We start from the raw sequence: 120,251 nt of genomic DNA, 5'->3' as shown, positions 1-120,251 counted from the left end.
GATCCGCCCGCCTCGGCCTCGCAAAGTACTGGGATTACAGGCATGAGCCACCATGCCTGGCCAGCTGTCTGAACTTTTAATAAAAGTGAAGGGAACTATCTTCTTCAAGTGTTATTGTTCTGACTTCTCTGTTGCTCATAGCCTAACTGGATTCTTGTCAATACAGTGCACTTTTGAGCATTATCCATGATTACTTCCATTTGTACTAACTTTCCATATTGTACTAACTGGAGTTGTTAGTACAGTACACTCCAGTTGTTAGTACAGTATTAGAAATGTAATAATTTAGTAAATACATAGTTGATCTTTATGTAGTACTTAAGTGAATATTATAGTTGCCACTGAGTTGCACTGTCCCAGATGCTGTTGCTACATAAAACTCCACCCCCAGAATTACTGGTACTGGTGAGAAGTCATTTTATTTTGCTCACAAATTCTGTAGGCCAGGAATTTGGATGGAGCACAGTGATGGCTGGGGAAGGAGCCAGGAAGTGGCATGGAGCTTTTCAGCCACTGACCTGGAGGTTGACATTGGCTGTCAGCTGTGGCATCATCTAGGCTGTTGGTTGGAACACCTACACTGTGTAGTTTCTCCTTGAGGGCACATTTGACTTCTTCACAACCTGGCACTGGGTTCTAACAATGAGCCTTCCAAGAGAGCAAGAGAAGTGCATGGCATTTTAATGACTAATCTTGGAATTCACATTATGTCTCTTCTGTCATACTTCATTGGATGAAGCAATAACCAAGGTCCATCCAGCTTCAATAGAAGGGTACATAGAGCCCAGTACTTGATGAAAGGAGTGTTAAGATTACATTATAATAAGAGTATGTGGGATGGGAGATACTCTTTGGAAAATAAAATCTGTGACACTTTAATCATTTCATCAAGACTGAAGAAATTAGGAGAGACTGAGGCTACGTGGTTTTCCTCTCTATTGTCCCTGGTCAGCCTTGGATACAGGTGAATTGACTGAATGGTGCTAGAAAAATGAAAGTAGAATCACTTTTTTTTTTTTTTTTGACATGGAGTTTTGCTTTCGTTGCCCAGACTGGAGTGCAGTGGCACGATCGTGGCTCACTGCAACCTCCACCTCTCGGGTTCAAGCGATTCTCCTGCCTCAGCATCCCAAGTAGCTGGGACTACAGGTGTCCGCCACCACAGCTAATTTTGTATTTTTAGTAGAGACGGAGTTTCTCTATGTTGGTCAGGCTAGTCTCGAACTCCCGACCTCAGGTGATCCGCCTGTCTCAGCCTCCCAGAGTGCTGGGATTACAGGTGTGAGCCACTGCGCCTAGCCTTAGTAAAATCACATTCTAATTCCAAATCCCCCAGAGTATTCTTTGACCCAGACCTCTAAGTAGATAGGTGAAGATGTGTGTGCGCATGCAGAGGTGATGGCACATTAATTCCAACATATAGGTACTATGGGCCTTTTTAAATCTGTGTAACTCTTAGGGCTTATTAAAGTTCTTTTATGTATTATCTCATATGATTCTCCCCAAGAGGGAAAAATGACCATTATGTGCCATGTAACCTTATGTTACAGGTAGGTAACTAATACTGAGAGAAGTAAAATAATTTATTGAAGGGTGCATATAGTAGAGATAGTAATGCTCACTAAACGTTCCATTTGTTCTACATTTCCCAGCTTCCTTAATTCGTTTGAGGCCATGAAATGTGAGTGAACAATGGCCAATGAAATGTGAATGAAAGTGAATAGAGATGCTAGTTGCCTGAATAGCATAGGACAGTTTTAGACAGCAAAGAGTTGTCCTGTATCTCATGACTTCTTTGTACCTCGCTGAATAATTATGTACATGGAAATCCTGTTTATAATGAGAAAAGAAAAGCAACCCTTACAGCTGTCAGTTGGAAGCTGACCTGGCTCTAATGGCTAGGCTATTCTGTTGAATATAAACAATTTTATAGAACACCAACATCTGACAAGGCCACTCTGAATGTGGTGGAGGAAGACAAAAATTAAGACACTCCATAGTCATGTTAAACTTAGAAGCAAGATTCTGTGTAAATTCATAGAGCGACCAAACATTCCTGTCTCTTGGCTTACATGTGTGATAGTTGGTTCATTACCCATTGGATCACTCTGTTCCTTCTTCGTCCTAGATTAAAAATTTTAATATTTACACTCATTTAGAATTGCCCTTGCTTTCTGAAAGCACTCAATCCAGAGTAAAACTAGGATTCATGGAGCGCTTCTTGAAATCACCCAACACAACCCCAAATCCTATAAAAAGCCCTTCCCAGCACTCCCATACTGAGGCACCCCATGGTTCCCCATGGTGTGTGATCTCTTGTGCAAAAGCATGCTGATAAACCCAACTCGATTCAATCAGATCTGTTCCTCACGATCTCTGACTGGTGGACATCGACAATAATTTTTTGAGCTTATATTATAATTCCATTTCATATTTTTGTTGTTGCAGATCTGCAATACTTGATTTGCCCAAAAATGCAATTACCACTTAAGTGAGGGAAGGTTGTAGTCTTTGTTCAGTACGTAACCAAGAGTTTTCTATCATTTTAAAAACTCACTAGTGGCAACATTGCTTGTGGCATTTGAGTTCCAGGTCAAAAGTACTGCAGTAGTCTGCATTTGTAGTGGGCACATTAATGGTAATTATATGTACATATGCAAGCACCTAATTATTGTGTCATCAGGAGTTTTGGCCATTTCCAGATTGAATTATATACTATCATAAGTTGCTTCCTTTTCTCTGTTACATTACAGTTAGATATTAAAGATACCTTTAATCATGAAAGATGATTAAAAATATGCCTGAGGTTAAGTTATATTGTTTGTGTTTTAGAATAATAAAACATGTTTTAAAATATTTCTGATAAAAAGTGGCTGTGAGCCTGAAGAGGTGAAAACCATTAGTCTACAGTCATTGATGAACAGTCTGTCCCTTAGGCCCTCTTAGTTGGAGCTGGAGAGTGGATAGACATGAACTTGAACTCTGGTGTTCTAATATTCTGTGTTGTTTACTGAAGGTAGATGCCTTGTGCTTTGGAAATCAGCATGGACATTCTATGAAATAAGAGAAGCAATTTTCTCATTTAGATGGTCTATCATGGGTGGTAATGTCTAGTGTTCTAAGTGAATGTAGTAGATGCTGCTTACTTAATTTAAGAGAAATCCTAAGAAAGGAGGAGCATGATGGCTCATACCTGTAATCCCAGTACTTTAGGAGGCTGAGGCAGGAGGATTGCTTCAGCCCAGGAATTTGAGACCAGCCTGGGCAACATGGCAAAAAGCCATCTTTACAAAAAACACAACAAACAACTGGATGTGGTGGCGTGTGCTTGTGGTCCCAGTTACTCAGGAGGCTGAGGTGGGAGGATCACTTGAGTCTGGCAGGTTGAGGCCTGATTGTGTCACTGCACTCCTACTTGGGTGACAGAGTGAGACACCCTCAAAAAAAAAAAAAAAAAAAAAAAGTAGAAATTAAAACACACCCAGATAAAAACTAAGAGAATTCACTGTTAGCAGACCTACCTTACAAGAAATGCTAAAAGAAGTCCTTCAGGCTGAAATGAAAGAACACTAGACAATAACTCCAATCCACATGAGGAAATAAAAAGCATCATTAAAGGTAACTACATAGGTAAATATGAAATACAGTATAAATGTATTTTTATTTGTAATTCTTTTCCTGTCTGACCTAAAAGACAACTACATAGAGCAATTCTTATGAAATAATGTTGATAGGGTTATAACTTATAAAGATGCAATTTGTACGATGATAATAGCACAAAGGTGGAGGGAGGGAATAGAGCTATACTAAAATTTTCGAGTATTACTGAAATTAGCTTGGCATTAATCTGAACTTAGATTATGTTAAGATATTAATCATAGTCCCTAGGATGAAGAAAAAAACTCAAAAAATACAGTAAGAGGAACAAGAAGGAAATTAAAATGATATACTAGAAAATACCTATTTGATACAAAAGGAAGTAGTGGAGAAATGAAATCAAAAGACATAAGATGCATGAAAGGAAAAGAGCAGATATCCCACAAATAACTCCCACCTTATCAGTAATTATATTAGAAGAAAACCAGTTAAATATTTCAATCAAAAGATAGGCGGCTGGGCACAGTGGCTCATGCCTGTAATCCTAGAACTTTGGGTGGCCCAGGTGGGCCGAGGTGGGCGGATCACTTGAGGTCCCGAGTTCAAGACCAGCCTGGCCAACATGGTGAAACCCCATCTCTACTAAAATTACAATTTATCTGGATATGGTGGCGGGTGCCTGTAATCCCAACTACTCTGGAGGCTGAGGGATGAGAATCGCTTGAACCCGGGAGGTGGAGGTTGCAGTGAGCTGAGATCACGCCACAGCACTCCAGCGTGGGTGACAGTGAGACTCCATCTCAAAAAAACAAAACAAAACCAAAAAAACCAAAAACAAAACAGATTGGCAAAAAACATGATCCAACTATATACTGTCTACAAGAGGCACACTTTAGATTCAAAGACACAAACAGGTAGAAAGTAAAAGTATAGAAACAGATATACCATGCAAACAGTAATGAAAAGAAGCTGGAGTGACTATGCTAATGTCAAACAAAGTAGATTTTAAGGCAAAAATTGTTTCAAGGGACAAAGAAGGGCATCACATATTGATAAAAGGACCAATCCATCAGAAAGACATAACACTTAAAAACAAATATGCACTTAAAAAATCCCACACATGAAATAAAAGCTGACAAAACTAAATGGTTTAATAATTATTAACAATTAATTTACTTTTTTTTTTTTGAGATGGCGTCTCACTCTACCACCCAAGCTGGAGCGTAGTGGCGCTATCTCGGCTCACTGTGACCACCTGCTCCCATGTTCAAGCAATTCTCCTGGCTTAGCCTCCCGAGTAGCTGGGATTACAGGCCTGCGCCATCACACCAGGCTAATTTTTGTATTTTTAGTAGAGATGGGATTTCACCATGTTGGCCAGGCTGATCTCAAACTCCTGCCCCCAAGTGATCTGTCTGCCTTAGCTTCCCAAAGTGCTGGGATTACAGGCATGAGCTTCTGAGCCTGGCATAACAATATACTCTTAATAATTATTAATAACTAAATGAGATAATCCATGTGAAAGAGTCAGCATAGTCCCAGGTACATGGTAAGCACTCGATAATGATAATTCTTATTTAGAAAGAAAAACTGAGTTTCTTTGGTAGTTAAAGGTAAAGAAGTCAGAAAATCTAACAATAGTGGCTGGAGACATCAACACTTCATTTATTATAATGCATAGAAGTAGGCAGATGATCAACTAGGAAAAAGAGGATTCAACAGCACTATAAACAAACTAAATCTACTGGGCACGGTGGCTCATGTCTGTAATCCCAGCACTTTGGGAGGCTGGGGTAGGCAGGTCACTTGAAGTCAGGAGTTCGAGACCAGCCTGGCCAACATGGTAAAACCCCGTCTCTGCTAAAAATACAAAAATTAGCCGGGTGTGGTGGCGCATGCCTGTAATCTCAGCTACTAGGGAGGCTGAGGCAGGAGAATCACTTGAACTTGGGAGGCGGAAGATTCGGTGAGCCATGATCATGCCACGGCACTCCAGCCTGGGTAACAAAGCGAGACTCTGTCTCAAAAAACAAGCAAACAAACAAACAAAAACCAGACAGACATCTGTAGAGACTCTGTCCAACAATAGCAGGATACACATTCTACTCAAATGCACATGGAACATTCTCCAAGATAGACTGTATGTTAGGCCATAAAACAGGCTTTGATAAATTTAAAATAATTGAAGTCATACAAAGTATAATCTTTGGTCAAAATGGAATTAAATTAGAAATGAACAACACAAGGGAATTTGGGAAATTCACAAAGATGTGAAAATTAAACAACATACTGCTAAATAACCAGTGGGTCAAAGAAGAAATCACAAGGGAAATTAGAAAATATTTTGAGATTAATGAAAATGGAAACACAACATACCAACACTTACGGGATGCAGCTGTAAGTGTTTATAGAGAAATCCGTAACTGTAAACTTTTTTTTTTAAGAAGAGATATCAAATCAACAGTCTCACCTTTAATCTTAAGAAACTAGAAGATGACCATAGTAAATCAAAGTAAGCAGAAGGAAGGAAATAATAGATTAGAAAGGAAATAAAAAACATAAAGACTGGAAAACCAATAGAGAAAATCAACAAAACTAGAAGTTGGTTATTTGAAAGGATTAACAAAATTGACAAACCTGGAATCAGATTGAAAGAGAAGATACCACTACTGTTTACTGAAAAAGCAACCCTTACTGAATGCTTTTGTAAAGTGATTGGTTATCCCGGTAGAATATACACCACTTTACACCTATTTTTTGTGTGAACATTCCGTTATGTAAGCATTCAAACATTGTTGTTTCTCCAAGAAGTGCTTTCCACGAATTGTTTCATCCTCATGACATTCTTAGAAGGCAGAAGCTGTTGTATTTAGTAAACTAATCATTAAGAACTTGTATTTGATTCAGGCAGATCTGAGTTGTGGATCCAGTTCAATATCCTTTTTTAGACTTTGAGAAAGTCACTTACCCCATTTTTACAGATGAGGCTGCAGGCTCAGAGTCATAAGCACAAATAAATACCCTCGAGGTGGGAGGAGCTTGTGAGGATTAAATGAGATAACTCATGTAAAATGTTCAGTATAGTCCCAAGCCCACAGTAAGCACTCGATAATGGTAACTTGCTCAGGTGGAAAACCAAATTACTAACCTAAAGGTGGAGCAGTCAGGAGACCTAACCCCTAGTTAAGTGGTTCCTCTTCAATTTAGATTCTCATCTAGTATATGGCATGGATAATCCGAAAGTAGCAAAGCAGTCAATTACAGGAAAGAATGCTGATTTTATTTTATTTTTTATTTTGTTTAGAACAAGTTAGAGATGATGGAAGAAAAACTTTAAACAAAATAAATTTAACGGCGCAAAGAATGATTCATGGGAGTTGGGCTTTGCTCTGAAACATGCGCAATGAGTATTTACAGGCAGAAAAAGGCTGAAGAATGCAGAAATAAAGAACACAAAGTGGATTGGTTGTTTCAAAATTACTTTCCTGGTAAAGGTTAAAGTAGAGGGGACTTCCTTATCAGGCAGGCTAAAACTGTTTGGAGATGTGGCTATTATCTCTCTTTCTCTCCTGATTTCTTGGAAGGTTAGGTAAACAACGTAGCTTTGTCTTGGTGGCCTGGAACTTTACCGTGAGGAACTCCATTTTGGTTTGGTCTACTGCGGCCCTAGTGTAGGACTTAGTTCAAACCAATGACCTCCTATAAATTTTATTTAACAGAGACCATAAGTTTATGAGCCGGTAACTTACTATAGCATTCATTTCTAATTTATAGTTAAAACACATCCTGTTTTTATTTTTTTCACATAATTGTTGAAATCCAAACTGCTGCGGATGAGTCTTAATGTTTTTTAAACATTTCTTCTAGGATGTTGCCTTTCTCCACAAGCCCTGGTTCCCTCTTGCTTGTAACTTGCACTTGGTCCTCTAGATGGCAATATAGGAACATATGATGTAAATGAAATAAACGCGTACTGGAGCACCCAATTTACTCGGTTTAGTAAGAAATGATGGTTTTCCTACAAGTGGTGGGTTAGGACTAAATCCATGCATCTTATGGTGAAATTAGTCAAAATCAGTGCCAGGGAATGAATAGATGCTGAATAAATAAGTACAATAAAATACCCACAATGTACCAGACATCAAGACAGTTACTGTAGACACAGAGAGACGTAAGAACTATGTGTGATACGTGTCTACCTTCCTGATCTCGGCAAACCCTGCCATTTAACAAGTGAGGCAACTGAGCATTGGGGTTTAGTAGCTTTCCCGGGGTCGTGTAACTAGAGAGAGGTGAAGACAGGACTTGTCAATGGTGAGGCTTCGATGATGAGCTTGAATTTAAGATATGTCAGATTTGAAGCCAATGGATCATATCAAAGTAGCAAAGTGCAGTGGAAACCTGGAACTCAACCTTAGGATTAGGCTAAAGGTATACATTTAAGAGGCATCTCTGTGGTGCAGAGTGGAAGCTATAACAATGTAGGAGTGGTCTACGGCAACTGTGTCTGTTAAAGAACTGATAGCTGAAGTGTAATTCCCAAAGACGAAGGTGATACGGCAGAGGGGAAAGGGCATACACAGTACACAGACAAACCTGAGTTTAAATCCTGGCTTCATACTTAGTTGCTGTGCTGTTCATGGGCATTTAACTTCTTAAATATCACAAGGTACTTAATCTCTTTGACTCTTTGCCATAACCCTACGAGGGAGATACTATCTCCATTTTACAGATGAGGAAACTGAGCGTTAGAGAATGTAGGAGTTGACCCGAGGTCATGGTGCATCTAGTACATGATGGATCCAAGGTTCCGATCTGGACAGTCTGCCTTAGGCTCACAGTGCTAAGTACCACACGCAGTTTCCCCAGTCATACCCCTCAGGACACCGCCTTTGTATGTGGGTCTCCTTGTGCCAGAGATGAATGCGGGCACGTGCAGGCGCGTGCGCACACACACACACACACAGACAGACAGACAGAAGGATTTATTTCAAGGAGCTGGATTACGCGGTTGTGGGAACTGACAAGTCCAGATTCAGTAGGGCAGGTCAGCAGGCTGGAACTCTCAAGCAGGAGCTGATGTTGCAGTCTTGAGGTCAACTTCCTACTTCCTCAGGGATATCTTAGTTTTGTTCATAAGGCCTTTAACTGACTGGATGAGACATTCCCACACAGTAAAAGGGCAATCGATTTTACTTAATGTTAACAGATTGTAGATGTTAGCCACATCCATAAAATAGCTTCAAAACAAACAACACCTACATCATTGTTTGATTAAATAACTCAGTACTAGCCAAGTTGATGCAAAAAATGTACCATCACACGCCTCCAGTTGTCTGTAAACGCTTCGACAGCAGGAAGCCTGTCTTTCTCATTCGCCTTCACACTGTCAGTGCATGGCCCAGTGCCAGGCACCTAATGGCACTCAATAAACATTTATCGGGCATGTACCCACCTTTTAACAGTATAGGTGAAAGTCACTGTATACATGCTGTTTTCAGCTACTGACCTGGGCTAGGTACAGATTTTCAGTGTGTTCAACTCACACATTACTTTCTCTGGGACTGCCTGGATAGAGCAGTGGGAGGACTGATCTCAAAGCAGGAGACAGATACACCTCCTTCCTGGAGATCTGGCTTGGCCAACTGGGTAGTTTTCCTTTTCAGAAGACGAAGCAATGGTCATTGCCAGCAGCGGTGAGGAGGGCTGCCGCTGCCAAGAGCGGAGTGGTGGTCCTGGTAGGACACTGCTCATACACTGTGTCTGTTCTTAGGTTTCAGCTGGCATCTGTTTCCAGCTCTTGGTGCTATTTGCAACTTTGTATCTTAGGATGAAGGCATAAAGGTTTTCAAGCAGCAAAACCTTCCAGGGTTAGATAAGAGTGTTTCACTGTGGATCTGTGAGCATCTATAGCCGCTGTGTGCATCCTTCTGGGACCCCAGCAGCTGCTTCTGAGAAAACAGAGGGATGGAGAAGAGGACGCCACCCAGATGGTGGAAACATCTATCAAAAGTTAGGATGTCCTCTGGAAAGCCTCTTTGGGTGTCTGATTTCATATCTCCTTCCTCATCAAAGAGAATGGCATCACCACCTCCTATTTGATAAGAATTTAAACACATCTAGAACATGTGCTTTTCTTTTCTCCTCTCTCTGGGATCACATCATACTGCCTCCCAGAATCCTGTCCTTAACCCCCTTCCTTAGAATTTACAGCATAGGCTGGCAACAACCAAGCATTCATCTTTATTCTAAAGTACCTAGGACAGAGCTGGATATGTGACAGATGCTCAAAGGCTGTTTAATCAAACAGGAAAAACCCATATTGGGAGTAGGGAGTAGTGGGAGGCAAAATGGTACTCTCAGTGAATTATAATATTTTAAAATTTGTCTAATAGAGAATATAAAACAAACTAGAAAAGCATAAAGGAAGGTCATGCTAATTTTCATGAGGTATTTTCTAATTCCAGGAACAAAATGGTGAAAGGGCATTCTAAGTCAAAGGAATTTATTGTGTAAAGATGTGAGAGTAACACACACACACACGCACACACCCCACTCTGTGCTACAACCGCAAGAAACACTTTGTTGTTCTTCAAATGCACCAAGCTCTCTTCAGCAGCGTTTTGTACTGGGTATAGGACACCTTTGAAAAATTCTGGATATTTATCCTTTGTCTTCTTGGCATGTTAAAAATATCTTCTGGCAGCCGGGCGTGGTGGCTCACGCCTGTAATCCCAGCACTTTGGGAGGCCGAGGCGGGTGAATCATGAGGTCAGGAGATTGAGACCATCCTGGCTACCAGGGTGAAACCCCATCTCTACTAAAAATACAAAAAACAAAATTAGCTGGGTGTGGTGGCGGGCGCTTGTAGTCCCAGCTACTTGGCAGGCTGAGGCAGGAGAATGGCGGGAACCTGGGAGGTGGAGCTTGCAGTGAGCCGAGATGGCGCCGCTGACTGCATTCCAGCCTGGGAGACAGAGGGAGACTCCGTCTCAAAAAAAAAAAAAAAAAAAAAAATCTTCCCGCCAGGTGCGGTGGCTAATGCTTGTAATCTCAGCACTTCAGGAGGCCAAGGCGGGTGTAGCCTGGCCAACATGGTGAAACCCTGTCTCTACAAAAATACAAAAATTAGCTGGGTGTGGTGGCGGGCACCTGTAATCCCAGCTTCTTGGGAGGCTGAGGTGGGTGAATCTCTTGAACCCGGGAGGCGGAGGTTGCAGTGAGCTGAGATTGTGCCACTGCACTCCAGCCTGGCGACAGAATGAGACTCTGTCTCAAAAAAAAAAAAAAAAAAAAAAGTCCAGGCAGCGTGGCTCACGCCTGCAATCCTAGCACTTTGGGAGGCCGGGGCGGGCTTCGAGACCAGCCTGGGCAACACAGTGAAACTCCGTCTGTTAAAATACAAAAAATTAGCCGGGCGGCAGGCGCCTATAGTTCTAGCTACTCGGGAGGCTGAGGCAGGAGAATCACTTGAACCCGGGAGGGGGAAGTTGCAGTTGAGCTGAGATCGCTCCACTGCACTCCAGCCTGGGCGACAGAGCGGGACTATGTCTCCAAAAACAAACAAACAAACAAACAAAAAACAAACAACAACAAAAAAATTTCTGCTCTGTAACTTCACTTTTAACATTGTTTAGGGAGTTTTGTGTTTGTTCGGTTTGTTCTTTTTAGAGGGAATCTCGCTCTGGTGGTGTACAGGCGTGCACCACTATGCCCGGCTAATTTTTGTATTTTTATAGAGAGGGGGTTTCACCAAGTTGGTCAGGCTGGTGTGGAACTCCTGACCTCAGGTGATCCGCCCGCCTTGGCCTCCCAAAGTGCTGGGATTACAGGCGTGAGCCACCATGCTTGGCCAGGAGTCTTTGGACTTACATGTTTTAAAAACTTGTATGTTTTTTAAAAATGTAGCCAAACTTACCAACTTTTATGACTTACTTGTCTTTTCAATATTCATTTAAAACACTCTTTCCTTATCAATGTAAAATGATACTCTACATTTTCTTTTAAAGTTATAAAATGCTGCTTTTCATATTTAGCTTTTAAAATTATTTAGAATTTATCTTGGCATATAGAGTGAAGTAGGGATCTCATTTTATCTTTCCCCATGTAGACAGCCAATTGTATCAGCACCCTGTATTGAATAATCCAGATTTTTCTCACTGATTTGTGATGCCATTCTGTCAAATACCAAGTTCCTAGTGTGAATCGGTCTGATTTTTCCTTGTTTATTTATAGGGATACTTTGTGTTTCCTGAATGCTAATTCTTTGCTGCTGATATATATTGTGAATGTCTTATCTCATTTTGATTTTCTCATGAATAGCAGCTCTTAATTAAAATTACCAATCTTTTATAGCTTCTGTTTTTTGTTTATATTTGTGAATCTCTTTCTTACCCTAAGAACATAAAGATATTCTCCTATATTCTCTTAAATGTTTCATAAGTTATGTCTTTAAGCCTCCTCAAATTGATTTTTTTGGTATGGTGTGAGTTAGCATCTGTAGTAATTTGTATTATTTGCTCACAATTCTTTCTTTCCTTCCTGCCTATGCCATGATTCATTTTGGGCAGAATATACTCCACTTCCCCACTGTCTTTGAGCTTAACCACGTGACTTGTTTTGGTGATTAGAATGTGAGCAGGTATAATGTATGTCCCACACAATAGGAAACCTTAAATGTGCGGTTTGATTTACTCTCGTGTATTCCTTACCTGCAACATGAGAAGTGCGTGCCCCAGGTAGCCACATTCCTTCAGCTTGGGTCAGAGAATGAGAGACATGTGGAGTAGACCTGATCTGACCTGCAGTATGCCACAACTGACTTATAGACCTCTGTGTGACAAATATATGTTTGTTGTTATATGCTACTGAGATTTGGGAAGTTGTTACACAGCACAATTGCAGCAACATGGCTGACTAACACATAATCACATTCCTTTTTATTTCCCATATGGCTAACCAATTATTGAAATATCTGTCCTGTTCACACTGATCTCCAATACCAACTCTATCGTAAACTAAGTTTCTCTACATATGTGGTTCTCTTTTATGCCTCTCTTTTCAGTTATATTTCTCTATTTGAATATCCCTACACCAATACCCAGGAACTTAATTAGTATAGATTATAATAATTTTATAATCAACTTGTTAAGTACCAAAAAAGCTCTGCTGGAATTTTGATCATAACTCCATTGAAACTATATATCAAGTAGGGGGAATTCTCATCTTTGCAATACTGAATCTTCTGATCCATGAACATTGTATGTCTCTTAAGTCCTTGATTTCTTCAAGTAAAGTTTTTATAATTTTCTCTATAGAGGTCTTTTCCATTTGTGGCTAGCTTTCTTTTTGGGTACTTCACATTTTTTGTTGCTTTCATTAGCAGTATTTTATGCAATCACATTTTTTAAAGGTTCATTTTAAATGTATATACTTTAGGATTTTTGTGTAGATATTTTGGGATTTTTATCTAGACAGACATGAAACTGCAAATGATGACAGATTCTTTTCCTTCATTTCCAATCTTTGTATTTTTTTTTATGCCTTACTGCTTTCCCTAGGTACTCCAGTATAATTTTGTAAAGACATGGTGGTATCAAGCACCCCTGCTTGCCCCCAGTATTAAGGGTAACGTTTATAATGTCACATTTAATGGTAAAATATTGAAAGCTTTGTTTGAATATGTGTGGATGTCCAGTTTCAGCCATAATGTGATAACAAGAACCAGACTTATCCTCCCACTGTAAGTAACTAGAAAGTGGACAAAATACATAAAATAACATTTCAGGAAGTATATGATTGTGATCCCTGGGAAAATGGACATAAGTGAAATGAACTCTATAATTGCCTTGGCTTTCTACCTGGAGGCAATTTCTGACAAGAGGAAAAGGGAGGAGGAATCTAAACAGAGCCTGGAATCCTCTCTGAGTTGAGAAGATCAAAGATGACCCAAAAAAGGGAGCCCAGGGGAGGTTAGGTGATCTGAAACCATGTCATCTGGAAAATAGTTAGAAGTCTTGGGCTGTTTAACTGGCAGTAGAGAAGACTGAGGGGCAATATGAAAACCATCTATAGAGATTAGAAAAACTGTCATGTTGAGCAGGAGTTGTTTGTGTTCTGTATGGCCCTGAAAGACAGAGTTTAGGACAGCTGGATGGAAATGAGAGGAAGAAGATTTTGGTGAAGTCCAAGGAAACACTTTCCAGCAATCACGGTTGATCAGGCTGGAGTGGGCAGCCTTCCTCAGCTGGTAGGTGAAGGCACTGAGCAAGCATGCTGGGTTGTTGCTGAAGGAGCTTCCACAGTGGCAAGTGACCAAGCTAAATGGCATCCAGGGTCCCTTTTACTCTTAAAGTTTTTCATAGTTTGGTTTGCATAGCTTGGCCTCCATAAAAGGCAGCTGTCACCAACTGACAGTACTTTTTTTTGTTTGTTTGAGACAGAGTCTTGCTCTGTCACGCAGGCTGGGGTGCAGTGGCATGACCTCAGCTCACTGCAAGTTCTGCCTCCCGGATTCACGCCATTCTCTTGCCGCAGCCTCCCGAGTAGCTGGGACTACAGGTGCCTGCCACTATGCCCAGTTAATTTTTTGTATTTTTTAGTAGAGACGGGGTTTCACCATGTTAGCCAGGATGGTCTTGATGTTCTGATCCACCCACCTCGGTCTTCCAAAGTGCTGGGATTATAGGTGTGAGCCACCACGCCCAGCCACCAACTGACAGTACTTTTAAGGCATGTTAAGAAAAATGAGTCCTTGAAGACCCCAACATTTATAAAACTGAGTAGGCAGGGTTTTAAAAGAGAATTTTCCCCATGCTCAACACATAATTTGTGTGTGTGTGTGTGTGTGTGTGTGTGTGTGTGTGTGTGTGCATATATATATATTTGAGATGGGATCTTACTCTGTCACCCAGGCTGGAATACAGTGTCATGATCATGGGTCACTGCAGCCTCGAACTCCTGGGCTCAAGTGATCCTCCTGCCTCACCCTTCCAAAGTGCTGGGATTACAGGCAGCAGCCACCGTGCTTGGCTTGTATTTATATTTTTGTTTGGTTTCTTACCTTTGTGTGTCTTTTCTTGAAGGCAGGGATCATGTCACATACATGTTTTCATGTTCTAGTATGGTAGTATGCGGATACCAGGTGCTTCTTCTTTACCTAAGTGAATTAAAGGTGTATTAGTCTGTTTTCACACTGCTGTAAAGAACCACCTGAGACTGGATAATTTATAAAGAGATGAGGTTTAATGGACAGTTCTGCATGGCTAGGGAGACCTCAGGAAACTTACAGTCATGTGAAGGGAAAGGAAGGCACGTTTTACATGGTGGCAGGAGAGTGAAAGAGAGTGGGGAACTGCTAGACACCTTTAAACCATCAGATCTTGTGAGAACTCACTCACTATCACAAGAACAGTATGGGGGAAACCACTCCCATGATCCAATCACCCTCACCAGGTCCCTTCCTCAACACATAGGGATTACAATTTAAGATGAGAGTTGAATGAGGTCACAGAGCCAAACCATATCACAAAGTGATTTGGCCTGAGGAGGGGTTGGAAAACCTTCATCTAGTGTTCTCCTCTCCCTCTTGTATCCCAGGCAGACATCACTAGTCAATCGTGGAACTCTTCTCTACTGAGCCCAGTCTTAGCCATGGAATTCTTTGGAAAACACAGATTCTAGACAGTCATTTTTAATTAATTAGAGTTAGCACGGACTCTGTCTGTTTGTCATCCCAGAGCTAAAGGAATGGGAATGCTTAGGATTCTCTAAGGCACAGTGACAACCTGTCCTAGTCACAGTCTACTTTGTTGACCAGCTGCTGAGAGCCCAACTGTCATCTGCTTTCCAGATGTAGGAGTTACATGGGTATTGCTGGCATGCTGATGGTTCAGCTGAGTGCCAAGGGGGACATTTTGGGCTCCTGAATGCTAGGGATGCCTTCTGGATGATGCACATGAAAAGCTTTTTAGCTTGGATATGCTGTTGACACAGTATGCAGCATTGCAGCCATATAGAGTAGGATTTGGGACATGATCACATCTCTGAACCCCCTTATATTTGGGTAGATCTTGATGCTGTATTGGCTTCACCTCCTGACTCTTAGTGCCCATGGGGTTCTCTGTGACAGGCTGGGAACATTCTTTTTTTTTTTTTTTTGAGACAGAGTATTGCTCTGTCACCTAGGCTGGAGTGCAGTGGTGCGATCTTGGCTCACTGCAACCTCTGCCTCCTGGGTGCAAGGATTCTCCTGCTTCAGCCTCGTGAGTAGCTGGGACTACAGGCACGTGCCACCACACCCAGCTAATTTTAAAAAATACTTTTAGTAGAGACAGGGTTTCACAGTGTTAGCCAGGATTGTCTCAATCTCCTGACCTCGTGATCCACCCGCCTTGGCCTCCCAAAGTACTGGGATTACAGGTGTGAACCACCGTGTCCAGCTGAGGCTGGTAACATTCTTGAGTGAGAATTCTCTTATGGTGCAGTGGGAAGAGAATGGGCATGGGACTCAGCCCTTCTGAGCTCACCTTCTGTCTCTGCTGCCTGCCAGCTGTGTAGTCATCTGGATGTTACTTACCTTCATCGGATGTGGCTTCCTCCTCTTTAGGGTGGGATGGCAACATCCACCTCAAACCATTGTTTGGAGGTTTAATGAGACAACCTAGGTAATGTGTCAAGCACATTATGGATATAAACAATTCCCAGCACTCATATAGGTTGACTGTGCACTGAGTGCTACTCTAAGCCCTCTCTATATATTAACTCATTTAATGCTCACAACAACTTGATGAGGTGGATGATAAAAGTAATTATCACCCTTATTGGATAAGATGAGGAAACTGAGGCATGGATTAGCTAATTCTACTCAGGGAAGGTCACACACCTAATACTTGGTAAAGACAAGATGCAGATCATGGAACTCTGTGCTCTTAACTACTGTGAACCTGTTAGAGATCAGTACCCATTTCTCTGCATAACTATTGATGCATATTTATTGACCCCTGCACCCTGAAAGAAACTGTATTAGATGCTGGGGAGGATACACATATTAGTTAGGTACATTTAGGACTGAATGAAAAGAGCTATGAGATTGAGTGGGACACAGTCCCAGGCCACAGAAAGTTTACTACCAGTTGGGGAGTGACAGGGAGGTGGAAAGGGTAGATAGCAAAGTAGTCCATGGAAAGGTGTGACCTATGGAAATGACTGGTGTGCATTATCCTGCCAGGAATCTCTGTGGGTAAATTATTAAACAGACACTCTCATTTATAAAGCAGCCTCTTTGAGGTTTGCTCAGCAAGGGAACTGACTGATGGGGGGCTTGTTCAGCACTTGAATAGATACAATTGAGTTTCTGAGCTAGCAAACCTTGGGTGAGTTGCCATGCCTGTGTTTTCCCAGACAGCACATACTGTGGGATGCCCCACTGAAGTAGGGGCAAGCAAGCAGGATCTTCTAGTCTCCTGTAGCCAAGGCCTCTCTCCTGAAGTTTATGCGCAGGTCTGTGATACACCTGCTGGATGTTCATACTTGGGATGTGTGGCCATCCGCTCAAATAGAGTCTTTCTGGAATCAAACCCACCATAATATTGCTAACTCTTAAGGGATGAATTGTCCACCCCCACCCCCACCCCCAAATTCATATGTTGAAGTCCTAACCCCACATTACTTTTCAAGGTGACTATTTTGAGACAGGATCTTTAAAGAGGTGATTAAGATAAAATGAGGTCATATGGGTAGGCCTTAATTCAGTCTGCCTGGTGTTCCATAAGTAGAGGATATTAGTACACAGATACACACAGAGGAAGGACCATGTGAAGACAAAGAGAGAAGATGCCATCCACAAGCCAAGGAGAGAGAGGCCTTAGAGGAAACCAGCCCTGCTGACACCTTGATCTTGGGCTTCCAGTCTCCAGAACTGTGAGTAACACATTTCTGTTGTTTAATCCACCCAGTCTAGGGAACACTGTTATGACAGCCTGGGCTGACTAATGTACTAACCATCTCTTCCTTCTCCCCATCACATCCGTTACCAAGTCCCCTAGATTTCCTTCACAACCAACACCTGTATTTCTTCTCCATTCTTGCTGTTGTCTCCTGTCTGGGCACTGTGGCAGGTGGCCTTTGGCCTTGCTGTGTGTATTAGTCTGTTCTCTCATTGCTCTAAAGAAATACCTGAGACTGGGTAATTTACAAAGAAAAGAGGTTTACTTGACTTACAGTTCTGTAGGCTGTACAGGAAGCATGGGAACATCTGCTTCTGGGGAGGCCTCAGGGAGCTTTTACTCATGGCAGAAGGCAAAAGGGGAGCAGGCATCTTACTTGGCAGGAGAAGGACTAAGAGAGGGGGTGGACGTGCCACATACTTTTAAAACAACCAGATCTTGTGATAACTCTATCAGGAGAACAGCACTAGGGGATGGTGCTAAACCATTCATGAGAAGCCACCCTCATGATCCAGTCACCTGATACCAGGCCCCACTTCCATCTTTAGGGATTACATTTCAACATGAGACAGGCAGGGACACAGATCTAAACTCTATCACTGTGCCTGTCACTCACTCATCTTGCTCAGGTCTGCAATCCACCCAGAAGACATTTGGAGACCCTGGGGCAAGGGAAGGGCGTGGTAAAAGCTGGGGTTTAGGATCATTAGGGTCTCCATTCCTTGAGTGTGGCGTTGAGAGACTTGTCCTCTATCACCTGGCCTTCCTAGGTTCTGATTCTCCACTAATAAAAACAATTTATAACGATACCCATATTCGGACTCTCCTCTGAATCCAAAGTACTTTTTCGGCATGAAAATCGTATCTCGTGTAGTTCAGTTTTCATTGCTCACGTCTCAGGCTCCCAACTGGGCGTGTATATTTCCCGAGTGGAGGGAGGATTCCCCTCTGAGGGGTTAATTCCCCAACAGTGTCTGGCCCGGTGCCTGGTTCACATGGATGCTTGTCTCAGGTCAGGTCCTCAGGACCAGATAGGATTCCTACACAAATGATTTATTTCTGGTTCCAGGACAGTAAAGTTGAGTTGGAGGAGCATCAGGTAGGAGGGGGTATAATTTTAGGTTAAGTTCCAGGGAGTTCCAGGCTAAGTTCCGGATTGCACAGGGGGACTCTGGAGTGTACGTTATACCTTTGCACGTTTTTCCTTTGTCCCTGGGACTCAGGGAGCAGGGCTTTCTTGATCTCACATCTGTCAGTCATCGACTCAGGGCCATGCCCACTGTGGGTATGGGCACTTCTAGCCACTTCTGGCTTATGTATTCTGGCAGCTGTGTTTCTAATACAATCCCAAAGACAATCCTTGAAAAAGGAGTTGCACTTCTGGGTTGTTGGAAACCTAAAGCACACTGAAGCTGGGGAAAGATGCCCCTAACCTGTAAAAGGGATCCGCGGGGACCTGGGTGGCACGTTCCTGGTGTCCGCCGCAGCCAAGTGTAAGTCCCTGTTGTCTCATCCACCAGAGAAGGGGCTCAGGTTGGATCCCATTGCTCAGTTTTGCACTTGTGTTGTCCTCTGTGGCTTTTTGTTTCATGTGTATTTCCTGTAAGTAGCCCTTGTAACAGGAGAGGTCTCAAGTGCTGAGTAGTGAACCCTTTTTGACATGGCAAGATTTTGTATTATTTTATGTGTTTAATCTTTGACCCCAATCGTTTACATTGTAGAACTCTCTCCGTTTTGCCAGTTTTGCCATAAATTGCTTACATTATACTCCGCCACACTGATGTCAGCTTGCCTATTTCCCTGACCTTTGGAATATTGTGCTCCTTATTTCCATTTATTCCTTTCTTTCATGCTGTTTGTTTTCTATCACATACAGTTTAGCCGTTTTGTCATTCTTAAAAGTCATAACTAAATGCCAGAGCATGCACGCACTTCTTTAACCATGTAAAGAAATCAGACAGCTATATAGGTCTTACAAACATTTTAACATGCTGTACTAAGTTGAAAAGAGGTAACGTGTTTAATGTTACAACAGAAATCCTAATATTTATTTTTAAAGATTGAGTGTCTATTTATAAACATTTCCTATTCTTTTGAAGTGTGCCTACTTAATTGTTGTTTGACTTGTTTAAGCCACCCAGGCTATGGTATTTCATTATGTCCCAGCTGAGGCAGGACAGTTGAAAAGGTTGCTCCAATCTGAAAAAAGATTCTTAGCTTTAAAAAGGGTGTTTGCTGCCGGATTGATGGGCCATATTCACCTTGAGAGTCCAGCATCCTCTCCTAAGCAAGTAGCCCGGAGTAAATGGCTGCACCCCACAAACGGTGATAAGAACGTTCTCTTGGAATGTGTGGAGGATGCATCTCAATGCTGTGGTTTTCTGGTTAGTGACAGGCCCTGGGTCTCTGAGCCTCCCTCACTGTCCACCCCTGCATTCAGAGCACGCTTGAGAAAATCATGGAAAGTACTTTCTATATCCAGCTTATTCTGCTCTATGCTGAGATTCAGACAGTAGCTTTCCTTCACTGCCTTTTTAATGTTTCTGTATTACTTTAGTGTGAATTAGGGAAAGGTTGCGTGGAGCCAGTGGGGTGGTGATAGTTAGGGACTCAGATATCCATTTTACTGGATGTTTCAGACTGTTTACAGATCTGCTGCTCATGTCTTGCTGGGGAAAGCTAGGCAATGCTAAGAGCTAAGCATTTGGCAGATACTAACCTCCTGGTTGAAAAGAACCCTTTGTCCTGCTATTTGATGCTATGAAAGAGAATCCTGAAACTGTCAGAAAGAAAAGAGAAAGAATTTTACCTCTTCGCTTTGAAAATGTAAATTGCTTGAGAGATTTAAAGTTATAAATCTTCGTCCCTTGCTATAGACGCTAGGACTGGACAGCCCTTGAACCACGACGTTCAATTCCCCATCACAGGCTGGAGCTTCCTCTATACTTACCAATTCCAGTTGTGAAAATCGAAGTAAAGAAAATGGATAACTGTTTTAAAGAAGAAATACTCAATTGTTTTCACATAGAAAGTTTTTTAAAGCCTAGTTTAAAATTCAGTCCACTTTCAGGGTATTTTTAGTCTCTTGAGAATGTTCCAGATCGCTGACTCAGTAAGCCCAGGCTCTTAAAAATGCATGTTTTTAAACTCCACAATGTGACATTGTCTAAGCTCCTTGCCATTTGAGTCTGACCGTATATTCTGAAGTCTGCCTTGGCTTCGTAAGGACTGTTCCTGGCCTTCTGGAGCCCCCAAACTCCCCCACTCAAATCTGATGATAGGGCAAGTTCCTTGCATAGTACAAAGAGAAGGGCCCCAGGAGTGGCATGCAAAAGAACAGAAAGTTACTGTGTTTATGGCCGTCGGAACCAAAAGTGCTTCTGAGAGAATGAAATCTAGCTTTCTAGAAGAAGAAATTAAAGCCCAGGGAGGAGAGGGGATTTGCCTAACGTCCTACATAGCCCATCTGTGCCATGTCCTCAGCCTTCCTAAGCAGGGGGGGACTCCATGGGGGTGGGTGTGTCATCTCCCTTTTGATTTGACATAGTCCTTAATCAGGGATCTTTCTTTGGCCCAATTAAGTTTGGTCATGGTAGTAGGTTTGACTTGCTTGAAATAAAATGGTTGCTTTAGGAGTTGGTAACTTAATATTTCCTGATCTGAACTATATATCTGTAATAAAGATATATCAATGATCTTCTATGGGCTATTTAAAATTTACATAGATACATACACACATATGTATAATATGTATATATATGATGTTCGTGCAGCCAGCAATATGCAAAGCAGAGAGCATGGCTTCTAGTAGTTTGGGGATTGTAGCAACAGAGATTACTTTCCACTTGGGGACTGGATGCCGCCAAATGGGACAACAGACTCCCCTTTCTTATGAACCTTTGAACGTTGAAGGGATTGTTTGGGTGTTGTCATAGCTACCGGTACTGGTGACTTCCCCTGTAGCTTGTACCCTTTGTTTCTTCTTCTTCTTCTTTTTTTTTTTTTTTTTTTTTTTTGAGACGGAGTCTCGCTCTGTCGCCCAGGCTGGAGCGCAGTGGAGTGATCTCAGCTCACTGCAAGCTCCGCCTCCCGGGTTCACGCCATTCTCCTGCCTCAGCCTCCCGAATAACTGGGACTACAGGCGCCCGCCACCACGCCTGGATAATTTTTTTTGTATTTTTAGTAGAGACGGGGTTTCCCCGTGTTAGCCAGGATGGTCTCGGTCTCCTGACCTCGTGATCCGCCCACCTCGGCCTCCCAAAGTGCCGGGGTAACAGGCCTGAGCCACCGCGCCCGGCCCCCTTTGTTTCTTCTTATGGAAGGTCCTTTTGGGATCCCAGGGTGACATAGAGAGAGTTAGAGCCTGGTCTTGCCAGAAGGACTTTAGATCTCATGATTTCTTGCTCATGAGATAAAGCCTGGATTAAAGAAGGAAACTCTGGCAAAGATTTTAAAAACGAAACCTGTCATCGTGGCTTACAGTTTGTCCCAGTCTCTTCCTAACCCCACCCACTTCAACATCAGAGCAACCCACATCCCAAAAAAGACAGAAGAGGAGGCTTCTGTGGTTTGTCTTTCTTGGCCCTTCCAATAACCATGTAAATAAGTGGTTCTCAAGGGTGGTCCCAGGACAAGCAGCCTTCACCATTCCCTGGGAGTTATTAAAAGTTATTAAAAGTGCAAATCATGCTGTCCCACCTGAATCTACTGACTCAGCAACTGGGGAAATGACACCCAGCAGCCTGTGTTTCAGCAAGTTGTCCAGGTGATTTTTAAGAAGAGCTGTTCTAAGTAACCACTAATTAAACCCTAATTTCCAATTCCTTGAGTCTTCCTGGCACTTCTGTAATTAATTTGTCTGCTAGTAAACATTAAAAATGTCAGATTACTTAATTTTACATATTAGATACTGAAAATAATATGAAACTATCATGAGATCATATCATATTAGATGTTGAAAGTATCCAGTATTTTCCCAGAGTCACAAAACAAAATTGAAAGGAAAAAAGAATATAACAGTGGTATTCTTGAGCCATTAAGTGGGGACAAGGGAAGCCCATTCCATAAACTTGGGGACATTTTGATTGAAGGAAGCATATGGACTGGAACAATTCTTGGATTAGAACAAAAAGAACTGGGAAAATAGAACCAATTAAAAAATTATCGGTCTTTCAGTTTCTTAACCATGCAGAGACCTAAACTTGTAGGACTACCAGAAACTCTATTAGTACTTTAAATTTCTTTATTTTTTTTTTTTCCAGATGGAGTCTCTCTCTGTCACCCAGGCTGGAGTGCAATGGCGCGATCTCAGCTCACTGCAAGCTCTGCCTCCCGGGTTCAGCCATTCTCCTGCCTCAGCCTCCCGAGTAGCTGGGACTACAGGCGCCCACCACCGCGCCTGGCTAATTTTTTGTATTTTTAGTAGAGACGGGGTTTCACCGTGTTAGCCAGGATGGTCTCGATCTCCTGACCTCGTGATCCACCTGCCTCAGCCTCCCAAAGTGCTGGGATTACAGGCGTGAGCCACCGTGCCCGACCTAAATTTCTCAATGATTCTAATTCTTTAAGACCTAAAACCAGTTGTTTGGATTCCTGGAAATGGCAGAAACTTTTAGGATGCTGCTCTATTAATGAAATACAATTTTAACATTTTCTGAAGGCTTCCAGTGGGGCAAAATTGATGCCTTTGAAATCAGGGACTCTGTCTTTATTATGGTGACACATGGGAGTGAAATAGAGCCCTTGTTCTTGATGGCACTGAGCACTTTCACTTCTGTAATGTCATTGTTTGCTCATAATAACCTCTCACATTTGTCTGGCTCTGTGGTTTTTAAAGCTCTTTGAATTTGGTCTTGTATTTTATTTTCATAAAACCTCTCTACTGTGGGTACCTGTGATTAACATTTATGATCCTGTTTCCTTAGCTATGAAATGCAGGAAGGGGCTTGTCCAAGATCCCATGACCTGTGGATGGCTGCCTCTTCCATTATCTTTCTTTTTTTTTTTGAGATAGAGTCTTGCCCTGTCACCCAGGCTGGAGTGCAATGGCGTGATCTTAGCTCACTGCAACCTCTGCCTCCCAGCTTCAAATGATTCTCCTGCCTTTGCCTTCCAAGTAGCTGGGATTACAGGCGCCTGCCACCACGTCCAGTTAATTTTTGTATTCTTCTTCTTATTTTTTTTCTTTGAGACAGAGTCTTGTTCTTTCACCCAGGCTGGAGTGCAATGGCATGATCTCAGCTCACTGCAAGCTCTGCCTCCTGGGTTCATGCCATTCTCCTGCCTCAACCTCCCTAGTAGCTGGGACTACAGGCACCTGCCACCATGCCCAGCTAATTTTTTGTATTTTTTAGTAGAGATGGGGTTTCACCATGTTAGCCAGGATGGTCTCCATCTCCTGACCTTGTGATTCGCCCGCTTCGGCCTCCTAAAGTGCTGGGATTACAGGTGTGAGTCACCGCGCCTGGCCTAATTTTTGTATTTTTAGTAGAGATGGAGTTTCACCATGTTGGCCAGGCTGGTCTCGAACTCTTGACCTCGTGATCTGCCCGCCTTGGCCTCCCAAAGTGCTGGGATTACAGGCATAAGCCACTGCACCCGGCCCCATTATCTTTTTAAAAATAAAAAGGGCCAGTGATACTGCTTTTTTGTTTTTTTAAGAAAATACGTGGATATGTATAAAAGCATTGACATGTTGCTAGAACTTGGTAAATGGTAGTTATTTTTATCCTATTGTCTCATTTAATATGGGAAATCTTAGAGGAATTAGTGGCTTTTTGGTGACATACAGGCCATTGCAGAGTTGAAACTATGACTAAGGTGACTGGGCTCTTAGCCAGTTGTTCTCACCAGTGGTGTATAAGCATTCCCTTTTCTCCATAGACTGGCCAACATCCGGTATTTTTTGACTTAATAGTAGCCATTCTGACTGGTGTGAGACGGTATCTCATTGGTTTTGACTTGCATCTCTTTGATAATTAGTGATATTGAGCATTTTCTCATGTTTATTGGCTGCTTGTACGTCTTGTCTTGATAAGTGTCTGTTTGTGTCCTTTGCCCGCTTTTTATGTGGTTGTTTGCTTTTTTCTTGTTGATTTGTTTGTTAGCTCAAGTCTTAGTCCCTCAGGTCTCACCATCATCTTCCTCCAGCCCAGCTCTCCTCTCTACTTCCTCCTCTGGAACTCCTCACTAGAACCCCGAAAAAAGCAACCAGAAACATTTCCTGAATGCTTGCTGCAAATCAAACGCAATTCTAGACATGGGCGATGCAGAGACACAGGCCAGCTGGCCACCACATGTCATTCATTCTAAGTAGCACTTTTGCTGTTTTTAAAAATATGTCAAGGTCTCCGAAATCAGGGTATGTCTTACCACTCATAGCCCATTGGCAGGTTCTTTTCTTTCTTAGAGGTACATAAAACAGTGGTGCATTTTACAACCATGGGATCTTAGGTTTGTTGAAATATAATAGTTTCTCCCTTCCGGGAACTTACAGACTGCCTTCAGGGTGAGGCAAGAGCACAGTAAGAGCTAAGTGAGAGCATGCCATGTGAGCCAGGAGCCAGGGAAGGAGCACTTCCTTCTAACCTGGAGCATCAGCGGGTTCTCCCTGATAGGGGAGGATCTGAACTAGAGCTTGAAGGAGGAGTGGATTTTTCTGTTTTTTTTTTTTTTTTTTCCCCCTTGCTCTGTCGCTCAGGCTGGAGCGCAGTGGCACAATCATGGCTCACTGCAGCCTCCATCTCTTGGGCTTAAGCAATCCTGTCACCTTGGCCTCCCAAAGTGCTGGGACTACAGGTATGAACTGTGCCCAGCCAGATGAGTGGAATTTTAATAGGCAGAGGAAGGGTGGAAGGGCATTTTACTCTCAGGAATCTGTATAAGCAAAGACCAAGAAACTCGCAAAGGTGCAGGTGGTAGGAATCACCACTTGGAAAGAAGGTGCGGTCAGCGCTGATATTCAGCACTCCTGGCTGTCAACTTTCTAAAGTATTTCCTGGCTAGTTGTAACCAGCAGCTGCTCCAGGCCTCCCAAGTGCATCCTGTCACCTGGGCTATCCCCCTGCCATCTCCCCTCGGTCCAGCAACTAAGGGATTTACGTGGGCTGAGCCCGGAGCCTCCAGGTCCCTCTGATTGGTTGCTTGGTGCCAGGCACTTCCCTCTGTTAGAGGTTGTGCTTATTACTCTGGTTGGAGAACAACCCTGGGAGCTGATATAGCAAGGAAACCTCCCTGAAGCCAGATCAGAGAATGACAGACGGGTGCTGTGGGCCAGGACACTGGCCGCCAAATCTTTAAAATTGCGCCCTTCCACATTTGCTCATGCATCCTCAGTAACTGCGTATTTATTTATTAATGTAAACAGCTATTACTGTGTCATTATGTAAATCTAAAACATACCCCAAAATAGAAGTTAAAAAATGAGATGAATAACAGTTGAAGTCAGAACATTTTCTGTCCCCAGTGCAGGGACTCATCGGGGTCTCTCCGCCTGGCAAGTGCCCCCAGTTTACCAGGGGGTAAACACTGGAGAGGCTGGGGCTGCAGTGAAATTACCCTTCATGTTAGAGGCACAAGGAACACAGGGAAGGAAATAGCGATAAGAGACAAGACCAAGAAGTAGATCCAGAAATACCCAGCAGTGCTTTTAAACATTACAACTATACCTTGGCCAGTGCTTGTTTGTAATCTCTATTAGTGGGTCATTTTCCTGGCCCCAGAGCAGCACCGTACAATGTAAATGCATGACTCAGTAAGGTGGTGGAGCTTTGGGTATGGTGAGAAGCACCAGCGAAGCCACAGGGTGGGGAGCGAGGGCATGTGAGTCCCAACAGAAGAACGACTAGAAGTTGGGACTCCCCAGTTCCCTGAGAAACAGAAGGGGCGCTCCTGGCCAGGTGGGGGCAGGGTGTGTGAGTACCTGCAGGACCTGAGCGGGATGCTGCCTACCTTGGTCCATTTTGGCCGGGCAATTACATGGGGTCTGGGTGGAGAGGCTTAGCCTTTGATGTCTCTCTATTCCTTCCAGAGGGCTTTGAGGACACGACAAAGACCACAGCAGCCCAGCTCTGTTTTTCCTTCCTTTCTCGTCTGCAATGAGGGGCAAATGGGGTGGCTCTTACAGGGAAGTGGGCAAGAGAATCAGAGTACACCAGGGTCAGGTGGAGGTCATTGGAGCCACTCCTCACCAACTGAGGGATGCCTTCAACCCAGCAGAAGAGTACCTCCTAGGGATGCAGTCAGTCCATGGGACACGTGTGCAGCTTGGCCTCTGGGTTGATCTGACTGAATGGTCAGACCACAAGTGTTTACAAAGGTCCTGAGCCTGCCTATGTCAAGAGATGGTTCTCTTTGCCTGGCTAGTAACTAGCACTTAATAAACATTACAATAAGGCAGTCACTGTGCTAACACTTTCACCTACTCATTCATTTACTCCTTACATGAACTCGAAAGAAGTGGTACTACTTTTATCCCCACTGTACAGATAAAAAGAGGGAGGCATAAGAAGATAAAGGCTTTCTTTTTTTTTGTTATTTGATTTTTATTTCCTAATAATAAACTTAACTCTGCAATCCAGCTAGGCATGGAAGGGAACAAGGAAACATGGAACCCAAAGGGAACTGCAGTGAGAACATAAAGATAACAGGATAGTGCAAGCAAATGGGGTGAAGGGTGCTCCCCTGAGCTACAGAAGTAATGGTCTGGTGGTTAAGATAAAACACAAGTGAAACTTATTAGAGTTGTCCACAGTCAGCTGGACAACTGGTCTCTGACAACTCTTCTTGCTGGTCTTGCCATTCCTGGACCCAAAGCACCCCATAGCCTCCACAATATTCATGCCTTCTCTCACCTTGCCAGAGACCACCCACTTCCCATTCAACCACTCTGTCTTGGCAGTGCAGATGAAAAACTGGGAACCGTTTGTATCGGGTTCCGCATTTGCCACAGACAGGATGTCAGGACCTGTATGCTTTAGGATGAAGTCCTCGTCATCAAATTTCTCCCCGTAGATAGACTTGGCACCAGTGCCATTATGGCGTGTGAAGTCACCACCCTGACACATAAACTCTGTAATAATTCTGTGAAAGCAGGAACCCTTAAAACCAAATCCTTTCACTCCAGTGCTCAGAGCATGAAAGTTTTCTGCCGTCTTTGGAATCTCGTCTGCAAACAGCTCAAAGGAGGTGCAGCCCAAGGGCTCGCCGTCGACGACGATGCTGAAGAACATGGTGGGGTTGACCACGGCTGACAGTATGGGGCTCCCGGCGGCGGCGGCATCTGCAGAAGCCAAGACTTTCTTGAGTTATACAAGAAGGAAGCAACAGTGCTGGGATTTGAACCCAGGAATGTCTCGATCCAGAAGCTGTGCTCTAAACCACTAGGCGTCACTGCCTGAGACTGGTGGGAGAACTGACATGCGCTCCACAGCCTTGTAGGTCCACCAGCAAACTCCCAGCCCACCCACAGGCTCATCAACAGCACCTTGGATCAAAGATTTCCGTGAATCTCAGAAAGATATATAGTCCAGATTTTTGCTAAAAACTGACATGCAGGGTTTTGTTGTTGTTGTTTTCGCCTCCTCTGTTTTGCTGGATAGGTTTGCTTTAAATATTAAAGGAATAAAACATCTAGGACTATAGCTCCATGGGCTGCCTTCAGTACCACTACCTCTTCAGTGCTGAGAACACACAAGCATTGAATGTGTAATCAGAATATAACTGGGGGTCCGTGTGGCCTGGGATATGCGTGATGCTGACTCAAATAAACAGCGATTTTATTGGACCCTCTCCTTCTTCCAGAAGATCAATGGAAAGTACCTTCCAATTTTTGGTCCCTCAAGAAGGTCAGAGGGAGGGGAGGAAAATACCTTCTTGATGCACCAGAAATCACCTTATAAACCTCATCCTCCGTGGGGCACAGTGGCTCACACCTGTAATCTCAGCAGTTTGGGAGGCTGAGGAGAGAGGATCATTTGAGGCTAGGAGTTTTGAGACCAAGCTGGGCAAAATAGTGAGACCTTGTCTCTACAAAAAAATTTTAAAAATGAGCTGGGCATGGTGGTGTGTGCCTGTAGTACCAACTTGAGCCCAAGAGGTTGTGGCTTTAGTGAGCTGTGATCACCCCACTGCACTTCAGCCTGGGCCATAGCATGAGACCCTGTCTCTTAAAAAAAAATTGTCTTTATTGAAATGATTCTCAGTATTGTCTACGCTACTGCAGCTGATTTCCAAAGCCGCCTCATCTTCCATGCTCTCAGCTCTTAATAAACCCATCCCGAAGTGCAGCTCTTCTCTTCCAGCAGCTCCTTGTTTTTATGTTCATATCCAAGTGAATCTTAGCTTTGTCCAGAAGCAAAACCCCATGACCAGGACTCCAATTCTGCCTCTCTTTTCTGGCCACTGCCTCTGTGTCACCAAACCCCAGGGACAAATTGGCAAAGACAAAGGTGGCTCTAAGAGGAAGAGGGAGGAAGAAAGGGAGTGAAAACTCACACATCACAAAGTCTTGTTCCTGTTGAAAATGCAGGAATATAAAGCCCAGTACCAGAGCTTCCCATGATTCAGGCCTAGACCCCTGGTTCCTGGGCTGTCTAGTGGGTGAGGGCCCAGGGCCTGGAGGTGTTTCGGGGTCCTCAGGCCTGATTTAGTGGACAGGACCATGTTCAGGGGAAAATGTGGAGACAGGGCTGCACGCTTGCTCTCAGGAGACTGGGCTCTTTCTTCTGAGCATCCCTGAGAAACCATCCTTAGGTTTTGGTACTACTCACCGGGTTGTGCCTAGCTTCCTGGCTTTGGAACTTCATTCACTTCCTCCACCCTTCCCAACCCTTCCCTTCCCTCTTCCAACAGGCTGATACCCACTCCTCCTAGAACTCTACCATAACTCACCATCCTACAAGAGCTTCCTTCTGTTTGGGATAGAACTTCGGTGGCCTGCATGCTAGCCATGAAAAGCATTATGATGGCCTTTTCCTAACCATAACAACTATTTATTTCCACTTGCTTCATTTACTTTACATTTCCCTCTCCTCTATATTAGATTTCACCAAACCATATACTTATAAATTAACTTGCACAGAATATTCTGCTAGCTTATTTTGGTGAACATGAAACTGAATGCCAAAATCTCCATCCTTCAAAGAATTTCACATTCTAATGTCACCAATTTTTCAACATTCTAATGCCAGTAAATTTTTCTGAAAGCTGAAATAGAACATAATGAGGCAGCAAAACGAGACCAGAAGGGTTCTGCACCATGCTCCAACAATCTTCAGTCCCCCTTCACTGTTCATGTCTAGGACTGAGGAGTTCTAAAGCATCTCACCTTTTGCCCCAAGGACTTTTTTTTGAAACATAGTCTTGCTCTGTCGCCCAGGCTGGAGTGCAGTGGTGTGGTCACAGCTCACTGCAGCTTCAACCTCCTGGGCTGAAGCGATCCTCCCATCTTGGCCTCTCAAGTAGCTGGGACCACAGGCGTGCCACTACACCTGGCTAATTTATTTTTATTTTAGTTTTTGTAGAGAAGGGGTCTCGCCACATTGCCCAGGCTGGTCTGAAACTCTTGAGCTCAAGAGATCCTCCCGCTTCCGCCTTCCAAAGCTCTGGGATAACAGGCGTGAGCCGCTGCTCCGGCCATCCCTGGAGGATGTTTCATCAGGCAGACATTAATTGTTTCACGAGGATCACGGATCCGGCCCTTTACAGGAAACCTGCGCCCCGCCTTAGTCCTCCACCTCTTCGTGCGGCTCCATGCAGCTGCCAACAGATGGCGCCCGCCCGCCTATTTCTCTCCCTGCGGCTTTGGGGCCCGGAGGGGAGGTGGGGGGAGTCCCAATTGCAGAGGAACTGGTGTGTGCGGGCCAAAATTTCGTCTGGCATCTGGAATGCATTAAAAACAACCCACAAATCTGAAGCTCCTCTTGGCGGGGGGAGAGAGAGAGAGGAGAGAGAGGAGAGAGGGAAGAGAGAGGAGAGACAGGGAGAGAGAGAGTAGAGAGGGAAGAGAGGGGAGAGAGGAGGGAGAGAGAGGAGAGAGGGGAGAGAGTAGAGAGAGGAGAGAGAGAGAGAGAAAGGGGAGAGAGAGAGAGGAGAGAGCGAAGAGACAGGAGGGACAGGGAGAGAGAGAGGAGAGAGAGAGAGAGAGAGGAGCGAGAGAGACCAAGAAACTTGAAAAACTAAGGGGAAAAGGGCGGAGGAGAGGCAGCAGCGCGGTCCCTGCAAGCGTTCGCTTTCCTGCATTGGCCGAGCAGCCCCCAGCACGCCTGGTCTGCGGGGCAGGGCCGTGCGGCCCCAAGGAAGGATGCGGTGAGCCAGAGGGTTCCAGACAAAGGAGGGGATCCCCAAGGCTCCGGGCCAGCCAGTCCCTCTTTTACTGGCACCACGGTCCCTCCTAGGCGGGGACGAAGAGGGAAGGGGTGGAGGCCTCTACCCTCCCCTCTGCGTGTGGCTGTGTCCCTTTACAGAATGACAGGCTCCTACTTCCGAGGGCGGGGACTAATGGGTAAGGCTTAACAGATCCAGTTCCAGAAATTATCTGTGTTTTTTTTCAATCACCCTCTTGTGCCCCTCTCCCCCATTTAATTTCATCTTTTATCTTTTTCTGGGCCTTCGTAGTGACAAGTAGTTTTATAGGTTGACCAGTTTTACTACTTAGTGTCTAACAGGCCGAGTGATGACACCGTTGAAGGAGGTCAGGGCGGGAAGGACATGGAGAGAGATTGGGGGGGCGGGTGATGAGGCCTGTGAGCTCCCTCCTGGGCAGTGCCTCAGTGGTGACCCCTCTCAGGCCTGGGGACTGAGATCTGGTTCTCCCTCCTCCTCTTGGAGCCAGGGGGCGCCTTCGTGACTAAGGAGGGAGAGGATCTGGCCTTGTGCAGCTCTGCCCACTGACAGGTCACACCTGTTCTCCAACTGGGTGGCAGCTCCCTGAATATGGCCAGTTTCTACTTTTTCACCTAACTCACATGATTTCCACTTCAATCCCACTACCGCTGGCTGCCCCACTGTGGACAGCTTCATTAAACTCCGTTGCTCCTAAAGGCAGTCTTTTGATAGAAATGAGTGACAGAAAAGGCTCAGAGCAACCAGGCCAGTCTCAGCCCACTTATTGCAGTTAGCCTCTCTGTTATGCCTCACTTTCCCCAAGGACTCTCTGAGAAGTGGCTATTAGTACTATAGCTCCTGAGTGAATACTGAGGCCAGTCCCACAAATGTGAGGTTCTCTTCTTTCCTCCCTGAGTGGTTGGGTGAAATAGAACTCTTGTTAACAGCTCACCAAGTCAATGAAAGATTGAGAAGGTAGGCATTGTGAATATGGGATTAAATAATGTCCAAGGGAGAATGAACTTCAAGAGAAACAGAGAGGGAAAGGATCTAGTGGTCATAGTGAATCCCAAGTTGAAATGAGTCAACGGGAAGGGACAGTGATGAATAGGAAGGGACAGTGGGAAAACCCTGACAGAAATGCTTTAGTTACATCCTGTACCTTCCCACTCTTATTAGAGGACGCTTGATTTTTGTTCTAAGAAATAGAAGGGAAATACATATTCTAGGTCCAACAAGTTATAAATTCCTTAAGGCAGAAGTCTTTTGCATCTCTCACAAGGTTTAAAAATTAATAATTGTGCCCCGATGCGGTGACTCATGCCTGTAATCCCAGCACTTTCGGAGGCTGAAGTGGGTGGATCATGAGGTCAGGAGTCCGAGACCAGCCTGGCCAACATGGCGAAACCCCGTCTCTACTAAAATACAAAGATTAGCCTGGTGTGGTGGCGCATGCCTGTAATCCCAGCTACTCGGGAGGCTGAGGCAGGAGAATTGCTTGAACCTGGGAGGCGGAGATTGCAGTGAGCCGAGATCATGCCAGTGCACTCCAGCTCTGGGCGATAGAGCAAGACTCTGTCTTGGGGTAAAAAAAAAAAAAAAAAAAAGAGTTTACAAGACATTTTCACACATGGTAATTTTTCAGCAAATTCTTAGTGGAAGAATGAATAAGTAAATTATAGAATAAAAGTGATCTCACAAGTTCAAAGAGGTCAAATAGCAAGTCTACCATAATAATAAGCATTGCATGCATGGCCTGCATTGTCAAACCTTCCATGGCTGAGATCACTCACTTCCCCTCTTTATTTTCTTTCCATGTAACCTACCTCTCCTTGGCTTATGTAATTTTTCTCTCCTCCTGATGAAGCAGAGTGAGGTGTTAATAGCTGGGATTTGGAGTTAGGCAAGTCCTGACTCCCAGTTCGAATCCCAATTGTTTCAGTGATCTTGACCAAGTTGCTTATGTTCTGTTTTTTTGTGCAGCAGTTCTGTTGTCTCTACAATGTTGGGGGGAGTGGGCTCTCCTGGGATAGCTATAAGGGTTAAGTAGGATGTGGGGGTGATAGAGCCTTGCAAAGTGTTCCAGGGTGGGCTGGTCATATTTCATAATATACCGCACAGCTTAACGCTTTCTGCCCACCACATCCAATACAAATTGGTTGAAACAGGTGGTAACGTGCAGGGTTGATATGTAGGACAGTTTTTAAAAAATCAGACTGGGCCAGGTGTGGTGGCTCACTCCTGTAATCCCAGCACTTTGGGAGGCCTGGGCGGGCAAATCACGAGGTCAGGAGTTTGAGACCAGCCTGACCAATATGGTGAAACCCCATCTCTACTAAAAATACAAAAATAGTCTATCGTGGTAGCGTGCACCTGTTGTCCCAGCTACTCGGGAGGCTGAGGCAGGAGAATTGCTTGAACCCAGGAGGTGGAGGTTACAGTGAACCAAGATTGTGCCACTGCACTCCAGCCTGGGCGACAGAGCGAGACTCCATCTCAAAAAAAAAAAAAAAAAAAAAAATCAGAATAGAAGCAGCGAAGGCATGCAGCTGCTTCTTTCCTGGAGCTGGGACGATAGCCCAGGTTGGATCCCTGAACGAAATGTGGGCTCCGACCAGCAGAGGTTTTTCTCAGGAGAATTAATAGCCACCAGAGCAGGGAAGGTCTGTGACAGGGTTAGGGTGGCCTCTGTGATGTTCACAGGCATCCTGGCATGTGGCAGAGACTGACTTTTCATGTGTTAAAGGAGACCCCTGGGGCACCTGCATCTCTGAGGGCAAATTATAACCCCACATATCCTAGAGGAAGATTCGTCAGGGAGGAAGATTTGTCTGGAAAAAAGACTCGGCAGTGTTGAAGACACACAGAACTACCCAGAATTTCCTTGGGGGCTGGAGTCATAACATTTCTGAGCTACTTTTACTGTGGGGAGACTGAGGCACTGAGTGATTTGCTGGAGATCAAAGTTATGGCAGGAGTGACACAAGAACACATGATCTGACAGAGTCTGTTTTCTTGCCCATGGACAGACTCTGGTCACGTTCAAAGGGGAGCCAGAACCGAGGTTGTTCACCCACTGGCTTAGAATATGATGCGGTGACAGTGGGGACAGTACCCTGGAGCCGCCCACTGAGAGTTTTTCTACCTGAGTAAATTAGGTCCATTTGGCGTGGAGACCAGGACAGGTGGACTCTTTAGAAGGCAGCCCAAGGGGCTAGGGCATCAGAAGGGCCAGAGTGAGCCTGGAGGACCCAGCACACCACAGGGGCTGTTGCAGTGCTGGTGACACTCGGAACCTGTTGCCAGGGCAGGCGAGTAGCTGAGCTTGTCCTGGGAGGAAACAGGCATGAGCTCTGGGAGCAGTTGGGATGTGGGCAGGCCATGGCCACCTCTGTGGGGCTGACTTCTTCCCAGTTGTCATTCCAAGTTTAATCAAGGACAGGGACCAGCGTGAAAGGGGCTTCTCTGGGCATTGGGCACTACCTGGGGTCTCTGTGAGTCCTCCATGCAGCAGTTGCTTCCTGAATGGCATGGCTGAGCTCCAATAGCCTGACTCTGCAAGCTCATTTTTCTTCACTCCCTTTTACCTTGTGCTCACCCTCCTATCCTGTCTGACTCTGCTTTCCCTGTACAGCCTCACTCAGCCCCAGCCTGCTGCTCTTCTGTCCTGTCTTTACCGGGTGTGGAAAGCCTGCAGAGCTGGGAGTTATCTCCCATGTTCCCTCTAGGCCCAGCACAAGGTAGTGACAGACAGCACAGACTCTGGAGCCAGTGATGGACATCAAATTCCATATCTGACGCTGTGTGATTTGGGGCAGGTTACTCAGTCTCCATGGGCTTCAGTTCATTACCTCATCTGAAAAATGGGGATACTAATAGCATCTACATCACTGAATTTTTGTTGGATTAAATGAGTTAATGCGTGTAAACCGCTTAGCTGGTGCTGGACACAGGGTAAATTGTCAGTAATGCTAGCCATTATTAACATCTTCCCATCTAGTCCTAAATCTGGCTCTCCTCAGGGAGTCCTGCTCTGTGGGAGAGGAATAGGGGTTGACAGGGTCAGTCTATGCCTAGTCTTCCAGGCTAATAGTTTCCAAATGGGAAACCTTGCAGGATGCTCAAAAACTTTTCTGGGATATGGGGAGACTTGAATTTCTGTGTCAGAGTTTGCTATGTATTCACTAAACCTCATGGCCTTTTCCTCCCAAGCACGAGCTAGACTACATTTCCCAGCATCCCTTGCTGGGACCACATGACTGCCTTTGGACGAATGGAGTCAGGGCAGCCATGATGCCATAATGTTGCCCCTTCCAGGTCTAGGTCTTAAGTCGCCTTGCATCCTGCAGGCCTCAAGTCTTCCTCTCTTTCTCCATTCTTTGGTTAAAAGAAGAGGATTCCAAGGCCTTAGAGGGTGAAAGAGCCATGAGATGGAACGACCCTGCATCCTCAAATGAATGCAAGGGGCCAACGCCCTCTCTACCAACCCCAACATGAGAAAGAAACAAACTTTATTCTGTCAAGCCACTGAAATTTGGGAGATGTATTTGCTATAGTGATTCACCTGTACCATGTCACCTTCTATTAAAATTTATTTTAAAGGCCGGGCACGATGGCTCACGCCTGTAATCCCAGCACTTTGGGAGTCTGAGGCAGGCGGATCACGAGGTCAGGAGATCGAGACCACCCTGGCTAACACGGTGAAACCCCATCTCTGCTAAAAATACAAAAAATTAGCCAGGCGTGGTGGTGGACACCTGTAGTCCCAGCTACTCGGGAGGCTGAGGCAGGAGAATGGCATGAACCCAGGAGGTGGAGCTTGCAGTGAGCCGAGACTGCACCACTGCACTCCAGCCTGGGCAATGGAGTAAGACTCCATCTCAAAAAAAAAAAATTATTTTCAAAATATCATCTTTTAAAATTCCCTATCTTTGGCTGTTTCTTTCTCTCTCTCTATATATATGTATATATATACACACACACATATGTTTTTTTATATATATATATAGTGATTTCCAAATGTTTTGATCACAAGTCATTAAAAAGTTTAATGCTCAAACTTTTTAATGACTTGTGATCAAAACATTTGGAAACCACTGCTCCAGACTATTGGAACCAACTTAATTCTTCACTCAGGGACCAGTGCCCACCTGAAGCCTCTTGTCCACTTACCACCTTCCAACTCACATTGTTATGTTTTATTTCCTTGCTGTATCCTGCTGTCATATTGGAGAAAGTCAGTACTGGAAAAACAAACAGCGACACCCCCCCCCCCTTTTTTTTTTTAGAATGATAACAATGGATAAAAGCAGTCTGCACTAGGAATTAGAAGACCAGAGTTTTATTTTCAGTTCGAACTAACTTGGTAATAACGGGCGGGGCACATTGTCTTCGGGTGTCTGAGTCCTTATCTGCAGAATGAGGTCCCTAGACTGGATAATTTTGGAAGCACTTCTCAGTTCTAACATTTGATGAGCTCTGTAGTTGATTTCTGTGAGTGGGGTGTGTGCTTAATTTTGGGGTAAGCTTTAAAGGATGGCTCTAAAAATGATTGGAATTGTGTAGTTACACCCTGTCCCCCTTGCCAGTAGAAAAGGACTTGCTTTGACTATAGCTATCACTTGTTGGGATTAACTTGCTGCTTTCTGGGAACTTGCATCTGTATGGAAATTTCAAGATAGAACTTGTCTGAAACTGCTTATTTTCTTCTATTGAAAAGGATCCACAGGCTTCTCAGAACTCCATCTTCTTTTAACCACCTCCTCTTTCCAGTTCCTGCCTTCACTCTGGTTTTTGTAAGGGAAATTCTACTGCTTCTGAAGACCCCAACGCCCAAAGGATCTGTTCCAAGGAAATGTTCTAAATTACAGATGTTTGTTCTCAGTGCTCTCCAAAAGTCTCTGAGGCCAAAGCACTTCTTGCATAGTCACTGAGCACGTGCTTGTATGGTAGTTAGAATGAAAGCCAAGGCAAAAATCACTGTCCTCAGGTTTTGGTTTTTAATTGTCTGATGTTGGTGACTCCAGGGTAAATATTCGCTCACTTGAGCTTTGCGCAATCTATGGAATAAAAATTCACATTTTATTTTCAGCCTCTACATTTCTGCACAAATTTGATGTGTAGGGTGGGTGGGCGTGGGCTCCCATTTTCAAGCCTTGTAACTTGGCTTTGCAAGAAAGGAAGCTTTGTTTATTATAATCAATATAGTATTACTATCATTGCTAGAGACTAGAGTCTCAATCCTGAGGTTCAGTTTCACCTGATACCAGAAAGCACAGCCTTACCCATTGAGCACTCAGTCACTTCAATACTTTTCTGCATTGCTTTCTTAAATTTAAGTCTCGAATTCTTCCACCTCCCAGTGTCCTTCAGGAAAGGTATCTGAGTTCAGACACCTATTATCTAACACTGGGGCAGGGGTGGAGTGGGGTAGTGGCGAGAGACGTCAGTCATAGGGATGTAATAAGTCTGCACTGGTACCCAGTGATGTGTCCTTATCCCTATCTGGTCTTGAGTCATGTGGTCCCCACTGTGTCTGCTTTGGCATCCTGGCCCTCGCACATCAGGTCTGCTGGCTCTCAGCTCCATCCCTGCTCCCCTCTGTGCTACATGGGAGAACAAACACGTGGCTGCTCCCTAGCCCTGAAGGGTGTGTGGGACTCTATGAGGTTACTTCAGGTTCAGAAGCCTGGGTACCCCATGCAGGATTGTCTGCTCCACTCTCCTGGTGGCTGGCCTCTTTCCCATTGTGGGGTGGAAATATTCTCACTTGAGATTAGAAGTTTCTTATGGAGGACAGAAAGATGAAAGGGAAGCAAAACAGTTGTTAAAAGGTAAACTCAGGCACGTTAAAATGTTAACACAGTTATGTGAGCATTCAGCAGTTCATGAACTGGGCAGCACCAGCACAGCAGGGGCTTCAGGAGAACTTTCCGTAAAGTGTTCAAGAAAGCAAGATGAAGAAAATATTTGATTGGTTAAAGTGGAGAGTCCCTAGATAGAGGTTAGTCGGCTGTTTCCGATTGGTTAGGCTTACATTTTGTTTCACTGCTTGCATTCAGTTGGGTTCTGATTTGCTTAATTAGGAACCCAAGATGCTGCAGCTGCCTCGGCCTCCCAATTAATTATTTTAACACAGTTAAGCTTTGTTAGAAGGCCCCCGCCCACTGCCCTCTCTCACAGGCTTAACTCCAAAGCACGAGGTTGGGAGGTGGATAAGAGAGCCCCCAGATGGCAGCAAGCCCACCTCTGAAGTCCATTCCCTCCCAGTGGGAATGTTGCTTTTGCCTTGAAAAATCCATCCTCAAAATATCAGTGTGGGCCGGGCGCAGTGGCTCATGCCTGTAATCCCAGCACTTTGGGAGGCCGAGGCGGGCAGATCACAAGGTCAGGAAATCGAGACCACGGTGAAACCCCGTCTGTACTAAAAATACAAAAAATTAGCTGGGCATGGTGGCGGGCGCCTGTGGTCCCAGCTACTCGGGAGGCTGAGGCAGGAGAATGGCGTGAACCCGGGAGGCGGAGCTTGCAGTGAGCCAAGATCGCGCCACTGCACTCCAGCCTGGGGGACAGAGCGAGACTCTGTCTCAAAAAGTAAAATAAAATAAAATAAAATAAAATAAAATAAAATAAAATATCAGTGTGATATATCACCCACGTTAAGCTATCTTGAAATGGTAAAAATGGCCTTTCCTGACATAACTTTCATCAAGAAAAAAATTGAACTTGAGTTCTCTTTTCAAAACCCCACGTAAGTACTTTTCCCTTTGAGTAACTGCATTCTTCAGAGTGGGAAAGGAGAATCGTGAACTTGGGCTCATTTCTTCACAAGAGAAATTTAAAAGATGAAATTTCAGTGACCACAATTGACCGTATTCCCGGTGTTCATGATTTATTTCGACAGTCAGTTGTTGGCCTGACCTCTGCTAATCAAGCAGGCTGCACCAATATCTTGCTCTTCATCTTCTGGAGGGCAAGATGCTTTCTGAGCCTCATGAATCAGACAGTAATCATTATCTTAGCTACAACAACATCTCTTCTTCTACAGCATCAATTTTAAAAGAACAAAAAGTCTTCAAGCCCTTCGTTTATCATTTTCCCTCCTCCTCTCCTTTACCCCCCCCCCCTTCATACAGCTGATTCATATTCTATGTATTCGTGGTTGAGATCAGAGTTTCTCAACTTCAGCACCACTGACATTTTGGGTGAGAAAATTCTTTGTGGTGGTTGGCTTTTTCACTGTAGGATTTTAGCAGATTTCCTGGCTTTGACACACAGACACCAGCAGCACTCTCTTGTCCCTCTTCCTCTTTAGCTATAACAATGAAAAATATTTCTAGATTTAGCCCAATGTCCCCAGGGGGGTAAAATTGACCCCTGTTGAGAAACACTGACTTAGACAAACTACAAATGAAAACATCTGTGGTCACTGTCAGTAGTAAGTGCTCTTAGACTGATATTATAGTGTCCAACAATATCATCTGATAAAGGAATTTGCCTGTTAATAAATTAGACTAAAAGCCACCTGCTTTATGCTAAGCTCAACATTTATCATGGAGTCTCTTTTTCTGGCATTTTAGAAACAAGTGTGAACTGTTTTTGCTACTTGGGTATAATTTAGAAGATGTGTCTATATTTTAGTCTCTTCTTTCAGTGACCAAATTAACGAGCTTTTTTCCTGGTAAGTATTATTTTGCACCTGTTCTATAGAAAATTAATTGACTTCCCAGGGAGTTATTTAATGGAATTTTTAAACTAATAATCCACTGGAGATAGGAGTGGATCATTGTTCCAATGATATTCAATCATAAGAGATAAATTGTCGTAATTCCTATACAATTTTTTATTTTATTTTTTTGAGACAGAGTCTTGCTCTGTTGCCCAGGCTGGAGTGCAGTGGCACGATCTCCTCTCATTGAAAGCTCTGCCTCCCAGGTTCATGCCATTCTCCTGCCTCAGCCTTCCATGTAGCTGAGATTACAGGTGCCCGCCACCACGCCCGGCTAATTTTTTGTATTTTTAGTAGAGATGGGGTTTCACCGTGTTAGCCAGGATGATCTCATCTCCTGACCTCGTGATCCACTAGCCTTGGACTCCCAAAGTGCTGGGATTACAGGCGTGAGCCACCGTGCCCGGCCCATTCCTATACAATTGTTTTTGGCAGTGTGTAGGAAATTCCAGGACACATAAATTCTCAGTCTGTGTTCCCATGGAGGTCATATATACCATAATGATTGTTATCTTATTCAAATATGTAGCTTATATTTCTATTGTATTTATTGTGGTATTCTGAGTATATACTTTGTCACTGCTTTCATCACTATTTTTTAGTGATGTTTAAAAGAAAACATTTTTAAACCCATTCATTTTGTGATTTGAGGCTATCCCATGAGACAACAGTAAGTAATAATAACAAAAGAAAATTTAAATAATATAAGCAATAACATGCAAATCAGGAGAAAATGGTGGTTGAGAAATTATACCTTATCAGATGAATGCTGGCCAAGGTGAATAATAATGCAGTTCGTGTAACTTGTGCCGAGGCTTTAGACGTAACAAGTTAGCTTGTAAGAACTACTGGGAACAGCCGGGCGTGGTGGCTCACGCCTGTAATCCCAGCACTTTGGGAGGCCAAGGTGGGCGGATCATGAGGCCAGGAGATCGAGACCATCCTGGCTAACACGGTGAAACCCCGTCTCTACTAAAAATACAAAAAAATTAGCCAGGTGTGGTGGTGGGTGCCCGTAGTCCCAGCTACTCGGGAGGCTGAGGCAGGAAAACGGTGCAAACCCGGGAGGCAGAGTTTGCAGTGAGCCAAGATTGTGCCACCAGACTCCAGCCTGGGCATCAGAGCGAGACTCAGTCTCCAAAAAAAAAAAAAAAGAACTACAGGGAACACACTGTTTGCGTCCACCTTTCAAATATGTGAAAATATACTGAATAATTGGACTTGTTACCTTTTCTTTGGATAGCACTATCTTGCCCAGTGTGGGCTCCTGTAACAGGATGCCATAGACCGTGTGGTTTAAATAACAGACATTCATTTCTTGCATTTCTGAAAGATGCGAAGGCAGAGATCTGTGTCTAGCAAAGGCCCTCTGCCTGGCTTGCAGATGGTCAGGCATCTGCAGAGGGAGAGAGAGAGAGGAAGGGAGGGAGAGAGAGAAGAGGGAGGGAGAGAGGAGGGAGTGAGAAAGGAAGGGAGGGAGGGAGAGAGAGAGGGAGGGAAAGAGAAGGGGAGAGAGAGGAAGAGAGAGAGGGAGGGAGAGAGGAGGGAGTGAGAAAGGAAGGGAGGGAGGGAGAGAGAGAAAGTGAGGGAGGGAGAGACAGAAAGGAAAAGAAGAAGAGGGGGAGGGAGAGGGAGGGAGAGAGGAAGGGAGAAATGAGGGAGAGACAGAGGAAGGGAGGGAGGAAAAGAGGAAGAGAGAGAGGGAGACAGGGAGAAAGAGAGAGGGAGGGAGAGACGAAGAAAAAGAGGAAGAGAGGGGGTGGGTGAGGGAGAAAGGGAGGAGTGGGAGAGAGAGAGAAGGAGGGTAGGAGAGAGAGGGAGAGAGGGAGAGAAGGGGACTGAGCAAGCCACTTGCTCTGGTCTCTTCATCCCCTTATAAGGGCACCAATCCCCTTCATCAGGCTCCAGCCTCATGACCTAATGACCTCCTGAAGGCCCACCTCCTAATACCAGGTATATTGGTGGTTTCCACACCCATGTAAGAAAGACTCAGTTAGTGCTGTTAACATTAATTTCGATGAGAATGACAGACCCCAAGATAGACAGTATTGCAAATGCCTATGAGTTCCTTCTCCAGGCTACACAGCAGGCTCTCTGAGGGCAGCAGCAGGTTTCCAGATCCCTGTGAGTCTCCCCAGTGCTCCCAGCACAGGGCTCTGTCCCAAAGCAGACGAACTCTTGGCATGACAGGGTGAGACTGTGTGGCGTTTCTGTTCTGGCTGCCTGTGCCACTGGAGATTCACTTTCACCAAAGAGTGAAGCCCAGAGTTGAAATGCAGACAGACAGGTCCACAATGGCCAGCCCCTGTGGGGTTTAGCTGCACAAATCCATTCTTTTGACAAAGACTGGTGCTCCCAGGGCGTAGCACAGCTCAGCAATGGAAGCTGACCCCCAGCAGTGGCCCTGGCAGCAGCCTGGGGCAGGCTGTGCATGCCATGCCTTGCTCTCTGGGAGGGCACAAGGTTGTGCTTTCTGGTCCGCAGCTGTTCCTCTTCCAGCTGATTAGCTTCTAACCTAGAACCAGGCTTGGACTGGGGGGCAGAGGGGGAGGTAGTCTGCTCCTTCCTGTGACAAGTCTCCAAGAACACACCTGTCTTCATGTCCCTTGGCCCTGCTTGCTGTCTGATCAGCCCAGGACTCCACCCATGTTCACGTCCATCTCTCTTTGGGAGTTTGGGGGTCCTTCTGTGGGGGGCTTGAACATCGCTTCTCCTTTGGGTGACTCCCCATTGCCCTGCCCTAGAAGGAGCAGGATTGTAATGGATGGTTTTCTATCTGGAGCACAGGTACGTCTTGGGGAAATGGGGATGTGAAAAATAGAAGTAGTCTCATTTAAGAACTGTTTCATTTTGTGTCCATTTTTGAAAAGTTTTACTGAAGGATGTACAGCATTGGTTAGGAGGATGGTTTGGGTGTGGTTCTAGGGGGCGACCTGCTGCTGGGAGACCTGGGTGGCAGAAACAGCAGCTGTAGCCATAGCGGGATTATGATGATGATGATGATGATGATAACATCTATTGCACACCTACTGTCTCAAAGTTGAGTAAATATACTCATTAATTCCCCACAATCCTACTGTTATCCTTCTTTGACAGTTGAGGAAATAGAGACCTGAGAGGTTGAGAGGCTTGTCCAATGTCACGGACTGTAAAGTCAAGATGCCAGGCATTACTCTTGGCTACAGGACCTTAGAGAAGATGCTCAAGGTGGTGGTCTCCATAGTTGAGAAATCAAAGATGGATTGGTTGAGTCCCAGATGCTTTTTTTTTTTTCTCTAGCAAATGTTAACAAGTTTAGCCCAAGCTGCGTCCTTACACATTTTAAGTTCCACTTAAACGTTCCGCTGTGCAGATGGTAACCTTACTGGATGTGTGCAGAGATTGTAACCGAGGCTTGTAGCAAGTAGCCCAGTGTCAGCCAATCACAGCAGCTGAGTGTCGGCCAATCACAGGCGATCAACTGCCCAAACTGTGTTCAAATCAGGCAAACACGGAGCTGTAAGCAGCCCAGCTGTTTCTGTACCTCACTTCCGTTTTCTGTAGGTCGCTTTCTTTTTCTGTCTACAAATCCTCTCTGACCATGCGCCAGAGTCACTGCGGGGGCCTGAGTCTGTCTAATTCTTGAATATTTTTTTGCTCAATTAACTCTGTTACATTTATCTAAAGTGTTTTTTTTAAACACAAATATTCTCTTATAATCTCTGGAAGTCCTTTTATTTAGGCCAAACCCTAAAAAATATGCATGAAGTAGAATCTTCTCTCTGTGCTTCTTCCCTTTCCACAACTCTCACTAGTCTTACTCCAGCCCCTGAAGGGAACTAGTGCCTTTGCATAATTTACTTTTATTTTTGCTTCCATAAGAAATCTCTTGGATTCTTCCCTTATACCAAGGAGTAAATGCATGAGAAAAGGTTGGAGCATTTCTTTTCTATGTAATGATGAAATGACAGGCAACTACCTGCAGCAACCAGCAAGTAGTAGCAAATAAACGTCTAGCATCATTCCAGTTTTAAAACGTCTGTTTCTCCAAAAGTTTCCCATCCTGCCCCCATCCCCAGTTAGGAGTATGAGAATAGTAAGGCCTAGACAGGGGCCTCAACCATCATTATGAGTCGTCTGTAGACCTGGACCAGAGTTCAGGTCTCCGGATCCTCCATCAGGAAATCACAGGGTGGGGTGAGTAACATGAAACCGACTTCCACCCTGGGATGTCAGATTCCTGGCATGGGGTGATGCAGGGGACTTGGAACATTCCAGAGGAAACAAAAGTGAGATGAGTAGAGACAAAGAGCTGTGAACACCAGGTTCCAAACGCGTGGGTGAGGGTGTTGGGGTGGTGGCTGCCCAGGTCAAAGGACACCAACAGGAAATGCAAAGTCTCAGGGTCCCCGGGCTAGCAGGAAGCTTTGCCTCCAGGCCGTGGTGCTTGCGGGGCCTCTATACTTTGAAGAGCCAGCCCGAGGTGACTCAGATTTCCTGAGAAGCCTCTTATCACAGCCAGCACAGACATCTGGCCTTTCCTCGCCTAAGATGTCACCAGCTCAGGACCACTCCCTGCCCCAGCCAGATCAATGGGCCTTTCACGGCTCCTGAGGGTGGATCCTAGGATTGCCCCTGTGACGAATGCTCAGATGACTGCCTCTCTAGGATTTCTGTTTGTTTCTGCTTTGCTGTCTTCCCTCCACCCAGAAGCTCCCGAATGTCCAGGAAGAATTGACTAATTCTCCCCCTGAGTTTCTTGCCCACAGGACAAATGGAGCCATTGCTGTAACAACCTTATTTTCCACTAAGTCAGAATAAGAGGCCTGAACAGAAAGAGGGTAACTGATGAGGCACAACCACCAAGTATTCTAAATCAGCCTTATGAATGTGCTCTGTGGATATGATTTGCCCACAGGGAGGTGGTTTTGGGGGGTGCGAATCACACTCAAGCTGTCCCTGACTCGACTCACCAGTATTCTACAAACTTACTACAAACCTCTCAAAGGATCATCTTGGAAGACACTAGCAAGGGCATGAACAATCCCCTCTGACGTTGCTGGCTGGTGGTGGAGACCACGGGGCCTTCCTGTGTGAGATTGTACTATATGCACTAGAACGTTTTGAAAGATAGTTCTCTGCAGGCCGGGCACAGTGGCTGATACCTGTAATTCCAGCACTCTGGGAGACTGAGGTGGGTGGACTATGAGGTCAAGAATCGTAATCATCCTGGCCAACATGGTGAAACCTTGTCTCTACTAAAAATACAAAAATTAGCCAGGCGAGGTGGCGGGCGCCTGCAGTCCCAGCTACTCAGGAGGCTGAGGCAGGAGAATGGTGTGAACCCGGGAGGCAGAGCTTGCAGTGAGCTGAGATTGGGCCATTGCACTCCAGCCTGGCCATAGAGCAAGACTCTGTCTCAAAAAAAAAAAAAAAAAAAAAAAAAAAAAGAAAGATGGTTCTTTGCAAATAGATATCCTAAGGGTTATTCCTTTTAAGTTGATCTTTAGTCTTAGAGCTATGAAGGATCCCTGCAATTCTTCCACTTTAGAATTGAGGAACTAGAGTTTTGGAAGAGTTAGGTGATTGACCTAAACCTTTATAATGTTAGTGACATTGTTAAAACTCAAATATAAGCTTCCTGACAGTCAATCTAGGGTGCTTTCCACTCCCCACAACCCCCACAGAAGATCGACCCTCTTCCCACAGAGAAGGCAGTTTTTATCTTCCAAACAGCTCCTTTGCCAACCAGTAAGTTAATAGAAGATGCCAGACTCAATATGACACCATCATAGCCAGGCCAGGTTAATTCGACATACCAGATCCTCTGATTTAAAAACAGCCTTTTGGCTGGGTGCAGTGGTTCACTCCTGTAATGTCAGTGCTTTGGGAGACTGAGGCAGGAGGATGGCTTGAGGCCAGGATTTTGAGACCAGCCTGGGCAGCACAGTGAGACCCCCTCCTCTACAATTTTTCTTTTTTTTAAAATTAGCTAGAGTGAGCTATGATTGTGCCACTGCACTCCAGCCTGGGCAAGAAAACAAGACCCTGTCTTTAAAAAAAAAAAAAATTAAATTAAAAAACAGCCTTTTAAAGAAATTCCAAAGGTATAGAAAGAGAACAGCTAAGAAAAAGACACCCAAGATCCTCACCCCTAAGTTTCCGGGGACTTTCTGTCCCTAGGCAGAGATACTGAGAAGGGGAAGTGAAAAGGATGCTACATGAAGCTCTTTGCCAGCCTGCTTGCTCGGCTGCTCGCCCCAAGAAGGGAGGCCCACCTGCCTCCAAAGTGGCAGTTCCAGGGCATAAACATTCCCAGAACCCAGCATCACACCATGCCCTTGGGAAACCCATGTGGAGGAGGCCCCATTGCTGCACCCGAGGGGCTTGCAGTCCGGTGTTGAAGACGTCTCAGCAGTTGATGACAGCTGGAGCAATGACCATGATAAGAGCTTTCATCATACATGGGATGTTCTGTAGAAACACAGGGGAATGAGGTGCTGAGAGTAGACAAGGCTTTGCAGATAGGGCACAAGTAGGACTGGCTTGTGAAGCATGGGTAGGGTTTCTACAGGTGGAGGAGGGGAGAGGATTCCAGCAGCTTGGGCTGGAGAGAGTTGGAGACGCTTGCTGCACAGCCAAGAGTCCGGTCTGATGGGGGCGACGTCCCTGGGACTTGTTCCTTCGAACTCAAGTCCTTGGAGATGAGCCACTAAAAGAGGAGGTTCTGGGGTCAAATATGTCAGGGTGGGTAGTCCACTGTGTGGCCTTCTTAGAGTTCCACGATGCGCAAATCTTACTACAGGCTCTTAGCAAACCAAACCAAACAGGACACAACCTGTTTAACCATTTTTAAGCACAGGGGATCCTCTCTTTTTGTTTCAGAGAACATCTCCTTTCATCTTGGGGAACCAGGACTCCACCGGATTCATTTTGGCCTAGGGCAGCAGAAAGGGAGGGGAGGAACAGCTTTGATTTTGGAAAAGCGGGGGCCTGCTAAGGAGTTTAGGATTGCATCCCGCAGGCAGTGGGAGCAGTAGTAGGACTTTTTCCCCTTATAGGACATTTTTTCCTGACTACCTAAGTAATGTATATTCATTGTACAAAACTTGCAAGGCCCAAAAACCCCCTAAACAACAACCTCAGAAAAGAAATCTGGTTGCCCATAAGGCAGTGCACAGAAATAACCACATACCCACTGAAGGTAAATGTCTATTGAGTGCCTTCTGGGTGCTGGCCTCTGTTCTAGGTCCTGTGGATTCAACAATGAACACACCCAGTGAAAATTCCCAGCCTTGTGCAAGTTAACTTCTAGTTGGGGTTGCAGGTAATAGACAAAATGAATACTCATCTAGTGGCCTGAATAATGAGAAGGATAACGAAGAAATATGAAGCAAGCAAATGATTGGGGAGTGTATACCACCGCCATGGGCAGGTGTGGGCTGCCAGGAGGTCTGCTTTGGCAAGTGACAGGGTGATGTTTGGATGATGACTTGAGAGAGGTAAACTAGTGACATATGTCATAGTAATGACATAGATAAATGGAGGGAGAAGGAGGAGCAGGTGCAAAGAGTTGAGTCTGGAGGGTGCATGTTTGAGGCACAACAGGGAGGCTATGGTGGCTGGGGCAGGAGGAGCCAGGAGGGGAAGAGTAGGAGAAGTGAAGATCAGAGATTGGGGAGACAGCGTCGGTAGGATGTGAGGCTTTGAATGATGAGGCTTCTGTCTGAATGGTAGGGGGAGCCAGGGCAGAGTTTTAAAATAGCTCTGCAGTGGTCCCTCCCCTTATTGACAATTTTGTTTTCCATAGTTTGAGTTACAAGCCATCAAATGTGGTCCGAAAATACGAAATGGAAAATTCCAGAAATAACTCAAATTTTAAATTGCACCTTTTATCCACTTAGTAGCTGACTCAGTTATCAAATCCACTGTGGTGGCATTGCAGTGCATGTGTTCAAGGAACCCTTATTTTACTTAGTTATGGTCCCATGGTGCAAGAGTGGCAGTGCTGGTAATTCAGATATGCCAAAAAGAAGCCATAAAGTGCTTCCTTCAAGTGAAAAGGTGAAAGTTGTCAACTTAATAAAGAGAGAAAAAAATCATCTGCTGAGGTTGCTAAGATCTACAATAAGAACGAATCTTCTTCAAGCCTGTAATCCCAGCACTTTGGGAGTCCGAGGCGCGTGGATCATGAGGTCAAGAGATTGAGACCATCCTGGCCAACATGGTGAAACCCCGTCTCTACTAAAAATACAAAAATTAGCTGGGCATGGTGGCGCATGCCTATAATCCCAACTACTTGGGATCTGAGGTAGGAGAATCACTTGAACCCTGGAGGCGGAGGTTGTAGTGAGCCGAGATCACACCATTGCACTCCAGCCTGGGTGACAGAGCAAGACTCTGTCTCAAACAAAACAAAACAAAACAAAACAAAAAAAACAAACAAAAAACAACGAACCTTCTATCTGTGAAACTGTGAAATTGTGAATCAGGAAAAATAAATTCCTACTAGTTTTGCTATCGCAACTCAAACTGCAAAAGTATGGCCATGGTATATGATAAGTGCTTAGTTAAGATGGAAAAGGCATTATATTTGTGGGTAGAAGACATGAACAGAAACATGTTCTACTTTCTGACTAATGGCAATCAGGTTCGGTGCTATCCACAGTTTCAGGAATCCACTGGCGGTCTTAGAATGTAACCCCTGTGGATAAGTCGGGACTGCTATATGGAGATAGAATTCATGTACCATAAGTTCACTCACGCACAGTGTACCATTCAGTGGTGGTTAGTATATTCATAGAGTTATGTAAACATCAACGTTGTGTAAATTCAGAAACTTCATCCCTAATAATAGTCACACCCATTCCTCTCTCCCCTAACCCTTGACAACTGTCAATCTACTTTCTGTCTGCAGATTTGCTTATGCTGGTCATATCATGTAAATGGACCACAGGATATAGGGTCTTTTATTGACAAATATGATCTTATTATATGGATGTACCACATCTGCATGCCCCTTGTAGGGTTTGAACAGAGGAGTGGTGGGATCTGATTTTGATGGGACTGCTATGCCTGCTGTGTGGAGAAAAATGGAGATCGGCAAGTGTGGAACCAGGGAGGCTGGTTAGGAGGCTGCTGAAATGTAGCTGAGGATGTTTTGGGCCTGGATAATAGCAGTGGAGGTGGTAAAGAGTGTCATGTTGGAGCACCCCAGGACTCAGACCTGGTTTCTCTTCTCTATCTATATATACTTCCTAGATGACCTCACCCAGTCTCTAAGTTTTAAATATCTTCTTGTAATGGACTGAATGCTAGCGTGGTAGGAGTTATTAAGACATTATTTTAGGGCCGAGCGCAGCGTCTCACACCTGTAATCCTAGCACTTTGAGAGGCCGAAGCGGGCGGATCACTTGAGGTTAGGAGTTGGAAACCAGCCTGGCCAACATGGTGAAACCCTATCTCTACTAAAAGTACAAAAAAATTAACCAGGTGTAGTGGTGGGTGTCTGTAATCCCAGTTACTTGGGAGGCTGAGGCAGGAGAATTGCTTGAACCCAGGAGGTGGAGCTTGCAGTGAGCCAAGATCGCACCACTCTAGCCTGGGCACAGAGTGAGACTCAGTCTCAAAAAACAAAACAAAACAACAACAAAAAAAGGCCGGGCACAGTGGCTCACGCCTGTAATCCCAACACTTTGGGAGGCTAAGGCAGGCAGATCAGGAGATCAGGAGATTGAGACCATCCTGGTTAACACGGTGAAACCCTGTCTCTACTAAAAATACTAAAAATTAGTAGTGAGCCAAGATCGTGTCACTGCACTCCAGCCTGGGCGACAGAGTGAGACTGCGTCTCAAAAAAAAAAAATTATTTTAGGCAGATAGAGAGGAAAAGGGGTCTTTGGAAAATTTTCATTTTTAAAGCAGCTCCAGAAACATTTCTTGTCTAGCAGAAAAGTATTGGCTCTTAGGCCTGGGTCAGCAACCTTTGATAGGCAAATGCCAGTCATTAGAAGCTGGGTGCACCCAAACATGGCAATTCCCACCCTTGTCCTCTTGCCCTTGCCCCAGCATGTGCCTACCAGCATGGCCGCCCCCACATATCCCCACGTGTGTAGAACATCATGGCGCCCTGCATTTGCATATTAAAAGACTAGGGTGGGAGGGCCAGCTTTTTCATTGGGCTACGTGAATGACATGCCTGGTCAAACCAATCCCCTGAGCCCTGTGCAAATCAGACACCACCTCCTCCAGCCTACTCATAAAACTGGCTGGTATCCGTGGCACTTGGGGTCTCCTCTTTGGGTTTTGGCCCCCCTCCCTCTGTCTCTGTACAGGGGAGCCTCTTCCTCTGCCTTCTCCCTTCTTTCTTGCCTGTCAAACTCTCTGCTCCTGAAAACCACTCCACGTGTGTCTGTGCTGTTTTATCTAATTCAACGTGAGACAAGAGCTCTGGTGTTCCTCCACTCATCGGAGCTGTATCACTAGTGTTCCTCTTAAATCTATATGTTGAATTCCTCATCAGGAGCTGGGGTCTTTGGGAGGTGATTAGCTCATGAAGATAGCACCCTCATGAATGGGATTAGTGCCCTTATGAGAGGGACCCCAGAGAGCTCTCTTGCCCACTTTCTGCAACAAGAAGTCAGTAGTCTGTAGCCTGGAAGAGAGCTCTCACCAGAATCATGCTGGCACCCTGATCTCAGACTTCCAGCTTCTAGAACTGTGGGAAATGTATATCTGTTATTTATAAATCTCCTGGGCTGTGGTGTTTTGTTATAGGAGATGAAGCCACTTCTATATACGAATGACTCACAACTTCATCTCTGCCACCCATATGTCCTTAGCTGCTTACTTCTTCTTGCTTGACCTCTCTACTCACCAAATCTCTGGTAGACACTACTTTTCTAGGCTCCTTGGCTGGGCTATGAATTAAACTGACATAAGACAGAATAGCAGGAGAAAAACCACATTTAATTATGTATGTACACATGGGAGTCCCACAAAATATGAGACTTGAGAGGTGAAGTGATTGAAGCTTGTATAGCATCCTCCGCTACAGAAAGGAATAGGGACTTGGGACTTCTAGGGGGCGGTGGCAGAACAAGTTATGGGAGGGTGAGGGGAAGAAATGTATGGCAAATAAAGGTGGTCTTGTTAAATGTCTCTCAGGTAATAAACGTTGCCTGGGAGGAGCCCTCAGAAGAGTAAGTGATGGTCTGTCAGTGCTGGTGTCAATCTTATCTCCTTTCCTTTGTTCTTCCCTGGTTGATGAGATTCCTGGGGAAGGAATTCATGACAATTGAATTCCTTTTGGAGGATCTGTCCTTAGGCAGATAAGGGGAGCTCAGCGAAAGCCTCTGCCTGCATCTGCTGCTCCCCAAATGCCCCCAGTTCAAAGTAATCAGCACACCAAAGCATCGGCTTTCAGAGTGGCATTTCCTGAACTGCTTCACCTCACATTTGATGCATTCGAAATGGAAGTCCTAATCCAATCCCACCCAAAATCTGCTCTCCCTGCATCCTTTCTTGTTTCCATTGATTTCAAGTCAACCCTTCCAGTGACTCAGGCCAAAAACATTGCAGTCATCTTAGATTCCTCTTTCTCTCACATCCCATATCCAATTCATCCAGAAATTTGTTAGTCTCATCTTCAACATATCTAGAACAGAGCCATTATCATCCCTTGCTTGAATCAGTGCAAATATTCTTAAATGATTTTCTTCCTTCGTCCTTCTCAAGGGACCAAAGAAATCCTTTAAAAATGCAAGTCAGGTCATGCCGCTCCTCTGCTCGAAACTCTGCAACAATTCCCCATATCGTTCAAGTTGAGTGCAAGTCCACACATTGGCCTGTAAAACTCTATGTGAGTTGGCTTCCTGTGACCTTGGGCCTTACCTCTCACTCTTTTCCCTCCTTGCTTTCTCTGTTTCAGCTGCTTGGCCTCGTTGCTATTCCTTGAACTTTCCAGGCACTTCTCCGTCTCAAGGCCTTTGCACAAGCTGTTCTCTCTGCCTGGAACACTCTTCTCTCTGATACCCATATGGCTATTCCAGCTCATTTTTTAAAAGATACTTATTTCACGGTTCCTTTTTAATGAAGCATGCTATATTTTGCCTACCAAACATCACAAACTGGACACTTTGCTGAAGTTGCTTTACATTTTCTTTTCTCGTAGAGCAGTACCTTTAATATCCTATATAATTTACATTTTAGGTTTGTATTTTATCAACTATTTCCCCTTGCTGGGATATAAACTCCATAAGAGCCAGGATCATTATATGTTTTATTTCTAGCTACTAGTATGGTGCCTGGCACGTAATTGTCACTCATGAGATATGAATGACTCAATAAATGAATTTGTCACATGGATATTTATATAAATGTCACCACATAACATATTAGACATTTAAATCATTTATTCAATAAATATTGAGTAAACATATGCTCATCCTGAAGCACCGGATTAAACCCCGAGACGCAAATTGCTCCTCACTGCCTTCAAGAAAGGGATTTGGCTATGATATTTACTCTCTGTTAGAATAACTTGAAAGGCTTGATTTCAAAGATGATCCACCAGAATTTCAGGAATTAATTCTTCAGTGGGGCGAAGACCAAACTCCTCACCACAGTCTGCAGGCCCCTGCATAGACTGGCCTGTGTCCTACTATCTCTTTGCTCCAGCCACACACTCTTTGAGTTCCTGGAACTCACCATCCTCCCTCCTGTCCTGTGCCACCTAGTTGACATTTCCCCTTGATGCCACAAAGACCCTTCAAGGTTAACCATGTCAAAATAAAACTCACCGGCTTCTATTTTGCAAAAGGCATGCTAAAAGAGTGAAAAGACAAGCCACAGATTGGGAGAAAATATTTGCAAAAATGATATTTGATAAAGAATTTATATCCAACATATACAAATAACTCTTAACACTGAACAATAAGAAAACAAACAGGTCAATGAAAAGTCAGCAAAATAACAGACACCTCACCAGTGGGGATATACAGATGGCAGATCCACATTTGGAGAGATGCTCAGAAACATATGCCATCAGGGGATTTGCAAATTAAAGCAACCAGGAGCTTCTATCACATACCTATTAGAATGGCAACAGCGCAAAAACACTGACAACATCAAATGCTGGTGAGGATGATGAGAAACAACAGGAACTCTTCATTGCTGGTGGGAATGCAAGATGATATGGTCACTTTGGAAGATAGTTTTACACAACTAATCAGTTTCTTACCACATGATCCAGCAATACTTATTATTCTTATTTCTTGGTATTTATCCAAATGAGTTGAAAACTTATGTCCACATAAAATTCAACATATGAATATTCGTAACAGTTGACTCATAATTGCCAAGAATTGGAAGCAGTCAACATATCCTTCAGTAAGTGAATGGATAAGCAAACACTTGTATATACATACAATGGAATACTATTCAGCAATAAAAATAAATGAGCTATCAAACCACAAAAAGATATGATGGGACCTTAAGTGCGTATCTTTAAGTGAAGGAAGCCAGTCTAAAAAGACTACTTATTGATATGATTCCAACCATATGACATTCTGGAGGAAGAAACTGTAGAGACAAAAGAGGTAAGTGGTTGTCAAGGGGGTGAGGGAGGGAGGGATGGATAGATGAAGAATAGAGTGTTTTTAGGGCAGTGAAATGATGTGTGATACTTTGCACAATAGTGGATACCTGACATTATGCATTTGTCAGAACCCGTAGAACTGTACAACGTAGAGTGAACCCCAATGTAAACTATGAACCTTAGTTAATAACAACATACCAGGAGTCTTAGTTAACAATAACATACCAGTATTGATTTGTCAATTATAACAAATGTGCCACACTAATGGCAGATATCAAACACAAAAAACTCTGGGAGATAAGGTATATGGGAACACTACGTACTTCTCAAATTTTCTATAAAACTAAGCCTTCTGCACAAATTAGTCTATTAATTAAAAAAATCAAACTCACCGACCAAATTCTCCAAACTGCTCTTCTTTCAGTCTGTCTTACCTCAGTCAGTGGTTCCACCAAGTATACAAATATGGAAGCCAGAAACCCAGGAGTTAACTTTGATATCTTCCTCACATTCAACTGTGCATCTAATAAGGCAAGATCTGCCACTTTGACCTCCTAGACAATTCTGGAATTCATCCCTTTCTCTTCATATTTTCCCCCACCCTTCTAGTTCATCAGCCATCACACGGGCTGCTTCAAGAAACTCTTGAATGTTCCACCTGCTGCCACTCTTGACCATGTCGTATCCACTGTGTGGCATCCATTGTGGGTTCAACACACAAATCTGAGCGCATCACTGACTGCTCAAAATGCTTAACGCCTTCCTAATGCCCTTAGGATGAGGACAAGGCTTCCTCGTGTGACTTTTCCTCATGGTTTTTCCCAGGCTCATTTCCCGCCACACTCCTCTTGTGCATTTCAGACTTGCTGAGTCTTGCTCTCTTTCACTCCAGACCTTTGTACGTTCTGTTTCTTGTCCTGGAAATGTTCTTATTTCTTCTCTTCACCTGATACTTTCCACTCAATCCTTTAAATTTCAGTTCAGTTATCACTTTTTTAGAGAAATCTTCTATGACTTCCCCTGATTGGACCAAATCTCCATATTTAGGCTCCCATGTGACTCGAAATCACATGTTTATCTGTGAGACTGATTGACAGCTGTGCAAACTGCAGGCTAGGTAAGGCCTTAGTGACCTTGAGGGTGGGACTGGGTATGGTTTTGCCTTTCAAGCCTCAACACCACGCTGAAAAAAGGTATGTGTTGATGAGTGAATAAATAAATGAATAAAAAGTCACTGATGATTTTGAAGATGATAAATATGCACTAAGGCCTCCATCAAAGGTCTTTACCCTTGGATTAAAGCACAGAGATTGCTTTATTTGCTCACGAAGCAAGGTAATTCAGACTTTCAGAGGGAGCTGCAGAATTCAGGAAGCTGTTATTTTAGGACTCTCTTTTTCTGAAAGCTCACCAACTCAGCTGCAAGTGCTCACTCCATCCGTGATCTCATCCAGGGAGGGAGCGTTTTGGATTTAAACACACTTGGCTGTTGAAGAAACCTGATAGCAAAATATAGTGACTTCATGTCCTTCTCTTTTGTCCTTAGAATAAGCACAATTCTCTTGATGCTGGGGTAGCCTGGCAAGGAGTTCCCTGAAGGAGTAGAAAAACAGTACTTAAGAAGCACACAGGTTTTTTTTTTTTTTTTTTTTTTGAGACAGAGTCTCACTCTGTCACCCAGGCTGGAGTGCAGTGGCGCGATCTCAGCTCACTGCAACCTCTGCCTCCTGGGTTCACGCCATTCTCCTACCTCAGCCTCCTGAGCAGCTGGGACTATAGGCGCCCACCACCACGCCTGGCTAATTTTTTGTATTTTTAGTAGAGACAGGGTATCACCAGCCAGGAGCATGCAGTTTTAATTCTATAAAAGGACCATTGTAATAGGGTTCATACATGTTCATTTATATATTTTTAGAGACAGGGTCTCACTCTGTCACCCATACTAGAGTGTAGTGGCGGCTCTTGACTCACTGCAACCTCCGCCTTCCAGGCTCAAGCTGATCTTCCCACCTTAACCTCTGGAGTAGCTGGGACCACAGGCACGTGCCACTGCGCCTGGCTAATTTTTGTGTTTTTTTGTGGCTGTGGGGTTTTGCCATGTTGCTCAGGCTGGTCTTGAACACCTGAGCTGAAGTGATCACCCATCTCGACCTCCCAAAGTGTTGGGATTACAGATGTGGGTGTGAGCCACTGTGTCCGGCCAATTTTTAAATTCTCCTTGTTTTCCTGGATGCTGTTAAAACCTCCCCAGAGGTTGCTGGTTTCCCAGCCCAGCAGCTTCAGAGTTACACAGGGAGGGACAGAGGCTGGAGCTGGAATCTGCCCCAGTATGAGGAGCTGATGTCCCCATTGGCATCTTCTCTGTGACAGATGCCCCAGGTGCTGGGTGGATAAATTTATGTCTTCACTTCTCTGTTTGTTTGGTTTCTTAGAGAGTAAACAAAAGAATGGCAAGTATCTCTTTTGTGTCAGGCACTTTTCTAGGTGTGAGAACACAACAGTGTGCAAGGAATACACAGACGTGAATGTTACAGAGCTTATATTTTGATAGGGTTAGCAGAGTTCCTATTTCGGTTGGGGAAGCCAGTCCAATGCTGTAAAGATGCCTGACCTTATCATTTTTAGTGAGAAGTCACTACACGGTGGAGAACGGTGGAGAAGGGAGAAGCCTTGCTTTGATGTTGCTCTTGGGGTGATGGGGCTGGGCTCCCAGCCTGGTATGGATAATTCTGATTTTCTCCATCAGGAAGCCTCCAGCCTGTGTACCTGCAAATTAGGGGAAGTTGTGGGGACCAGTCCTGTGTGCCCTCTACCCAGCTGCGGGTATAAATGTCATCCTTCTCATGCCGAGGCAGCATTTCCTGTCACCGTTGTCATTTCCACTTGTCATAAACAGGGGTTGGGGGTCTGTCCTGGTGTGTCTCTTACCAGGCTTTCTTTGGATTTCATTTCACCTAGACACTCTTCCAAAAGGACACAAAACACAGTGACAAGGCTGATTTTTAGTTTTCTTCTTTGGTTGCTGTGGTTCCTATACTCTTGATGGTTTAACATATTTCTAGGGCTTTCTATGCCTGGAACCAGCATAGACCATGAATATCTTTGTTCTTTTATGTTCAGCAGCTTGTAGCTCCATGGCTGAAGAAAAAATTCAGTCATTAAATGTAGTACAGACATATTTGGAAATGTAATACATGCTTCAAACATGGGATGTTTTTGATGTTTTCTAGAAAAATCTCTTTAGCTTTCAAGCTGGGTGGAGGTTGATTCCTCAGAAGGGAGTTGGGCTATTAGGAAAATAGAAATGATGTGTGCCTGTTCCAGGAAATGCAAGTTGAGAGCGGCTTCTCATCCGGCATTAAGCAAGTTTATTTGTGGCGGGAGTGGACAGCCCCAGGGTTCTCAAAGGCTCTGTCTGGGAAGGGCGTGCAGTAAGGTAGGAAAAGACTGTGATTCTAGGGAAGACCTGGGGGACAGTCTCACTAGGCTCAGCTTCCTCATGTGGAAACATTGATTAAAAAAAATACCTACTTTGTAGGGCTGTTAGGGGTGACACAGGAGGGACGCCACGAGAGCGATGGTGTTTGAGTGGGTACAGGCAGGGGCTTCTAGAATCAACCCCTCCCAGGGCAGCTATTCTGCTGAGCGCTGCTGCATCCGGTTCCCAGGTGGGCTTTACATGGTAGAAGTTCAATCTGGAGATGCTCCAAAACGGCTTATTCATTGCTAGATGAAAATCAAATTGAAACGTATTGAAATGATGAGTGTTATGTTAGTGAGTGGGTTAAACTCAGAGTTTAGGGATTCAAAGCCTGGCTCTGCCATGCTCCAGCCGTGTGTCTAAGCAAATAACTTTCCCTCTTTTTTTAATTTTTTTTTTTTAATTTGTTTTTTTTGAGACGGAGTCTCGATCTGTCACCCAGGCTGGAGTGCATTGGCATGATCTCTGCTAACCACAACCTCTGCCTCCTGGGTTCAAGCCTCAGCCTCCCGAGTAGCCGGGACTACAGGTGTGCGCCACCACGTCCGGCTAATTTTTGTATTTTTAGTAGAGGTGAGCGTTCACCATGTTGGCCAGGTTGGTCTCAGACTCCTGACCTCAGGTGATCCTCCCGCCTAGGCCTCTGACAGCGCTAGGATTACAGGCGTGAGCCACCCTGCCCAGCCAACTTTTCCTCTTTTGAGGGGGCATCAGGTCCTTCATCTATAAAATGGGAGAAGTAAGAATACGGATCTCATACAGGTGCTGCTAGTTCCTGAGTTAGGATTTGTAAATGTTTAGAAATAGGCCTGACACATCATACATTTGCAATAATGTATTATTAGCTTGTTTTATAAATGCCTCATCCGGACACAAGATAGCTAGTAACCCCCTAAGTGATTTTCAGCTGGGGAGGGAGAGTAGTAAGGGGTCATCTCGGAATCGTGATATTTAATGATTATGATTATTTTACTTATTTGGAATTTCAAATAAGATTAAAGGAAGGAATGAGATTTTCTTTTTTTCAAAAAATGGATTGTTTTATAAAAAAGGTTGCAAAAGCCTGTCCTACTAGAGAATACACTTGGGCCTGCCTACACCTCTGTGCATTATTAATTCTAGCATCATATTGTAGGGAGTATATGCTGTGTCAAGTGTTTCTGGCATGCAAACGGGACTATTCTCCTTGGCAAGCCAGGCTCATCCACTTATAAAGGAGAAGTTAAGAGTAAAGCTTTTGCATGGCCCTTGGAGAGTTTATGAACATCTCCACAACTGTTATTTCTCTAGTTTAATACTAAAGGCATTCTTGCAAGGTGACTAGGGCAGACATTATTATAATTTCCCTTCTATAATGAAGACATTGAGCTCTTAGAGAAGGAAAGGGAGCTTCCTAAGGCTCACACATGGTTAAAGGCAGAACCTACTTCCTACTGTGCCATAAACTGCTTGGAACTGACATACTTACTGCCTGGGTCTCATAGGTGGTCAGTAGCCATGGGAGAAACACGCTAGGAAGAAATCACTGCAGCGTGGCTCAGGAGGCTGGGACCTGCTTTATGGGATAAGTATGGGCATATGGTGCCCTTTCATCTTGGGCTGGAAAAGACAGGGAGAAGTAGCAAGTTTCTCTTCCTGTAGGGAAACCACTGACTTCTGGCATTGGTTCATCTTTAAGGAATTTTGCAATGAAGCAGCAAATGATCAGTGGTTATTTCCTGAATATTTTCTGCATAGGACTTCGGTGTATGCACAGGGCTTGTTGGAGATCAAGAGAGCCACAGGCCACTTCAGAGTTCCTAGAACTGTGAAAAGCAGAAACAAGAAAACAAGTTTCCAAACTCACTGCAATATTCACAATACTTACATTGAAAAATAATGCTTCTCAGTCTACTAAAAATGCAGTGTCATATAATTGCACCGTCTTAAGTTAATTACAGGATTTTTAAAAATTAATAATTTAATAGTGTATGGCAGGAGGCCTGCCAGCCCTGTGTGCCTTGCATGTGGGGCAACTAAAGCACACTCCCCACTCTTAAGAAGTCATTGACCCACTGGAGTAAACAAACATGTGAACAACCAACAATATCCCAACAAGATAAGAGTGAGTGGTACGTCAGTGGAGCCCCAAAGAGGGAGGATCAGAAAAGGCCTGACAGAGGTGAAGCTGGGCTGGGAGGACGGGGAAGTGCCTCTTGATTGAGGCTCTGCTCTTTCTCCTCTTCCCTTCTTCCTGTGTCTCCTCACTTTCCTTCCACCAGATCCTTTCCACTTCCCTAGCCCCACTATTGTCTGGTCTTAGAGGGAGGAAAAACGAAGTCTGCTTTCAGATTTTTTTTTTTTTTTTAAGCTATAGAAGTGCTTTGGTTTCTTTGTGGTTTCTTTGAGCTTTTCAGTGAGAAAGAAGAAGGGAGTGGGAATACATTGGAAATAAACTTATCAGTGCTTTGAAGTATAGCACCAGCACCGTGGTATGGTTGCTGCTTGAAGTGTGTGAGAGGAACGGTGGAGGAAGATGAGGCTGACAAGGTTAAGTGGGGCAGAGTACTACTGGGAGTGTGTGTGGGGGAACCGAGGGACATCATCAAACAAATCTGGAATCTGAGCAAAGCGAGTTTTCTGAAAGAACTCCAGCAGTGGTGTGGAGAATTCCTTTTAACGGCGAGAGACCAGATGCTGTGGTTACCTTGCAGAAGCAAGGTGGATCCCCACCCCAAATTTAGTTTGGATGTCAAGATTGATGCCATCACACATACCAAGAGAACATGCACATGTGTATTACTTACATCAAGCTTGTCCAGCCCACAGCCTGCGGATTGCATGTGGCCCAGGATGACATTGAGTACAGCCCAATACAAATTTATAAACTTTCTTAGAACATTTTAAGATTTTTTTTTGCTAGTTTTCTTTTTTTAAGCTCATCAGCTATTGTTAGTGTTAGTGCATTTTACGTGTGGCCCAAGACAATTCTTCTTCTAGTGTTGCTCAGGGAAGCCAAAAGATTGGACGCCCCTGACTTACACGATGAGGCTTTCTGGGGAAGAACAGGGTAGACATCCCAGGCTAGTTCAAAACAGCTTGGGAGAGCGAGAAAAAAGACTGGCTTGGGATTTGATTTTCATTTTTTTTTAATTTTTACAGATGAGGTCTCACTATGTCACCCAGGCTGGTCTTGAACTCCTGGGCTCAAGTGATCCTCCCACCTTGGTATCCCAAACTGCTGGGATTACAGACATGAACCACCACGCCTGGCCAAGGCTTGGAATTTTTAATAGTGGTTGCAGTATGAACAGGGGCTTGTGTGGTTTGGATTTCCTGCTTGCACCAACAAAGAGCATCTAGACTTTCACATGAGCTTGCCCAGATGTAGGGCACAAGGGAGTTAGGGAAAGGGGAGGCTTAAAAGTTGTTAGCAGGCTGGGTGTGGTGACTCGAAATACTGTAATCTCAGCATTTTGGGAGGCCTAGGTGGGTGGATCACTTAAGCCCAGAGGTTTGCAATCAGCCTGAGCAAAATATTGAGACTCCTGTCTCTCCAAAACAATAAAAAATAAATATATATAAATAAGTACATGGCTAGACATGATGGTGTGCACCTGTAGTCCCAGCTGTTTGGGAAGCTGAAATGGAAGGATTGCTTGAGACCCAGAATCTGAGGTTGCAGTAAGCTGTGATCGCACCACTGCACTCCAGCTTGGGTGATAGAGTGAGACCCTCATCTCAGAAAAAAAAAAAAAGTTGTCAACAGTCAACAAAATAGATTTAGACTATTACAGCAGGAGGACAATTGGGTGCTGTTGTGGTAATCTAGGCCAATGGTTCCCAGACTTTTGTTAAAGATACAGCTTCCCATTCTTTTAGCAAATTTGAAATGTACAATACGTTATTATTAACTGTGGTCGCCATGCAGGGCAACAGATCACTAAAACTAATGAATTCAGTCTAACTGAAATTGTGTCCCCATCAATAGCTCTCCTTTCCCTGCCTCTTTCCTCTATCCACCCCTGCTGCCCCTACCCCAGCCTCTGATATCAGCTTTCTACTCTGTTTCAGCGAGAACAAGATTTTTAGATTCCACTTATAAATGAGACCACACAGCGTTTGTCTTTCTGAATCTGACTTATTTCACTTAGCATAATGCCTTCTAGGTTCATTCATGTTGTTGAAAAACGACGTGATTTCCTTCTTGTTAAAGGCTAGCTGGTGTTCCGTTGTGTGTATGTACCATGTTTTCTTTATCCATTCATCTGTTGATGATGGATACTTAGTAGCTTCCATATCTCGGCTGTCGTGAATAGTGCTGTGATGAACATCGGGATGCGGTTATTTCTTTGATATACGAATTTTAATTCTTATGGATAAATACCCAGAAGTGGAATTGCTGGATGATATGGTGGTTCTATTTTTCGTTTTTTCAGGAACTTTTGTACCGTTTTTCATAATAGCTGTGCTAACTTACATTCCCACCAACAGCGTACAAGGATTCCCTTTTCTCCATATCCTCACCAACACATTAAGTGTGAGGTGATATCTCACTGTGGTTTTAATTTGTATTCTTCTGATGATTAGAGATGTTAAGCATTATTTCATACGCCTGTGGGCTGTTTGTATCTCTTCTTTTGAGAAATATTGGTTCAAATCCTTTGCCCATTTTTTAACGTTCTCACCACAGAAAGTAAGTTAGTGAGCTGAGGATATGTTAATTAGCTTGACTGAATCTTTCTATAATGTTTACATAGATAAAAACATCACATTATGCTCCATAAATGCACACAATTATTATTTATCAACTAAAATTGATAAATACATCGATGCACTAAAAATATTTAAGAAAACACTCAAAAAACAAAATCTAACAAACCAAACAAACAAAATACAGCCTCTAAGACTTCACGCCAGATCTATTAAACCTGCATTCCAGTGTGTGACTTATGGAAATGGGTGTTTGTAAATAGCTCCCAAGTAATTTAGAAGTACCTTTCGTGGAGTGACATTTGGGAACACGGGGCTATCGTAATGAAACAGAGAAGCAGGGATTGGGAAACACTGGACAAGAGTCCAAGATATAAGACCCAGGGGAACTCTTAAAAATTTGCACATTTTGGGGCTGGGTGACCTGTGGTTGGAAGGAAAATGCTGGCTTATGGATTTTACAGAAGGAACAGAAAATCTCATGGGTCTATCTAGAAAACTGTGTGGATGTGATTGTGAACCTCCACACACATTTCCATGTGCATTACCCACTGTATGCATTAAAAGCGTGAAAACATTTCACAGCCTGCTCAACTCCTCCTGTCTCAGCAGGCTGTGTATCTCCAGAGTTACTTTGGGTAGTGTGAATTCATATTATTAGTTGCCAATGAAAAATGGAATTAACTATGAGACTCTCTTGCAAAATGAATTACGTAATGTGTTCCAAAGATGAAAGAAATTCCTAAGGGATTGCCTGCCCTTCTGGATAACTACACTGCCACATTCTTTCTTTCTTGAGTTGAGAGTTAAGGGTTGACTGGGTAAAATCTGTCTTGTACTCCATCATGAAAACACAACTCAGAGTTGGTTTTTGATGCCCATCTAAGAGAAGTAACAAATAACTCAAAAGATTTGGGTCACTAGAACTGGTAAAAAAGTGCTGAAGGAGCCAATGGAGGGAGCACTTGTGTATATGTGGTTTGGTGTTTAATTCTGTCTGTTGTTTGCCATCTTCTTAATAACTTAGTAACTTGCACAATTTGTTGATCAATCTCTGATCCTCTCAGGTTGCTGGTTTGGAAGGGAGAACATGAGAAAAATCAACAGGAAACTGATGTCTAAAACTATCCATCATCTATCTAGATAATCCACTTAGCTAAGCAATATAATTTGTCACTTTGTGTTATTTTCTAATTGTATTTTTCATCTATTTTCTTTCTCATCTTGCTTTCAGTACGTATTTGGAAAAAGAGAGTTCAATAGATATTTTCTTTTTAAACAGTTTTATGAGATGTAATTCACATTCCATATAATTTTACAATTTAATCATACAATTTAATGGTTTTCAGTGTCTTTACTAAAGTTGTACAACCATCACCACAACCAGTTTTTAGGACATTTTCATCCACCTGAAGAGAAACCTCTTGGCCTTTAGCAGTCACTTTCCAAATATCCTCTCCTCCCCCAGCACTAAGAACTCTACTTTATGTCTCAATGGACTCGTCTATTCTGGACATTTCATATAAATGGAATCCTACAATATGTGGCCTTTTGTGACTGGTTACTTTCACTTAGCCTAATGTTTTCAAGGTTTATCTGCACAGTAGCCATTTTTCTTGAAAAGAACTTGTGGATAAGGTAAGACGCAAATAAACACGACTCTCTGTATTGCCTTAATGGAAGTAGAGAAGGAAATTTTGCACTCTGTAGTTGCCCAAGGAAGTATTGTTGAATTAATTTTGCTTTATTTAAACTAAGGTGCTAGACACTGAATCTCCCAATAGGATTGGGACACAAGTCCTGTCTTTCAAAATAAAATGCTTGTCAAGCAGGTAGTTTGTAGAGCCAAACTGCCTGGGTTCCAATCCTAGCTCTGTCCGCCCATCCTGTTGCTAGTTGTATGAACTTGAACAAATTATTCAACCTCTCTGGGGCTCAGTTTCCTCATTTGAAAAATGGGGATTCAAAAATTGTACCTAGTTTCGAGGGTGGCTGTGAGGGCTAAGTGAGATCATGGACATAAAGCTCTTGGAATGTTGCCTGGTCACTGATAAGCCCTCAGTGAAGGCTGGCAATGATTACCGTTCATTATTCAAAGAACTATAGTCCAATACAATATAAGTGTGTCAAAAGAAGTATGATCAAAGGGCCATGGGGCACAGCAGAGGGAACAGCAATTCTACACTGGGTGGATAGTCAGGGAGCAGAACCCTTTTTATGTGGGATTGCAATCTGGAGCCTAGATCTAGATGTGGTCTATAAAATACATTTGGGGGCTACTGTTGTGTTGTAAAGATTTCGAAATTCAACACCTTTAGGCAGGCAGCCACCCCTGCCACTCCTTAATGGACCAAACTGGTTTGTTAGGGACATTAATGTTGCTTGAGTTCTGTGCCCCACAGTGGAAGGTGACCTTTGACCTGGAACTTAAAGGTTGGCTTTGAATTAGCCAGACAGAGAGCAAAAGGTGATTGGTGTAACTCTTTCTCATGCTTTCCTTTTAATATTAGTTCTTCTATAATCAATATGTCACACAGGCATGTGGTAAAACATTCCTACAAGGAGCAGGCATCCCATTTCTTCCTCATCAGTTACTATGAGTGGAAAAGCACGTGACCCAAAGTGCTTTTTTCTATTCACCGACTCAATAACGACAATCAACACTGAAGACACCTGTGACCAAATGTTGGGGGGTTTCTCTCCACACCCCCAACAAGCAGCCAGTTCTGCAGTGGCCACAGGTGGGAGCCCTCCAATTCAGTTTCAGCACTGTCTACTTGGAAACAGCGTCAGATCCCACAGAGTGAGGGGCTGGATTCCGCAAGACTGTCTCCCTTTCAGACACCAGTCACAAGTCTGGGCCTCTGGAACTTCTGGCTGACTGGCTTCAAGCTGGGGTTCCCAAGAACTCCTCTTTGGGTTTGATTAATTCACTAGAGCAGTGAATAGGACTTACAGGACTCAGGGAAACATGTAAGTTTATCAGTTTATTATAAAGGATATTACAAAGGATACAGACGCATGGAGCTAGGTATGGGGAAAGGGGAAGCGAGCTTCCATGCCCTCCCTGGGGCATCCTCCAGGAACCTCCATGCACTCATTTGTCTGGAAGCTCTCTGAACCCTGTCCTTTTGGGTTTTTGTGGAAACTTCATTACTTAGGCATAATTGATTAAACCGTTGGTCAATGGTGATCAACTCAACCTTCAGCCCTTCTCCCCTTCCAGAGGTTGGGGGCTGAAAGTCCCAACTGTTTAATCCTGCCGGGGTCTGGTGACCAGTCTCATCCTGAAGCTACCTACAGGATGCTAACCCTCAGTCAGCTCATTAGCATACAAAAGGACAACACTTTTGAAATGGTAAGGGTTTTAGGAGTTGTATGTCAGGAAGCAGGTTGAAGACCAAATATGTATTTCACAATATCACAGTTCCAGTTGGAATTTCATAGCATTCCAGAGACCTGTCTTCTATGAATATCCAAACATTTAAATGTAGATTTAATCTCCTTTTCATTTTTCACATGGGAAGAATTTTGAAATATTTTAAATAAAGAATGAAAACAAAATGAAAAACACACTAAAAAGCAGGGCTCAGAACAAGTGGTTTTGTTTTTATTTTCATTTTTATCACAGAATTTTCTTAAACATGCCCAAGAACAGAGTGACTGGTACAATGAACATCTACATACTCATCACTCAGCACCCCAAAAGTCGTCCAATTTTGCACATCTTATTTAATTTGCCATGTACTTTCTTTGACTTTGCTTGTTTTGGGGGGTCCTGTAGTATTTTGAAGATCTTGCCATTTTTACTTAAATATATATCGTGATTATTATGCGTATAGATTTGCCTCATTAGTTTAGAGACATCGAATTTCCATTATATGGATATTCCATATTTTAATCAGTCTCCCCTTGATCAGCATTTAGATTGTTTCCAGATTCTTGACATTATAAGCCATGTCACCAGGTACATTCAGTTTTACACCATTATATTACCCATTTTTTTTTTTGAGACGGAGTCTCGCTTTGTCATCCAGGCTGGAATGCAGTGGCGCAATCTCGGCTCACCACAACCTCTGCCTCCCGGGTTCAAGCGATTCTCCTGCCTCAGCCTCCCAAGTAGCTGGGACTACAGGTGACCACCACCATGCCTGGCTAATTTTTGTATTTTTAGTAGAGATGGGGTTTCACCATGTTAGCCAGGAAGGTCTCAATCTCCTGACTTCATGATCCACCCACCTAGGCCTCCTAAAGTGTTGGGATTACAGGTGTGAGCCACCGCACCCAGCCTATGCCATTATATTACTATTAGAGGTGCCCATTCTCCTGCCTGGGCTGTCAGCCATCTGGTAGAATTAGCATTTCTCACCAATACCTACAAGTTCTAGTAAAGGCTCATATAATCCATTTTCATTCATTTTGATAGATTTAAATGGTTGTGTTCTTGTCTTTAATTCAGAAAATGTTTATTGAGCATATACTATAAGCTGGATATCCCTGTAGGCTCTGGAGATGTGAGAGTGACTGGGATATAAACTGTGTTCAAGGAACACATAGTTCAGTGGAGAAAAGATTGTATTGCATTTTGCCTCTTTTCCTCCTTTACATGTGTTGTATCAGCTAGGATTAAATTTAGTTGTGAGTGGCACAAAATGCAATAGCTGCCTTAAACCAGTTCACTGCAAGAGTTCACTACAAAAATCCTCAATCACTTTAGCTACTTTTGGAGTTTGCAAATATTCAATATATTCTTTTGAAAACTGGCCAATAAAGGAGAAAATACGCAACATTTGTGTTGCCTTTCTCATAAACTGAAATGAAATCAAACAGTTGATGAGAAGTGTCTCCTTTAGAAGTATTCCAAATAAAAAACAAAAAAGAAATGATAGCTTGAGAATATTACCAGTCTGCAACTGTTAATAAAATAGTGTTTCTAGTCAATAAATCATTAATAGCTGCTAACACCGCAAAAGGAGAGACAGCCCTGGATTCTGTACCTCCAAATATTTACACCATCATTTATGAAAAGCAAACCTAGAGTTGGTCACGGCTCTAGACATGACAGCTGCTTTATAGGGGGACAGAGACACTTGCTAAAGGACACTATGAAGATGTAATCAGTGCAATACAGACCATGGGAAAATCAGTTCCTTCTACAGATAAGGACACAGTATCAGAGAGCGAGGGGCGAACTGTACAGGCAAAGAGACTTAAGAAGTTTATAGACCAATTTGCATCGAAGTTTGGTTTATCAAGACCTCTCGTGGCCTTTGTGTTCCTCACAGCATCCTCTGTGCTTTGGCTTCCATGGTCAATTGCCTGTTCTTTTCCTTCTCCTTTTGCATTCCTGAGAGATAATTGGATTGGCCCTGGTCCTCTTTTTGTTCTAGGCTATAGGTCAGAGGTCGGCCGGTGGACTGCCTGATTTGATCATATGTCCTCCTTTGACTTACTCAGCTGGAGGTAAAGGGCCAACAGGACTTCATGAGGAAGGAGTGATGTGTGCAGCTGCTCAACACCCTGAAAGGCAATTTGGGGACCAAGAAGGAGAGTTAATAAACTGACCTAACACATTGAGTTCTTTCTGTGATTTTTTTGTTCATATACAGCTTGAGCGTGGAGGCCAAAGGGATACACCTGAGCCCATTTGGCCAGTGATTTGGGGTTGTGGGGCAAGAGGAAGAGCAGCCCATGTGAGCTGGGGAGGGGTGGGGGCTCTGGGCAGGCTTACCATGGATTTCAGGGGGATTCTCAGGTGGGGAGAGCTGCCTGGTGGCCCCTTCTTAGCGGTGTATGTTCTGGAGTTCGCACTTTGATTCTTCTACTTGGGAACTGTGTATCCATGGGCAACTTACTGGACTGTGTGCCTTAGTTTCATCACTTTGTAAAATGGGGATTAGAGTAGTGGAACCTGCCTTGTAGGTATTCCTGGGAGTTTTGAGCTGGAGTAAGTTAGCGTGTGAACAGTTGTGAGCAGTACCTGGCACAGGGCATGTGCATGGGTGACCTGGAGCTGACTCTGGAACCCCAGTTTTTAAATTCTTTTTTTTTTTTTTTTTTTTTGAGATGGAGTCTCGCTCTGCCGCCCAGGCTGGAGTGCAGTGGCGCAATCTCGGCTCACTGTAAGCTTTGCCTCCCGGGTTCACACCATTCTCCTGCCTCAGCCTCCCGAGTAGCTGGGACTACAGGCGCCTGCCACCACGCCCAGCTAATTTTTTTGTATTTTTTTAGTAAAGACGGGGTTTCACCGTGTTAACCAGGATGGTCTCGATCTCCTGACCTTGTGGTCCACCCACCTTGGCCTCCCAAAGTGCTGGGATTACAAGCGTGAGCCACTGCGCCCGGCCTAAATTCATTCTGCCTTGAATGAAGGGGCTGGCCGCGCTTAGTACCTGCCTGTGGGGAGGTTACCAGGCAGCCCAGTGCTGAGGCCAGCAAGGGACACTGAGGGACCCCAGAAGCACCGAGGTCAAGTCCTGGAGTCCCATGGGGCATCTCTGGGGTGGTCAGCACTGGGGTCACATTGCACGTTTGCTCAGCTTGCCCCTTCTCAGTGCCAATAGAAGCCCATGGTGAGCCCAGATACAGGGCCTGCTGACTCGCGGGGAATTTGCTGCCCACAGAGGAGGGAAAAATGCACCTCCCCAAAGTCAACAATCAAAGGCCAGGCAAGCCCTGTGGGAGGAAAATAACTCGGGCTACAGATTTTCTTTTCTGGGCTTGGAGTCTTGCCATGGACAACACAGAAACAGACATGATTAGCATCATGGCTTCCTGAAACACCATCTGTGCACACTAGCAGGTGGTGGGCTGATGTCACTCTCAAATGGCTCTTTCTGGAGTCTGAGGGTCTGACTCCCTGCTGGGCCCTGGCCCATGGCACATCAGTGCTAGGTATCAGCAGCTCAGAGAGTCACTTCAAGCTGCAGAAGACTTCTGGGGTGAGTCTTTGGAGGTTCTTGTGGAACCACAGGGGAGGTCCCCTGCTCATCCGCTACACTTCACACCTGGCCTGTGCACTCAATTATGTCCATCGTGACTTGCTGGGAGAGACATCAGAACCTTGTCAGACTGGACCACCCCAGCTCCCTCCTCATCCCTCTCACCTGTGCATTCCCTGTAGTATTTCCAGACGCCCAGGCCGCCCCGCACCTCCGTGACTTTGCTCAGATCTTTCCCTTGTTTACAGCTTGCTTGAAGAACTGAATGGAGGGCTCAGGGCTCACGGACACTGAGCCACAAAAGAGGGGCCCATGGAGAGGTTGAAGGCACGGCTCCGCTGACAAGGGAGCTCCAGAGCGAGAATGAATTCAGAGAGTTTAGGGCTGGACTTGAAGAGGAACTAGAGCCTGGAGAGAGGGGAGGATAGAGAAAGGCTTTTTGAGAACCGCAGCAATGAGGGCTCTGCGTGAGGCTCTAGGTGCTGGCTCATGGGCAGCAAGTAGAGGTAGGTTTTTGTTGGGGAACCACTTGATGTATGTTTTCTTACAACTAAATAATAAAACTGAAGCTGAACACAGGTATTTTCTGCCTGGTCTTTTTCTAGAATGCACCTCTCTCTGCAGATTATAGAGAACTATGAAGAAAGGGAGATCATGGGAAAGATATGATTGAGTCAGTAGGATTTGGAGAAGGCGCAAGAGCTTGCTGTGGTTGCAGAGAGGTGAGGGGACTTTACACTCCTGGCTGGACAGGTTGAGCTCTGGGATTAGAGAGGTGGTGGGGCAGTGGAGAGGAACAGACACAGGGAGAGACATTGCAAAGGACTGTCAACAGGGTTTGATGATAACACAGGGAGAGCAAGTCCAGCCTGTCTCCTGGGTACTGCCCCGAGTTAACGACCGCAATTAAACTGTCAGACTTTACAGCCTGCCCTGCACCGTGTCCTCCTGGCATCTTGGGGACTTTTTCACGGGGTCACAGGGGAGGTTAGAAGCTTCTCACTCTCTCCATTGCCAAGCACGGGCCGGTCAATGGAGTCGGGGAGAAGGAGGCTAATTCTCAACAGCCTGTTAGTGACAATCATTCTCTCTGCAGCTTATGTAAAGCGCATTTTATTTCAGAAGGAGACTGGGAGCTTGTTAGAAAGGCAAGTTCTTGGGCCTCACCCCACATCTACTGAATCAGAGACCCTGGGAGTGGGACGCAGCAATCTGTCTTAACAGACCTTCTAGGAGATTCTGGCGCTAAAGAAGGAGACCACAGGTCTCGTCTATCTCTGTAGTGGGCCATGTCTGGCCCAGAGTAACTGCTTGTTGAAATGATCAGAGATCTCAAACGAGGTCATGCATGTTGGGGTGTGTGTGTGTGCGTGTGTATGTGTTGTGTATCTTTCTGTGTGTGTGTCTGGTCTAGGGTTCGGCACATAGTAGGTGTTCACTCTTGGGGGTGGGAATAATCACTCCAACGTCCATGTTTGAAGACTGCATTGCTGGTGCCCACTGAGCCTGCAGAGGAGGAAGAGAAGAGGGCAGAAGATTCAGGAGGGGATGCATGACAACTTCTGATGTCACAGTGCCCCCTTCACTCCTGACTTCTGGCTTGTGGGTCACTTTGGTTCGGTGCAGCAAAGAGAGGGCCAAGGAGAAGTGTACAGGGGACAGCTGGAGACAAAATATAAACGCCGGGCAGGGAAACAGCCAAGATAGTGAAGGAAGGATGGGGAATCACAGAAACTTCTCAGGTAACAGTCTGGGCTGGAACACTGGGTGTCCCCAGAGAGGGAAGTTGAGGGTAAAAGTGAAAAGGCTCACACTCAACTTCCAGGAGAAGGTCAGGTCCTTCACTGAAGGATAATCCTGGCTTTAAAGGGTCCCCAGAATCCCCAGCATTACTTCCCTTCAGTGGATCCCAATCCTGGTCACCCAATCCCCTCGGGACTCTGTAAAACGTACTGATGCCCAACGCCTGCCAACAAACTTATCCCATTCCTGGGATTCTGATTTACTTTGTCTGCCGAGGGCTCGAGCTCAGGTGCGTCTATAATGACAGCCAGGTAATTCTATTGTGCACACACGGCTGACCACTCTACTTACACAAAACACACACACACACAACAAAACACACACACAAAACACACACAAGAAAACAACACACACACACAAAACAAAACATACACACACAACACAACACACACACACAACAAAACACAACACAAAACAAAACACACACACACAAAATATATCCCCCTTCCCCCCACTTCCCCTGGGGGTGATGGACCTTGGGGACGAGGGTGATGATGTTCCCACAGATGTATGACCTCTCCACAGAGCTCAGGACCAAAGGAATGTTTAGCCAGAACTGGCAAATGCCTTTTTAAAAAAAATTATTAAGCACCTATAGAAACCTATAGGGACAAAGATAGCTAAGAGGATTTTTACAAAGCAATAATAATCAAGTCACTTATTTAAAAATAATTAATCATGCTTGTAATCCCACCACTTAGGGAGGCTGAGGTGGGAGGATTGTTTGAGGCTGGGAACTCAAGACCAGCCTAGGCAACATAGCAAGACCGCATCTCTACAAAAAAAAAAAAAAAAAAAAAAAATTAGCTGGACATTGGTGTGCACCTGTAGTCCCAGCTCCTCTGGAGGCTGACGCAGGAGGGCCCCTTGAGCCCAGCTGTGTGTCTGTGTTGTGTGTGTCTGTGTGAGCCCAGGAGTTTTAGTCTGCAGTGAGCCATGATTGTGCCGCTGCACTCCAGCCCGGGTGACAGTGAGACTGTCACTATAAAAATAAAAATTAAAAAAAAGTAATTTCGAACAAGGAATAAATACACCAGTGAATGAAACAAAAAATTAGTAGGAAACCTTATGATCCATGAAGGCACCTTGGTGTAGATAGGGGTGGGGAGAAGAGAACAGAAGAGACTCGATTCTGCAGATGAGGCAGCCCTTCCCCTTCTCCCCATCCGGGTGGAGGCCGGCCCGGCGCCCAGGCTCCCACCCCAGGCAGTGTTTCTGGAGGCCTGAGCCCCAAGCCCACTGTGCTAGAAGCTCTTGCTTTACACTTGTTTGAGCTACATTGAGTCAGTATGAGAGAAGCAGATAGGTGACGCAGGGTAAGAACATGGGCAGCCGAGTCCCTGGGTTCAAATCCAGACTCTGCCACTTGTCAGTTCACCCACCAGAAGGAAGCTGACCTTCTGGGTCCTAGGTCGCAGGCTTCCTCCAGGTTTCCTGGTAGGCTCTGCCCTCCCTCCCCCTCCCTTTCCCTCCCTCCCCCTCCCTTTCCGTCTCTCCTTCAGGGATGTCTTCTAAGTGCTTACTGCTTGTGCAGGGCACAAAGAGGGTTTCCCCACCAGCTGTAGAACGCTCAGGCCCTGTAACACTTGATCTGCCCCCAGGTGTAGCAACTCCAGGATCCTCCCTTGCCCTCCTGCTGCTGCCACCCTTAGGGGTCTGGAGTCCTCATGCTGAGCACTGCGTGTCCTCCCCATGGTGGATGGCCAGGCTGCCTCCCCCTCTTCTCTGACCACAGCAAGAGCCCCTTGGCTGCCATGTTGGAAGGCGTTAGTGTGCATGTCTGTATATGTGTAGGTGTATGTGGTGTATGTGTCTCCGTGGGTGTTTGTGATGTGTCTGTGTGTTTGTGTGTTTTGTGTGTTGTGTGTGTCTTTGTGCGTGTGTGTCTGTGTGTTGTATGAATGTCTCGGTGTGTATCTCTGTGCTGGTGTGTGTGTGTCTGTGTGTTGGTGTGTGTGTGAGTGTGTATGTACCCATGTGTCTGTGTTGTGTGTATGTTGGTGTGTCTGGTGTTGGTGTGGGTCTGTGTTGTGTATGTCTGTGTTGGTATGTCTGGTGTTGATGTGTGTCTGTGTTATGTGTGTCTGTGTGTTGGTGTGTCTGGTGTTGGTGTATGTTTGTCTGTGTTGGTGTGTGTCTGTTGTGTGTGTGTGTGTTGGTTTGTGTCTGTGTTATGTGTGTCTGTGTTGGTATGTCTGGTGTTGACGTGTGTCTATGTTATGTGTCTGTGTTGGTGTATGTTTGTGTTGGTGTGTGTCTGTTGTGTGTGTGTTGGTGTGTGTTTGTATTATGTGTGTCTGTGTTGGTGTGTCTGGTGTTGGTATGTGTCTGTGTGTTGGTGTGTCTGGTGTTGGTGTGTGTTTGTGTTGGTATGTGTCTGTGTTGTGTGTGTGTTGGTGTGTGTCTATGTTGGTGTGTCTGTGTGTTGGTGTATGTCTGTGTTGTGTGTCTGTGTGTTGGTGTGTGTGCCTGTTGGTGTGTCTGTGTTGTGTGTGTCTGTGTGTTGGTGTGTCTGTGTGTTGGTGTGTGTCTGTATTGGTGTGCATCTATATTGGTGTGTATGTTGATGTGTGTCTGTGTGTTGGTGTGTGTGTGGGTGTGTGTGTTGTGTGTGTCTGTATGTTGGTGTGTATGTTGGTGTGTGTGTTTGTTGTGTGTCTGTGTGTTGGTGTGTCTGTTGGTGTGTCTGTGTGTTAGCGTGTCTGTTGGTGTGTGTGTTGTGTGTGTGTGTTGTGTGTGTCTGTGTGTTGGTGTGTGTGTTGTGTGTCTGTGTGTTGGTGTGTCTGTTGGTGTGTGTGTCTGTGTGTTGGCATATCTGTTGGTGTGTGTCTGTGTTGGGTGTGTCTGTGTGTTGGTGTGTGTGTGTTGTGTGTGTGTTGGTGTGTGTTGTGTGTGTGTGTTGTGTGTTGGTGTGTGTGTGTTGTGTGTGTGTTGGTGTGTGTGTGTTGTGTGTGTGTGTGTTGGTGTGTCTGTTGGTGTGTGTCTGTGTTGTGTGTGTCTGTGTGTTGGTGTGTGTGTGTTGTGTGTGTCTGTGTGTTGGTGTGTCTGTTGGTGTGTGTGTCTGTGTGTTGGCGTATCTGTTGGTGTGTGTCTGTGTTGAGTGTGTCTGTGTGTTGGTGTGTCTGTTGGTGTGTGTGTCTGTGTGTTGGCATATCTGTTGGTGTGTGTCTGTGTTGTGTGTGTCTGTGTGTTGGCGTGTGTGTGTTGTGTGTGTCTGTGTGTTGGTGTGTCTGTTGGTGTGTGTGTCTGTGTGTTGGCGTATCTGTTGGTGTGTGTCTGTGTTGGGTGTGTCTGTGTGTTGGTGTGTGTGTTGTGTGTGTCTGTGTGTTGGTGTGTCTGTTGGTGTGTGTGTCTGTGTGTTGGCGTATCTGTTGGTGTGTGTCTGTGTTGAGTGTGTCTGTGTGTTGGTGTGTCTGTTGGTGTGTGTGTCTGTGTGTTGGCGTATCTGTTGGTGTGTGTCTGTGTTGGGTGTGTCTGTGTGTTGGTGTGTGTGTGTGTTATACCCACTTGCACTTTCTTGAACCCCGCTTGATGTCTGTGCCTCTGTTCCCTTATCCCTGCTGGTTCCTTCCTGTGCCGGCTGTCAGCAGAGCTGTGAGTGTGGATGCCAGGCTGGAGTGAGCGAAAGAGCAATCGCTGGTGTGGGCCATTCCCTGGGGGATTTTGGCAGAGAAAAGGAGCAAAACAGAAGTAATGAAAGCTTGGGGGTCAATGGAAGAGCTTTTTAGAGGAGGGGAGACTTGGCAAGGTTTGAAAGCAGAAGGGGAAGGGTGCATGAGGAGGGACATTTGGAAAAGGGCTGGAGAGGAGAGCAGAGGGAGGCTGCCAGGGAGGTGCACCAGCAGGGATTGGGGTGAGGGCGCAGGAAAGGACACAGCAACCTCACCCCAGGACTTGTTACCCAGCTTTCAGATTGCTAATGCCCAGAACCTAGCGCTGCCACTCAGGAATCAGCTCCTAACAGGGGGTGGGAAGGGAAGAAGCAAGCTCGGTAAAGGCAGCCGCTGCTGCAGTGAGGGTGATACGTAATGCTCATGCACCCGTGCTAATCATTTCCTCCTTTGACTTGTGCCAGGGGCCAAGCCTAGTGCAGGTGCTGGCCTCTGCCGTTGATGGACTTAAGGTCTGTTTGGAGTCCGGATGCATCAGCTGTCAAACTTGAAGCCTTGCCTGGCCCAGGGGTCTCCACCTCTACCCGTTGGCATCTCCATCCCCATCCCTGGCCCTGTGCCCAAGCTCAGTGACACGTCACCAGAGAAAAATGAGGCCAGAGAGATTAATAAGTTTCCCAAGGTCACACAGTTGGTCAGAACCAAGACTCAAACCTAGCACTGCCTGATGCCAACATTCGAGGTCTGCACCTCCACGCCATACTCCTAGAGGACATTGGGTTCCTGGTCCCCGTGCTCTGTCTGACTTCTGACTCTGTTACTTGCTTGACCTTTGAATATCACTTTGCTGGCTCCTCTGCCCGCCTGACTTGGACCCTTGCTGATTTCACCCAGCTTGTGAGTCTCAGCTCAGACTTCCCCACCAGCTACTGGCCCCTGGCCAGACCCTAGCCCTGTATCTTCCCCAGGACCTTCTGGGGGCTCCCTCAGACCCCATTTCCTCAGGCCACCCACATCTCTGATGACAGGCAGGCAGGCGGGAGGATGCTCAGAAGACAGTGTTAAGGAGGAGGTACTTTAGGTTGGAATCAGCCAGCATAGCCTCTGGCACATGGCACGGTTGAGAGCCCACCGCAGAGAGGGTGGCTGGGAGCAGTTTCATGGCTCAGAGGGTGGAGCTGCATGGAATGTGCGGGGAAAGTCAACCAGGAAAGTTTGGCCAAGTTACAGTGAGTGCCTAGCTGAAACCCGACACCAAGAATTTGCAGCAGATCAGGCCTGCTGCCTGGGAAATAGTTGGCCTGCTTTGCTTTTCAGTTTTCATCCTTTATTTCTAAAATAAATGTTTATTTTACCTTTGTATTTAAGGTTTTTAGGAACATGGGAAGGAATGATTTTGTTCCGGTTTTAGACGCTTGCTTTTGGCCTCAGAGAGACACGAGCCAACTTGCTAATTACAGCCTCAAAGTCAGCGTCTGATGGTGGGGTCTTTCTTTGATAGGTGCGACTGCCTGGTGGCACGTCTCCAGGCTTTGTGCTCTCCACCCTGGCCCAGTGATCCAAGATTTCAGCCCCACTCTTAAAGACCCTAGCCCTCCCCTACCTACTTCCTCATTGTTTCCCAACACTCCTGATGTCTCCTCACCCTCAATCCAGGGCTCCTGACTGACACTGAAGAGAACGGCACACTCACACCCACACACGCATGCGTAGCCCTGCAGTCATGCTCTCGACAATCTTCATTTCCCTCCTTCTAGCAGTTTTTGTTCCATTCCTGTCCACCTCCTCCCACCCCCATCTCCTGCTCAACCATCTTAATGTCTTAATTTTTTAAAAAACAAATTTGAAATATAAAGTGCTCAAAGTGAGGCATACAGCTTACATCTTGGTGATGTGTCTAAAGTGACCTCAGTAACAAACACCCATGACAAGAAATACAACACTGCTAGCTTCTAGAAACTTCCTTCCTTCCTCCTCCCATCAATAACCCCTTTCTCTAATCCTCAGAGGTCACTACTCTCCTGAATTTATGGGAGTCACACACTTGCTTTACACTAAATGTATTTCTAAACCCTATATTTTGCCGGTTTTTTGAACTTTATGTAAATCGACTCATGTTTATTATTTTGTGCCTGGCTTCTTTAATTCAGCATTATGTTTATGTGATTCATTCATGAGGCTGCACATATGTATAGCCTGTTCCTTTTCATTGCTGTATAGTATTCTACTGAATGAATGCCCATATATATGAACAATTCTGTCTGCAGCCTCCAGCTAAGGAACCCTCTGATTCCCCATAGGACCCAGCCCCAAGGTAGGGTCCCTTCATGGTTTCACTTCTACTTTTCTTTAGAATCTTGTCTTGTCTTTTTTTTTTTTTGAGATGGAGTCTCACTCTGTAGCTGAAGTGCAGTGACATGATCTTGGCTCACTGCAAGCTCCGCCGCTTGGGTTCACGCCATTCTCCTGCCTCAGCCTCCTGAGTAGCTGGGACTACAGGCGCCTGCCACCAAGCCCGGTTAATTTTTTGTATTTTTTAGTAGAGACGGGGTTTCGCTTTTGGGGTTAGCCAGGATGGTCTCAATCTCCTGACCTCCTGACCTCCTGATCTACCCACCTCGGCCTCCGAAAGTGCTGGGATTACAGGCATGCACCCAGCCTAGAATCTTTTCTTGCTAGAGACCTCTCCCCTGACCCTTGAGCACCCTCTGTATTGGCCACCGTTTCTGCAGTTCCCTAAGTGTGCTGTGCTCACCTGTCTTTTATGCAGCCTGGCCTCCTGCTACTAATTTTTTAAGAGACTCGAATCTGCTGCTTACTTCAGTCTGACCTTCAACCAGTCTTTGTTTTATGCTTTATGCTTCAGCAATATTGAAATATATTTTAATTTTTAAGACTATATACTACTTTGTCCTTTTCCTCAAGTTTTTTTCTGTTTTTCATCCCTTATTTTTTTCAGTAATGCCTACTCATTATTCAAAATGAAACCTAGGTTCTGGCTCCTCCAAGAAGTACCTACTGATTCCTTTTATCTGTAGCCTATATTTATATATAGCCTATATTCCTATCACAGCAAATGGTACATAGCATTGCACTGAGCCATACTGATGGTGAGCTGTGGCAAGAAAATGGTCCAATTTGGTGGTTCTCAAAATGTGGTCCCTAGATGACACTAGTCTTCACCTGCAGACCTGTTAGAGAAGCAGATTCCTGGTGCTTACTCCAGGTCTTACTCCAGAATTAGAAACTCTGGGCATGAGACTCAGCAGTTTGTGTTTTAAAAGGCTCTCTAGGTGATATTGGTACTAAGGAAGCAGACCACTGGTCTCATCCATCACTGTAACTGGCAGGTCTGGTCCAGAATAAATGTTGAAATAAAATAAACTCAAATCATCTACCCCAGGAAGTCTTCCCAGCATTCCTAGGATGGGTGAGGAATTGCTCCTGTCCTCATGGCAGCCCGCATGCTGTAGTGGAACTGCAGATGCCGACTTCCTTAAGGGCAGGGATTCTGCTGCCTTTGCCTTGCTATCCCTATGCCTGGCACAGAGCTCCGTATTATAGTTTTAGGTCCTGGGATATACATGAGAGAAAAGACAGAACAATTCTTTCCTTTCATGGAATTCAAGTTCTAAGAGGGCAGGCAGAAAATAAATGGTAAACAAATGTAAACTAATTTCAGATAGCAGTAAGTGCTGTCAGGGAAACAGAACAAGGTGACGTGATAGAGTTGGACTGAGTGGCTAGTTTAGAGTAGGAAGTTAGAAAAAGCCTTTCTGAGAAGGCAACACTGAGCTAAGATTTAAATGATCAAATGCCAGCCATGTAAAAATCTGTGAAAGTCAATATGGAGGGAGGAAATGGTTGGAGTTTGGTGAGTTTGAGGACCGAGAGGGGGGCAATGTGGCTGGAGGGTGGTTGGGGGTGGGGAAGGTGGGGGACGGAGAGAGAGAGAGAGAGAGAAACAGGGAGACCTAAGAGGTGGACAGAGGCAGCCATGGAAGGAGTTTGGATTTCATCCCAAGGGCTCTGGGGGAACCCCTGGAAAGGGATGTTTGTGTTGGGGAGTGGTGTGTGCTGGTGCAGGTTTTAGAAAGATCACTCGGGCTGCTGTGTGGATAAAACAAATTATACAGGGGCAAGAGTGGGAGCAGGGAGGCCAGTTTGGAGGCTGTGGGGGCAACCAGGTGGATATGGGGGCAGCACAGGGGCAACATGTTTGATCACGTGGAATTCTGCTTCCACTGTATTAGATGTATGGCTTTCAGGAAGTCACTGAACATTTATGTACCTCAATTTTACCCTCTGTAGGAGGGAATAATCCAGCACTTAATGCACAGATTTGCTGGGAAGGCTCAATGAGTTAATAAATATAAAACATAAACACCTATGGTGTGAATTATTTTTGTATTATTATTATTAGCAGCAGTAGTAGTTGTCATAATTGTAGAATAAAGAGAACGAAGGATTTAGGATATTCACAGGTTGCGTTGACATGACTTGCTGGTAAATTGGATTTTGAAGATGAGAGGAAGAGGAAAAGAGGATTCCTAGTTTTTTGGCAACAGGTTCATTAGGGGTGCTGGTTAACAAACTGGAGGAAGGCCAGTGGGGAAGCAGGTTTTTGAATGTGGTGGGAGAGAGAGAGGTGTCAGGAGCTGTTGGAATGAGGTAGGTTGAGGTACCTATAAAACATCTGTGAGGAGATGTCTGGCAGGGATTGGATATAAGAGCCTGCAGTTCAGGGAAGAGCCCATGGCTAGAGACACACGTTTGGGAGTTGGGGCACTGTGATGAGTTTGCAGATGGAGACGTGAAGGGTGCTGGGGCAGGGGCTCCTTCACCCTAAGTGGAGCAGAGGAGCAGGGGCCAGCATGGGGCCTGAGAAGAGAGGCCTGTGAGGTGCTAGGACTCAGGAGAAAGGGGCCTGCTGGCTCCCTTGCCAACAGGTCAGATGAGATAAGCAGAAGAGGAAAAGGAGATCATTCCGTTTGGCAGCACGGAAGTCATCTGCCGAGTGAATGAATGGAATTCTACCTCATTGATTGGTGCATCTCTTTAGAAATCAATTCAATAGAGAAATCTGGTTGTATATGTTCCTTGATACCTACCAAGAGTGAGAGAATGGTGCGGGTAGGGGCCTGAAGACAACAGTGGAAATGGCCTTCTCACAGCCACCTTCAGAAAGGATGGCAGAGCCCCTGTTGATGGGTGCTACCAGTCAAAAGAAGCCCCATTTGTCTTGTTGTTCATGAGTGGAGGGGAGGTTCCTGCCTCTTCTGCAAAAAAAAAGTTTTAGAAATCACCATGAAACAGTGGCCAAACAGGTGGAAAAAGTGTTCCTGAAACTGGAACCAAAAATTTCCAAATGACAGCTCAGTTTGGCATAGCTGTTCTGAGTCTAGGAGCATAGGAGCCCTCACGCCATTTCTGTGACCTGCCCAAGGCAAATCATGAAACTTGCAGATTTTGTTTATTATCAAGTGAGGCAGTGACAGACCTGCTCAATGATTCTTAAACTTTCATGAGCAACAGAAGCCCCAGGAAGGCTTGTGAGAATAGATTGCTGGGCCCAGACCCCAGAGCTTCTAGTTCTAGTTCAGGCTAAGGTGGGATCCAATAAATTACATTTCCAACAAACTCCCTGGTGCTGCTGCTGCTGGTGATGGTGGTCCCAGGACCACCCTTTGACAGCCTCTGGTCTGGATGATACAGGCTCCCCCAGAGCAGGGACTGTATCCCTCTTGCTCACGTGGCTCAGTAGGAGGCCCTCAATAATTCAGATTAAATGAGTGGATTAATAAGCCTTCGGTCGCAGGTCCCTCAGGGATCAGGAATGGGTGAATGCCATGGCTGTCAGGGACAGACAGGAGTGACGGCCAGGACGAGATAGACTGTCATGCTGGACATTTAGCGGTTTGTTTCTTTGTCCTCTTCACAATGACCCAACTTGCCTCTGCCGCCGCCCAGCAGCCCTGCCCCTGAGTAGGACTCTACTCAGAGCTTCTGGTGGCCAAGTGGTCATCTTTGGACTCTCTACATTCTCCTCCTTGAACGTTCCTAATCTGAAGGCTGCCCCCTCCACTCTGACTGTGAGAAATCTTCCAACAATTCGGTTCAGGCCTGCATCTTCGTGAATGGAATTTAGCGGAATTTTAGGCAGAGGGACACAGTGACACAAAGGTGACACAGTGACACAGAGGTGATTTAAGGTGCAATGTCTAGGAGATTCCTCATAGACCCCTGGGTAAAGCAAGTCCTTCCTCTCCACCCTCCAGAGCCAGAGGAAACAGGGTGGGATCCTGGCATACGGCTATTGAGAGATGGAATTCGTTAAGTCCTAGTAAAAGCGAAATGAATGTCGGTGGCCAAATCCCATGCAGCACACACATCTTTTGGTTAGAAGGACTGTACCCTCGCCCTGCACACAGAGCCTTCTTTCTTCCTCGAGGAAAAGTGACTCTTTCACGGCCTGCTGGGAGGCAAAGGAAATGGAAAAGTCTCGCAGCGTCCTGAGCCCCTCTCTGTTTCCTTCAGGCTTTCACAAGTTCAGCGGCCTTTGCACACAGGCTGTGTCCTCTGGGGGAACAGAGGGTTCTTTAGCTGGAGGCTGTGGACAGCACTGCCCATGTTTCCATGGGAGAGGAGAAGCCCGGTGCACTGACCTCCTAGCCTCATCCCTGTCTTGGCAGCGTGTGGAGCGTGTGGAGCCCCTCCTGGCCCTCCCAGTCTGTGGCCCCAAAAGCAGAGCAGCTTAGCGGGGGCTTTTTTGAGAAGCTGCTGAGCTCAGACCCTGCTGGCTCCACATTCCTGGATGATGAGGGAGGGATTCCAGTGTTTACTTTGAACAATGTTTTCCTGTGTCTGAATCGACTGGGTGTTAAATTCTTCCAGATTTCTGGCTCCACGTTGCAGCTCCAACGGGACAGAAACAGGTTTACGGCAGTTGGCAAGAGAACGAAAGCAGGGCCCATCTGGGCACCTTCTGTGTCTAGAATTTCCACTCTGTGGTTGGAAAGGCTGTTTAGCGCCCGCTCTGTGGGCTCCATGCCCAGGCGGGGTTTGTTGTGGTCTCAATTCACAGAGCTCTGCACTTGTGCCTTTCGCATTTCCCACCCTAGAGGGCAAAAGTTAGCTTTTCTCTTTTGAAAACGCATCCGGGAAAGAGAGCAAGCTGAGTTTTTGGAAGGTCAGGGCTTGCAGTGTTTTCTTGGTGAGTACAAACCCAGAAGTTGGGCTCATAAGGAATTCATTTGGTGGGATGTTAGGAAACTTCAGTGCATTCCATTTCCTGGGGACTGCTGTGCCAAGAGGTTTCAGAGACATACAGGAGATTCGAGCTGGAAGGGAGACAGGGTGCAGCAGACCTCAACCCTCATTTTTACCCAGGAGGAAACCAAGGTACAGAGAGGCAAAGTAACGTGAGGGTTGGGATGTTGGACTGGAAGGGCCCATCCCCAGTGCAGCTGGTTCCATCTCTTGGCGCTGTGCAGTGGGTAATCCCACCTCGGACCACACAACCATGCAGGGCTCTAGGAAACATTCTCCTCTTTATTAAGTGTTGGTAAATCAATGGCTTTAACGATACAGAGAGCTTCAGAAAACAAATAGGATCGATTCCAAATTAAAGGCACTCTTTGGGTGCACCATGCACAATAGTTTCTGCGTTCTTGTGTTCTGGGTTGGTGAGCAATTCAGGGGAAACTCCCATTGGACCCCATGACAACCGGGGCTCTGTAGAGTCTGGTGGGGCGCCAGCCTCTAGGCAGGTAGCTGTCAGCCTCTGAATCAGAACAGCCCAAATCCAAGTCAGGCATGGGACGGATGATGGCCTTAAAACTTACTCCATTCTAGACCCTGTGCTGTTGAATTCTGGAAACTTACTCCTGAGCCCCGTGTGTGTGTGTGTGTGTGTGTGCACGGGTGTGTGTGTGTAAGGAAAGGAAGATTAGTGGCAATCTTCCTGGCTTGAGTGCCTAGGTGGAGTCCAAACAGTGTTTATGTAGTAGGGTTGAATAAAATAGTCCCATGACAGAACCTGACATTTTGATCTGGCTACTTTCACAAAGCCATTTTGGTGCCAAGAACATTTTTACTTAGTTTTTAAAAGAAACCATGAAAACGTCAGCTGTCTATACCTCTCAAGTAATGTGCAAGGCAAGCACCCTAACTCCACCTCTGAGTATCTTGGATACTTCCCCCTGTATCTTGCCATCCATCCATACCCCATCTGCAACCCCTCTGGTCATGTTAGTATATCCACTGTCTCAAAATGGCCTTGTCAAAATCTGCTTTGTTGGAAGGGCAGCTTCATTTTTGTGGTATGTTATAGGCTTAAATTCTTTAGTTACATAGGTTCCCTTACGTTAGTAGAAATGGTGTCCTCTGGAGATGGAATGGGGAAGAAGGAATTATGCAGTGAAATTTCTCCCACTGCTGCCAGATTAGAAGCCCTTCTCTGTCTCAGTTTTGTGGGTGGGATTTTTCCTTGGTATGTCTGGTAGGGGCTTTGTATTGGTTATCTCTTGGTGGGTAACAAAGCACTCCAAAGGTTAATTGCTTTAAACAAATATTTGTTATCTCACAGCTTCTGTGGGGCAGGAATCTGGATATGCCTTAGCTGTCTGCTTCTGTCTCAGAGTCTCTCCATGAGGCTACAGTCATGATTTTGGCCGAGGATGTGGTCTCATCTGAAGGCTCAACAGGAGGAGAATCCACTTCCAAATTCAGTCACATGGATATTGGCAAGATTAAGCTCCTCAAAGGCTGTTGCACTAAAAACCCCAGTTTCTTGCTGCCTTTTGGCTGGAAAACTCCCTTAGTTCCTTGCCACATGGGCCTCTCCACAGGGCAGTTTGTAACATGGCAGCTGGCTTCCCTTAAGATGAACAAGAAAGAGAGTGTGAGAGAGTGCTCAAGACGGAAACCAACTTTTTTTGTGACCTAATCTCAGAAGTGACATTCCATCACTTAGACCATATTCTGTTTATTAGAAGTGAGTCATTAGATGCAGTTCATACTCAGGGGAGGGGATTTCACAAGGAAGTGAATACCAAGAGGTGAGATTATTGGGAGCCATCTTATAGCCCGCCTAGGATAGGCCTTATGGGCCCATTTGCTGTTCATCCTATGGGCTCTGTCACCCTTGCAGTTCTGTTAAGACATGAGTTGTGAGGAGCAGAGGAAAACCATTTCCGTGTTCACCCTTACTCCTCCTGGGAGGTAGATAGCTTTGTTGGCATAGCATCTAGAGTTTTCTCAGGGGCAAAAAATTCTGAGTTTCTGAACTATTAATAGTTACATCTACCCTCCACTCTCCCATCCCATCCCAGCTCCACTCCAAGGAAAGCAGATGAGGCCAAGACAGCAACCACACTGGTTTTCCCTTTCTCTGTGGTCTCTGTCACTCTCTGAACAATGTGACACTTTTGTTCTGTCTAGAGTTCATCTAGTCCTCAAGTTGGATGCCAATGTTATCTAGTTTTCTTGTTTCCAGAATGAACCCCCAGCCATAAATCATAGAATAGAACTTATACCAATAGTTCAGGGTTCTTGGTGTTTACCAGAAAAGCTAATGGTTACAAAGCTCCTTATGGATCATGGAATACTTTTACTTACATCAACTGGATCATCATAACATCCCATGGGGCAGGATGTTTCCCACTTTGGGGATAAGGAAACTGAGGTTCAGAAAGACTAAGGAACTTGCTCAAGATTAGACATAATGAGGTGAAGCTGGGTTTTAATGTGAGTTATCCTACTTCCGAATTCTGTGCTCTACCCTACAGCCGCTTGATGCTGTTTGCAGATCTAAGTCTCCAGATCTTCTAGTAGGAATCTGGCAAGACTTCTTGGCTCAGTTTTGCTCCTTAAGTCATTCTAGACCAGGGCTGCAATGATCTGAGAAGAGAAATAGAACTCAGCTGGGACAAGGGATGTCACAGCTGGGACAAGGGATGTCAAAGCTGGGGTGAGGGAGAGCAGACATGGCTGGTGACTTAGGGAGTTACACAGGTGTGTGCCTGTGTGTGTATGCATGTGCCTGTGTGTGTACATATTCGTGCATGCATGTGTGTGTGGCTTGTAGACTCTTTCTCATGCCAGTGACTATATGGATGTTCTGCTCAGGACTGTGTGTATATGTGCACTTGTGTGTATTGCTGTCTATTGGCCGGAAACCTTCCTCAGTTAACATGTGCACATATGTGGCTGCAAGTGGACGCAACGCCTGGGACCAATGCCAGATGGCTGGGACCCATCTGGGCTGGGGGATGAGCTCTAGAGAGTGCCTTTTAGTGAGCAGATGGTATAAACAGGACTCTTGGGATGTGAAAAGTAGTGTGGCTGGGGAGGGATGGGTGAGATGTAGGGACACCACTGTGGCAGCAGTTGTGTTGAAGAGTCCCCTGAGCATGTGTTCTGACCTCCTATGACTCCAGTCCCTTCCCTGATCTTCAATGCAGTGGCTCAGTTTTGGCAAGATGTGTCTTGGTACTAATTTCTCCAGCCCGAACATTGGACTGCATTGTTTTGGCATTGCAGCAGACATTGCCACCCTGCATATTAATGATGATAACAGTCCAGCCAATAGGCTCTTACCATGTGCCTGTGCCCTCTGCCCAATGCTGTATATGAATTATCTCATTAAATCCTCATGGCACTCCAAGGATAGTTCCTCTTACTGCCTCTGTTTTACAGATGAGAACACAGAGGCTTCTGAATTTTAACTGTCTTGTTCCTTGTTCCTGGTCACGCAGCTAAGTCACTGACCTGTCTTGAACTCGAGCTCTGAATTCTATGCTATACTTTCCCCAAAACAATTGTTTAGTATGCAGTTTTACTGTTTTGGGAACTTTGGTGAATTCTCCTATCAATTGCCATCTTCAGATATTGAAATACATACACAATAATATTGCAGAACCTCACTAGAATAGTAAAGAGAGGGTGGTTTTTCTGCAATGCTGCACGAGGGTGGTTTTTAAAGGCCAGGCCTTTGTTGGAGAGAGGATGCCACAGAACACGCTTCACGAAGGGCCCGTTCCCGGATTTTAAAAGTATTTGATGCATCTGTCCACCATGCCAAGAAGACACATTAAAACCCTTTTTGTTTAATTGGATTTCTGACTCAACAAAAACTCCTTTTGTCAGAACTTCAGGATTTCCTGGCATGTTACCCACACATATTTTCTATGTGGATAGTTATGTTTCATTGTATACGATTGGGATATCTTTGTGCCTAGAAAGACTCATTTGAAATGAATCATTAAAGGTTTCTGCCCAATTTCAAGAGGCCTCTTTTGTGACTTCTGGGGAATGGACAATTGCTATTTTAATTTTTAATTACAGGCAACAATTTTTTATATATTTAAGTGTCGATTCTCTCCCCATCCCCAAATCATTCATCTTAGTTACATTATACTAAAATTTTGCCAGTTAACCTTCCTGATTCTGTGTTTCTCAGGAACCCAGTGAAATGAGCTGCACCAGGGACTTGAAGAAAGAGTTTTCAGCTAGGAGAAGAGAGGAAGGCAAGATATCAGGACACGGTAAGTGAATATGGCCTTGGGTTTTGACCAGAGTCTATCCTCCCAGTGGGCCAAGAGTTGTCTGGAATATAAGGATTTCACCTCTGAGCCTTAAAAACACAATTTAACGAGAGAGAGAGAGAGAGAGAGAGAGAGAGAGAGAGAGACACCAACTAAATAACACATAATGGGATAGATGGCCCTGATAGATAAGGTTCAGATAACATACTTGGGAGCAGAGAGGAGGGCCTGTCTATTCCACCTAAAGGCCTGGGACAGCCTCTCAAAAGAAGTATCACTGGAGCAGTCCTGGAAGGAGATATGAAGGGCCTATAGAGGAGGGAACATGTGTGTGAATTTACAATCATTATGAGGCAGGCAACTTCATGCATTTGAAAAAGCAGCTAACATCCATTAACAGCATACAGAAGATACCCCTGGCGCTGCATTTGGTGGTGATGACACCTGGCCCTGGTAAGAACACATATTGGACCAGGTGAGACTAGAAATGGAGTTTCAAAGGGAAAGTGGAGTAGAACTTGAGTTAGAATTTGGTACATTTAGGTCCCATGGACTTTTTCATATTAGACAAGGTTTCATGTCTTCTTTCAACAAAGCCTGAATCCTGTACTGTCACAGGTCCATGTGCTTGAATTCTTGCCCTTAATAGGCACCTGCGATGTCTCTTTCAATCGTCACAATAAACCTACTGGGACATGTATCATTCCCATTTTATGGATGGGGGAAAACTTGAAGACTCTGAGAGAGATAGGGCAAGGGATTTGCCCACTTAAAAGCAGTAAACAGCAGTGCTAGGATTTGAACCCAGGCCTCTCCATTAATCCTATTTGTTTGTCATATTTTTCAGGATAATATCCCACCTTTTGCCATTTTACCTTCTCTAGTGGTGGCTACTGCCAAGTGAGCCCGTCTGTGTTTTTCATTTGTGTCCCACACAAGTGTGCCGCTGCTGGATATTTGGATTTCTAGTGATCCCTGGAGATTCCAGGAGAAGTTACTTATGGCAATTGCAGGAATGTCCATTTATCTGATGATTTTGACCCAAGGTCCTGGGGACAGAGCAATGAATGTGATGGATGAGATTGCCGCTGTCTTGTGGCCTATAGTCTAGTTGGTTAAGAGAAAATAAATGGGTAAATCATAAGAAATGTCAGGCAGGGATAGTGTTAGGCAGAGTATTAACATAGGAGATGTGATAGTGACTGGTGGTGCTGTTGTGTAGTCAGGGAAGGCTGAGGAGTTGACATTTAGGCTGAATCCTGACTTCTAAGAAGGAACAACCCATGTGAAGATCAGGGACACATGCATCCCAGGCAGAGGCAGTAGCTGGGGAAGGACCCTAAGGTGGGAACAAGCTTGATGTTTTTAAAGAAGAGAGGCATGGCCAGTGTGGCTGGGCACAGTGGGTGATGTGAGGAGCCGCTCTAGCTAAGGCTGGGAGGGGAGGCAGGGGCCAGATCAAAGAGGGTTTACAGGCCAACATAAGGAACTGGCATTGGCTTCTAAATGGAGGGAGAGCCATGAGAATGTTAGGCAGGGGGATGATTTAATTTGATCATGTTTAAACATAATCACTCTGGGTCCTCTTTGGAGAAGGAGTTGTAGGGTGTATTAGTCCATTTTCATACTGCTATAATGAAATACCCGAGACTGGGTAATTTATAAAGGAAGGAAGTTTAATGGATTCACAGTTCCACATGGCTGGGGAGGTCTTCACAATCATGGCGGAAGGTGAAGGAGAAGCAAAGCATGTCTTACGTGGCAGCAGGCAAGACAGCATGTGCAGGGGAACTGCCCTTTATAAAACCATCAGATCTTGTAAGACTTATTCACTATCACAAGAACAGCATGGAAAAAACCCACCCCCATGATTTAGTTACCTCACATCAGGTCCCTCCCACAACACGTGGGGATTATAGGAGGTACAATTCAAGATGAGATTTGGGTGGGGACACAGCCAAATCATATCATAGGAGAACAAGAGTGGAAGCAGGGAGACCAGTAGCAGGTGTTCTGTAGTTCAGTTAATAGATGTTGACATCTTAGAGGAGGCTGGTGGCGTAGAGAAGTTAAATTACGGTGGGGTTGGGGAGGATAATGGGCTGGAGATATTGAATGAAGAAGCAAGAGATGTTAGATGTTTGAATTGGGCAATTCAATGAATGATGATGCCTCTTTCTGAGATGGAAGAGACCAGAAAGGAGCATTTTATGGAGTAAGGTCAAGAATTTGTTTGAACCATGAAAAGTTTGAGAGCTTATTAGATATACAAATAAAGATGTAGTATATTGGCAGTTGGATATATATATATTTGGACTTTGGGAAAGAAGTCAGTCTAGTTAGATTTGGCAAATTGATGAGATATAAAGTCACAACACTGGTTCCCATCACTTTGGGGATATGTGGAGATAAAAAAAAAGAAGAAGAAGGGGACTCAGAAATCCTCAATGGAGACTGAGAAGGAGCTTGCTGAGTGATGGTGGGATTCTACTCCTGTGGTGTCATGGAAACCAGGTAGGAGAACATTTCAAGAATGTGAGAGTGCATGCTCAACTCTATCCATGACCATTGCATTTTGGAAGGTGGAGGGAGAGAGGCCTAGGTTGCAAGTGGAGAGGTGTTCTTTGACAGGAAAAGGGATGCTTCATTCATTGTAGCAGGAAGGAAGGCAAAGTGCAGGGGAGCATATGGTGGAGAGTTGGTACAAGTGATGGCGGGAGATGAGGGAGTTCTTGATGGATTCTTGGATTTTTCTCAAAGCGGGGCAAGACAAAGACATTAACCCACAATGGAAGGAGAAGGAGGTGAAGAGGAGGTTTGAAATAGTTGCTTGGCGGGGATATAAAATATTTAACTTCTATTGAAAAAAATATGAAAATTTCTTAAAGAACTAAACTTAGAACTACCACTGGACACAGCAATCCCACTACTGGGAATCTACCCAAAGGAATAGAAATCATTTTATCAAAAAGACACCTGCACTCATATGTTTATCCCAGCACTGTTCACAATAACAAAGTCATGGAATCAACCTAAATCTCCACCAATGGTTGACTGGATAAGAAAAATGTGGCATACATATGCCGTGGAATACTATGCAGCCATAAAAAAGAATGAAAGACTGTCCTTTGCAACAATATAGATGGAGCTGGAGGCCATTATTCTAAGTAAACTAACCCAGAAGCAGAAAATAAAATATCACATGTTGTCACTTGTGAGAGGTAAACGATGTGTACACATGGACATAAAAGTGAAGACAATAGACACCGTGGACTCCAAAAGGGAGGAGGATGAGAGGAGGGTGAGGGTTGAACAATTACCTGTTGGGTGCAATGTTCAATATTGTAGGTGATGCGTTCACTAGGAGCCCAAGCTCACCATGATACGATATACCCATGTAACAAACAGGCACATGGACCCCTGAATCTAAAATAAATATAACATTAAAAAAAGAAAGAGTTACTTGGGGAGTGGAAGAGTGAAAAGAGTAGGAAGGGGGAAGTGTTGGTTGGACTAGCTCTGTTGATTGACTTGGAGATAGAGGAGCAAGTGTGTGGAATTATAAAGAAAAGGATTCTGCAGCTAGACTGCCTGAGGGCAAATCCTGTTTTTTTGTCACTTTATTGTTGTGTGACCTTGGACAGACTGCTTAATGTCCCTACAGCCTCCAGTTTCCTTGCCTGTCAAATGAGATTAATACAATAGTACCTAATGCATATGGGTTTTGTGAGGATTTAATTAGTTACTATAGGTAAGATGCTTAGCCTGTGCCCTGGTCGCACCACATGTCATAGAAATATTAGCTGTTATTCCACGTGGGACCAATCGGCACGGTGGCGTTTTCCTCCCATCATGTTTAGTTGCTGAGATGACGGCACCCAAAAGAGCCCCATAGGTGGACTGAACTGGTATTAAGGCTTTGCCATGCAAATATGTGTTTGCCCGGCACATGGGAGAGGGATACCGGGTTAAGGGTGTTTACAAGGGACCATAAGGAGGAGCTGTGGGGTATCAACAAGATAAAGCAGGAAGCTGGGACACAAAGGGGACACTAAGGGGAAGGTGGGGTGAGTGAATTGAAATCCAGGAATTGCTGGACTGGGAACTGCTTGGGGAGTGAGCTGGAGGGATGGAGGAGGGAAGAGTAAGAGTGAGATGCTCGCAGCTTAGATATCGGACGTAGTGTGGTTATTGGGGACGATAAGAAGAGTGGGCTGATCACAGAGGCCGGGGTGGTGGCGACTGAGGGGAAGACCTGGTGATTGGAAGTGAGCAGGTCGAGGACTGCTGGGCTGGAGGTTTGCATGGATCATTCAGGAGATGACGAAGAAGCCACGGTGATGAGAGGGTAACAGCGCAGAGGAGGACAGCGTGCCTGGGGCTCAAGTTGTCAGGGACTGAGGGACAGATGACAGTGCTCAGAAGCTGGCAGCAACCAGGCAGGTGAGGTGGTGATGTAGCCCGGGCACAAGCTTCAGGGGAGGAGAAATGGCTTGAGGATGGCAGTTGTGGGTAAGGAACGTGACTGCCTCCAGGCTCCGGAACAACCCTTCCTTGAGAGGTCTGCAAAGGCCCAGGAGAGAGAGCGCGTCCCCTGATGATGACCTGACAAAGTGCTCTTGGCAGAAAGTCCCAGGGGTGTCTGCGGCAGAAGGGAGAGAGGAGGGAGGGTGTGTGTCTCCATATTTCAGCTTCTTATCCTCAGCTTTTCAGATTTTGAATGCAATTTCATCAGTTTACCCAAGGCGCGAAGTAAAGCCCCACACCATTTTGCTTTCTGGCAATTTCTCAACATAATTGTGACACACGCTATTTATAATACAGCCACTCTCACCTTTCTCTGAGAGCACATGAGTGATTCCCTTCCTGGAAGGGTTAGGAAAGTGTTTTCTGCATGATCATGCTGTGGTCTGGGGTATTTGGAGGATGTGCAGTTCCTTAAAAGTGGAGACTGGGGCCAGGTGTGATGGCTCACGCCTGTAATCCCAGCACTTTGGGAGGCCAAGGAGGGCGGATCATGAGGTCAGGAGATCGAGACCATCCTGGCTAACATGGTGAAGCCGCGTCTCTGCTAAAAACACAACAAAATTAGCTGGGCATGGTGGAGGTGCCCATAGTAGTCCCAGCTACTGGGGAGGCTGAGGCAGGAGAATGTCGTGAACCTGGGAGGCGGAGCTTGCAGTGAGCCGAGATGGCACCACTGCACTCCAGTCTGGGTGACAGAGCCATCTCGCTCCGTCTCAAAAAAAAAAAAAAAAAAAAAAAAAAAAGAAGTGGAGACTGGGAAGAGAATTCAGGGCAAAGGAACAGAATGTGCCAAGGGGTAAAGGTATGAGAGCTTGCCTAGCGTGGGGAGTGATGGGGCGTTGAGAGCTGAGTGTGTGTGTGTATGTGTGTGACTGCATGCATGTGCACACATGTGCATGCAAGTAAACATGTGTATGTACATGTGTGCATGCATATGCATAAGTGCATGAATGTGTGTGTATGTGTGCAGGGGGAAGAGTCTTGGTGATGGGAGTTGAGAATGGGGAGACAAGATTTTGGGGGATGCTTATTACTCAAGAGTTGGGTGCAATGGGTGATGCACGCATTTTCTCACATTCTGACATGCACTGGGGAACTGTGTGCTACTGAGTACAAGCTGTCAATAGGCTGATGGAATAACTGAATCATGTAGGAGGCAGCTACTTTCTTTTCTTCTAGGTAAAATCTCAAATGCAAGTCATCTTCTTCAAGACAAACACTGACCTGGATTCCTAGTGCTTTGAACATTTCAAAAGGGGTGGCCTGGCCCACGGATTGAGCGCAGTCCTGGGAAATGCCTGGCTGTTTCCCCGAAGTGTTCTCCAGGTTCACAATGTCCCTATTGTTTCAACGGAGCAGGACTTCCTTTTTCTGATGGATTAGACATTGTGAGGCCACACATTTTAATGGTCACACTGCTCAGGAGCCATCAGGCAGAGAGGGTCTCTGGGCACAAATTACTTAAAGCCTTTCATGTTTGTTTTCCTGAATATGAGGTTGTAGGGCTATTTCTTACTGCCTGTTTCTCCATATCTTTCCTATGTGTCCAGCCTGCCAGTGTATAAGCCTACCCCAAAAATGTTCATGGAAGAAAAATGTTATAAAGCTCTCCTCTGATTATGCCTGCCTGGCTTGTTCTGGAAATTCGATTTTTAAATTTGGAACTAGATCTGTAGATAATAGATCAATAGATAATGGCCACATGTGTTTTATGCTCAATGGGCCTTCCAATGTCATCTTAAAGTGGGAGTTTAATATTTATAATTGGATATTCCTTGGATAAACGTAAAATTCAGATTCACGGTTGTACCTGATAGGTATACAATGCCTAATGCTTCTTTCTTGCAGTGAATTTGTAAAGTGTTTCTTCAGCCAATTCAGCATTGTAATTCACATGCAGAAAACACACTGTTTGGAAACTGCCTATTTTATCTGCTTGCTGGAAGGAGAACATGGATCTTGAATGAGGAAGCATTTCACTCAAGATTTGGAAACATTGAGGTTGGCATTTAAACCATGCCCACTGCCCATCATTTCCTTTGCCCTTTGAGATTTAGCACAAACATTGTCTCTTCTTGAACCTGCTTCTTGACACCCCTCCCCACTCAGGTTGAGTTAGGAAACTGGTGATCTGTCTTCCTCATGGGGCTGTGAGCTCCTTGAACCAAGGCTCAGTGCCTGCCTGGTGTATGAGATGCTTAGTCAGTACCTGACTGCAGAGTGGTTGATGGAACATGTATTGTCCTATGTACTGGGAGGCCTCTGCTTTTGTTTCTCATAACACAGATGGCAAGGATTCGTCTGGATTTATCAGCATAGGAAACCTGGATTGTGGACCCCTGACACTGAGAAGGGTAGATCCCAAAGTAAGAGGCAAATGTGGAAAATCCACAGTGGGTTCTGGGTGAGTGCAGGACCTGTGCCTCTCAGAAGAGTAATGTTTGGAGCTCAGGATAGGTTTTTTGAATGTGTGCAAGTGTGCATCTGTGCATGAATGAATATATGTTGAATGGCCATAGGTACTTGAACTGTTTTCACCATTGGACAATAAATTGCCCTCAATGTACACATATAATCGATACAGAAAATAAAGTATAGAAGCATTATCAAGAAGCAACATATCCCCTCCTTCCCATCATAAGTGATGAATCAGTAATGCCAAGTCTGTGTTAGAAGATGAGCAATTCTGATTAGACTCCCACCTCCCCACCCTGATGTGGTTAGAGACAGTTGACCCCCCAGAAAGAGGCACGGTCTGTATAAGAACATGCTAACACTACCAAATGGCCCACCGTATGCAACGTGACTTTTTAAAGATAGTGCGGTAATGGACTTGTTTCTCCTCTTCTTTGTGTGTGTGTTTGTTTCTGGGGAGGGGCGCTAGGGAGGAAGAGATGGTGTCCAGCAAATTATTGCACAGGGAGAAGGAGACAGATGCCTTCTTTCCCGAAAGAACAACTCGCCCCTCCCCACTACCATTCCTCTTTGTCTTAACATTTCTAGGATTCCCAAGGCTCCCCATTGTCTGTGTCACTAAAGGCACAAGAAATGGTCATCTTCTTGTGTGCACCCCGCAGAGCCCATTTGGTAGAGGTGGGGTCATGGTGAGTTTCCATGGGATAGGGGCAGGGTGAAGAAGTGGAGAGAGTCAGAAGGGGGCGCCACTGAGAATCCAGAGGTGTGCACTCACTGTTTCCCCGCGTTTCTCAGTTTGAAGTTCAGGGAGTCGGTGCCTGTGCTGATCCTGTGAGATGGGCAGTTCTGTGGGTCTCCTGTCAGCCCATTCGGGTGGAGATCAGCATGGAAACCGCACATTCTGCTAAGTGGATCCTTGCCCAGGAGCATCTTTCCAGATCTCAGAGATGAGCTTTTCAAGACACTTCTGGCTTTAGTGGCAGCTTCCTCTTTACCAAAAATAAATGAGGAGTGGCCGGGGGTAGGAAAAAAAAAAAGAAAAAGCTGAAGGCAGGGAGGGGGAAGGTTAAAGAGGATAAAATGCAGAGGTGAAATGAGGCTTTGCATCAGGTTCCTGTTTGAGAAAATGTGATTCTCCTTCTGGGGCCAGGCAAGACACCTAGGGATGGCTCAGGGAGAAAAGTGAGAGGTGAGACAAACAAAAGAAGCCTTGCAGATTGGAGCAGAGAAGAGAGGAAAGAGGGTGAACAGAGGGAACATGGGTCTTGTTTCTAGTGGAGTTTGTTCTTCTGCATAGGGACAGTTTTGGGGACTCTGCAGCTGATTTCAGAGGAGGTGATTCATTGAAGACCCAGTTATACCCCGAGCAAGTTCATCATTTTATCCTCTTACTCCATAACGTTCTCTGAGGCTTGCAATTCCAAAACAAGGGCAGGAGAAGAACGTTGTTTCACAATCGCCACAAATATGTCACTGGATTCTAGCTCCATGAGATGCCTCACACTAAATGAATGAATGAATGAGTGATTCCTTGGTCAAATGAGATTAGGGGATGCTGCATATTCAGTCTTCCTTTTGGAGAATTACAGAACAAATTAACATACAACAGACTGAAAATCCTGCTCCAAAGGAATTTTTTTTAACATGGCAATTTTTTTTTCTAACTTAGTCGACTGAGGACAGGCCTGAAATCTTGCACAATTTAGAAGATGTGGCGACTCCTGGGTTAAACAATCTATATGGCTTCATAGGGCGCCTTTTGCCATGAGTCCCTTCTTTTTCTTTAAGTAATACCTATGAACATCTTGAGGAGAGATTCTTGCATTCTGTGGGACACGGTTTAGGAAACACTAGATTGAGATAATAATCCACTCGTCATGACTATGTAAATGGCACTACTTTCACAGCATTAGTGGGGCAAAAAGTCTGAGTGGGGTCGATTTGTGCCAGAGCACTCATCCATCAATCCTGCCTGGAACCCGTAAAATCCTTTTGCAAGATGGTTTCCTGAGATAAGGATGCAGCTTGTGGCCAGAGAGGGTGAGATCATTAGATTTGCATGAGAATCCCGTGGCGACCACAGTTTCCTTAGCTCTGGACTTTAAAGCCACTGCTTCTTCTTCTTTGATCTAAGTCAATTTTGGTATTGTCAGGTGGTGGTTGTGGAAGTACTCGATGGCCGTTTTAAATGTTTAAAGGCTCCTGAGATGCGCTGCTGACTGTAATCAGGGATTCTTGAATGAAAGCATGTGTCTTAGGGCTGCAAAGGGACTGAAAAGACCTTCTGGACCCATTCTCTCTCTCTCTCTCACCCAGGCTAGAGTGGAGTGGGGTGATCTCGGCTCACTGCAATCTCCTCCTGGACTCAAGCAATTCTCCTGCCTCAGACTGCCGAGTAGCTAGGATTACAGGTAGGAGTGCTTGGCTAATGTTTGTATTTTTAGTAGAGACAGGGTTTCACCATGCCGTCCAGGCTGGTCTCGAACTCCTGGCCTCAAGTGATCCACTCACCTTGGCCTCCTAAAGTTCTGGGATTACAGGTGTGAGCCACCGCACCTGGTTCATTTTCTGTTTCTAAGTAGTTAATAATAATATTTTATAAATCTTCAGTGGTATTTTGTTTTAGATTCTAGAACAGCATTTCCCAAATTTTGCTGCACAGAGAAATTGTCTGGGAAACTTGTAATTCCAATGCCTGTACTGCATCCCATTCCAATCAAATCATGATGTTGGGAGTGGACGCCTACATTTATATTTTTCCAAGATCCCTAGCGATTCCAATGTGCTGCAAAGTTTGGGGACCACTGGTTTAGAAGCACTTTAATTTCCAGACTTTTTTTTTTCCAAATCAATAGGTCTTTTATTGCATCTTTTAATATCACAAATAGGTCTTAGGAATCATCCGGCATCTTGTTTCTGTAGCTGGACATCTCTTAGATCTTATTCATCAGCCTGCTGAACAGTTCCTTTTCCAGAGACATAAATACCATCCAAAAATTTCCTGATATCCTTGGTTTTAACTGTTGTGGCTTGCTGAATCAAAACTGCTGAATTTGAAACAAGCTCAATGTCATTGCCTTCAAGGATTAATTCATCTTTCTGGGCTTGAGATACTGAACAAGCAACACCTGGTCTCATCCAAGCCCTGTGGATGTGTTTTTCACCCGAGAAATTTCAGATTTCAACAGGAGACCCATTCTCCTCGATAACGACGTTGATGGGGAAGTGACCATACACAGACCTCAACTTGTAATGGAAGGCCAGTGTAACACCCTTGATCATGTTCTGTCCATGAGTACAAATAGTCCGAACGGTAGCCAGTTCCTTTCTGTTACCCCACGGTTTGTCAACCCGAAGCCTTTTTTGTTTTCTTTCCAAGAAGACTGAGTTCTACATTGATGTGATTGAAGTCCCTCTGGGGCCCTTCACGATAACTGTGTGTCCCTCCAGAGTAATGTCAACATTTTCTAGAATGTTGGCAGTCTGATGGCTGAGAACAGTCTTCATTCTCGCAGTAGACGTGGCAAAGAAAGCAATTTCCAGATATTTTTAAAGCAACTGTGGGGTAGGTGTTATGATTCACACCTATAATCCCGGCACTTTGGGAGGCAGACGTGGGAGGATCATTTGAGCCCAGGAGCTTGAGATCAGACTGGGCAAAATAGCGAGACCCCTGTCTCTACTAAAAAAAAAAATTATCCAGGTATGGTAGTGTGTTCCTGTAGTCCCAGCTACCCAGGAGGTGAAGGCAGGAGGATTGCTTGAGTCCAGGAGTTGAAGGCTGCAGTGAGCTACGATCGTGCCACTACACTCCAGCCAGAGTGACAGAGCGAGGCCCTGTCTCTAAAAAAAAAAAAAAAAAAAAAAAAATTTACAGAACTGTGTCTCTCTGGGACAGGAGTTCATCCTCATCCTCATTTTGTAAGTGACCACTGAGGTCCTAAGAAGTTAAGGAAGGTGATCAAGATGGATTGTTTCACGTTCCAGGTAATTGAATGATCTAGGCCAAACCCAGTCTATCAGACTAGATTCTGAAAATGGTGGGATGAGAGATTGAGTGGGGGGAGTGGGGAGCTGGCCCTGAAAGCCCAGTGGTCTGAACATGGGCTTTGTGTCTGTAGGAAAAACAAGAAAGCCGCTTCAACACTCTGCCTCCTGCCCCTCCCGTCAATGCTGTTTCTGTCTGTAGACTGCTGGTTTGCATTTCATTTACAGGGACACAAAATGGAACCTTTGTGCTGGAATTGAAGGAAATTATAAAAGCCCACAGCTTCTCTTCAGACTTAATGTCAACTATTTGTCTCCTGTTATTTTCAAACAAACAAGTCCTTCCCATGAGTTTTGAGGCAGTCTCAAACACTCCCTCCCTTGGTTCTTTCTATGGTTTCCTAGTCCCTGCTTCAGCAGGCATGAGAAAAACCCACCATTTGTAGACTTGTCCTGTCAGTCACATGGCACAGCTGTAGGGGTCAGGTGAGTCCTGGCCAGAGGCTCTGAGCAGAGTGGTGGGCCACACAGATGCACACAAGTCTGGAAACCAATGTTTGACCAAGACTGCACTTTCCTCAGGCTTCAGGGTTCATCAACTAGAAACTTAGAAGCAATAATGAAAGAAATGACTCCCAAATCTCCCAAATACTACCAGCTGAAACATATTTCCACCATCTGGCATCCTATTTTACATATGAGAAGATGAAGAAATTTCTTTCTTCTTTTTCTTTTTGGAGACGGAGTCTCACTCCATTGCCCAGGCTGGAGTGCAACGATGTGATTCCAGCTCACTGCAACCTCCGCCTCCTGGGTTCAAGCGATTCTTCTGCCTCAGCCTCCTGAGTAGCTGGGATTACAGGCGTGCACCACCATGCCTGGCTAATTTTGTATATTTAGTAGAGACAGGGTTTTACCATGTTAGCCAGGTTGATCTCGAACTCCCGACCTCAGGTGATCCACCCTCCTTGGTCTCCCAAAGTGCTGGGATTACAGGCATGAGCCACCGCACCTAGCCAAGAAATTTCTGACAATGTTAAAATATGGAAGACAAGTAAAGAGTTCTATTTCCACTAGAGGTAGAGAGAGGCCCAAGTTGAGTGGCCACTTGCATGTTCTGCTCTGTGTTATGGGGGACTTGGAATGGATGACTTTAAATTCTGAGGCCCTATAGTAGGTCTTAGAAGGAAAACTAAGATGCTTTACCTTACAATTAAAAAAAATGATAACATGAAAGTTTCTCTAGGTTAGATGACTATTTGAGCATTATTTCTTCCCTAGCCTCAGAATAATGACATTGTGAATTCTTCTAGAACTGCACTGTTGTGGAAGATTGCCATTGATACCTACAGCAGGGACTCCGTAAGATCTGTCTGTAAATAGGTTTGACCAAAAAATGCCTTTTTTTTTTGGAGTATGAATGAATCTCCGGGATGCCATCCTTTGTTAGATGTGTTATAATAAAATGCTGAAATATGTGAGTAATTTACTCCATAAAAATAGTGGAATTTAAAGTTGCCCCTGTCAATGACACACTCACTAGCATTCCACAATAGTTCCTTGATTAGGGAAAAAGGGGGATGAAAAACCTGGGAAGTGCTTATCTCAGAGGAGTGTTCCATGCAGAAACGAGTCAGCCCTCACGTATGTGGGAGCTGATAAAAAAGGCTTAACACTCACTACTCTGTCTAAACTGGGGCTACTCAGAGTATGAACCACAGACCAGCAACATCAGTATCATTTAGGAGTTAGTTGGAGATGCAAATTCTCAGGTCCTCAAAACAGACCTACTGAATGAGAATCTCTAAGGTGGGACCTGGGTATCTGTGGTTGCACAAGGTCTCCAGGTGATTCTAGTACTTGCTAAAATTTGAGAAGCACTGCCTTCGACCCATGGTTCTCAAAGTGTGGTCTCCAGACCAAAAAGCACCAGCATCATCTGGGAGCTGTTCAGAATCATCTGAGACTCTTTCTCAATGGGCATTTGCAGGTGATAGTGGAAATGCTTCATGGCATTTTTAAGTGCTTAAACGCCGCAGAGACGGCAAAATTGAGCATAGAAATGTAATGAACTCTTAGGTATGTGCATGTGTCTTAGAGCTGGAAAGGAACCAAAAAGATCTCCTGGACCCATTTCTTGTCTCTAGGTAGTTAATAATATAACCTTACAAATCTCCAGTAGGTTTTCTTTTTCTTTCTCCGTTTTGGTTTAAAACAGTGGTTGCTAAATCAGCAACTCTAGAGGTGGGCCCAGCAATCTGGGCTTTAACAATCTCTCCAGGTGGATGCAGCCTCAAGATTGAGAACCGCTACACCACGGTTTCCATTGGATTTTCCCTCCTGCATGGCCGCATAGAGCATTAGACTTCCATGTTTCAATTTGGGCTTGGGGCCCGGGTAGCTGACTCCTGGCCGCTGCCCATCTCTGCTACCTTCTCTCCCTGATTCCAGGCTGAGAAGTGCAGGTTGGATGTCATGCTTGTAGTCATGTGACCACTCTCGGAATCTGGTAGAGGAGATAGCAAGGTTTTGAAATGAGGACTTTTTTTCCCACTTCCCCTCTGTGAACCAGCCTCCACACAGCCCCCAGCCTACCCAGCCTCTCTCCTTTAAAGCTAGGAGACTGGAAAGCAGAAAACTCAGAGACTGTCATGACAGCCTACAGCTCTTGAGCAAGGCCATGCCTGCAGGCCTTTGCGGGGCTCACCTGGCCTGTCTCCAGCTCCACAGAAAACATGTCCTCTTCTCAGGGGATGAAGTCACCTTAGCCTCATGCAGAGACCATATAGGACTTAGGACCTCCCGCCCAGGGTGGCTACTAATCGCTTTCCTACACTCAGGCCAGTTTGAGGAGGCTCTGGCTAACAAGCGTATTTTCCCATAGGAATCCGGACCTGTGATGTTAGGAAATCAGTAAATATTAAGAAGAAGATGGATGCAAGAAGGATGAAGAAAGAAGGTAGGGTTGGGATTGTTACCAATGGAAGCTCCTGCCCTGGGGCTGTCTAGGGTTGGAGGATTTGCAGTGGGAAGAGGCCACTGGGCGGCTACTCTCGTTATGCTGGCAGAGAACAAAGCATGTTCGGGAGATGGAAGGGGGTTGCTGCTCGTTTTGCTCCAAGCGTTTGAGTTTGGACTCTGCTAGATTCATGCAAATGCCCTATCCCACAAGATCTTTACATTTGCTCGGAGGAGGCTAGGGTGGACAGTCTGTGCTTGGAGGCCTTGCCGGGAATTTTCTAGTGAGAGGTAATGTCACACATGACTTTTACAGGGAGATGGAATCCTTCTACAGCACATTCTTTACTGACAGCTCTGTCCCCAGACAAGCTCCAGCTCCTGGACACGCACGAGGTAGTGTGGGAATACAACCTACACTTCGCTTGATTATCCCCACTGACGGCATTTTTTTTTAAACTGCATTCAGTTTGGAGATGGCAAGATGACTCTTTCAACTCCCCTCCCTGCAAAACTCCAGTTGAACTGACCAAAGAAATAGAGAATTAGGGAAAGAATGCACCACATAAGAACACAGAGGAAGGTAGCAGCTGCAGGAGAGAAACTGAATCATTTCTGCTACATAGAGTGACTTTGCAAATGAAAGATCGGAAGGACTGACATGCCCATGATTTTGGATCTGTAAAGGAACAGGCTGCTTGATAAACTAATGGACTGAATTTCCAGCAACACCTACCCCTCTTGGCAAACACCCCAAACTTCTGGCCAGCAACCATAGTGAAAAGCTTTGTGTTTTTTTGAGCCTTGTTAAGCTTGAGTTCAAACCCACCACTTGTTAGTCGTGCAAGCTAGTCAGCCTCAGTTTCGTCCTCTATTAAATGGGGAGAATACCTACCTTATAAGGTGTAACTAGGATTAAATGAAATAGTTTGGGCTGGGAGACATAGCCAAAAGTTTTAGGTACCATTTACTGATGACTACATGTCATGTACTGTGCGAAAAGCTTTACATAAATTATCTTTAATCCACAAGAAAGTTCCATGAACTTTGTCTTGTTCTAATCACCATTTTACAGATGAGGCATTTGAAGTTTAGCAAGGTTAAGAAACTTGTTCAAGGTTCTCAGCTACGAAAAGGGTAGAGTAGGAATCTGAAGCAGACAAGTACAGAACCCATGCTTTTAAGCACTAAGATGTACTGTTCCAAGCCCTTGAAATAATTATTTTCTTTAGTTGTCAGGCCTTCGATTAACCACTTTTATTGGTGAAAAAATAGAAGTTTAGGGGTAAAACAATTTGAGGTTATGCAAATATTTAAAATCAATCAGGTCTGTTTGATTCTGTCTCTTGCTCCTTACAATTCTGTCATTGTTTAATTGATATACTTTCTAGGATGTCATTCTGCTCCCCTACTTTGAACTGGATTTTATTCTGACTGAATACAAGGGGTGCAAAATAGGGAGGACTTCAAAATCTGGTTCCGAGGCCTTCCCATTTTTTGAAGAATCGAGCTATTGCATGTGACTGCCTCTAAATGGCCTGCATTTCTCTTTCTTTGCTGGTAGGACTCACAGAAAACACTGGACTTCCCCGGAAGCTGCTTGAAAAACATGACCCCTGGCCAGCCTATGTCACCTATACCTCCCAGACAGTGAAAAGACTCATTGAGAAAAGCAAAACTAGAGAACTGGAATGCATGCATGCCCTTGAAGAGAGCCCCTGGGCATCTAGGCAGAATAAACCTTCCAGCGTCATTCAGCCAAAAAGGAGAAAGTCGTCCAAGTCTTCCGGCAAAGCTGTGTTCAGGGACATGCTGTCAGAATCCACGTTATCAATGTGGGGCGCTTATTCGGTATCGGCCATGGCTCCTACCATGATCCCAGAACCCACACGCTTACATACGGATTCCAGAGACTGTCCAGCTGAAAACTATAACAAGATCATCTTTGCCCGAAAGCCTATGATGGGTTTGCTCTCTACAGTTCGCTACTGACCAACAAGGAGAAACATGCAAATGTTTAGCTAGAGGTCCCTGTAGCCATCCCCCAAGAACATACAGCAATTAAGCTCCATTGACCACTCATTTCATGGTGTCCTTTAAATCTGAACTTGCTCTTGCTCATGCAGAGCTTGGCTGAGAGAAACCAGATTAGAATGTGAGCTGTAGGTGGGTGGGTGAGTGTGCGCCCTCCCACACTGCTCTCTGGTGGGGTTGGGCAGTCCCCGGCTCTAGTCTCTGCCACAGATGCTCAGGACCAAAATGTGGGTGATTCGTCTGGGTCCAGGCAGGAGATAGAAATCACACCAGCTATTTTATTGGAGATAATATAAAGAATGATTAACCAAGTGACAGTAAAGGGCAGGAAGGGAATACAAAGGTATGCATGGAGGTAGCACCACAGGAAGCAGACATCACACTTGAGACTTGGGAACAAGAGGAAGATGCTGGACTCATTGAAAGGTAGTTGCTTGGAGAAGGGACACGGGGCTGAATCTCTGACTTCTGAGGTGGGGGAGTGGGGATGCTGCTCAACGCAGCTGGTATCTCTGAGCTCCGAGGAGAGCCCCTGTAGGGATGGTTCCCCCGCCTTTGAATTGGGGAGCTGTTTTTTTGGTGTCTCTGAGGGGACCCCCACTGAGGCTGCTTTTGTGAGTGTTGGAAAAACCAAAAACTGCATTGAAACGTTTCTGGGAGGAGTTGCCACTGCCCGGGTGAAGAAAAAGTGCTGCTAAGGTTAGCAACCTGTCTGGCAGGGACAGGAAGCTGATAGAAAGTGAACAGGAAGCAAACAGGAAGTGAACAAGGAGCCACTTCCTACTTCCTCCTTATCCTTGCAGATTCCTGCTAGTGCTCCCAAGGGCACAGCCTATCAGGGCATGAAGCCAGAATGTTTGTAGAATCCCAGCCCCAGCATCTCCAAGCATAGGATGGATTTTGAAGCCAAGAGAAAATTAGCTCTTGGCTAGGTTCTGAGTGATCCCATCCAGCTGCTGCTGGACCTGGTATTGAGAGGTTTTTCCCTTGGAGGGCAAACAAAGTGGCGGTGGGGACCAGGGTGCCCCCTACTGAGAAATGGAGAGCCCTTTTCCCCTGTAATTTTCTGAGGTTTGCCTTGTGGAGCCGAGTGCTTGGGGAAGGAGCTCCTGGCAGAACTCCTGCTGTTATTTGTCAGAGGACAGCTAGGATTGGTTCACCCATGCTCTGAGTTGGCCCCAAAGCGAGCTATGCTGAACTCTTCTCCATCTCCAAGAAGACAACCTTTGTCTTTACATGCAAGAGGGATCCAGTTATGACAGGCTGACCCAGTTGGTTTCGTGTTTGGGGTTTATCTACTGAGTAAGGCTGACCTTACCTGAGTTTCTGTATGTGTATTTGCAAGACAGTTAATACTAATCCAGCATCCTTCACAGAGATGTAGTAACTTATAGAAGATCATTTGGAAAAGTCGAATTTGCCCTACAAGGCATGTTCTCCATTCAAGGGTCTTGTGTAAACGTTTGCAGACACAGGTGCGGCATTGGAGAACTCACCTCTGGCTCCTCTGCTTTTGTGTTGGGACAGCTACCTAAATTAGGAGCTCTAGACCTGTTCTTGGTTCCCAACTGTTGGTCAGAATGAATTTTTGCAAAAATATAGGTGGTTTCCAGGGAATTTGAATGATTGTATTTTGTGTCCATGGAACGTTTATAGACATGGAGGCAGGCGATAAATTTCTCCAGTACTTTTTTTTTTTTATCTCTTTTGTTCTTTTATGGTTGTTCATTTCTAGGTTATATTTGGGAAAGTATAGATTATAGAGACTCATTGAGTGTTAGAGATTATTGGAATTTGGGGTTATTTCTTTTAATACCTTGAAGGGCAGAGTGGTATGGTAATTTACTGAAGATTGCAGGTTTTTTTTAAATTTCTAAGCATTTAATAGTTATTACAAAAGTATGTACTCTATAAATTAAAATGATTTTTCTGTTTTTGTTGTTGTTGTTGTTTTTTTTTTTTTTTGAGACACAGTCTCGCTCTGTCGCCCAGGCAGGAGGGCAATGGCACAACCTCTGCTCATTGCAACCTCCACTGCCCAGGTTCAAGCAATTCTCCTGCCTCAGCCTCCTGAATAGCTGGAATTACAGGTGTCCGCCACCACACCCAGCTAATTTTTATATTTTTAGTGGAGATGGGGTTTCCCCATGTTGGTCAGGTTGGTCTTGAACTCCTGACCTCAGGTGATCTGCCCGCCTTGGTCTCCCAAAGTGTTGGGATTACAGGCGTGAGCCACCACACCCCGCAAAATAATTTTTCTATAGATATCATTGTTTAAATTAATTTAATTCTCAGTCTATTATAACAACACAAGCATGAGCCTAGGATATCATTAACATCTGATGTTGTGATAGAAATTGTCTGTGTTCCATGACTGTGGTCCAGAAGCATTACCTCCTAAGGCAATTTAACAAAGAAAAAGAGTCTAATTCCTTTTAATGGGGAACTCTGCTCAAGCCCGAGCTGGGTCTCACAGGTCTGGCTAACACTGAGACTTAACCAGCCATGACTACATGAATTCCGCCAGAGAAGAAGCAGCTGGATTCAGTAATGAAGCCTTGGTCACTGCGGGAGGAGGATGATCCTGGGGGAGGAGGATGACCTGCCATGTCTGGTGCTCAGATGTGTCCCTTGGTTCAGCTCTTCCTGAGTGCCATGTGGGTGGTGATCAATGATTCAAACTCTCAAACGGCCCTCTCACTAAAAATCCTTGAAGAGCCTGGGGTACACATACAAAGTGGGGAGAGGTCTTGACTTCACAATGCATCGACAAGCAGGTCCCACTGCTCTGGGTATGGACAAGAAACAGCCAGGTCTGGTAGACCCAATGGGTGCTTGGCAGGACCAGCTTTGTTCATGAGAAACCAAGAGACATCCTTGGCACTGCCAGAAATAGACATGGAGCCCTTGCTAAGGCTTCATCACGAGCAGCCAGGACTGGAATGCAGGTTATTTCTAATGTAACCTCATCTGTCTGTCCAAGCTGGAGAGGCCCCGGGGTATCTCAGATTACACTAAACATATTTAACGTACATCTCTCAGAGGGACCTGCTTTCCTCTGATGTGCCACAGCCCGCAGCCCCTTTTTATTTATCTCTTCTCCATGTGGAATTTTCTGCTTGGCAGGAGAGCTGTTTCAATTAGTCTCCCTGACGTAGCAGGTTCATGAAACATCAGAATATGTATTTTGTTAGTCCGTCTGTGTTGCTCTGTAACTAAGGCCCGGTCTGACACATATTGAGCAGCTGCTTCGAGCGGATTCTTTGGCTCCCTGTACAGAGTATGGTATTTACCCATTTGCAGATTCCACGGTTGGCGTTTAAACAGTAGAAGTTTAACCTCGGCAGCATGACTGAGCCTGCTGGTCATTTTCATGTTGGCAGGGGCTATTAGGACATCAAATAGTTCCACATTCTGCAGCCTTTCTAGCCATGGGCTGGGAGCATGTCTTAAAGGATGTTAGTCTGCGTGACAGATAAGACGCTGCAGGAGGCTGGGCGCAGTGGTTCATGCCTGTAATTCCAGCATTTTGGGGGGCCGAGATGGGTGAATCACCTGAGGTGAGGAGTTCGAGACCAGCCTGGCCAACATGGTGAAACCCCATCTCTGCTAAAATACAGAAAAAATTAGCCAGGGATGGTGGTGGGCGCCTGTAATCCCAGCTACTCAGCAGGGAGGTGGAGGTTGCAGTGAGCCAAGATAGTGCCATTGCACTCTAGAACCTGGGCAACAAGAGCGAAACTGTCAAAAAACAAACAAACAAACAAACAAAAACAAACAAAAGAGGTTGCAGGAAAGTCTTCAAGGAGGTAACTCATAAACAAAGGCACAGTGCGGATGTGGGCAAGCCACAGATATTTGGGGTGGCCTAGGAGCCCTCTAACTGGAATAGGAGGTCAGGTGAGAACTAAACAAAGAGCAGTTGTCGACTTTATCAACAGCAAGTCTTGGAACCACTTTGGAATGAGACTAGAACAGTAGCATCAGTTCCTTAGTCTTTTTTTTTTTTGTCTTTTTTTTTTTTTTTTTTTTTTTTTTTTTTTTTAATAGAGCAGGGAGAACAAGATGAGCACCCTGAGGTAGGGATTTTGATCCTTGGGTCCTAAAGGGGGTCTTCAGAGGCAGTGGAGGAGTTACGTGGAGCAGCGCAGCTGTCAGTGCTGGAATCCCAACCAGGAACTGACGATGCATCCAGGAAGACAAGAATCTAGGAGTAGGAATGGCAGCCCTGCAGCCTCACTCCATGTGGACAGCGGTTGCGAAAAGATTGTTAAAGTGCTTTGCGAGCTGGGTCCCAGCAAATGTACCTATCTGGACGATGTGGCTCTTTTCAGCCTCGATTGAGTCATTCATTCTTGGAGGCTTTTTGGAATCCCCACACTTTTAGACCAAAGGGCACATTTTCAGAGCCCGCACATTTTCAGAGCCCACGCATTATCAGTGCCAGATAAGAGTAGACACACTGAGAAACCAAGGGAGGTAGAACCGGGGAAGGGGAGTAAACAGGGACCTGAGGTTTACTGTGATCTGATGTTGTCAGAGCCTGGGCTGAAGCTAAGGGCTGGGCTTATGTTTGTCAAGCAACCAGGAAAATCTCTGTCTTTTTCTTTCACTACACGTCCCCACATCCCCTTCCCGCTGTCTCTCACCAGGAGCCCCAAGACTTCAGCCAGCTACTGGGGTGCTTGCAAACCCCACAACGGTGTCCTAGATCTGTAGGGCATGGCTAGGCTGGGCCTGTCCCCAGCTCTGAGGATGTATGTGGGAACATGGGGGCATGCTGGGCAGGGCCAGATGGAGATGAAGAAATACCTCACGTTAGGTGGGGCTTGAAGCCACCCCATATTCTCTGCCTTGAGCCTGATGATGATCTGATTTCTTTTTGAGGCAGGCCAGAATATACAGGTACCCACTCTTGTTAGCACACTGCTCAGGGCAGCAGATGGCATCCAAGGGACCTTCGACTTGGTGCCGAGACCTTGTCTTTTCTCCCAGGCCCTATATTCCAGGGCCAATGGAAATTCCAACCCCATCTATGGCCTTTCTTAGGAGCTTCTATTGTTGGGGGCCCGGCAAAGCTCATGGTATCAATTCACGTCCTTTCTAGATTCAACTGGTCAGTCACCCAGAGCATTCCATTATTTCTGGTAGACAAAGGGATGTGAGAAGCCACAGGATTTCAGGCAAGTTAAAAACCTGACCCTTGGGGTTATTTCTGTGTGTCTGCCAATGGGGAGGGTTTTTATGGGGAGCAAAGTTAGTCCCAGAAGTACTAACTTCTGGAAGGAAGACAGGTGGCCCTCAGTGTGCCAAGCTCTCTGCTCACAGTTTTGCATTTTGGAGCGTGTCTAAGCTCCCATAGACTTAGACCCATACTCACTAGTTGATTAGATAATTATGGAAGGAGGAGAGCCCCTTCGAGATATTGGAACTTGGGCCTCTCAACTTCAAGTGCAGGCTGCTCCCCCGAAATTCAGATCTCCTCTTCATTGGTGTTACCCATGACAACCCTGCTGGTGTCCTCAAGTAGAGCAGATGAGTTTGTCCAGTGGCTGCTGACCCCAGCTTCAGCCATGCCTTCTGTACCATGAAGCAGCCCTGCTGGAGACCTCTCTTCATGTGGTCGATTTACTGTGTGTCCCTGGACCAGAAGAGGTAGGATGGTGAGGCTGAAGGTCCCGAGACCTGGGCGAGGTCAGCTGTGTTTGCCGTCATATTTCCAGAGCCCTGCAATGGCCTGGCACAGAGTTGGTGCTCAAGTATTTATTGAGCAAGTGATTTGTGAGAACAAGTCTTAGCACCCAATCTAAAATGCACTGGGAAGAGATGGTTTCTTTCATCATGTCCAGAGGCTGGAAAAACCACTTGACTTTTATAAAGTTTGAAACACTGAGTAGGCAGCTCCGCTATGAAGGCTACGAAGGTTCCGTCTAGTCCCAAGAGTATGATTTGAGTGAACTCTTCAGTAGGTTCCTTTCATGTACCCTTCCTTATGGGATATTAGAGAGAGAGAAGGAACAGGAGGCACAAGTTTGAAAAAACTTAACATATAGCGATTCTATTCTTTTAAATGACCAATCCATACCTATCTGATGGAATTCCAAGTAGATTTCCTTTTCTTTAGCCTTCATCAGAAGGGATGTAATTTCCCAGACCTAACCTGTTCCTTGTTCCCATGTTTGCAGCATGCCAACAGGCACTCAACAAATATGCACCCAGTGCTGCCTGTGCCGGGCTTGGTGCCAGGGCCCCAGCCGTGCACACAGGAGACGCAATCAGGCTCACGTCCCGGCAGCGGAGCGTTAGACAAGCACATGATCACATTGCAGTGGTGATGCGAGTTACGAAGTGTAGGGCTCTGTGAGTATATTTGCTTTAGGCTCATGACGTGTTCTCTCAGTCTCATGAAAGAGGGATTACGGAAAGAGGCAGGATTAGTATCAGGACAGCTGCTCATAAAAAGGAGTGAGGTCATGGAGAATTTTTGGCCAAGTTGAATGTGAGTGGCTGGGTAAGTTTTTAAAACTTTGCAAAGCTGCGTTCGGGTTATATTCAGCCCCTACATCCATGTTTGTTTCTGTAGCGCCATGGAGCGATCCCTGGTTCAGACAGGCTTTAGGTCAGGGCATCTCTCTCTGTAGCCCAGTGTAGTGACAGCACAGAGGAAGTGTCAAACATATGTACGCTGTTTGTTTCAGGTCTTTTATTTCCTGACTGCCTCTCTATCCTAGAGGACTGAGCTGGGCAGCTACAAAGGAGACCTCAAGGCCCCATCAATGTCCTCTCCAGACCTAGGGCAGGTGCCAGGTCTAAGCCTTTAGCATCTGGCTCCTGCCTGCTAGGCCCCACCTCACATTTCTAGTTCTTCAGAGCAAAAGGGCTAGTTCTACCTCTCATTTCTTGACTCTGGCAGATGGCCCCTGCTCCCTACTTGCTTGGTCAGGTTTCCGGGGGCCTCTCTGTAGACTGAGGTGTGGGGTGCATTTCAACCGTGACCTTGCCCTCGTTCTATCTCCTTCCAACTTCTTTGGTTATAGCCATAGTACTCCTCACTCTGTCTTTTATTCTTTTACTCTTCTTTCCTTCCTTTCCTTTCTTCAACTTTCTTTCCTCCTGTTGCCTCCCTCCCTCCGTTCCCTTCTTCTCTACCTTTTGAGCTTCATTCATTATTTTTTAAATTGCAAAATTAAATGATGCTTGTTGCAAGTAACTCAGGTTTTCTTGAAGTGTGACAAGTGACCCTGACCATGTCAAACCTTAGGGGGAGCATATGTTCTTTAATATTCAGATATTAGGAGTAGGAGCTCCAGCCTGAGGACAAAGGGAAGTTCCCGCATACTTTCTGGGAAGCTCTAAGAAATGTTTGTGTATTCCACAAAACCACGCTAATGGCCACTGGTCCCCTCCAGCCACCCATCTCCTCCCTGAAGCAGCGGCTGCAGGATCCCAGGTCACTGCTTTTCTGCCCCTCCCCACCGTAGCTATTGGATCCCCCTGCAGCTTCCCAAAGCACAGCTCTGCTAGGTTCGCCACAGCCAACTATGTCTGCTGTGATGGATTGGGGACATCAGAAGCTAAACAGAGTAAATTACAATTGCTATCAGAAGTGGCTATTCTGGATGGGGTGGAGGTGGGGTGGGGTGAGGGGTGGCCTAAATCACAACCTAAACGTGATTTCTGTTCCCTGGTGAGGGCCGGCTCACCCTTCAACATGGATCTCAGTGTATCTGCATAACTCAGAATCCAGGACCAGTTCTTCCTTAATCCTGGAGATATTGGGGCCTCCTGCACCTTACTTTGCCCTGTCCATAGGCTCCCTCTTTTCTTGATCATAGACAAAATTACCCTGAGAAAAACAACAGCGTCATCCATGAGATGTAGTTTAGTTTTCCTGGTATGGAAAAGACAACCACAATATCCAACAGTACATTGTCTGTTGCATGACTTGTTCAGTCAGGAAATACAGTGTATTTGGAGCTTCAGAATGATTTAACAGAGCAGGGGGCTTTTGTTTGGTCCTCTTTAGAGTTCCACTGCCAGAACATGGGGTAAGTTAAGCCTTATAATCACTCAGCTTTCAAATAGAACACACACAGCATCTCCACCATCATCAACATGACCACCTTCATCATCTTCACCTGCAACCCCATCACTACGGCCATGACCATCACCACCATACCACTACCATCACCATCACCTCCACCATCACTCCTGTGACCATCACCTCCACTTTCATTACCACCATCACCATGACCACCACCACCACCTCCATCTCCACCTGCAACCCCATCACTACCGCCATGACCACCACCACCATCACTGCCATCACCATCACTACCATCACCTCCACCACCACCACCACTGTGACCATCACCATGACCACCACCATCACCACCAGAAACACTGAACAAAATAATGAAAGTGTGGCCTTAGGCTGGGCACGTTGGCTCACACCTGTAATCCCAGCACTTTGGGAGGCTGAGGCAGGCAGATCACTTGAGGTCAGGAATTAAAGACCAGCCTGGCCAACATGGTGAAACTCCGTCTCTACTAAATGTAAAATACTAAATGTACTTCTCTCCTTTGACATCTATCCCAAGGAGTAAACACTATTTACAGCTTGGCATGTATCCTTTCAGACTCTTCTTTTTCAGTACAAATACACATATATATTTAATGTATGTATACACATAATACACACAGTTATTTTTAATGAGATATTAAATGTATTTAATGAATACTAAACATATTTTACATTTCTACTAAATGTAAAAATACAAAAATTAGCTGGGCATGGTGATGGGCACTTGTAATCCCAGCTACTTGGGAGGCTGAGGCAGGAGAATCACTTGAACCCCAAGAGGCAGAGGTTGCAGTGAGCAGAGATTGTGCCATTACACTCCAGCCTGGGCAACAGAGTGAGATTCCATCTCAAAATAAATAAATAAAAATTTAAAAAATAACAAAACAAAGAAAACGCAGCCTTATGTCTTTATGTATTGAAAAATCTTTCTGTAAATTAGCAAAGGCCCAGTCTCAATAAAAGACCTATTTCATATCACCTAATAGAATGTTCTACATCTACATCAGAGTCAACTGCATTTGAGTTACTTCACTAATTCTGGACACCCCCAAAACATAAATCTGCACGAATAAACTCCAAAGTAAGCCCTCTCAGAAGAAAAGCAGGATTTGACCAAGAAATGAATGCTGACTTTCTAGAATGCAGAAATCCTCAGGGTTCTTAACCTGGCCCCCATGGACTTTCAAGATGTCCACAAATAGAATTCAGGAGTCCATGCACTTGGATGGGAAAAAAATTATAGCTTTGTTTTTATTGAACCTCTCACTGGATATGAGCATTTCCTTCAGTGAAGTATTGCCAGTACCTGTGACTTTGTCAGCACTGGAAATTACAGATATTTTCATATCACATGACAGTTGCACATATCTTGAAATATTGTGTCTGCTCATTGCTTCTTTGAAATGATGGTAGTCCTTGGACTTGCTGCTACATCTTGCTATTTAATGCATTCATAAAGAAAACCCAAAATATACTTAGCAAATATCTGTGTTTAAAAATACTTTGATTAGCCGGGCGCGGTGGCTCAAGCCTGTAATCCCAGCACTTTGGGAGGCCGAGACGGGTGGATCACGAGGTCAGGAGATCGAGACCATCCTGGCGAACTCGGTGAAACCCCATCTCTACTAAAAAATACAAAAAAAAAAAAAAAAACTAGCCGGGCGAGGTGGCGGGCACCTGTAGTCCCAGCTACTCGGGAGGCTGAGGCAGGAGAATGGCGTGAACCCGGGAGGCGGAGCTTGCAGTGAGCTGAGATCCGGCCACTGTACCCCAGCCCGGGCGACAGAGCGAGACTCCGTCTCAAAAAAAAAAAAAAAAAAAACAAAAAAACCTTGATTATTTTGTTTCAACAAAGTTGGTTTCTATTTTTATTCTTATGTATTTTATTTAAAAAATTAAGAACCCTTGACATAAGGTCAGTTCCTCTGACTTCAACACCTATCAAATCTTGCTTCTGTTGTGAATCTAAAGTAAATGGTGGAAACTTCTCTCCTTTGACATCTACCCCGAGGAGTAACCACTGTTTACAGCTTGGCATATATCCTTTCAGACTCTTCTTTTCAGTACAAATACACATATATATTTAATGTATGTATACACATAATACACACAGTTATTTTTAATGATATTCTATACATATCCTGCAACTTGCTTTTTCCGTTTAACATCTCTCCCTGTTAATGTAAAATTGCCTCGATTTTTTGGATTGCAGAAAAATGCCAGAGCTCATGTATCCATTCCTCCTCCTGATGGGTACTCAGGCTGGTTTCACTTTTTCTCCACTCCAACCATTGTTGCAATGAGCTTCCTGAGGCAGCTCATCTCCTTGTCTTCCCATGCTGCTTCCCTGAGTGTCTCAGGGGCTTTCTGGGGCTCATTCCTGAGGAAATTGAAGCAGTGGGATGTATGGGCACCTCATATTTGAGCTTCTTTTCCTGTAGGTTCTTTAGAAACGTATGTGTGTGGTGGTAGGAGAGTCCTGGCTTCTAGAATGCACAAACAGGACGATCAGAGATCTTGGTGCTTGAGTGATCTCAAAATATAAATCATGTTTCAAATTATGAAGCAAAGCAGGGGTAATGACTGCCTCACTCTTTTTTTCCCACATCCTCCAGGTCTCTGCATGTCTTATTACAGGATTCCTTGTACAGTTGCACATGCTGAGCACTGCACAGTTTCAGAATGATGGGAGTGGAGACACAATTTCACATAGACCATAATGAAAATGATGTTCTTTGGAATAGTATAACATGACAACCCTGGCTTTATAGTAGAAACGGTTAAGTAAATGTTCTCTTTTAAAAAAAATACTGTTTTTACAAAGAGGAGATCTTACAAAATAACTTTCTTTTGCCTCTCTCATGTAACAGTGCATCATGGATATCCTCAAAGTCAACGGATAGAGCTATAACTCACTCTTTCCAATAGCTGAGTAGTGCCCCATAGTAATCAATGCTTCCTCATTTGATTTGATTTATTTGATTTTGGCAAGTTCAAGTCCCGGATCTCTAGTGTTGCTTTCTGCCTCCTCACCCTCAGACTTGGCACAGTTCTGGAGTCTGGGAAGTCCAAGATCAAAGCGCCAGCAGATTTGGTGTCTGGAGAGAGCCTGCTTTCTGGTTCATAGATGGAATCTTCTTGCTGTGTCCTCACATGACAGAAGGGGCAAAAGGCCTCTGGGGCCTATTTTATAAGGGCACTAATATCTTTCATAAGGGTGCCACCCTCATGACCTAATCACCTCCCAAAGGCCCCACCTCCTAGTACCATGACCTTGGGGATTAGGATTTTAGTACATGAATTTTGGGGGTATGCAAATATGCAGACCCTAGCAACACCCTCTATTTGTATGGAATGCATTTATCCTCAGTGTGCTCACCTTTCTTACTTGATGCCCCAACCACTGTCAGCTCAGGAAGACTTAGGTTAAGAGAACACCCTAAGTTCACACAAGCAGAGAGGCCTCAGCTTTTTTTTACCAAACAGCATGGCCTCCCCATGCAGGCCTCATCATCATCACCCCTGCCTGTCCCACAATACTTACTTTTAATCATCCTCGGGCTGGGAGCTCCCAGCTTCCTCCACGAGGGCATGGCGCAGCCCCTGTGCTCCAGGACACATGCACCTGGCAAGCAGCCATAGAATTCTGCCCTGTTAGAACCAAGGTGGGCTGTGGGGTTCCTGACATGGGGCTTCAACTGTCTGCAGGCGGATGAAGATTCCCTCTTAGCTGGAGTTGGGATAGATCTGAGGATGTGAGGCCTCTTACATACCACCATTACAATAGTAGACCGTTCTGAATGTACGTGAGGTTTAGATTGTCAATGACCTGCTGTAAACGGTCTGAATAAACACACAAATCTACGATGGCCACCAGGTGAATGGCACCACCTGCAGCTATACGATTGCACCACCCGTGCCACCACACAGGGTAGTTCTGAAAGGAAGTGGTGCTTGATTTCATACCTGAAGGGCAAGTGTGATTTAGCCTAGCAAGTGTGTGTGTGTGTGTGTGTGTGTGTGTGTTGGGTGTAGGGGGACATTACACTTAGGAAAAACAGCATTGGAGAAGGTGTGGAGGTGATATAGTATTCTGAAAATTTTGTCCGTAGATTCTTTGATACCCCTCCCTTCCAGAGGTGGAGCTTAAATTCCACTCTCCTGGAGTGCAGGCTGAACTTCGTGATTCACTTCTGATGAACTGAATGTGGCAGAAGCGATGGGATGCCACCTCCAAGATTAGGTTATAAAGAGACCTTGGCTTTAACAGTAGGCGCCCACTCTTTCTGCCTCAGATCACTTGCTCTGGGGGAAACAGGCTGACATTTCACTCCAGCAGTCCTGTGGAGAGGCCCATGATGGAGAAACAACTGAAGACTTCTGGCAGCAGCCGTGGGTGTGAGCTTGAATGCAGATTCTGTGGCCCCTTCAAAGGGCTGAAGCCCTGGCCAACATCTCTGCAACCTCACGAGAGATCCTGAGGCAGAACCACCAGTTAAGCTGCTCCTGAATTCCTAACCTAACTATGACATAACAAATGTTTGTTGCTTTAAGAGGCTAAAGTTTGGAGTAATTTTTCATGCAGCAATAGATAAGTAATTCAGGGAGGAAGGAGGTCAGTTCATTCAAGACATTAAAAGGAGGTCAAAATGGCCTAGTAGAAGCAGTGTTTTTCAAACTTCAGCATTCTCGCGAATTGCCTCATGCACATGCTAAAAGTGCAGATTCTTGGGGTTCACTTTCAGAGTCTGATTGGTAGATCCGATGGGGGCCCAGATATTTGCCTGTTAAACACGCATGTTGGGTAATTCACATGCAGCTCACCTGAAGACGATACTCTGAGAGGCCCCCGTGTGGGAGGGCTGGTGGGCTGGGTGACCCACGTTGTGGCTGGAAGGTAAGAAGAGGTCTAATGTGCATCACATTAAAAAGCAAAACGAAACAAAAAGATAAACCTTTTTTTTTTTTAAACTTTAAGTTCTAGGATACATGTGTACAGCATGCAGGTTTGTTACATATGTATACATGTGCCATGTTGGTGTGCTGCACCCATTAACTCGCCATTTACTTTAGGTATATCTCCTAATGCTATCCCTCTACCCTCCCCCGACCCCACGACAGGCCCCGGTGTGTGATGTTTCCCATCCTGTGTCCAAGTGTTCTCATTGTTCAATTCCCACAAATGAGTGAGAACATGCAGTGTTTGGTTTTCTGTCCTTGCGATAGTTTGCTCAGAATGATAGTTTCCAACTTCATCCACGTCCCTACAAAGGACATGAACTCATCCTTTTTTATGGCTACATAGTATTCCATGGTGTATAGAATAATGAACAGCCATGCAGGGTTTTGGGCAGGACAGGAGCTAAAGCTATAAGCAGAGGATAAAACCTGCTTGGTTTTCTTCTCTCATTGACCTGGCAATGTGAATACTGGCTTATCAACAGCTCAACACAGAACCTTAAATATGGAGAGGTGAAGACAAGCAGGATTTAAGGCCTGCCTTTGAAGGACTCACAGATAATTTTTAAAAGTATACACAAGAACTTGCATCCCCAAGTGAGAGCTGTCTACTTCAAAGTTACCAGCATGAAAGGTTGTTCTCACTCCAACAAAGCGGGCGCTGCCCAGAGCGTTTTTTGAACCCCACTTCTGGTAATCATTTTCTGAGTCAGTTCATGGTCGACTCCCAAAACCAGTTGCTTTAAAACCATAGAAAGACCAAGTGAGTAGAAGGATTGATTGTTTGTGATCATTTTACAGAGCTCCTTTAATCTCATCAATCATTCTGAAGATGATGAGACAGGATCAGAGAGCCCCAGTGATTTTGTTGAGGGTTTGGATTCAGTACATCCACATTTTCCAGGCTCACTGCGGATGCCTGGTGACCCGTGTGCTGAGCACCTCCTGGTAGACTGGATGGGGGCAGGTGGATTTCTTCTGGGATGGCTTCCTGAAAGAGACAGTCATTTTAGTGCTGGGCTTGAAGAAGCAGAGTGACATGAATGGGCGTGGAGGGGAGGGTGGGGCATCCTGGCTGGATCCAAAAGTGCATTGCTATCTACAGTTTCTTTTCTAAAAAAAATAATGAACCATACATTTTCCTAAAGGCACGTTTTCAAAGCTTTTTTCCCCCTCACCAGAGCAGAATGGACAGAAAGTGTTTGCATGCATGCCCCCGTTCCAGGGCCTTCTTGGTTGGGCTGCAGGAGAAGTACAAGAAACTGTGGGTTTGTGCAACTCCCCGAGTGCAGCTCTAAGCCCACCCCATTTTCTTCTGATTGTTCCATCTTCATGTGACATGAATTAAAGAGCAGGGTCTATTTTTTTGTTTTTTGTTTTTTTTTGAGACAGTCTCACTCTGTCACCCAGGCTGGAGTGCAGTGGTGTGATTTCAGCTCACTGCAACCTCCGCCCTGCGGTTTCAAGCAATTCTTGTGCCTCAGCCTCCCGAGTAGCTGGAACTACAGGCACGTGCCACCATGCCTGGCTAATTTTTTTTGTATTTTTAGTAGAGACAGGGTTTCACCATGTTGCCCAGGCTGGTCTTGAACTCCTAAGCTCAGGCAATCCTGGTGCCTTGGCCTCCGAAAGAGCTAGGATTACAGGCATCAGCTAACACGCCCGGCCACAGCAGGGTCTATTTTGGACAGTAGGGTGAAAAGAACTTGAGGTGAAACCATCGTATGCATTTTTAAAAAGGCAAAGCACACCCTGCAGCAGACAGCCCATGGGCCCTCCATTTCAGCACCTGCCCATGGCGTCCAGGTCCAGGCACACGACATACTCCACCTGAGAGCTTTGCCCTGATCCCCTGGATGGGAAATGGAGCTAAGTTCCCACAGAGCTTCTCTCCTAACAGCAAATACAAGTTGGTGGATAAACAGCCCAGCTTCCTTGTCCTTAAGTTGAGCGAATAACTCTGAGGTGTGCTCCACACGGTCTCCCAGAGTTCCCAGCAGGACCGTGCCTCAGTTACCCAAATCGTAATCTGCTCAAGAATGCACCCTGTATTGCACTTTTTGCCTTCTCTGTCTCACTTCCTCACTCCTCTACCAGTGTCTCCTGGGTTCACCTCGTAAATAGACTCCTCACCTGGGATGTCCTCCAACCCTCTTCTCGAGCTCTGCTTTTGGGGAAGCCAGTCTGAGTCATTATCCCAACCAGCCCTTTAGATTACCAAGCTATCCAGGAATAAAAAGATCCCTTTGCAGGGGAGGTTCTTTATTTTGCATTGCACATAGCATGCTCTTTTAAAAAATGAGAAAGCATTATAAAACAAGAAAACAAGGAGGGAACTATGCACTCAGGTTGGGGAGGAGGAGAACCATACAAAACAGCCCACGGAATAGAATGCAAAGGAATTCCCCCACACCTCCCGCCTGCCTGTCACCATCCATCTGCCCAGAGGCAATCACTGTCACGGGTTGGTGTGCATCTCTTTGGAAGTCTTCTCTGCATATTTTAAAAACTTTAAGTCAGATCATGTCACATGGCATTCGAGGTGGAAATCAGAGTCTCTCAAGCCCCTACAAGGACCTCTGCGTTCCTCTTCTGTAGACCGCTTCTCCCATCCTCCCCTTCTCACTCACGCGCCCCAGCTCACAGGCACCCTCGCTTTTATCCTAGCAGTGCCCTTCCTTCTGGCTGGAACTCTCTTCCCCATGTGAGCTCACAGTGCCTCCTCTCACTTCCTACAAGTCTTGGCTCAAATACCCTCTTTTCGGTGAAGCTTTTTTCGAAGAACCTTTTTCGCAGCTGGATTCCTTCACATACTCCCATCTTTTTTTTTCCTCATGTGACTCTGCACCATGCGGTACATCACATATTCCATTTATTGCTTATTTTTGTTCTTCTTCATTAGAAAATAAGCTCCGTAGGCCGGGCGCGGTAGCTCACGCCTGTAATCCCAGCACTTTGGGAGGCCGAGGTGGGCGGATCACAAGGTCAGAAGATCTAGACCATCCTGGCTAACACGGTGAAACCCTATCTCTACTAAGAATACAAACAATTAGCCGGGCGTGGTGGTGGGTGCCTGTAGTCCCAGCTACTCGGGAGGCTGAGGCAGGAGAATGGTGTGAACCCGGGAGGTGGAGCTTGCAGTGAGCCCAGATGGCGCCACTGCACTCCAGCCTGGGCTAAAGAGTGAGGCTCCGTCTCAAAAAAAAAAAAAAAAAAAAAAAAAAAAAAGAAAAAGAAAATAAGCTCCACGAGGGCGGAGGAGTTTGTCTTTTTCTTTTCTTTTCCCCTTCCTTCCTTCCTTCCTTCCTTCCTTCCTTCCTTCCTTCCTTCCTTCCTTCCTTCCTTCCTCCCTCCCTCCCTCTCTTCCTTCCTTCCTTCTCTGTCTCTCTTTCTCTTTCTCTCTCTCCCTTTTTCTCTCTTTCTCTCTCTCTCTTTCTCTCTCTCTCTCTTTCTCCTTCCTTCCTTCCTTCCTTCCTTCCTTCCTTCCTTCCTTCCTTCCTTCCTTCCTTCCTTCCTTTCTTCTTTCTTTCTTTCTTTCTTTCTTTCTTTCTTTCTTTCTTTCTTTCTTTCTTTCTTCCTTCCTTCCTTCCTTCCTTCCTTCCTTCCTTCCTTCCTTTCTTTCCTTTCTTTCCTTTCTTTTCTTTTCTTTCTTTCTTTCTTTCGTTTTGCTCTTGTTGCCCAGGCTGGAGAGTAATGGTGCAATCTTGGCTCACTGCAACCTCCACCTCCAGGGTTCAAGTGATTCTCCTGCCTCAGCCTCCCGAGTAGCTGGGATTACCAGCACCCACCACCACACCTGGCTAATTATTTTTGTATTTTTTTAGTAGATACGGGATTTCACCATGTTGGTCAGGCTGGTTTCGAACTCCTGACCTCAGGTGCTCCACCCACCTCAGCCTCTCAAAATGCTGGGATTATAGGTGTGAGCTAGCTGGTTTGTCTGTTTTGTTCACTGCTGCATCCCTTGTGCTTAGAACAGTGCCTGGCATGTAGCAGTTGCTCAGTAAAGCTTAGCTGAATGAATACACAAGTGTGACCTCACCCCCAAACATACAAACACACACACACACACGCTCACACACATTATACAGTACACATATTGTTCTGTCTTCTCACTTTTAACACTTACTAATCTTGGAGGTTGATTCTTTTAGAACATACAGAATCATCTTATTCTTCTAAACCACTTTGCAGTATACGGTTGTGTGAATGTATTTAGCCAGTTTCTTCTTGATGAACTTTGAGACTCTTTCTAGTCTTTAGCCCTTGCAGACAATGCTGCAGAGAATCCTAGACCTTTGCAAATTCACTCATTTTGCAGATGGACTCATTCATATGACAGATGCCATCAAGTTGCTCTCTAAAAACATCACACCTATTTACACTCTCCCCAATAGCTCGTCAGAATGCCTGTTTTCATATATCTTAGTCGACACTGTGTATTATCAAACTTTTTAAAAATTGTACTGTAAGTTCTGGGATACATGTGCTGAATATGCAGGTTTGTTACATAGGTATACATGTGCCATTGTGGTTTGTGCACCTATCAACCACCATCTAGGTTTTAAGCCTGGTATGCATTAGTTATTTGTTACAATAGCAAAGACTTGGAATCAACCCAAATGCCCATCAATGATAGACTGCATAAAGAAAATGTGACACATATACACCATGGAATACTATGCAGCCATAAAAAAGAATGAGTTCATGTCCTTTGAAGGAACATGGATGAAGCTGGAAACTATCATCCTCAAAAAACTAATACAGGAACAGAAACCCAAACACTGCATATTCTCACTCGTAAGTGGGAGTTGAGCAACGAGAACACCTGGGCACAGGGAGGGGAGCATCATGCACTGTTGACAAATGGGATCGAACTAAACTAAAGAGCTTCTGCTCAGCAAAAGAAACTATCTCATGACTGCAATCCCAGCACTTTTGGATGCCCAGGCAGGCGGATCATGAAGTCAGGAGATAAGAGACCATCCTGGCTAACATGGTGAAACCCCGTCTCCAATAAAAATACAAAAAAAATTAGCCAGGCACGGTGGTGGGAGCCTGTAGTCCCAGCTGCTCCCGAGGCTGAGGCAGGAGAATGGCGTGAACCTGGGAGGCGGACCTTGCAGTGAGCTGAGATTGCGCCACTGCACTCCAGCCTGGGTGACAGAGCGAGACTCTTGTCTCAAACAACAACCACCACAACCACAACAACAGAACAAAAACAAGAAACTGTCATCAGAATGAACAGGCAACCTACAGAATGGGAGAAAATTTTTGCAATCTAGCCATCTGACAAAGGGCTAACACCCAGAATCTACAAGGAACTTAAACAAATTTACAAGGAAAAAACAAGCAACTCCATCAAAAAGTGGGCAAAGGATGTGAACAGACACTTCTCAAAAGAAGACATTTATGTGGCCAACAAACTTTTTAATCTTTGTTAACATACTCAGTAAAACATTTTTACCAATTTTAATTTGCTGCTTCTTTTAGTTTCTTTCATTTGTTCTCTCTCTATGTGAATCATCTGTTTATGTGTTTTGCTCATTAAAAAAATGAGTCCTTAGCCTTTTATTTGTGGTTCACATTCCTGTTTTTATATTAAACCCTTTATATATTAGTCTTTTGCTCATAATTTGTCTTTCAAATATTTTCCCCATGTTTTCATTTTTTTATATCACTTTAGTATTTTTGGTATATGTGAAATTATAAATATTTATATACTCAACCTTATCAATATTTTTATGTATGGCTTTTGAGTTTTTGTCTTGATTGTAAGGACTTTCTCCTCTCTCAAGATTATATGAGAAGATTACCTTATGTTTATTTCTGATGCTTTAAAACTTTAAAAAAATTAAATATATATATTTTTTACCTGTAATTTATTTTAGTGTAAAGACATGAAGGAGAATTTAGTTTGACTTTTTTTTTTCCTTTATGATTGGCCAGGTTTTCCGATAATATTTATTGAATCATCCATTTTTCCTGCAATGATGTGAAATTTGCCTTATGCATTATTTTATATTTTCCAGTCTCTTTTGGGA

At 45.0% G+C, this 120,251-nt stretch overlaps 1 protein-coding gene, 1 long non-coding RNA gene and 2 pseudogenes across 2 annotated transcripts; 2 read left to right on the top strand and 2 right to left on the bottom strand.

Annotated features, from left to right (window-relative positions):
• Positions 1-27,206: 27,206 nt before the first annotated feature.
• LOC140708704 (peptidyl-prolyl cis-trans isomerase A pseudogene) lies at positions 27,207-29,288 on the bottom strand (annotated as a pseudogene).
• An 874-nt stretch (positions 29,289-30,162) lies between these two features.
• LOC119620235 (uncharacterized) lies at positions 30,163-66,918 on the top strand. Its single transcript, XR_005236707.2, has 2 exons — positions 30,163-31,044; positions 66,734-66,918. It is a non-coding gene; the product is annotated as an uncharacterized lncRNA (long non-coding RNA).
• A 28,187-nt stretch (positions 66,919-95,105) lies between these two features.
• On the bottom strand, positions 95,106-95,693 carry LOC103242424 (large ribosomal subunit protein uL6 pseudogene; annotated as a pseudogene).
• Positions 95,694-100,429: 4,736 nt separating this feature from the next.
• Positions 100,430-101,241, top strand: CDRT4 (CMT1A duplicated region transcript 4). The gene has a single exon (XM_037987296.2). It carries the CDS (start codon positions 100,665-100,667, stop codon positions 101,121-101,123), a length of 459 nt encoding a protein of 152 aa, XP_037843224.1. The 5' UTR covers positions 100,430-100,664; the 3' UTR covers positions 101,124-101,241.
• Positions 101,242-120,251: the final 19,010 nt, after the last annotated feature.

This window comes from Chlorocebus sabaeus, chromosome 16, assembly GCF_047675955.1.
Source record: "Chlorocebus sabaeus isolate Y175 chromosome 16, mChlSab1.0.hap1, whole genome shotgun sequence".
Classification (NCBI taxonomy): domain Eukaryota; kingdom Metazoa; phylum Chordata; class Mammalia; order Primates; family Cercopithecidae; genus Chlorocebus; species Chlorocebus sabaeus.
This window is presented reverse-complemented; position numbering and strand designations above follow the sequence as displayed.

Excerpts from the sequence above, each read along its gene's own strand:
- CDRT4 (XM_037987296.2), top strand. The coding sequence starts at position 100,665 with ATGGCCTGCATTTCTCTTTCTTTGCTGGTAGGACTCACAGAAAACACT.